The sequence below is a fragment of the Oncorhynchus mykiss genome, chromosome 27, assembly GCF_057628025.1.
Source record: "Oncorhynchus mykiss isolate SJ-2025 chromosome 27, ASM5762802v1, whole genome shotgun sequence".
NCBI lineage: Eukaryota > Metazoa > Chordata > Actinopteri > Salmoniformes > Salmonidae > Oncorhynchus > Oncorhynchus mykiss.
Window position 1 is genome coordinate 41750019 of NC_143048.1, and position 144179 is coordinate 41894197.

The window sequence follows — 144179 nt, forward strand, 5'->3', positions numbered from 1 at the left end:
TGATGAGTGAGAGCATGACTGCCAGCTTCACGCTATTTTTGAAAGCAGATACACACAAAAACACACACTAGCCTCTCAGCCAATCACAATGTCCCAGTCAGTGTCTGAGGAAGAGTATTTATAACCCGTCAGCCTGGGAATTACTAAACATAGGATGATATGGCTACGCTCAGATGTAACCCTAACCCTAACCCTAACATAGGATGATATGGCTACGCTCAGATGTAACCCTAACCCTAACCCTAACATAGGATAATATGGCTACGCTCAGATGTAACCCTAACCCTAACATAGGATGATATGGCTACGCTCAGATGTAACCCTAACCCTAACCCTAACATAGGATGATATGGCTACGCTCAGATGTAACCCTAACCCTAACATAGGACGATATGCCTACGCTCAGATCAGCAATATATTTGTCCAATGTAATAGCTACTGTAAAGTGGACAGTGCAGTTAGACAAACAAAAATATAAGCTTTCTGTCCGTATAAGACATTGTCAATATCCTGGAAAGTTTGCTGTTACTTACAACGTCATGCTAATCACGTTAGCTCAACCGTCCCGGTAAAGGGACACCGATCCCATCGAGGTTTTAAAAACAGACGTATGATCAGCTTTGCTTTTTAGCTATGTCACATCCTGGTCAAAGTATTTTGTGTTTATTTTCATTTATTTGGTCAGGCCAGGGTGTGGCATGGGTTTTTGTATGTGGTGTGTTGGGATTGTAGCTTAGTGGGGTGTTCTAGTGAAGTCTGTTCTAGTTCTAGTGAATGGCTGTCTGAAGTGGTTCTCAATCAGAGGCAGGTGTTTATCGTTGTGTCTGATTGGGAACCATATTTAGGCAGCCATATTCTTTGGGTGTTTCGTGGGTGATTGTCCTTAGTGTCCGTATTCTGTGTTTATGTGCACGAGTATTAGGCTGTTTCGGTTTTCGTTATGTTTATTGTTTTGTAGTGTTTGTATTTAGATTCATGTTGCTTCAGTTTAATAAACATGGATCGCAATCTACACGCCGCATTTTGGTCCGACTCTCCTTCTACCGAAGAAAGCCGTTACAAGCTATCTGTTTACAATAATTGTTTGAGCGCACGCACACACAGTATTGTATAACTAAACCTGTGGGGACACACAATTGACACGCAATCCCATTCAAAATCCTATTTTCCCTAAACCTAACCCTAGCTCCTAACCCTAGCTCCTGACCCTAACCCTAGCTCCTAACCCTAGCTTTTAACCTTAACCCTACCTCCTAATCCTAACCCTAGCTCCTAACCCTAACCCTAACCCTAACCCTAGCTCCTAACACTGGCTCCTAACCCTAACCCTAGCTCCTAACCCTAACCCTAGCTCCTAACCCCAACCCTAACCCTAGCTCCTAACCCTAACCCTAGCTCCTAACCCTAACCCTAGCTCCTAGCCCTGAACCTAACCCTAGCTCCTAACCCTAACTACTAACCCTAGCTCCTAACCCTAACCCTAACCCTAGCTCCTAACACTGGCTCCTAACCCTAACCCTAGCTCCTAACCCTAACCCTAGCTCCTAACCCCAACCCTAACCCTAGCTCCTAACCCTAACCCTAGCTCCTAACCCTAACCCTAACCCTAGCTCCTAACCCTAACTACTAACCCTAGCTCCTAACCCTAAACCTAAACCTAGCTCCTAACCCTAACCCTAGCTCCTGACCCTAAACCTAACCCTAGCTCCCAACCCTAAACCTAACCCTAGCTCCTAACCCTAACCCTAGCTCCTAACCCTAAACCTAACCCTAACACTAGCTCCTAACCCTAAACCTAACCCTAGCTCCTAACCCTAGCTCCTAACCCTGAACCTAACCCTAGCTCCTAACCCTAATCCTAACCCTAGCTCCTAACCCTAACCCTAGGTCCTAACCCTAAGCCTAACCCTAGCTGCTAACCCTGAACCTAACCCTAGCTCCTATCCCTAATCCTAACCCTAGCTCCTAACCCTGAACCTAACCCTAGCTCCTAACCCTAACCCTAGCTCCTAACCCTAGCTCCTAACCCTAAACCTAGCTCCTAACCCTGAACCTAACCCTAATCCTAACCCTAGCTCCTAACCCTAACCCTAGCTCCTAATCCTAACCCTAGCTCCTAACCCTAAACCTAACCCTAGCTCCTAACCCTAACCCTAGCTCCTAACCTTAACCCTAACCCTAGCTCCTAACCCTAACCCTAACCCTAGCTCCTAACCTTAACCCTAGCTCCTAACCCTAACCCTAGCTCCTAACCCTAAACCAAACCCTAGCTCCTAACCCTAAACCTAACCCTAGCTCCCAACCCTAAACCTAACCCTAGTTCCTAACCCTAACCCTAGCTCATAACCCTAAACCTAACCCTAAACCTAACCCTAGCTCCTAACCTTAAACCTAACCCTAGCTCCTAACCCTAAACCTAACCCTAGCTCCTAACCCTAAACCTAACCCTAGCTCCTAACCCTAAACCTAGCTCCTAACCCTAATCCTAACCCTAGTTCCTAACCCTAACCCTAGCTCCTAACCCTGAACCTAATTCTAACCCTAATTTTAACCGTAACCCCATAAAAATAGCATTTGAATAACAAAATGTCCCCGGGACTAACGAAATGTCCCCAGTTGGTCATAGTATTGTTAGTTTACTATTCTTGTGGGTACATCTGGTCCCCACAATAATAGTTCAACACACACACACACACACACACACACACACACACACACACACACACACACACACACACACACACACACACACACACACACACACATTACTCCTGACTTGTGCTCTTGTAGCACTCCAGTAAATTCTGTCGACACACTTCAAAATCACACACACACACACACACGGTTGTTGACTGTCAGAGGCAGGGCAGGGTGCAGGCTGACAATTTTCCACACTGAGTTCCTGAGAGTGTGTGAAAGTTGTGACAGGTGCAGGGAGAGGAGGAGAGGGGGGGGGGGGGTAGACGGAAGAGAACAGGAGGGGAGAGAGGGAGAAGAGAAAGGGAGGGGAGAAAGGGAGAAGAGAAAGGGAGGGGAGAAAGGGAGAAGAGAAAGGGAGGGGAGAGGAGAGGAGAGAGAAATGAGATGACAGGATAAGGAGAGGAGCAGAGATGGGGAGAGAGGGAGGGGAGATAGAACTCTGTTCTAAGAGCAGAAATAATCTGATTGATTTAGGGCAGAACAAATCCAATTGGTTTCTAAAAGGTCAGAGCAAACTAGCTAGCTAAGCATTTAGCAACCTCAGCTGCTCATGCTGAATTAATAAATAGATATAGCTAGCTACCCAGCTAGGTGTCAAATATACAAGTAAGTCAGCTAACATTTGCTTTATTGAAATGTTAAGTTGAATAAGCTATATAAACTTACAAAATGTAATGGACTGTTATGTTTCCCTGTGGGACAAAAACATCAAATGTAGCTTAGCTGAGCAGAAAGCTACCTCCTAGTACTGTTGAATTATAAATAGAAATAGCTAGCAAGTTAGGTCTCAAATCTGCCAACAGGGCAGTTAACATTTGTTTTATTAAAAGTTTAGTTGAAATATTAGTTTGGGTCAATATCACTTGCGGCCATAAGGGCATACTTCAAGCACAAAAGGTCATTTAAAGTAGTCAACTGCCCCCGGGGCAGCCATTTCTCTTTCATAGCCATTGCTAAGTAATCATTTATGTTTCCAGGTTGTGCGGTTTAATAAAGTGGAGCCAGTTCAGAAGGGAAACCCAAGTGTGATCGCATCAGCAGATATTGCACCAATCGTATTCACACTTTACATACGTGCGGTCTCTTTAAGATTTCTACACACACTGATTAGTTAAGCTGTGATATATTTTCACACATCAACATCTGATCCAGGAAGACATTTTCTGAATGACAGTCAAGTGATGACCAGCTGTTGTGATGCAACAACAGCCCAAGTGCAGGAAAAAAACGTGTTCGTGGAGGAATGTCCAGAATATTTTGGTGTCTCATTTGTTATGCTGGTGAAGACAGCTGTGCCATATTGGATCTAATATCCATGGCGGTGGGAAGTATTTTGGGATGGGGGTGCTGGTTTTGCCGAGGGTATTGCCCAGTGCTACAGACGTCTATATAGGTCCTCTAATACAGGAATGGTCTATTAAATCCTTATCCATTTTAGTACAGTAGATGTTCTTATCCAGAGCAACTTACAGTAGTGAACGGATATATTTTCCTACTTTTTCATACTGGTCCATCGTGGGAATCAAACCCACGACCCTAGATTTGCAAGTGCCATGTTCTACCAAATGAGCCACATCATCACATACCACTTCATGCCTCCAATGCACTCAATTGCTGTATTGTGCAATGTTTTTCTTATTAATGGTGATGGAAGAATTTCGCTACACTCGCACTAACATCTGCTAACATGTGTATGTGACAAATAACATTTTATTTGATTTTGATTTGGAAAGTTTACAGGTACAAACCCAGATGACCAGCCTATATACAATACAATAATGTACATTTACATGAAGTGGTTTGTAAGGATGGTAAGTGAATACTACACAAAAAGTAGTTGTTTTCCATGTTATTTGATCAAGAAAAGTATTTAATTTCACGTGTATGTTTCATGTCTTTGCCTGTAACTTTGCACCTTCTGATGGAAATGTTTGAGGACAGGGTTTTGTTATTTCTGGATTCCATTAGAATGACATCACAGAGAAAGAGACAGGGTTTTGTTCTTTCTGGATTCCATTAGAATGACATCACAGAGAAAGGGACATGGTTTTGTTCTATCTGGATTCCATTAGAATGACATCACAGAGAAAGGGACATGGTTTTGCTCTATCTGGATTCCATTAGAATGACATCACAGAGAAAGGGACATGGTTTTGTTCTATCTGGATTCCATTAGAATGACATCACAGAGAAAGAGGCAGGGTTTTGTTCTTTCTGGATTCCATTAGAATGACATCACAGAGAAAGAGACAGGGTTTTGTTCTTTCTGGATTCTATTAGAATGACATCACAGAGAAAGGGACATGGTTTTGTTCTATCTGGATTCCATTAGAATGACATCACAGAGAAAGAGACAGGGTTTTGTTCTTTCTGGATTCCATTAGAATGACATCACAGAGAAAGAGACAGGGTTTTGTTCTTTCTGGATTCCATTAGAATGACATCACAGAGAAAGGGACATGGTTTTGTTCTATCTGGATTCCATTAGAATGACATCACAGAGAAAGGGACATGGTTTTGCTCTATCTGGATTCCATTAGAATGACATCACAGAGAAAGAGACAGGGTTTTGTTCTTTCTGGATTCCATTAGAATGACATCACAGAGAAAGAGACAGGGTTTTGTTCTTTCTGGATTCCATTAGAATGACATCACAGAGAAAGAGACAGGGTTTGGTTCTTTCTGGATTCCATTAGAATGACATCACAGAGAAAGAGACAGGGTTTGGTTCTTTCTGGATTCCATTAGAATGACATCACAGAGAAAGAGACAGGGTTTGGTTCTTTCTGGATTCCATTAGAATGACATCACAGAGAAAGGGAGAGGGTTTTGTTCTTTCTGGATTCCATTAGAATGACATCACAGAGAAAGAGACAGGGTTTTGTTCTTTCTGTATTCCATTAGAATGACATCACAGAGAAAGGGACAGGGTTTTGTTCTTTCTGTATTCCATTAGAATGACATCACAGAGAAAGAGACAGGGTTGTGTTCTTTCTGGATTCCATTAGAATGACATCACAGAGAAAGAGACAGGGTTTTGTTCTTTCTGGATTCCATTAGAATGACATCACAGAGAAAGAGACAGGGTTTGGTTCTTTCTGGATTCCATTAGAATGACATCACAGAGAAAGAGACAGGGTTTGGTTCTTTCTGGATTCCATTAGAATGACATCACAGAGAAAGAGACAGGGTTTGGTTCTTCTGGATTCCATTAGAATGACATCACAGAGAAAGAGACAGGGTTTGGTTCTTTCTGGATTCCATTAGAATGACATCACAGAGAAAGGGAGAGGGTTTTGTTCTTTCTGGATTCCATTAGAATGACATCACAGAGAAAGAGACAGGGTTTTGTTCTTTCTGGATTCCATTAGAATGACATCACAGAGAAAGAGACAGGGTTTTGTTCTGTCTGGATTCCATTAGAATGACAATCACAGAGAAAATCTTACAATTCCAACTATTGAATCTTTGAAAATACTGTTCTTAACTATACAACTACCTATTTTGCCAAATGGAGATGCTGAAATAAAGTGTTTGCCCGCTCTACAGAAGTCCATATCAGTCTATCAATACAGTGCATTAGATACGTTTTCAGATCCCTTGACTTCCTCCACATTGTTAGCATTATTCTAAAATTGATTAAATAGTTTTTCCCCACATCGATCTACACACAATACCCCATAATGACATAGCAAAAACAGGTATTTTGATTTATAAAAAAAAGAAATATCACATTTACATGAGTGTTCAGACCCTTTACTCAGTACTTTGTTGAAGCACCTTTGGCAGCTGTTACAGCCTTGAGTTTTCTTGATTATGATGCTACAAGCTTGGCACACCTGTATTTTGGGAGTTTCTCCCATTTCTCTCTGCAGATCCTCTCAAGCTCTGTCATGTTGGATATGGATCGTCGCTGCACAGCTTTTTTCATGTCTCTCCAGAAATGTTCGATCAGGTTCAAGTCCGGGCTCTGGCTGGGCCACTCAAGGACATGCAGATACTTGTCCTGAAGCCACTCCTGCATTGTCGTGGCTGTGTGCTTAGGGTTGTTGTCCTGTTGGAAGGTGAACCTTCGCACCAGTCTGAGGTCCTGAGTGATCTGGAGCAGGTTTTCATCAAAGCCGCTCTATCGGCTCTTCACCAGCCATGCTATTTTGTTCATTTCTTTGCATAGTTCGTAACTTGTTTTGTACATAGTGTTGCTGCTACCGTGTCTTATGACCAAAAAGAGTTTCTGGACATCAGAACTAGGATTACTCACCTCAAATTGGACAAGGAGTTATTTTTCAATGAGTCGGACGCAAGGCATATACTACGGACACCCGACCAGGCCCAGATGCCCGTGATTAGCAAGAAAAGGAAACGTAGGTTTCGTGGAAAGAGATCAGGATGCCTTGTGAGGATCAAGCGACGAGTGGCTAATCTGCCCTTGCCTTCTGTTCTGCTAGCTAACGTTCAATCGCTGGAAAATAAATGGGACAAACTGAAAGCACATATATCCTACCAATGGTACATTCAAACTGTAACATCTTATGTTTCACCGAGTCGTGGCTGAATGACGACATTCAGAACACACAGCTGGTGGGTTATACACTCAATCAGCAGGACAGAATAGGAGCCTCTGGTAAGACACGGGGCGGGGGCCTATGCATATTTGTAAACAATAGCTGGTGCACGATATCTAAGTCTCAAGGTTTTGCTCGCCTAAGGTAGAGTATTTCATGATAAGATTTAGACCACACTATCTACCTAGAGAGTTTTCATCTGTATGTTTAGTAGCTGTCTACATAGCACCACAGACCGATGTTGGCACTAAAACCGCACTCAATGAGCTGTACTCTGCCATAAGCAAACAGGAAAACGCTCAACCAATGGCGGTGCTCCTTGCGGCCGGGGTCTTTATTACAGGGAAACTTAAATCTGTTTTACTAAATCACTATCAGCATGTTAAATGTGCAACCAGAGGGGGAAAAATTCTAGACCAACTTTACTCCACACACAGAGAAGCATTCAAAGCTCTCCCTCGCTCTCTATTTGGCAAATCTGACCAAAACTCTATCCTCCTGATTCCTGCTTACAAGCAAAAATTAAAGCAGGAAGTAACAGTGACTCGGTCTTTAAAAAAGTGGTCAGATGCTAATGCTAATGCAGATGCTAAACTTAAACTACAGGACAGTTTTGCTAGCACAGACTGGAATATGTTCTGGGATTTGGGTAGAGCTGCTGCTTTCAAGGAGCGGGACTCTGTCCCGAAGCTTATAAGAAATCCCGTTATGCCCTCAGACGAACCATCAAACTTGAGTGGGTTGAGTCACTGATGTGATCTTCCTGTCTGGGTTGGCGCCCACCCTTGGGTTGTGCCGTGGCGGAGATCTTTGTGGGCTATACTTGGCCTTGTCTCAGGATGGTAAATTGGTGGTTGGAGATATCCCTCTAGTGGTGTGGGGGTTGTGCTTTGGGTGGGGTTCTATCCTTCCTGTTTGGCCCTGTCCGGGGGTGTCATCGGATGGGGCCACAGTGTCTCCTGACCCCTCATTTCTCAGCCTCGAGTATTTATGCTGCAGTAGTTTATGTGTCGGGGGGCTAGGGTCAGTTTGTTATATCTGGAGTACTTCTCCTGTCCTATCCGGTGTCCTGTGTGAATTTAAATATGCTCTCTCTAATTCTCTCTTTCTTTCTCTTTCTCGGAGGACCTGAGCCCTAGGACCATACCTCAGGACTATCTGGCATGATGACTCCCCGCTGTCCCCAGTCCACCTGGCCGTGCTGCTGCTCCAGTTTCAACTGTTCTGCCTGTGATTATTATTATTTGACCATGCTGGTCATTTATGAACATTTGAACACCTTGGCCATGTTCTGTTATAATCTCCACCCGGCACAGCCAGAAGAGGACTGGCCACCCCACATAGCCTGGTTCCTCTCTAGGTTTCTTCCTAGGTTTTGGCCTTTCTAGGGAGTTTTTCCTAGCCACCGTGCTTCTACACCTGCATTGCTTGCTGTTTGGGGTTCTAGGCTGGGTTTCTGTACAGCACTTTGAGATATCAGCTGATGTACGAAGGGCTATATAAATTGATTTGATTTGATTTGATCAAACAGGCAAAGAGTCAATACAGTACTAAGATCGAATCGTACAACACCAGCTCCGACACTTGTCGGATGTGGTCGGGCTTGCAAACTATTACAGACTACAAAGGGAAGCACAACCGAGAGCTGCCCAGTGACACGAGCCTATCAGACTAGCTAAATAGCTTCTATGTTCGCTTCGAGGCAAGTAACACTGAAACATGCATGAGAGCATCAGCTGTTCCGGACGACTGTGTGATCACGCTCTCCACAGCCAATGTGAGTAAGACCTTTAAACAGTTCAACATTCACAAGGATGCTGGGAAAGACGGATTACCAGGATGTGTACTCCGAGCACGCGCTGACCAACTGGCAAGTGTCTTCACTGACATTTTCAACCTCTCGCTGTCTGAGTCTGTAATACAAACATGTTGCAAAAACACCCCATTGTCCCTGTGCCCAAGATCACTAAGGTAACCTGCCTAAATGACTACCGACCCGTAGCACTCACGTCTGTAGCCGTGAAATGCTTTGAAAGGCTGGTCATGGCTCACATAAACACCATTATCCCAGAAGTCCTAGACTCACTCCAATTTGCATACCGCACCAACATTTCCACAGATGATGCAATCTCTATTGCACTCCACACTGTCCTTTCCCACCTGGACAAAAGGAACACCTATGTGAGGATGCTATTCATTGACTACAGGTCAGTGTTCAACACCAGAGTGCCCGAAAGATCATCACCAAGCTAAGGACCCTGGGACTAAACTAAACTCCCTCTGCAACTGGATCCTGGAATTCCTGACAGGCCGCCCCAGGTGGTAATTGTAGGTACCAACACATCCGCCACGCTGATCCTCGACACGGGGGCCCCTCAGGGGTGCATGCTCAGTCCCCTCTTATACTCCCTGTTCACTCATGACTGCACGGCCAGGCACGACTCCAACACCATCATTAAGTTTGCTTATGACACAACAGTGGTAGGCCTGATCATCGACAACAATGAGAGCCTTAGGGAGGAGTTCAGAGACCTGACCGGGTGGTGCAAGGACAACAACCTCTCCCTCAACATGATCAAGACAAAGGAGATGATTGTGGACTACAGTAAAATTCTCATCGATGGGGCAGATTGAGAGCTTCAAGTTCCTTGGTGTCCACATCACCAACAAACTAACATGTACCAAGCACACCAAGGCAGTCGTGAAGAGGGCATGACAAAGCCTATTCCCCCACAGGAGACACAGGAGACTGAAAAGGAGAGTGAAAAGATTTGGCAATCCTCAAAAGGTCTTACAGCTGCACCATCAAGAGCATGGTTGCATCACTGCCTGGTATGGCAACTGCTCGGCCTCCAACCGCAAGGTACTCCAGAGGGTATTGCGTACGGCCCAGTACATCACTGGGGCCAAGCTTCCTGCCATCCAGGACCTCTATACCAGGCGGTGTCAGAGGAAGGCCCTAAAAATTGTCAAAGACTCCAGCCACCCTAGTCACAGACTGTTCTCTCTGCTACCGCACATCAAGCGGTACTGGAGCATCAAGTCCTGTTCCAAGAGGCTTCTAAACACCTTCTACCACCAAGCCGTAAGACTCCTGCACAGTTAATCAAATGGCTACTCAGACTATTTGCATTGCTTGTCTATGCATAGACACTTTAATATCTCTACCTACATGTACAGTTTCCTCGACACCGGTGCCCCCACACGTGGACTCTGTACCGGTACCCCCTGTATATAGCCCCGCTATTGTTATTTACTGCTGCTCTTTAATTATTTGTTATTCTTCTCTTTCTTTTGGGGGGGGATTTTCTTAAAACTGCATTGTTGGTTAAGGACTTGTAAGTAAGCATTTCACTGTAACGTCTGCACCTGTTATATTCGGCACATGCGACAAATAACATTTGATTTGAAAGTTCAGTTTTTGTGTCTTCCACATTTGGTTTTGTACACCAGCTTCAAAACAACTGAAAACGCAATATTTTTGGTTATGCAAAATATATTTCACAGCAGTTTAGATGGTACAATGATTCTTTACACAATACTTGCTTGTCTTGTCACAAAAACTGAAATTAGGTGAAAATGTCAGAGCGATTTCTGCATGGTGCACCTTTAACTATTGAACTAGTTAGTGGTCTTATGGCTTGGGGTTAGAAGCTGTTCAGGGTCATATTGGTTCCAGACTTGGTGCAGAGAGAAGAGCCTAAGACTTGGGTGGCTGGAGTCTTTCACAATTGTGGTGATTATTTGTATGGCCTTTTAAGGGCATTGTGGATTTTCTGGGGCCCTTGATATCCCGCCCCTGTGTACCAGCATTGGGCCAGTAACTGGGCTATACCCCAGCCTCCACCTGTCTGGGTTCAGTGTTTCTTCCTTCAAGGGATTTGATATATACGGAAGTCCAGAGAGGACATACAGAATAAAAACAGAATTCCCTCGTTATGTCGAGATCACGACTTATATATATCTCGTACACTTTGTAAATAAGAGTGGACGTATTGATGATAGATGGACAGTATGACTCAGAGCCCAGTGGATCAGCACATACGTTTTTATTGATTGCTACCCTAAGGGATGGTACATTTCATGCTAACATCATGCTTTCATTTGTGTTTGGAGCTCATTTTTTGTTTCTAAGTTAGAATTTTAGCAAGCTAAATGTCCCTTACCTTGAGCTAAGAGCTTGTTGGGGGGAGATGATCCCTCATGGGGTATTTAAGCACTGAACGATGCCTGACAGGCAGCTCTGTTGCCCAGGCTGTGTGCCACCCCAAGACCACAGCCAATCGCATGCAAGCAAACATAGCTAACTTAGTCTTGTGAGCGAGCAAGATAGTTAGATAGGTAATCTTGTTAGCTAGATAGCTAGCTAGAGGTCTATGCTGGTTGTTAGCTTGCATGCCTGATATGTGCATAATTGTAAGGGACACTTCATGTTTTATGGATAATATTTACAGTGTAGGTGAGCTCCATTCCTGACAGGCTGATCAGATTCAATTTCCGAGCTTGATCAGATTCAATAGCAGCCTCAGAGGCTGATGAATCAGGATTCTGCTCTTTCATAGACAAAGCACCTTGCAGGCAGATTAGCAGTCAGTGCATTATGTACGTGATCAACAGTGGGTGTGCTCTATTCCTAGCAGTCTAATCAGATTCAATAGCAGCCTCAGAGGCTGATGAATCAGGATGCTGCCTTGTAGGCTGTCTGCAAGGAGCTTTACCTACGAAACAGCCTACAAGGCAGAATCCTGATTTATCAGCCCCAGGCTACTATTGAATCTGCTCAGCTTGCCAGGAATAGAGCTCGCCCCCTCTGGATGATATGCCTCAGCGTATAAAGTGCTGACAGCTAGTCTACCTGCAAGGAGCAGAATCCTGATTTATCAGCCCGTCCAAAAATGGTGAACTAGGCCTTTACTGGTCCTGTATGAGCGGAAACAAATCGTCCATAAGTCATTGTTTAGAATTGATTAATGTATTTGTGTGGTAAACTGATATCAGTAGCTTTGTTTCCATTAATTGTCCAGTGACATTTAGAAAGTTCAAATAGAAAATCCCCATGGTCCGTGTCATGGTGAGACTTGACCTCTTGTAGAACTGAAATAATTGGATTATGAACCTTGCATTCAGCTGATCAGAAAAACAACTCGAAACAAATAAAACATTTTTTGTTGTTGAAAAATAGATTTAGCAGGCACTTAGAATTAAATGTGGAGTGGAGCTTCATTAGTTGCGTTGACATCAAGCGCCTTGTTGTACCTTCAAAATTATTCAGCAATCATAATGTGAGAATCCTCATTTGTCGCAATAAAGTTAGACAAAACAAAAATCCACACCTGTCAAATGGATAAAAACGTTGTAGCGCTTCACAATGTCGTTTTTTTGAGACATTGCTTTTGTCCATTAAACCGGTGTCAATAGAAACCACAATGTTATAATAAATCCTAGGTCAGAGGTCATCCATTCATGGACGCCAACTACCTTAAGCGTCTAATAACGATAATATCTTCTGGCCCGGGGGAGATTTGTTAAGAGCCCCAACTCGTTCTGAATGTTAAAACGCTTGCGATAAGGAATGTATCTTCTATATCAGCGAGAAATTATCTAAAAACTTTTAAAAAAAGGTTAAATTACTACACACCTTTATAGGGTTAGGGTTTCCACACGGCCGTGTTCCCACATTACAGCACCTGTTTACAGAAGACAGAGGTGTACCTGTGCTAATTAGCTATTTCTGTCCACCGAACACCTGTCCGTAAACCGAAGACGGACTCCACAAACGTGTTAAAAAAATATATACTGTCTGCTGCAACTGTGTGAAAACCTGATAAAAATGGTGCACAGTAAGTGTATAATTTGGTGAAATTATTTTGATGTGATTTGAAAGTACAGGGATTTATATTTCTAAACACCATACCACTAGAACCATATAGCAATTGACAATCAATTCCCATTTAGATGGAGTATTTGCAGTGGTATAAAAAGTATGACAATTGGGTACATTTTCTACTCACCAAAATGGCACCATTTTTATTTACAGATAGCCAGGGGCACACTCCAACACAATTTACAAATGAAGCATGTGTGTTTAGTGAGTCCTCCAGATGAGAGGAAGTAGGGATGACCAGGGATGTTCTCTTGGTGAGTCCACCAGATCAGAGGCAGTAGGGATGACCAGGGATGTTCTCTTGGTAAGTGAGTCCTCCAGATCAGAGGCAGTAGGGATGACCAGGGATGTTCTCTTGGTAAGTGTGCGAATTAGACCATTTTCCTGTCCTACTAAGCACTCAAAATGTAACGTTTGTACTTTCAGGTGTCAGGGGAAATGTATGGAGTAAAAAGTACATTCTTTTCTTTAGGAGTGCAGTGAAGTAAAACTAAAAGTTGTCAAAAATATAAAATAGTTAAGTACAGATACCCGAAACAACTACTTAGGATGTATTATTACACCACTGAGTATTTGGCTGTTTTGGATTCCAGAGCCAATTCACCTTGAGACAAGGTCCTCTGACTATGGGGTAACATTAGGCTCCTCTAGTCCATTATTGGGCTCGGCCAGGGGTACTCAAGTACTATTTCAGGTCCATTCAGGTCCAATCACTCCATCTCCTAGGTGGCAAAGGTCCAGATGGATATTGTAATTTATCGGCGTATTAACCAACCCCCCTCCCCGTAACCCACGCAACCCCAAACTGTTAACACACCCCTCTTTTGGTTAGTTTAGGAGTCTCATGTGAGTTAGGTTTAGTATCGGGCAATACTGACCTCTACTGCATAACTATTATAGTTGCAGAAAGATCCCAAGAAGGACTTTAACGTGTCAGTCTCTCGGTGGAACAAGGAGGAACCGTAACATAATCAATAATACTTATCAACATGAATCGTTGTTCACACACCAATGTGCAATAGACAGACTAAAACATTTCAGCCAACTGAACACTATACGATTTTACAATCTTATCAGTACCTAACAATAGCATAGTAGTTCCTCTCATGTGACAGTCAAGCAAAGTCAGACTGAAAATATATTTTATTGGCAAAAACATAAAATAAAGTATTTCTATTTAACATTAAATTCCACAGCTCCTGTCACTCTAAAACAAACGTACATTAAAACCAAGAAAAGTTGCCAATCCATTTAGACTGATATTTAAGACAAATAGATTTTACAACATTTTACAGTTTTGCAGGCCTATGTTATAGTATCATGGAAAGACCTACAGACTGAATATTTAGTAAAAGAAACCAATCAATTTAATTTAAAAATAAAAAATAAAAAAATGACTAAAAATAATAGAAAAGGTGTGGCTGAGGATGGCTTTGTGGCACATAACCAATCCAGTGTGAAAGTAACTTCCCCATAACTGTCCAATCATGTCCCATGTGTACTGAATGGGCCTCAAGCTAATCTCATCAAATTCACAAAAACGCATTTAAGATAAATGTAAAATAAATGTGGTTGTGGATGAATATACTTCTACCAGATGCATTTTATTTAGTTTTTGTCCATTAAAAAAATGACAAAAGTTGAAAAACTACAAGGGCGAGGGAGTACAGTAGTCTTCCTGGTTACCATCACAACGTATTCCCATGCTGCGTGGATACGAATGCTGGCACCTAGCCCTACTTTGTGTCTACTCTTCATCTCATATCTCTCTCGGTCATTGAAAATCAATCAAATACTGCATGTCCACATTCATTTATAAAAAATAAAATAAAATGTCTTACTCAAAGCTCGAACATACATATTGAACACTTGGTCAGCCCCCCCCCCCTCCCTCCTCCATCTCTCATGGTAATTCAATACTGATGACTTGGTCAGTGGTGTTTCTGTCATTTCTCTTGTCTCTTGATCGAGCTGCTGAACACAGAAATAAAACATGAGGAATGAATGGTATGTACCCAGGTAACAGATATGAAGTAGTAGTCTAGTGGTTAAGAGCGTTGGGCCCAAAACAAATCCATGAGCCAATTTGATGAAGAATATGTCGATGTGCCTTTGAGCAAGGCACTTAACCCTAATTGCTCCTGTAAGTCTCTGGATAAGAGCGTCTGCTAAATGACTCAAATATCAATAATCCGTTCAACATAGTAACTAATACAAGTTTTAGACAATAATTAAAGCAGCCTGAGATGGAGTGTCTGTGGTCTGTACGCCGTGGGTACAGGGGTTACCTCTGTACGCCGTGGGTACAGGGGTTACCTCTGTACGCCGTGGGTACAGGGGTTACCTCTGTACGCCGTGTACTGGTTCTTACCTCGAGCCTTACAGCATTTCACCACCAGTGCAATGGTCACCAGCAGGAAGATAGAAACCACCAGTAAACTACACAGCAGAATGAGCAAAGAGATGGACCACACTGGGTCTGGAGCTAGAGAGCGAGAGAGCGATGGATGGAGGAGAGAGAGAGACAGATGGATGGAGGAGACAGAGATGGAGCACGAGAGGATGGAGAGTGAGAGGGGTAAGAGGTGGAGAGGAATTGAGATCTACTGGTCATACAAACTGACACACTGTGTATACAGACACACACACCCCTTAGAAATAACATACAAACACTAAAAGGAGCATTTATCTCTCACCTCTCACAGACACCCAGCTCCCATGTGATTCTCCCTGGTCTAGTTGTTTACACCGGTACCATCCTTCATCTGACTGTGTTGCTGCAGGGATGGTCATCTCTCCTGTTAGCTCAGTCTTAGTGAGGTAGCCATTGTCCATCCATTTATGAAACTCGGCACTGATGTTGGATGGAGACCCCTGATATCTGCAGCGTAGAGTCACAGAATCTCCCTCAGTCACAGGAAGGGCAGGGCTTTCCAGGGCCACACCCTCTGTACAGCACCAATCACAGTACAGTACAGTTACAGTCTATCAGACTGAAGAAACAACTCGTCATCATATCATTTGTGGATGCTGGGTTATAATTCATCTTATTAAAGGGTTAGACTTACTAAGGGTCACTGTGATGTTGACGGCATTGCTGTACTCTCCCGACTCAGACTCACACCAGTACACGCCAGTGTCTGACCAGACATCTGTAGTTGTGAAGATGCACGTGGATCCTGTCACTGATCCCCAGTCAGTAGGACACTCCAATACTTTGGGTTCTTCCCATCGTAAGTACCTCTTCACTCTCCATCTATTAGAGTCCCCCTGCACAGCACAGCCCAGCGAGACAGACTCATTGTAAAAAAACTGAACTCTGTTGGGACTGACAGTCAGAGAGGCTGAAGGAGACTGACCTGAAACACACAGAAATACAGAGAGAGAGAGAGAGAGAGAGAGATGAGACTGAGGTCAGGGTGCAGACTGTGACACAGAGAAAGAGTGACTCACCTTCTACCCAGAGAAACTTGAGTTCACTGAAGTGTGTGTAATAGACTGGGTCTCCTCTCTCAGCTCTACACACATATCTCTCTCTGTGACTCAGACCAACCAGGCTGAGAGAGTAGGAGCCTCCAGCCCCACCGTCACTGTCCGGTAGCAGCTCTGGAAAGAAGTCCTTGTCTGGATAAGAGGGGAACCCTTCCCTGTAGGGTACAGCCTTGTACCAGGAGAACCTCCAGCCTGTATACGAATCTCCAACCTCACAGCTCAGCGTTACTGAGTCTCCAGCATTCGCCCACCATGAAGGAGACATGGTCAGGTGAGGAGAAACCATCCCTGAAGTGGAGGGGAGATCATTTGTACCACAGTGATCTGTTGTTACAGTTTTAAAAAATATATTTTATACTTGAATAGTCACCAAACATTCATATTGAAGTCACTTTATGAAGCCATTCTCATGTTCTAACACGACATGTCATATTACCTCACCACTTCTCTCTCAACAACGCAGACATACACACTCACATGACACGGTGAGTGTGACGTTGTCACTGATGCTGGACTTCTGGGAGTTACTCCTCCGTACTCCCATACAGCTGTAGACACCATTATGTGACGGTTCAACAGGACCGAGACTGTATTCATTCTGACTAGAGGAGTGAACGAGGCCGTTGAGACCTTTGTACCACCGGTACTCCCAGTCAGTGACTCCGTCGTCCTGTATGTCACATCGGAGAGTGACGGTCTCTCCTTGGTGTATCCCCGTCGGTGTCCGTTTAGGCTGCAGAGTTAAAACAGCTCTGGGCGGCTCTGGACAAACAGAGAAAATAAGCATCAATGTAACACATACAGTCTTACTTTACAACACACAAACCAGTTATGATCATTAATCAAACCATAAAAACTAACTGAACACATTGAGTAACTAACTACATGATGTGAGCTCACAAATAAAATGCACTTAAATGTTATAGTTAATTGTTTAATTGATCATGTTATGGTCAGAATGTATTCTGTTAAAAATACAATTCAATAGTATTTTAGATGTATTTTTAGTGACCATGTGTCTTCATGAGAGAGAGAAAAAACTATGTCCAGAAGTAAATAGGAAATGCTACTGGTGTGCGTCTTCATGTTGTCTACTGGGGTGTGTCTTCATGTTGTCTACTGGGGTGCGTCTTCATGTTGTCTACTGGGGTGCGTCTTCATGTTGTCTACTGGGGTGCGTCTTCATGTTGTCTACTGGGGTGCGTCTTCATGTTGTCTACTGGGGAGCGTCTTCATGTTGTCTACTGGGGAGCGTCTTCATGTTGTCTACTGGGGTGCGTCTTCATGTTGTCTACTGGGGTGCGTCTTCATGTTGTCTACTGGGGTGCGTCTTCATGTTGTCTACTGGGGAGCGTCTTCATGTTGTCTACTGGGGAGCGTCTTCATGTTGTCTACTGGGGTGCGACCTTCATGTTGTCTACTGGGGTGCGTCTTCATGTTGTCTACTGGGGTGCGTCTTCATGTTGTCTACTGGGGAGCGTCTTCATGTTGTCTACTGGGGTGTGTCTTCATGTTGTCTACTGGGGAGTGTCTTCATGTTGTCTACTGGGGTGTGTCTTCATGTTGTCTACTGGGGTGCGTCTTCATGTTGTCTACTGGGGTGCGTCTTCATGTTGTCTACTGGGGTGCGTCTTCATGTTGTCTACTGGGGTGTGTCTTCATGTTGTCTACTGGGGTGTGTCTTCATGTTGTCTACTGGGGTGTGTCTTCATGTTGTCTACTGGGGTGCGTCTTCATGTTGTCTACTGGGGTGCGTCTTCATGTTGTCTACTGGGGTGCGTCTTCATGTTGTCTACTGGGGTGTGTCTTCATGTTGTCTACTGGGGTGTGTCTTCATGTTGTCTACTGGGGTGTGTCTTCATGTTGTCTACTGGGGTGCGTCTTCATGTTGTCTACTGGGGAGCGTCTTCATGTTGTCTACTGGGGTGCGTCTTCATGTTGTCTACTGGGGTGCGTCTTCATGTTGTCTACTGGGGTGCGTCTTCATGTTGTCTACTGGGGAGCGTCTTCATGTTGTCTACTGGGGAGCGTCTTCATGTTGTCTACTGGGGAGCGTCTTCATGTTGTCTACTGGGGTGCGTCTTCATGTTGTCTACTGGGGTGCGTCTTCATGTTGTCTACTGGGGTGCGTCTTCATGTTGTCTACTGGGGAGCGTCTTCATGTTGTCTACTGGGGAGCGTCTTCATGTTGTCTACTGGGGTGCGTCTTCATGTTGTCTACTGGGGTGCGTCTTCATGTTGTCTACTGGGGAGCGTCTTCATGTTGTCTACTGGGGTGCGTCTTCATGTTGTCTACTGGGGTGTGTCTTCATGTTGTCTACTGGGGTGTGTCTTCATGTTGTCTACTGGGGTGTGTCTTCATGTTGTCTACTGGTGTGTGTCTTCATGTTGTCTACTGGGGAGTGTCTTCATTTTGTCTACTGGTGTGGAGAGAAGAATGGGACTCACCTTGGCTTTGTTCATAGCAGGTGAGAGCACTCAGCACTAAAACACACACACAGAGAGAGAAAGAAAACCCATTACGTCACACTATCACATAACAACCTAACCGCAGCAATTAAAGGGGCAATCCGGGATTTGATAAACATCAAAAACATTTTAATTAACAACTCGGGGATGGAGAAATGTAACACCTCAAATTCCACAGACAAAGCCATGGCTGCAGGGACTGACCATCCATGAGATACAAATGATCTGCAGGTTTGATCTGACAATTAATCTTGATAGTTGTACAGTCGTCTCAAACAAAACGGAAGGACCTCGGCGTTACTCTGAACCCTGATCGCTCTTTTGACAAACATATCAAGACTGTTTCAAGGGCAGCTTGTTTTCCCATCTTTGTAACATTGACAAAATCTAACTTTTTTTCCCAATAATTTGATTGTTGACATTTACCCTGTTTACAAACAAACAATGGAGAAAAACAATATTATGGGCTCTGATTGGGTATAAAACAGTTGAACTAAGCTCATGAGGCCATTATCAGTTATAGCCTATTCTTCAAGAGTCATTGTCATTAATTTTAAATGTTCCAATCCCAGAGGACCCCTATGCACAAATGCTTGCGCCAATATTGATAATTCAACCCTAGCATCCTTTTTTTTTTTGGTCCAAGGACAGAGTACAGCCATTGTAAGAGCCTGCCTGTCATGTAGGCTACATCTGAGTTAAGGATTGGTCTCTATATTACATTTAACTCACTTTTGTTAAAACAAAATAAAAACAGTTGTTGACACTGCAGTTGATATTACATTGATTTAGATTTACTGGACGCACAAGCAAGCAAGCTCACAGTACTCACAAAGAATTCCCCAGAGTGAGACGTGCTCCATGCTAACCTGCTTGACAGCGTAAGTGTTGTGAAAGGTCATGGCACTCTAACAGGACTCTCAATTGCTTCCAATTACACCAGACCACGCCCCTTCCCTCCACACCTGTTCCCACTCACTAATCAACTTTCCTTTCAGGTCCCTTTATAAGCAGTATGATCCTTCCTATACGTTAGTATAGTTTTGATTGGTGATGCCTTTGGGAGGCTACATCCTACCGGGAAGTAAGTGCCTACCATATGCTACCCATGTCCTCAGTTGGCCCCTCTTTATGCTTTGTTCTCCTTAATTTGTAGTTACTCACCTGGCACTACTTTCATGTCTGTAACTTTTACATGTTCCTAATGTTTCCCTTGTGTCTCCCTTCCAGACCACCACATCCTTGCGGTGTTGGCAAATAGTTTACCAAGATTACCAATTACTTCACACTGGAAGAAGTTAAACTGACTTAGTTACTTTGAAAAAGTAGTTCTCTACATCCAAACTACTGGGGGGGGTGTAAATCTGAAGTGTCATAAATCACAACTTGTGAGAACAGATTATTTTAGGGTGACATGTTAATGTCTACTTTAGTCTACTAAACATGTTTAATGTTTAGGTGTCCTAGTAGTTGGCTACATGGCAAAGTAATCAACTACTGGGGAAACAGTTCCTTGATTATGATTTCAGTTCAACTAAAAATCACTGACCACTTTAAGGTATTAGTTGCATTCCACTACTTCCCAACACTGTATCCTTGTTACCCTAACGTTCCTATTTGCCTTAATGTATTTTAACTTCAACTCTAACCTCCATCACGCCATTCCTAAACTTCCCCATATGTCACAAGTCTTAAATGCGTGCAGATTGAAAGTCTACTTACCTTTTTGATTCTAACGGTAGAACCTGGTTTGTGATAGAACAGTTTATGATGCGCACTTTTTTAAACATGGCAGATGTTTGAATTGAGACTCTTGAAATATAATTGGGTTAAAAGTTGTAATGTGGTGGTCATTGTTTGTCAGATAAATGTGTTTCTAAGATGTAACTTTTCTCCTGATTTGAAGCAAACTGTCCCTGTGTGATGATTTAGCTTAGCAAAACTGTCCCTGTGTGTTATGATTTAGCTTAGCAAAACTGTCCGTCCCTTTTAAGTTCCTATAGCTATTCAACCTGACATTTCTATGACGCAAATGTTAAATAACTTGTGTGTTTGACAGCTAGCTCTATTTTTATTAATTCTACATGTGTATGTGGGAGGTTGCTAAATTTATTGGCTCACTTTAACTTGTTTAGCATGTTTCTGCTAGCTTGCTACATTTGCTTTACTGGCTTCAAATCAGGAGACCAGTTTTATCTTAAGTGTCACATTTTGTCTCTGACTATTGTAACAACGATTGTTAAACATATTTTTTTACAACTTGTAACTCAATGTTTATTTACAGGATTCTCAGTTTAAACTTTGCCTGTTGACCTGTTAGGAACTAATTGGGTGTTCTGCCCTACAACAAAAGCTTTACACAACCTGCATTGATGTTTGCTATTGCTGGAAATGATTACTAAAACCAATGTCTTCAGCATCTTTATTTTACTGTGCTATAACAATCATTACATTTTCTCTACATTATGACCTTTGTTTTCCCATTGGTCCTCTGGCTCTGAGTTGTAATACATTGTTCAGTGGCCATTAGTTGCAATCAGCAGCAGAAACCGTGTCCTCCACACCTGATTCGGTATAAAGCTGAGGGCGAAAGGAACCACTTATTCATACGTAGGGTGGATCATGATATATAAATTATAGTTTTAACTTTTGGTGTACGTGTTTTACTTTTGATTATATTCTGGGTTCTGCCAGGGTATGATAGTTGTACTAAGACTATAAGTCATTCTTCAAGACTCAATGGGTGGGTAAGTAAAATGAATGTTTTGACGGATGGCCCCTTTAAAATATGATTGGCTCAAATGGATGTTGTGACGGATTGCCCCTTTAAAATATGATTGGCTCAAATGGATGTTGTGACGGATTGCCCCTTTAAAATATGATTGGCTCAAATGGATGTTGTGACGGATGGCCCCTTTAAAATATGATTGGCTCAAATGGATGTTGTGACAGATGGCCCCTTTAAAATATGATTGGCTCAAATGGATGTTGTGACGGATGGCCCCTTTAAAATATGATTGGCTCAAAGTGTAGCCTAGATGGAAAAACTGGGACTAGTCCTGATTTATTAGGATCCTCCATTAGCCAATGACAGCTAGTCTTACTGGGGTCCGACACATGAAAGAGAATACAAAAGACTTTACAATTTACATTTAAAAAAAAAACATGTCTCTGTTACATGTCAGTACATACAAGTCACGGGGGGGAGGTTGTTTAAATAAAAAACAGCTTTGCTGTTCACTTGCACTAACCCAGGACTGAAGTCTGCTCAATTATGTTCTGGTTCCATATGTTGAAGACATGCTAGACACAAACAACCTTGAGGAGCTCCACCCTCTCTTGGCAAGTCTATGGGCAGAATGTCCCCTCAGATTTTTAGTTGTTGTTGCCCGCACAACACACTGCTATATTGGTCTGCTAATACAGGACTAGCAATACAAGTCTGTTGATACAGGACTAGTAATACAGGTCTGTTAATACAGGACTAGTAATACAGGTCTGTTAATACAGGACTAGGAATACAGGTCTGTTAATACAGGACTAGGAATACAGGACAAGGAATACAGGTCTGTTAATACAGGACAAGGAATACAGGTCTGTTAATACAGGACAAGGAATACAGGTCTGTTAATACAGGACTAGTAATACAGGTCTGTTAATACAGGACTAGGAATACAGGTCTGTTAATACAGGACTAGGAATACAGGTCTGTTAATACAGGACTAGGAATACAGGTCTGTTAATACAGGTCTAGGAATACAGGTCTGTTAATACAGGACTAGGAATACAGGTCTGTTAATACAGGTCTAGGAATACAGGTCTGTTAATACAGGACTAGGAATACAGGTCTGTTAATACAGGACTAGGAATACAGGTCTAGTAATACAGGACTAGTAATACAGGTCTGTTAATACAGGACTAGGAATACAGGTCTGTTAATACAGGTCTGTTAATACAGGACTAGGAATACAGGTCTGTTAATACAGGACTAGGAATACAGGTCTGTTAATACAGGACTAGGAATACAGGTCTGTTAATACAGGACTAGGAATACAGGTATGTTAATACAGGACTAGGAATACAGGTCTGTTAATACAGGACTAGGAATACAGGTCTGTTAATATAGGACTAGGAATACAGGTCTGTTAATATAGGACTAGGAATACAGGTCTGTTAATATAGGACTAGGAATACAGGTCTGTTAATATAGGACTAGGAATACAGGTCTGTTAATATAGGACTAGGAATACAGGTCTGTTAATATAGGACTAGGAATACAGGTCTGTTAATATAGGACTAGGAATACAGGTCTGTTAATACAGGACTAGGAATACAGGTCTGTTAATACAGGACTAGGAATACAGGTCTGTTAATACAGGACTAGGAATACAGGTCTGTTAATACAGGACTAGGAATACAGGTCTGTTAATACAGGACTAGGAATACAGGTCTGTTAATACAGGACTAGGAATACAGGTCTGTTAATACAGGACTAGGAATACGGGTCTGTTAATACAGGTCTGTTAATACAGGACTAGTAATACAGGTCTGTTAATACAGGTCTGTTAACACAGGACTAGTAATACAGGTCTGTTAATACAGGACTAGTAATACAGGTCTGTTAATACAGGACTAGTAATACAGGACTAGTAAAGGTCTGTTAATACAGGACTAGTAATACAGGCCTGTTAATACAGGTCTGTTAATACAGGACTAGTAATACAGGTCTGTTAATACAGGACTAGGAATACAGGACTAGTAAAGGTCTGTTAATACAGGACTAGTAAAGGTCTGTTAATACAGGACTAGTAAAGGTCTGTTAATACAGGACTAGGAATACAGGTCTGTTAATACAGGACTAGTAATACAGGACTAGTAATACAGGACTAGTAATACAGGACTAGTAATACAGGACTAGTAATACAGGACTAGTAAAGGTCTGTTAATACAGGACTAGTAATACAGGACTAGTAATACAGGGCTAGTAATACAGGGCTAGTAATACAGGACTAGTAATACAGGACTAGTAATACAGGCCTGTTAATACAGGTCTGTTAATACAGGACTAGTAATACAGGTCTGTTAATACAGGACTAGTAATACAGGACTAGTAAAGGTCTGTTAATACAGGACTAGGAATACAGGACTAGTAATACAGGACTAGTAATACAGGACTAGTAATACAGGACTAGTAAAGGTCTGTTAATACAGGACTAGTAATACAGGACTAGTAAAGGTCTGTTAATACAGGACTAGTAATACAGGACTAGTAAAGGTCTGTTAATACAGGACTAGTAATACAGGACTAGTAATACAGGACTAGTAATACAGGACTAGTAATACAGGACTAGTAAAGGTCTGTTAATACAGGACTAGTAATACAGGACTAGTAAAGGTCTGTTAATACAGGACTAGTAATACAGGACTAGTAATACAGGACTAGTAAAGGTCTGTTAATACAGGACTAGTAATACAGGACTAGTAAAGGTCTGTTAATACAGGACTAGTAATACAGGACTAGTAATACAGGACTAGTAATACAGGACTAGTAATACAGGACTAGTAAAGGTCCAGTGCACTACTTTTGCCATTTAATGAAAAATATGAACTTTCAGTAAAAAGGCAAAGAATAAATATTTATGTATATAAAGGTCTTAGTGTTTTCTTTTTAATACATTTGCAACAATGTCTAAACCTGTTTTTGCTTTGTCATTGTGTAACAAAAAAAAATCAAATGAATTTAATCTATTTTAGAATAAGGCAAACGTAACAAAATGTCAAGAGGTCTGAACTTTCAGAAGGCACAGAGAGATATATTATTTTTTCATTCCTGTGGGTATGATTTCTGATGCTATGTATTGGCCATTGAGAGACTGAAGTCATGGTTGGCCATATAGAGCCCCAGAGTATGAGTTATAATACCCATAAAACCTAGCAGCGAAATGGTTCCAATCGTTTTTCCGCCATATATTTTTCCCATGGTGGATTTTTATAAACACTTAAAATAAGGGCTGTGTTTTGTGTAGGCTTACCCTGGCGTGACGTTTTGACGGTGTAAATCTCTCTGACCGCTAGGTTTTATGGGTATTATGACTCATACTGTGGTACTCTATTGGCTCTCCCCAGTAGGAGCAGTCCTCCATAGGAATAAATGGAATTCTACAGTGTTTCAAGGACAATTGCATGTATTTATGTATTTTTTGTTTTAATGGGGACAGTAACATTCATCTCAAAAGTATACTTCATTTTGTTTTACACATAATATACATTTAAAAGTATGCCTTAAGGTGTCTGTAATAGAATAAACATGGCTAAAACTAATGTCGACATTGACATAAATGCAATATTTTGGTGGGGGAGTGACAAGATGGAGGCATGGTGGCTGCAACACAGCGTCCCATATGTCATCCTGTGTGCAGAAAATCATTGATTGCCACCTGATTGCCAACTGTAGCCTACACAGGGCTACAGACACAGGGAGGGAGACTGTCAGACAGACAGACAGACAGACAGGAGAGGGAGGGAGACTGTCAGACAGACAGACAGGAGAGGGAGGGAGACTGTCAGACAGACAGACAGGAGAGGGAGGGAGACTGTCAGACAGACAGACAGACAGACAGACAGGAGAGGGAGGGAGACTGTCAGACAGACAGGAGAGGGAGGGAGACTGTCAGACAGACAGGAGAGGGAGGGAGACTGTCAGACAGACAGGAGAGGGAGGGAGACTGTCAGACAGACAGACAGGGAGGGAGGGAGACTGTCAGACAGACAGGGAGGGAGGGAGGCTGTCAGACAGACAGACAGGGAGGGAGGGAGGCTGTCAGACAGACAGACAGGGAGGGAGGGAGGCTGTCAGACAGACAGACAGGGAGGGAGGGAGGCTGTCAGACAGACAGACAGGGAGGGAGGGAGGCTGTCAGACAGACAGACAGGGAGGGAGGGAGGCTGTCAGACAGACAGACAGGGAGGGAGGGAGGCTGTCAGACAGACAGACAGGGAGGGAGGGAGGCTGTCAGACAGACAGACAGGGAGGGAGGGAGGCTGTCAGACAGACAGACAGGGAGGGAGGGAGGCTGTCAGACAGACAGACAGGGAGGGAGGGAGGCTGTCAGACAGACAGACAGGGAGGGAGGGAGGCTGTCAGACAGACAGACAGGGAGGGAGGGAGGCTGTCAGACAGACAGACAGGGAGGGAGGGAGGCTGTCAGACAGACAGACAGGGAGGGAGGGAGGCTGTCAGACAGACAGACAGGGAGGGAGGGAGGCTGTCAGACACAGACAGGGAGGGAGGGAGGCTGTCAGACAGGGAGGGAGGGAGGCTGTCAGACAGGGAGGGAGGGAGGCTGTCAGACAGACAGGGTACACACACATCCCTGTCTGTATCCTCAGTATCTCACACTGGATGCCTTGTTGATGGTCATCATGGCCTCTGGGGCTGCTGTGCTGTTGAACTGGCCAATTGTCAAGTAGGAGATCTTGCCGTCACCATTCACTTGCAAGTTAATGATGTCATAGTATCCGTTCTGGAAGAATAAAGATTCTTTGGTGTGGGAGATGTCAAACTACACGTTCCTCAGGTAGTACATCAACTAGAGGAGAAAGGAAAAGATGGACAATACTAAAACATATAGCAGTTACAACTGAGATGAGCACGCACACACACACACACACACACACGCACACCTGTCAGGGCTCAATGCTGGTGACATCAGCACAGCTGTTGTTGAAGGGCCCCTGGCAAGGCTCAGAGATCTCCTTGTTATGCATGGCATGGGCCACAGTAGACACAGCCTTTTACACACTGCAATGCATGATATCAGAATCACTATATCTACCTGTATGTGAGGTGTAGCTGGGTCAGAGTAGGTATCATCATATCTACCTGTATGTGAGGTGTAGCTGGGTCACGTCAGAGTAGGTATCATCATATCTACCTGTATGTGAGGTGTAGCAGGGTGACGTCAGAGTAGGTATCATCATATCTACCTGTATGTGAGGTGTAGCTGGGTCAGAGTAGGTATCATCATATCTACCTGTATGTGAGGTGTAGCAGGGTCACGTCAGATTAGGTATCATAAAGATTCCCCAGGAAAGTCTGTCCCAATACAGCCCTTCAGGTTCCCCTCTGACTGCCCTGGAAAGGGTTGTGTTGTCCCAATGCTGCCCTTGAAAGGGTTGTGTTGTCCCAATGCTGCCCTTGAAAGGGTTGTGTTGTCCCAATGCTGCCCTTGAAAGGGTTGTGTTGTCCCAATGCTGCCCTTGAAAGGGTTGTGTTGTCCCAATGCTGCCCTTGAAAGGGTTGTGTTGTCCCAATGCTGCCCTGGAAAGGGTTGTGTTGTCCCAATGCTGCCCTTGAAAGGGTTGTGTTGTCCCAATGCTACCCTGGAAAGGGTTGTGTTGTCCCAATGTTGCCCTGGCCATTTCTTTCGCCAGCCTCAGAGCCTGGCCATAGTCCAGTGTGCAGTTGAAGGCCATTTCCCAGAATTCCTCAGTGAGCATATCATCGTAGGGGTTGTGTTTAGCAGGTGACGCTGGAGGCCGACCCAGCACTGAACTCACCTGGACACAGAAAACCCCACATCATCACACTAACAACACCCAACAAATCAGGGAACACTGCTTTGAATATAAAACGGTCACTCTGCTGACTAATTCTATGGTACCTGTGAACCCCAGGTTGAACCCTAACCCCTAGTTGACCCCTCACCCCAGGCTGGTTGAGTGCGGAGGTGACCCAGACCTCGCTGGCGATCCAGGTGCGGTTGGTGACATTGTGATGGACCAGCTCCTGGATCACAGGGCGCAGGTCCACTTCAGAGGAGAACATCACAACGACTCCACAATACACTGGATGTCCTCTGGAGAGCTCACCTGCACAGGAGGTTCCAACATTTTATTAACCTGCTTATGGTACAAGCAAACTGTTAACTTGTTTATGGTTCCCACCCAGGTCCTGCTGAAGTGCAGCACCAGGCAGGTCATTGACTGGTAGACGGCATTAGGATTTGTCATCAAAGGGTGGGGAACTGAAACTTACTTTCCAACACAGAGCAGGACAACGAGGAACTCGCCTAGAGACAAGGACAGAGGGAAGAGAGCAGAGGAGAGGGGGAGGAGAGAGAGCAGAGGAGAGGGGGAGGAGAGAGAGCAGAGGAGAGGGGGAGGAGAGAGAGCAGAGGAGAGGGGGAGGAGAGAGAGCAGAGGAGAGGGGGAGGAGAGAGAGCAGAGGAGAGGGGGAGGAGAGAGAGCAGAGGAGAGGGGGAGGAGAGAGAGCAGAGGACAGAGAGAGGAAAAAGCCCACTAGATTAGGCCACACTGCACCTAGGTAGGTAGATATAGGAGCTGTAGTGGGGAGGGAGAGGAAAAAGCCCACTAGATTAGGCCACACTGCACCTAGGTAGGTAGATATAGAAGGAACAGCATCCACAACAGTGAAGAGGAGAGGAGAGGAGAGGGGAGGGGAGGGAAAGGAAAAAAGCCCACTAGATTAGGCCACACTGCACCTAGGTAGGTAGATATAGAAGGAACAGCATCCACAACAGTGAAGAGGAGAGGAGAGGAGAGGGGAGGGGAGGGAAAGGAAAAAAGCCCACTAGATTAGGCCACACTGCACCTAGGTAGGTAGATATAGAAGGAACAGCATCCACAACAGTGAAGAGGAGAGGAGAGGAGAGGGGAGGGGAGGGAAAGGAAAACAGCCCACTAGATTAGGCCACACTGCACCTAGGTAGGTAGATATAGGAGCTGTAGTGAATATGATAGTACATGTATAAATGAGGATATGTAGATGGACAGAGATACCTGGTGGAAATAGTAGAGTCCCCATATGCGGAGGCTGGACAGGTCTAACCCCCCCAACCCCCACCAGAGTGGCCACAGCGTTAGTTGGGCACGGCCTTGTCCTCCACAGCCTTGGAGATGGTGACGCAGGAGTCATAGATGACATTGCCCAGGTCTGTATCAGGGAGAAGATCTGTCTGCTTGTTGATCTCATCAATGGCGAAGAGCATCGTCAAACCTGGATGAGAAGTGATGATGATGTTGGTAAATAGTAATAGTAGTAGTAGTAGTAGTAAAATCCTGACATTACTTTTAAGTAATCTCGAGTAGTACCTGCAATGCATAACATTGCATTAAACTGCCACTTGAGGGCGACAAAGATCAAATCATCATCATCGCTTAGTTTATTGGCTAATATAAGAGGACAGGTCCAAGGGGCTGAAGGGATGGGTGATTGTTGAGTCACAGATTGGATGAGGGAGCAGGACCTTGACAGAAGGAGGCGACTCGGTAGAGAAGCAATTCTATAATGTTCTGTTTCTAAATTGTATTCAAATAATTTTTGAAAACACAATAGGGCTCATTTATCATAATAAAATTAAAGAAATCCCACATTGACAACTTCATTCTCTCCATTTCTCTAGTTTCACTGCCTTAAACTCCCGAGTAATAATTGCATCCCATGACATTAAATTTACTCACCCCTCGCATCCCAGGGATACCGGCACCAGGCAGGTGTTGGTATCTGCTGAGGCGATGCGGTGGTGAACGGGAAACATCCCTCCCACAACAACCGTTTTCTTCTCCATGTTCTTGTACCCGCTCAGGTTATACTTGGCCTTCCGTTTACAGTTGGACTCGCCGAGATGGACGCGTAAAAGTGGAGAAAAGCACAATCTACAGAGTAACCGTTTTTTTTTTTCAATTGAATCCAGTAACATCATGATGTGAATGTGTGGTATAAAGTGTTCCCAGTGATAGACTGAAGGAACAGCATCCACAACAGGTACCGTTGCCAAATCTCAGGGGATGAAATGAGCCATGTCGCACAAAACAACCTCACAAAACAGCCTCCTCACAGAGACGTGAGATAAACAGGACCGTAAAGGTTTATAGATTATGGAAATGATTGACTATGGTAAATGAAATAAATGGACATAGTTATTATTTTTACTATACAAATTAAAACAAAATTAAGAATTGAGCAGAGTACAGGCTATATGACGTAGGGTTTTAATATATTTTGTGCGCATTGCATTACTTTAAAATAGCCTATAGGGTTTTGAATTTTAGAGCTTGTAATCAAAATTATAGTTTTAAATTAAGGAGACAATGGCAGTAGAATAGTAAATAACGTTGTGTGAAGTGCAATGCGCAATGAACTGGCAAATCAAAAATACATAGTAAATTAGTCAGAAGCAGTAAATTCCCTGGCATGTGAATGTCGGTGTGTATTCGTGTTAATGACATAGCACAAAGCGCCTCAAGGTTACGATTTAATTGGCAATAGCATGTGGCGACGCGGATGAGCGCTCATGGGACATTGGTCCATTGCTCAATAATCAACATCGGATACTGTAATTGTTTATTCCGAAGCATCCTCTGGGTCTTTCGCTGTTGTGAGTCTGAGCTTGTCGACACTTGTCTTTCAATCATCCGGGAGAGGAGAGAAACACCTGAACCCCCGCAGTGGAGACGCCCATGGGATAGGATCGCTGGCGGTGCTCGGTTTGCACAAACAGGTGGCTTCACGTGTTGACTCCTGACAGTAATTTAACCCAAATTTATAATTTATTGTAATGAAACGTACACCATTACAATCCATATTTCATGAAATAGGCTTACATAAACAGGGCATATTTTTTGTTCTGAAAATGTATCGTCATAACCAATAGTCTCCAACCTGGGTCCTAGAGAGCTGCATGGTGTGTTAGGCCTCTCTGTAAGTCTAGACTATCACATCTACTATCCTAACCAGCTGGCGAGTAGACTATAAGGATGTAGACTGAAGAGTCAATGGAAATTGAACTCTCATGACCTCTCCAACCCCAAGGCACTGTAAAAAGGTTCTACAGTCACTCGTGATGAGCAGTGGCATGTATGGATGCCAAGGGAAGCAATGCTTCCTCCCCCAAAAAATGACCAACCCAAAAATAAACCCTGAAGAAGGTAGGTGATGCCGAAACGTTGGTGAATAGCCAGTAGATTGCTGGGAGTTTATGTTTGGAGTGTGTGACTCTTTGTTCTGGTGGTTTGCAACTCAAAAATAAAAACATAACATAATTGATTTTGTCTCTGTGTTTCATAACTTTCCTTAAATTCACATTTATTTATTTAACTAGACAAGTCAGTTAAGAGCAAATTCTTATTTACAATGATGGCCTACACCGGCCAACGCTGGTCCAATTGTGCGCCGCTCTATGGGACTCCCAATCACAGCCGGATGTGATACAGTCTCACAGGAGAAAGCATCCGAGCGAGCGAAACAGCGCCCCTGTCTCTCTACGTCAATCAATCAAATGTATTTATAAAGCCCTTACATCAGCTGGTGTCATAAAGTGCTGTACAGAAACCCAGCCTAAAACCACAAACAGCAAGCAATGCAGGTGTAGGCCATCCATCTGATTCTGCCTGGTCCAAACGTGTATGACATTGTTGCCGCCTGTAGCATTTAATTCAAGGGAAGCCAGCGAGCATCTGGCCTCCCTTGACCAAAAAAAAAAGTAAACAAAATTTGCCAAACAGAGTTGAGCTAAACTGCGCGAGCTCAACTGAACGGTCCTGGCGTACAAACAACAAAACATGTCAAGGGACTTCCGCTTGGATTTGCCGTCACCCAATGAGTGCATACGTCATTGACAGAAAAACTTGATTTGTTGTGTTGTTGTCCTCTGGTGGCTAGCTAGCTAAAACTGTCCCTTTCCTAAATTAGCCATGGATGTAGGTAGGGATTTGGACTTGTGGTTTTACTTCATTCTCCGTACTGGCCAATGATTACAACGGCGATTTTGATCCAATCATTAATTCATACCTTGTTGTGTCCCCGGCCTGAGAGGATGGAAGGTCAATATGTACGGTAGTTAGATATAGAAGGCTAATGTTAACTAGCTAACGTTGCCCATGAATGGAAGTTAGACTAGCGAGTAATCATTTTAGCCAAGTAGCCTGGGACAACAGAATATAAAAGCCTGTACTGTATGACAGAGTGAGAGACTATTTCATCAATATGAAAGAGAGGAGTTGTTTCTCTACAAGTAGAGTGAGTCAACATGTTTTTCTACTTGCACACACACATTTAGCTAACGTTGATTGGACTACATTTTTGGGGTATCTTTCGTCACTGTATGAGACTAATCAGAGGTTATTTGATGTTGAAATGGTGCTGAAATAGTGGAGGCAGCTCCTGTTTCCTTTCGACTTGAGGTAACTCTGTGGTTCTACATCAATAGTAGTTCAGTGGTCTGAAAATGTCGGAAACATGAACCTCCTTGACCACGCTGTAGGTCTGTTACTGTACATGCAATATGCTTTGTGGACTTCACTGGACAGAGGTTTTTCTCCAGTTTTCTACTAAAACAAAAAGGTGTTGTTTGAATTTAATCTTTCACTGTTTTATTTGAAAAAAACAAAACAGAAATAACACATTTACATAAGTATTCAGACCATTTACTCAGTACTTTGTTGAAGCACCTTTGGCAGCAATTATAGCCTGGAGCCATCTTGGTTATGATGCTACAAACTTGGCACACCTGTATTTGGGGAGTTCCTCCCATTCTTCTCTGCAGATCCTCTCAAGGTCTGTCAGGTTGGATGGGGAGCGTTGCTGCACAGCTATTTTCAGGTCTCGCCAGAGGATGTTCAAATCGGGTTCAAGTCCGGGATCTGGCTGGGCCACACCCAGTATGAGGTCCTGAGCACTCTGGAGCAGGTTTTCATCAAGGATCTCTCTGTACATTGCTCCGTCCATCTTTGCCTCGATCCCGACTAGTCTCCCAGTCCCTGCCGCTGGAAAACATCCCCACAGCATGATGCTGCCACCACCATGCTTCACCGTAGGGATGGTGCCAGGTTTCCTCCAGACGTGACGCTTTTCTTTCAGGCCAAAGAGTTCAATCTTGGTTTCATCAGACCAGATAATCTTGTTTCTCGCGGTCTGAGAGTCCTTTAGATGCCTTTTGTCAAACTCCAAGCGGGCGGTCATGTGCATTTTACCGAGGAGTGGCTTCTATCTAGCCATTCTAGCATAAAGGCCTGATTGGTGGAGTGCTGCAAAGATGGTTGTCCTTCTGGAAGGTTCTCCCATCTTTACAGAGGAACTCTACAGCTCTGTCAGAGTGACGATTTGGGTTCCTGGTCACCTCCCTGACGAAGGCCCTTATCCCCCGATTGCTCAGTTTGGCCGTCTGGCCAGCTCTAGGAAGAGACTTGGTGGTTCCAAACTTCTTCCATTTAAGAATGATGGAGGACACTGTGTTCTTGGGGACCTTCAATGCTGCAGAAATGTTTTGGTAACCTTCCCCAGATCTGTACAATGACACAATCCTGTCTCAGAGCTCTACTGACAATTCCTTCAACACCAAGGCTTGGTTTTTACTCTGATATGCACTGTCAACTGTGGGACATTATATAGACGGGTGTGTGCCTTTCCAAATCAATTGAATTTACCACAGGTGGACTCCAAATCAAATTGTAGAAACATCAAGGATGATCAATGGAAACAGAATGGACCGGAGCTCAATTTTGAATCTCATCGCAAAGGATCTGAATACTTATGTAAATAAGGTATCAGTTTATCTGTAATAAATTTGTACACATTTATAAAAAAATAAAAAATAAAAAAAATGTTTTCACTTTGTCATTATGGGATATTGTGTGTAGACTGCTGACAATTTGTATTTATTTAAATCAATTTTAGAATAAGCCTAACATAACAAAACAAGGAAAAAGTCAAGGGATCTGAATACTTTCCAAAGGCACTGTACAAAAGTATGTGGACACTCCAAATTAGTGGATTCGGCTATTTCAGCAACACCCATTGCTGACAGGTGTATAAAAATCGAGCACACAGCCATGCAATCTCCATAGCAAAATATTTGTAGTAGAATGTCCTGAGGATGAGCTCAGTGACCCAACGTAGTAACGTCATATGAAGCCACCTTTCCAACGAGTTAGTTCCTCAAATTTCTGCCCTTCAAGATCTGCCCTGGTCAACTCTTAAGTGCTGTTATTGTGATGTGGAAACCTCTAGGAGTAACAATGGCTCAGCTGTAAAGTGGTAGGCCACACAAGCTCACAGAACGGGACCACCAAGTGCTGAAGCGCGAAGCGTGTAAAAATTGTCTGACCTCGGTTGCAACACCCACTACCGATTTCCAAACTGCCTCTGGAAGCAGCGTCAGCACAATAACTGTTTGTCGGAAGCTTCATGAAATGGGTTTCCATGGCCGAGCAGCCACACACAAGAGCACAATGCCAAGAGTCAGCTGGAGTGCTGTAAAGCTCGCAGCCATTGGACTCTGGAGCAGTGGAACTGCGTTCTCTGGAGCAGTGGAAACACATTTCACCATCTGGCAGTCTGACGGACGGATCTGGTTTTGGCAGATGCCAGAAGAACGCTACCTACCTGAATGCATAGTGCCAACTGTAAAGTTTGGTGGAGGAAGAATAATGGTCAGGGCTGTTTTTCCATAGTTCAGGCTATGCCCTTTAGTTCCAGTGAAGGGAAATATTAACGCTACAGCCTACAATTACATTCTAGACGATTATGAGCTTCTAACTTTGTGGCAACAGGTTGGGGAAGGCCCTTTCCTGTTTCAGTATGAAAATGCCCCTGTGCACAAAGCGACAGTCATACAGAAATGGTTTGTTGAGATCGGCGTCGAAGAACTTGACTGGCCTGTAGAGCCCTGACCTCAACCCCATTGAAAACCTTTGGGATGAATTAGAACGCTGACTATGAGCCAGGCCTAATCGCCCAACATCAGTGCCCGACCTCACTAATGCTCTTGTGGCTGAATGGGCGCAAGTCCCCACAGCAATGTCCCAACATCTAGTGGAAAGCCTTCCCAGAAAGGGTGGGGGCTGTTATAGAAGCAAAAAGGGGGGGGGGCATCTCCATATTAATGCCCATGACTTTGGAATGAGATGTTCAACGAACAGGTGTCCACATACTTTTGTTCATATAGAGTAAATCTAGACATTTTGATTAGTTGGTAAAGAGTGTGAGAAGATTCAACTGAGACTTCTTTACTAAAGCTTGGTTTTCCATTATACACATTTCATAGTTGAAACTGCATGCAGGGACTTGGTTTGAGGCACGTTACCAAGGAAGAACGAGCTGTTTTAAACCAAACAAACAAAAAAAAGAATATCAAACACAGAATTGCATAAATTAATCTTATTTCAATATTGCAGTAAAATCCAACTACAAAAATTAAACATCCATTAATTAAGCGATTTTTGTTTTCCAAGTAGACATATGCATCATAAAATAGACAATTAAAGGCAATACAAAGGGAGAGACGCTAACGACAAGTTGCAATTAAGACCGTTAAGGAACAGATTCATTTTGCATTGGGTATTCAGCTGTCATAACAAAATAATATTGAAGGTGAGGGGTACAAAGTCGAACACAGAGGCATGTAAAATCAGTATTATCGCACAGTAAAAGACATGCTTCAGGTCCAGTAAAACAGTTAGTCCTGGTCTAACGTAGGACTCTCTCAGTAAATTAGTGTTGAAAACATTGAACTGAGAGCCAGATTACTGGCAATGCCTACTCAGGAGTCCTCTAGTCACGATGGCCACTGCCAGTTTTCAATTTGGCCCTATAAAAAAAAGGGGGGATGCTTTCGTGATTGGGTTTTAAAATCCATCAGCTGTAAGTACTAGAACTTCCCAAACGCGTTAGGAAAGCACCAAGGCTTTATGTGCAAAAGTTGCTCCTACACAACTGTAGGAGGTGCCACGTGCCAGCATGATCACGATAACGACAAAGGTGTTCACACAACAATTGTTGTTTTGACTATAGTAACATTTTAATTAATTCTCAGTCCTTTTGTCATCTTGTTTCTCTTAAATAGCATATATGGCAGCATGAAGTAACAGTTCTCACCAGGCAGGGGGCGTGTCAAACAAAGGGGAAGAGAAAATAAAAAAAAACAGGCACAGAAAAGGACACCCCGTCATTTTGGGGGCTTCCCAAACAGTTACCAATCTCTGAAAATCAACTAATATTTTCGTTTGGCCGCTGTTGGTAGTTTAACATCACATTTTTCATTTAAGTGGACCGTCAACAAAAACCCAAATCTAATTTCACCACAGCTTAATCTACATTTGGCAACAACAAAAAAAAGTAAAAAAAAAAATAATAATAATAATGTGATATTGGTCACAGTTTCTCTGCTAAATGACTTTGAGACAGGCAGCCCCTGTCTGTCTCTTTGCACAGTATACAGTTGGAACGGAAATGGTTGAGTAAAAATCATCTTGGGACAAAAAGACTCATCGGCAGTGGAACATAAAAGCCAAAATGCAATGGAAGACTTTAAAGCCACGGGCAAGTTGCTGCTCTTCCTTTAACCTGTATGTCATACAAGTATGTTGTTGTTTTCTCTTTCTTCTGTCGTTGGTCTCACGCTGCAATCTGAGGCACGCCGTTTACACAATCCACTTCCTGAACTCTCACTCTCTTAACCTTTGAATTTCAACTGGCTGTTTCCAAAAACAGGAAGCAGCACTTAAGCCAAAGAAGGAAAAAAAATAATGCATTGTCACGCATGAAGAAACTGATCCAAAAATAAGGATGAATAGTCATCATATCTATAATAACAATAATACAAACACACCTCCCAAAAACTGAGCGGGGGGGAGGGGGGGGCAGAGTAGCGGCTTCAGGTGTGTGCTGGTCACAGTACTGCCTGCTTTCCATGGGAATGTTCTAGAGAGGGGGGGGGGGTGATCTGAAAGGAGAGGTGAGATGGGGGGGGGGGGGGGGGATAGGTGTTAGGAGAGGGAAAGAAAAGAGGAGAAGAGGACGAGAGGAGCTCACATCTCCTCTCTCCATGAGCTCTACTCCCACTCTGTGGTGCCAGGAGGTTTGGAGGTCAGGTCAAACATCACCCGGGAGATGCCAGGGATCTTCTTGATCTCATTTACCATCTTCAGCACCACCTGGGGAGGCGAGAGAGAGAGAGAAGGGTTAGAGCTGGAGACTGTGGTTTATACTGAGAGTAATGTCTGATCCCCATCTCGTGGTGACTCGTAATACCTCCTCGGGGATGTGGTTTCCGGGCGTGGCAGGTATCCCGGTCATGAAGTCGCTGGTGATGAATGTTCTTACCACCACAGAGCGTCGGCAGGACGGCTGCCTCTGTGAGGAATCACGGTCAAAGTGCAGAGGGGTCAGGATGACAGGCATCTGACTGATCTTCCCAGAGTAACCTGGGAGAAAGAGGGTACAGAGGGGTCAGGATGACAGGGTTAGCAACGAGCACCTCATGAAGGGAGGGATGGGGGGGTTGATATTATTTCACTATTCAAATAGCATCATGATGCATCGGACATCTGAAACACGTTTTTGTTTAAACTTAAGGTTTAAACCCGAGTAATGCTGCACGAGGGAGAAAGGCTAACGCTCTGTTGCTGCATCTGTAGACAGTCTGGTGTGTGTGTTGGGAGCGACCAGACGGCGGGAGAGCGAGACGCCAACGCAACGCTAGCTAACATGTAGCAGCCAAAATGTTATTTATTATCCCATATAATAGCTAGCTAGGCTAATTAAGGCTGCACGCGGTGTTCTCTTCCCAACCCCATAAAACAGCAGCCTATCAAACCAAATCGTATTTTTCCACACGCGCCGCATCCAACCTGTCGGTAGCTCTTTGTAGCCTCCTTCTCATTTCGATAACTTTTTGTCATTTTATTTCATCTTGCATTGCATTACTGAACCGTGCACATCATAAAAACTACCTTGAAAAAAAGTGAGCCGTTTCCAATACGTTAATAATTTGAAAGTGTCCTTGTATGTAACAAAGTCCCATTGATGTTTTAATTTAATTCTGAAAAAGCATTTGTGTCATAGGCCTGTAAATTTCTCTCTCGCCAAAATGAATACTGACACAAGTATTTCAATACTAACGTCTGTTTAAATATTGGAATAAACCGGTGCACATCCCTAGAGTTCTACACATTGTATTTCTATACTCTGTCCCCTGCTCTACACTGAATCCTATAATCATTTCTATCCGGCCCTTCTGCTCCCCTCCTGAAACAGGAAACCACTTACCAGACTCTCTGAGGATGGAGTGGGCCACAAAGTCCGCCTGTCTGAGTGTGCTGAGAACGCCCGTGGTCAGGAAGGTGGGGGTGACGTCTGTGGGGGGCTCCTTCACGTGGGACCCAAATACATACACAACTCTGGAGGGAGGCAGAGGAGAGGAAAGACGGTCCATGTGGCATCCTGCTAGCAGTAACTGGTTCTACTTCTTCTACTGTGTACTGTGTGTGTTACCTGTTGATGGCGTGGCACATGCGAGGGATGAGTCTGGCCAGGAACATGAGGGATTCCCAGTGTGGAGCCTCTTTACTGGTGACCCCACACACATAGCTATAGGACCGACAGTCACCCTACACACACAGACAGAGAGAGAACAGGTTAGGAGCCTCTTTACTGGTGACCCCACACACATAGCTATAGGACCGACAGTCACCCTACACACACAGACAGAGAGAGAACAGGTTAGGAGCCTCTTTACTGGTGACCCCACACACATAGCTATAGGACCGACAGTCACCCTACACACACACAGACAGAGAGAGAACAGGTTAGGAGCCTCTTTACTGGTGACCCCACACACATAGCTATAGGACCGACAGTCACCCTACACACACACAGACAGAGAGAGAACAGGTTAGGAGCCTCTTTACTGGTGACCCCACACACATAGCTATAGGACCGACAGTCACCCTACACACACACACAGACAGACACACAGAGAGAGAGAACACACGCTAAAGCTTCCGCTATGATCACTTATATACGCTGTAGAGGTTCACTTGACCAACACTTCATTATTGTGATGATTAGTTAATCAAAAGTGATCTATCGCGTCCATCCTTCACATTTAGACTTCACTATGAGACTCTGGGGTTATTTGAGGTCTTTCTCTTCTCCCTCTGCTCCCAGCCAAACTCCACAGAGAACAATAAGCCCCTCTCTGTTAATACACTCCTGTCTCTCTCCTGGTCCACTTACCAACACACAGTCACACTTTCTGAGGTAAAAATAGCACTCCGTCTCTCCCGCCTCCCTTATCCAACACACATTCACTGTTTCTGAGATAAATATATCCCTCAGTGGCTTTCAGCAGGAAGGGTGGAGGAGACATCCACCACTGACTGGGCGGAGCCAGCTGTGTCATCATTCCATTACCATGCACTTGTCAACAGACTGAGAGATTGTTTAACCACAGCCTGAAGAACATTAACAGACAGAGCAGTAAAATCTCCAAAATACCCGTTGGCAGACATTGCCCCTTAACCATAGATCTAGGATCAGATTACCCCCTCCCCAACACTAACCTTAACCATTAGCTGGATAAACAAATATCAGCGATTATGGGAAGAGGTCTACCTACTCAGCCCTGGCAGTAGCAGTGCCATCCTGTTATAGTGAGAGAGGGAGATGGCTGCTGAGTGAAGGAATAACAGGGAGCGTCTAACTAGTCCTGACCTGGCTGCTGGGAATAACAGGGAGCGTCTAACTAGTCCTGACCTGGCTGCTGGGAATAACAGGGAGCGTCTAACTAGTCCTGGCGTGGCTGCTGAGTGAAGGAATAACAGGGAGCGTCTAACTAGTCCTGACCTGGCTGCTGGGAATAACAGGGAGCGTCTAACTAGTCCTGACCTGGCTGCTGGGAATAACAGGGAACGTCTAACTAGTCCCGACGTGGCTGCTGGGAATAACAGGGAGCGTCTAACTAGTCCTGACCTGGCTGCTGGGAATAACAGGGAGCGTCTAACTAGTCCTGACGTGGCTGCTGGGAATAACAGGGAGCGTCTAACTAGTCCTGACATGGCTGCTGAGTGAAGGAATAACAGGGAGCGTCTAACTAGTCCTGACGTGGCTGCTGAGTGAAGGAATAACAGGGAGCGTCTAACTAGTCCTGACGTGGCTGCTGGGAATAACAGGGAACGTCTAACTAGTCCCGACGTGGCTGCTGGGAATAACAGGGAGCGTCTAACTAGTCCTGACCTGGCTGCTGGGAATAACAGGGAGCGTCTAACTAGTCCTGACGTGGCTGCTGGGAATAACAGGGAGCGTCTAACTAGTCCTGACGTGGCTGCTGAGTGAAGGAATAACAGGGCGCGTCTAACTAGTCCTGACCTGGCTGCTGGGAATAACAGGGAGCGTCTAACTAGTCCTGACCTGGCTGCTGGGAATAACAGGGAGCGTCTAACTAGTCCTGACCTGGCTGCTGAGAATAACAGGGAGCGTCTAACTAGTCCTGACCTGGCTGCTGAGTGAAGGAATAACAGGGAGCGTCTAACTAGTCCTGACCTGGCTGCTGAGAATAACAGGGAGCGTCTAACTAGTCCTGACCTGGCTGCTGAGTGAAGGAATAACAGGGAGCGTCTAACTAGTCCTTACCTGGCTTCTGGGAATAACAGGGAGCGTCTAACTAGTCCTGACGTGGCTGCTGAGTGAAGGAATAACAGGGAGCGTCTAACTAGTCCTGGCGTGGCTGCTGGGAATAACAGGGAGCGTCTAGTCCTGATGTCAGAGACCAAACCACAGGCTAACATTAGGCCCGAGCTCCACCACACACCGTCAGAAGAGAGAGGGACAGAAAAGGAAATAAAGACTGTACTGTGTTCTGTACTGTGTTGTCTGTTCTACTGTGTGTAGACACTATGGAGCTCTTAATGCAAACAAAGCTTGTATGAATTTGAGAAATAAACCAATGGAAAAACAGACCGAGACATGTAGACCACTGGGTCATAAAGGCTGTTGACCATAGAGCCTAGGTAATGTAGTGGGGCAGACAGAGCCATATAGCCTAGGTAATGTAGTGGGGCAGACAGAGCCATATAGCCTAGGTAATGTAGTGGGGCAGACAGAGCCATATAGCCTAGGTAATGTAGTGGGGCAGACAGAGCCATATAGCCTAGGTAATGTAGTGGGGCAGACAGAGCCATATAGCCTAGGTAATGTAGTGGGGCAGACAGCCATATAACCTAGGTAATGTAGTGGGGCAGACAGCCATATAGCCTAGGTAATGTAGTGGGGCAGACAGCCATATAGCCTAGGTAATGTAGTGGGGCAGACAGCCATATAGCCTAGGTAATGTAGTGGGGCAGAGAGCCATATAGCCTAGGTAATGTAGTGGGGCAGACAGAGCCATATAGCCTAGGTAATGTAGTGGGGCAGACAGAGCCATATAGCCTAGGTAATGTAGTGGGGCAGACAGGGCCATATAGCCTAGGTAATGTAGTGGGGCAGACAGCCATATAGCCTAGGAAATGTAGTGGGGCAGACAGGGCCATATAGCCTAGGTAATGTAGTGGGGCAGACAGGGCCATATAGCCTAGGTAATGTAGTGGGGCAGACAGAGCCATATAGCCTAGGTAATGTAGTGGGGCAGACAGCCATATAGCCTAGGTAATGTAGTGGGGCAGACAGCCATATAGCCTAGGTAATGTAGTGGGGCAGACAGCCATATAGCCTAGGTAATGTAGTGGGGCAGACAGCCATATAGCCTAGGTAATGTAGTGGGGCAGACAGCCATATAGCCTAGGTAATGTAGTGGGGCAGACAGGGCCATATAGCCTATGTAATGTAGTGGGGCAGACAGGGCCATATAGCCTAGGTAATGTAGTGGGGCAGACAGAGCCATATACCCTAGGTAATGTAGTGGGGCAGACAGAGACATATTGCCCAGTGGGTAATGTAGTGAGGTACACATACATAGTGCCCAGTGGGTAATGTAGTGAGGTACACATACATAGTGCCCAGTGGGTAATGTAGTGAGGTACACATACATAGTGCCCATTGGGTAATGTAGTGAGGCAGACATACATAGTGCCCATTGGGTAATGTAGTGAGGCAGACATACATAGTGCCCAGTGGGTAATGTAGTGAGGCAGACATACAGACATACCTTGCGAAAGTATTCGGCCCCCTTGAACTTTGCGAACTTTTGCCACATTTCAGGCTTCAAACATAAAGATATAAAACTGTATTTTTTTGTGAAGAATCAACAACAAGTAGGACACAATCATGAAGTGGAACGACATTTATTGGATATTTCAAACTTTTTTAACAAATCAAAAACTGAAAAATTGGGCATGCAAAATTATTCAGCCCCTTTACTTTCAGTACAGCAAACTCTCTCCAGAAGTTCAGTGAGGATCTCTGAATGATCCAATGTTGACCTAAATGACTAATGATGACAAATACAATCCACCTGTGTGTAATCAAGTCTCCGTATAAATGCACCTGCACTGTGATAGTCTCAGAGGTCCGTTAAAAGCGCAGAGAGCATCATGAAGAACAAGGAACACACCAGGCAGGTCCGAGATACTGTTGTGAAGAAGTTTAAAGCCGGATTTGGATACAAAAAGATTTCCCAAGCTTTAAACATCCCAAGGAGCACTGTGCAAGCAATAATATTGAAATGGAAGGAGTATCAGACCAATGCAAATCTACCAAGACCTGGCCGTCCCTCTAAACTTTCAGCTCATACAAGGAGAAGACTGATCAGAGATGCAGCCAAGAGGCCCATGATCACTCTGGATGAACTGCAGAGATCTACAGCTGAGGTGGGAGACTCTGTCCATAGGACAACAATCAGTTGTATATTGCACAAATCTGGCCTTTATGGAAGAGTGGCAAGAAGAAAGCCATTTCTTAAAGATATCCATAAAAAGTGTCGTTTAAAGTTTGCCACAAGCCACCTGGGAGACACACCAAACATGTGGAAGAAGGTGCTCTGGTCAGATGAAACCAAAATTGAATTTTTTGGCAACAATGCAAAACGTTATGTTTGGCGTAAAAGCAACACAGCTCATCACCCTGAACACACCATCCCCACTGTCAAACATGGTGGTGGCAGCATCATGGTTTGGGCCTGCTTTTCTTCAGCAGGGACAGGGAAGATGGTTAAAATTGATGGGAAGATGGATGGAGCCAAATACAGGACCATTCTGGAAGAAAACCTGATGAAGTCTGCAAAAGACCTGAGACTGGGACGGAGATTTGTCTTCCAACAAGACAATGATCCAAAACATAAAGCAAAATCTACAATGGAATAGTTCAAAAATAAACATATCCAGGTGTTAGAATGGCCAAGTCAAAGTCCAGACCTGAATCCAATCGAGAATCTGTGGAAAGAACTGAAAACTGCTGTTCACAAATGCTCTCCATCCAACCTCACTGAGCTCGAGCTGTTTTGCAAGGAGGAATGGGAAAAAATGTCAGTCTCTCGATGTGCAAAACTGATAGAGACATACCCCAAGCAACTTACAGCTGTAATCGCAGCAAAAGGTGGTGCTACAAAGTATTAACTTAAGGGGGCTGAATAATTTTGCACGCCCAATTTTTCAGTTTTTGATTTGTTAAAAAAGTTTCCACTTAATGATTGTGTCCCACTTGTTGTTGATTCTTCACAAAAAAATACAGTTTTATATCTTTATGTTTGAAGCCTGAAATGTGGCAAAAGGTCGCAAAGTTCAAGGGGGCCGAATACTTTCGCAAGGCACTGTACATAGTGCCCATTGGGTAATGTATTGAGGCAAACATACATAGTGCCCATTGGGTAATGTAGTGAGGCAGACATACATAGTGCCCATTGGGTAATGTAGTGAGGCAGACATACATAGTGCCCAGTGGGTAATGTAGTGAGGCAGACATACATAGTGCCCATTGGGTAATGTAGTGAGGCAGACATACATAGTGCCCAGTGGGTAATGTAGTGAGGCAGACATACATAGTGCCCATTGGGTAATGTAGTGAGGCAGACATACATAGTGCCCATTGGGTAATGTAGTGAGGCAGACATACATAGTGCCCAGTGGGTAATGTAGTGAGGCAGACATACATAGTGCCCATTGGGTAATGTAGTGAGGCAGACATACATAGTGCCCAGTGGGTAATGTAGTGAGGCAGACATACATAGTGCCCATTGGGTAATGTAGTGAGGCAGACATACAGTGCCCAGTGGGTAATGTAGTGAGGTACACATACATAGTGCCCAGTGGGTAATGTAGTGAGGCAGACATACATAGTGCCCAGTGGGCAATGTAGTGAGGCAGACATACATAGTGCCCAGTGGGTAATGTAGTGAGGCAGACACACATAGTGCCCATTGGGTAATGTAGTGAGGCAGACATAGTGCCCAGTGGGTAATGTAGTGAGGTACACATACATAGTGCCCAGTGGGTAATGTAGTGAGGCAGACATACAGTGCCCAGTGGGTAATGTAGTGAGGCAGACATACATAGGGCCCGGTGGGTAATGTAGTGAGGCAGACATACATAGTGCCCAGTGGGTAATGTAGTGAGGCAGACATACATAGTGCCCAGTGGGTAATGTAGTGAGGCAGACATACATAGTGCCCAGTGGGTAATGTAGTGAGGCAGACATACATAGTGCCCAGTGGGTAATGTAGTGAGGCAGACATACATAGTGCCCATTGGGTAATGTAGTAGAATTCTTCCGCTGCTCTGTTTGCTAAATACTTCAGTCCGAGACTCAAAATGAGCGGTGTTGTACCAAACAAAGTAATCCGTGATTGGATAATCTCTATAATCTCAGAGTATGCAAGCCAAAAACGATGTTTTAAATGCTGCTTTACCCATGTGTGTTCTGGCTTTGGTCCAACCCCTCTGTGTCTGGGACCAATCAGTACGGTCAGAATGTGTTTCCGTTCTAGAAATCATCAGGGAGGTACTCGGGTCCAGATGCATTGCTGAGAAGAAACTAACGTCTGTGGGCGTGGCATAGCATTTGGACGGAGCAAGGAGTTTGGGTAACCAGACATGTTGACCACAGAGCCCAGTTTATTGGGGGGGAGAGAGAAAGAGAAGAGAGCGAGAGAGGTGTGTATGTGTGTGAAGAGGCCTATTTCAGCAGTACCAGAGGGAGCATTTTGGTCAGCTAGTGCCCTGACTCATACTCTCTTCATCAAGGGAGAAACAGAGGGATGGTCAGGGAGATGCTCTCAGAAAAGGGGAGATATGACTAAAGAGACTCCAGCATCAGAGGTGCTGAGCGATGAGCTGAAATTTCAGATTAGTTTACGTTTTTAAATATAGAATTAAATAAAAATAAGTCTACATGTAACTGGTGTGAAATGGCTAGCTAGTTAGCTGTGCACACTAGTAGCATTTAAAATCGGTGACGTCACTCGCTCAGAGACCTTGAAGTAGTGGTTTCCCTGAAAGACACTAATGGTTGGCATCCACTGAAAGCTGCACAGCAACAACAACTGAGACCTAAAAGACACCCACCATGAGACCCACTAAATTTACCCAAGAAGAGGTAAACAAAAGAAAAACCCACACCAAACTTAAAAGACAGGAAGCAAACCAAAAAGTTGAGCAAAAACAAAAACAGGGGAAGATTGTTTGTTTAGAAATCAAAAATCAAATAGGGAACGACAACTAAAGGTGTTATATATATCACCTGGGCCAGCACAGGTGAAACACCTTCCCACTAACGAGATGGACAAGCCAGCAAAGGTGTAACACATACTGACTAACGAGGTGACACCAATCGGTGCGCCCCGCGTGCTAACGAGCTATTCGCAGTGGCGACCCGTCATTCAGAGTCCCACCTGTTTAGCAAAATGAAATAAAATAATAATCATTGAGTTATTAAAGCTGCATATAAAACAGGTGTTTCAGCCTAGCTCAGTGCTTTCTGTGGTTGTGGGGCAGCCAGAGGAAAATACAGAGCGTAGGGGTTGGTAATGTTCTCTAGTTGGGTGTGTGGAACTAATGAACTTCTCCTCTGCAGCAGAGGTAACTCTGGGTGTTCCATTCCAGTGGCGGTCCTCATGAGAGCCAGTTTCATCATAGCTCCTGATGGTTTTTGTGACGGCACTTGAACAAACTTTCAAAGTTCTTGACATTTTCTGGATTGACTGACGTTCATGTCTTAAAGTAATGACTGTTGTTTCTCTTTGCTTATTTGAGCTGTTCTTGTCAGAATATGGACTTGGTCTTTTACCAAATAGGGCTATCTTCTGTATACCACCCCTATCTTGTCACAACACAACTGATTGGCTCAAACGCATTAAGAAGGAAGGAAATTCCACAAATTAACAAGGCACACCTGTTAATTGAAAAGCATTCCAGGTGACAACATCATGAAGCTGGTTGAGAGAATGCCAGAGTGTGCAAAGCTGTCATCAAGGGAAAGGGTGGCTACTTTGAAGAATCTCAAATATAAAATATATTTTGATTTGTTCAACACTTTCTTGGTTACTACATGATTCCATGTGTTTTTTCATAGTTTTGATGTCTTCACTATTATTCTACAATGTAGAAAATAGTACAAATAAAGAAAAACCCTTGAATGAGTAGGTGTGTCCAAAACTGACTGTTACTGTATGTATGTAAGTCAGAGGTCACATTCCGACAGGCACCTCATGTCAAGCAGTGCCTAGAGTGAATATACTGTAAGAAGTGTTACCTGGACTCCCACAGTCTTGATTGGCAGCAGGAAGGCATTGAGTGAATGTAGACTTGTGATCTGCAGGAGTTTCTCCTCCTCCTCGTCTGATATACACGACTTCACTCTCTGCAGCAACGTGTGGGGCTGGAGGGGCAGAGTAAGTTACGATTATTATTATTAGCTAGTCTGACATGCTAGAGTAAGTTATCAGCATGTTGGCGTATAAAGAAGGAGTTGGGATCTTTTGCAGAGCTCCATGTCCAAAACTCTGTTATTAGCACCGTGTTCCTGTCATAGACTAGTGACGCTCTGCTCTCTGACCTTTTTGACCATGGCAGAGAAGTCTGTGATGATCTTGAGGATGTTGTTGGTCTCAGCAAAGTCCTTACAGATGTAGGGCTCATCTGCACAGATCACTCTGATGGCCAGGCCAGGACCTACAGGAGAGGGTTTACAATACAGATCACTCTGATGGCCAGGGCAGGACCTACAGGAGAAGATGGGTTAACAATACAGATCACTGATGGCCAGGACCTACAGGAGAGGGTTAACAATACAGATCACTGATGGCCAGGACCGACAGGAGAAGATGGGGTTTACAATACAGATCACTGATGGCCAGGCCAGGACCCACAGGAGAAGATGGGGTTAACAATACAGATCACTGATGGCCAGGCCAGGACCTACAGGAGAAGATGGGGTTAACAATACAGATCACTCTGATGGCCAGGACCTACAGGAGAAGATGGGGTTAAAAATACAGATCACTGATGGCCAGGCCAGGACCTACAGGAGAAGATGGGGTTAACAATACAGATCACTCTGATGGCCAGGCCAGGACCTACAGGAGAAGATGGGGTTAACATTAAAGCCATAGACATTCTGCAAAACATTCTGCCATGTTCGTTCTAAATGTTCCATGACTATATACAGTTGAAGTGGGAAGTTTACATACACCTTAGCCAAATACATTTAAACTCAGTTTTTCACAATTCCTGACATTTAATCAGAGTAAAAATTCCCTGCCTTAGGTCAGTTAGGATCACCACTTTATTTTAAGAATGTGAAATGTCAGAATAATAGTAGAGAATGATTTATTTCAGCTTTTATTTCTTTCATCACATTCCCAGTGGGTCAGAAGTTAACATACATCCAATTAGTATTTGGTAGCATTGCCTTTAAATTGTTTAACTTGGGTCAAACATTTTGGGTAGCCTTCTACAAGCTTCCCACAATAAGTTGGGGGAATTTTGGCCCATTCCTCCTGACAGAGTAACGGAGTCAGGTTTGTAGGCCTCCTTGCTCGCACACGCCTTTTCAGTTCTACCCACACATTGTCTATAGGATTGAGGTCAGGGCTTTGTAATGGCCAATTCCAATACCTTGACTTTGTTGTCCTTAAGCCATTTTGCCACAATTTTGGAAGTATGCTTGGGGTCATTGTCCATTTGGAAGACCCATTTGCGACCAAGCTTTAACTTCCTGACTGATGTCTTGAGATGTTGCTTCAATATATCCATAATTTTCCTACCTCATGATGCTATCTATTTTGTGAAGTACACCAGTCTCTCCTGCAGCAAAGCACCCCCACAACATGACGCTGCCACCCCCGTGCTACACAGTTGGGATGGTGTTCCTCGGCTTGCAAGCATCCCCCTTTTTCCTCCAAACATAACAATGGTCATTATTGCCAAACAGTTCTATTTTTGTTTCATCAGAGCAGAGGACATTTGTCCAAAAAGTACGATCTTTGTCCCCATGTGCAGTTGCAAACAGTAGTCTGGCTTTTTTATGGAGGTTCTGGAGCAGCGGCTTCTGCCTTGCTGAGCAGCCTTTCAGGTTATAAGACTCGTTTTACTGTGGATATAGATACTTTTGTACCCGTTTCCTCCAACATCTTCACAAGGTCCTTTGCTATTGTTCTGGGATTGATTTGCGTTCATCTCTAGGAGACAGAATGTGTCTCCTTCCTGAGCGGTGTGACGGCTACGTGGTCCCATGGTGTTTATACTTGCGTACAATTGTTTGTACAGATGAATGTGGTACCTTCAGGCATTTGGAAATTGCTCCCAAGGATGAAACAGACTTGTGGAGGTCTACAATTTTTTTTCTGAGGTCTTGGCTGATTTCTTCTGATTTTCCCATGATGTCAAGCAAAGGGGCACTGAGTTTGAAGGTAGGCCTTGAAATACATCCACAGGTACACCTCCAATTGACTCAAATTATGTCCATTAGCCTATCAGAAGCTCCTAAAGCCATAACATCATTTTCTGGAATTTTCCAAGCTGTTTAAAGGCACAGTCAACTAAGTGTATGTAAACTTCTGACCAACTGGAATTGTGATGCAGTGAATTATAAGTGAAATAATCTGTCTGTAAGCATTTGTTGGAAAAATGACTTGTGTCATGCACAAAGTAGATGTCCTAACCGACTTGTCAAAACTATAGTTTGTTAACAAGAACTTTGGGGAGTGGTTGAAAAACTAGTTTTAATGACTCCACCCTAAGTGTATGTAAACTTCTGACTTCAACTGTATATAACATTCTATTGTGTGTTGGTCCTAAATGTTCCATGACTATATATAGAACATTCTATTGTGTGTTGGTCCTAAATGTTCCATGACTATATATATATATATATATATATATATATAACATTCTATTGTGTGTTGGTTCTAAATGTTCCATGACTATATATAGAACATTCTATTGTGTGTTGGTTCTAAATGTTCCATGACTATATATAGAACATTCTATTGTGTGTTGGTTCTAAATGTTCCATGACTATATATAGAACATTCTATTGTGTGTTGGTTCTAAATGGTCCATGACTAATATATATAAGGTTCTGCCCTGTGTGTACGGTGGGGTACTAACCAGGGAAAGGATGTCGACAGACGATGTCCTCTGGCAGTCCCAGTTCTCTGCCCAGTGCCCGAACCTCATCCTTATGGAAGTCCTTCAGCGGCTCAATGACTTTTCCCTGGAGGGAGTGAGAGAGGAGACAGCTCAGACCAGAGTTGTGGACTCAAGTCGCATGACTTGGACTCGAGTCACAAATTTCATGATTTGACAGAAAATAATAATAACTTCAGAATTGACTTGGACTTGAGACGGATGACTTGAAATTATTTGGCCAAGATTTGTAATGTTTTGTCATTCATTTTGTGGCACAGAGTCGAAGTGAATAACTCTCCACGCAGCCAGAGACTGTATCGGACTTTAAAAAAAGAAACAAAAAAGATTGCCTAATGAAATGCACTCTTCCCCTCTGATTGGACCAGCAAACTGTCAATCAACACAGGACGGGTGAGTTAGCATAGTGGGTTTTGGGGGAATTGTATTTTAATAGGCTACATACATTTAATAGGCTACATTTGTATTTATACCTTGGCATATTCGATCTGGTCACTAACACAGGCCTACGGCATTACACCAAATTCTTGTTTCAAAATGATCACATTTTTGCTTCAGAACCAAAAAGTAGTGCATCTTGACTGTTTACCAGTCATTAGCATTGGTTTTCCTATTTCAGATAGGCCTAGTTTGCGTGGGTTATAATTCTATACCTCAGTGGTGGTACTGTCTGAAGATAGTTGTGATGTTGCACTACCTTTATTTCTGATGAAGATGTAAAAAATAAAGTTAATTAATTATGATATTTGAAATTGACTGCTAACAAATTCCTTTCAGTTCAAACTGCAGGTGGAAAACTATTTCTGTATCTTGCGGTTTTGAAAATGCATCACCACACTGTGTGTGTGTGTGTGTGTGTGTGTGTGTGGGGGGGGGGACGCAAGCTTTGAACCACTCCTTTTTGTGGGTCGTGGGTCAAAACCACTGATCTACCGAACAGATAGCTGATTTGTTATCGGATCAGGTGCAGTGCAAACGTTACATTGCAGGGAGAGAGAGAGGATTGACGTAAATATTGTTTGGTGATAAGAATATGAACCGTTTACTTTGCAAGCTCACCAGCAATGGGGTATCAAGCAACAGTTAACTAGCATAGGTCTGCTGGTATTTTTGTATGTCAAAATTGCTTGAAATTGGCTTATTATGCTTGCATTTGGAATTTGTTGTCTGTAACGTGTGGGTGAATAAGGGAATCTGACAACGTTACTGTCGATGTGCAATGTTTACTTGATCCCTCTGCATTTAATACATGATACATCTTGTGTCACGCTCAATGCAGTCCCCACACACTCCACTTGTAGTCCATTAGTTCCTGGTGAAACACCCACCCAACTAGATTGTCATTAATTAATTATTATATGATCAAAATATGTTGTAGACAAAACAATGAAAAAGGTCTGTCTGGTAACCTCAATAAATAAGCAGATTTGTTGTTGAACAAGTCGTTGCCTGTATAGATTTGTTAAACAAGTCGTTGTCTGTATAGATTTGTTGTTGTTGAACAAGTCATTGCCTGTATAGATTTGTTGTTGTTGAACAAGTCATTGCCTGTATAGATTTGTTGTTGTTGAACAAGTCATTGCCTGTATAGATTTGTTGTTGAACAAGTCAGTGCCTGTATAGATTTGTTGAACAAGTCGTTGTCTGTATAGATTTGTTGTTGTTGAACAAGTCATTGCCTGTATAGATTTGTTGAACAAGTCGTTGTCTGTATAGATTTGTTGTTGTTGAACAAGTCAGTGCCTGTATAGATTTGTTGAACAAGTCGTTGCCTGTATAGATTTGTTGTTGAACAAGTCATTGCCTGTATAGATTGTTGTTGAACAAGTCAGTGCCTGTATAGATTGTTGTTGTTGAACAAGTCAGTGCCTGTATAGATTGTTGTTGTTGAACAAGTCATTGCCTGTATAGATGTTGTTGTTGAACAAGTCGTTGCCTGTATAGATTTGTTGTTGTTGAAGTCGTTGCCTGTATAGATGTTGTTGTTGTTGAACAAGTCAGTGCCTGTATAGATTTGTTGTTGAACAAGTCAGTGCCTGTATAGATTTGTTGTTGAACAAGTCAGTGCCTGTATAGATTTGTTGTTGTTGAACAAGTCGTTGCCTGTATAGATTTGTTGTTGTTGAACAAGTCATTGCCTGTATAGATTTGTTGAACAAGTCAGTGCCTGTATAGATTTGTTGAACAAGTCAGTGCCTGTATAGATTTGTTGTTGTTGAACAAGTCATTGCCTGTATAGATTTGTTGAACAAGTCGTTGCCTGTATAGATTTGATGTTGTTGAACAAGTCATTGCCTGTATAGATTTGTTGAACAAGTCGTTGCCTGTATAGATTTGATGTTCTTGAACAAGTCATTGCCTGTATAGATTTGTTGAACAAGTCGTTGCCTGTATAGATTTGATGTTCTTGAACAAGTCATTGCCTGTATAGATTTGTTGAACAAGTCGTTGCCTGTATAGATTTGTTGAACAAGTCATTGCCTGTATAGATTTGTTGAACAAGTCATTGCCTGTATAGATTTGTTGTTGTTGAACAAGTCAGTGCCTGTATAGATTTGTTGTTGAACAAGTCAGTGCCTGTATAGATTTGTTGAACAAGTCGTTGTCTGTATAGATTTGTTGTTGTTGAACAAGTCATTGCCTGTATAGATGTTGTTGTTGAACAAGTCGTTGCCTGTATAGATTTGTTGTTGTTGAACAAGTCGTTGCCTGTATAGATTGTTGTTGAACAAGTCATTGCCTGTATAGATTTGATGTTGTTGAACAAGTCGTTGCCTGTATAGATGTTGTTGTTGTTGTTGTTGAACAAGTCATTGCCTGTATAGATGTTGTTGTTGTTGTTGTTGAACAAGTCATTGCCTGTATAGATGTTGTTGTTGTTGTTGTTGAACAAGTCATTGCCTGTATAGATGTTGTTGTTGTTGTTGTTGAACAAGTCATTGCCTGTATAGATGTTGTTGTTGTTGTTGAACAAGTCATTGCCTGTATAGATGTTGTTGTTGTTGAACAAGTCGTTGCCTGTATAGATGTTGTTGTTGTTGTTGTTGAACAAGTCATTGCCTGTATAGATGTTGTTGTTGTTGTTGTTGAACAAGTCAGTGCCTGTATAGATTTGTTGTTGTTGAACAAGTCAGTGCCTGTATAGATTTGTTATTGTTGAACAAGTCGTTGCCTGTATAGATTTGTTGAACAAGTCGTTGCCTGTATAGATTTGATGTTGTTGAACAAGTCATTGCCTGTATAGATTTGTTGAACAAGTCGTTGCCTGTATAGATTTGATGTTCTTGAACAAGTCAGTGCCTGTATAGATTTGTTGAACAAGTCAGTGCCTGTATAGATTTGTTGTTGTTGAACAAGTCATTGCCTGTATAGATTTGTTGAACAAGTCGTTGCCTGTATAGATTTGATGTTGTTGAACAAGTCATTGCCTGTATAGATTTGTTGAACAAGTCGTTGCCTGTATAGATTTGATGTTCTTGAACAAGTCATTGCCTGTATAGATTTGTTGAACAAGTCGTTGCCTGTATAGATTTGATGTTCTTGAACAAGTCATTGCCTGTATAGATTTGTTGAACAAGTCGTTGCCTGTATAGATTTGATGTTCTTGAACAAGTCATTGCCTGTATAGATTTGTTGAACAAGTCGTTGCCTGTATAGATTTGATGTTGTTGAACAAGTCATTGCCTGTATAGATTTGTTGAACAAGTCGTTGCCTGTATAGATTTGTTGAACAAGTCATTGCCTGTATAGATTTGTTGAACAAGTCATTGCCTGTATAGATTTGTTGTTGTTGAACAAGTCAGTGCCTGTATAGATTTGTTGTTGAACAAGTCAGTGCCTGTATAGATTTGTTGAACAAGTCGTTGTCTGTATAGATTTGTTGTTGTTGAACAAGTCATTGCCTGTATAGATGTTGTTGTTGAACAAGTCGTTGCCTGTATAGATTTGTTGTTGTTGAACAAGTCGTTGCCTGTATAGATTGTTGTTGAACAAGTCATTGCCTGTATAGATTTGATGTTGTTGAACAAGTCGTTGCCTGTATAGATGTTGTTGTTGTTGTTGTTGAACAAGTCATTGCCTGTATAGATGTTGTTGTTGTTGTTGTTGAACAAGTCATTGCCTGTATAGATGTTGTTGTTGTTGTTGTTGAACAAGTCATTGCCTGTATAGATGTTGTTGTTGTTGTTGTTGAACAAGTCATTGCCTGTATAGATGTTGTTGTTGTTGAACAAGTCATTGCCTGTATAGATGTTGTTGTTGTTGAACAAGTCGTTGCCTGTATAGATGTTGTTGTTGTTGTTGTTGAACAAGTCATTGCCTGTATAGATGTTGTTGTTGTTGTTGTTGAACAAGTCAGTGCCTGTATAGATTTGTTGTTGTTGAACAAGTCAGTGCCTGTATAGATTTGTTATTGTTGAACAAGTCGTTGCCTGTATAGATTTGTTGTTGTTGAACAAGTCAGTGCCTGTATAGATTTGTTGTTGAACAAGTCATTGCCTGTATAGATTTGTTGTTGTTGAACAAGTCGTTGCCTGTATAGATTTGTTGTTGTTGAACAAGTCATTGCCTGTATAGATTTGTTGAACAAGTCAGTGCCTGTATAGATTTGTTGTTGTTTAACAAGTCATTGCCTGTATAGATTTGTTGAACAAGTCGTTGCCTGTATAGATTTGATGTTGTTGAACAAGTCATTGCCTGTATAGATTTGTTGAACAAGTCGTTGCCTGTATAGATTTGTTGAACAAGTCGTTGCCTGTATAGATTTGTTGAACAAGTCAGTGCCTGTATAGATTTGTTGTTGTTGAACAAGTCATTGCCTGTATAGATTTGTTGAACAAGTCGTTGCCTGTATAGATTTGATGTTGTTGAACAAGTCATTGCCTGTATAGATTTGTTGAACAAGTCGTTGCCTGTATAGATTTGATGTTGTTGAACAAGTCATTGCCTGTATAGATTTGATGTTGTTGAACAAGTCGTTGCCTGTATAGATTTGATGTTGTTGAACAAGTCGTTGCCTGTATAGATTTGTTGAACAAGTCATTGCCTGTATAGATTTTTGTCGTTGAACAAGTCATTGCCTGTATAGATTTGTTGAACAAGTCGTTGCCTGTATAGATTTGTTGAACAAGTCGTTGCCTGTATAGATTTGTTGAACAAGTCATTGCCTGTATAGATTTGTTGAACAAGTCGTTGCCTGTATAGATTTGATGTTGTTGAACAAGTCATTGCCTGTATAGATTTGTTGAACAAGTCGTTGCCTGTATAGATTTGTTGAACAAGTCATTGCCTGTATAGATTTGTTGAACAAGTCGTTGCCTGTATAGATTTGTTGAACAAGTCGTTGCCTGTATAGATTTGTTGAACAAGTCATTGCCTGTATAGATTTGTCGTTGAACAAGTCATTCATTGCCTGTATAGATTTGTTGAACAAGTCGTTGCCTGTATAGATTTGTTGAACAAGTCGTTGCCTGTATAGATTTGTTGAACAAGTCATTGCCTGTATAGATTTGTTGAACAAGTCGTTGCCTGTATAGATTTGTTGAACAAGTCGTTGCCTGTATAGATTTGTTGAACAAGTCGTTGCCTGTATAGATTTGTTGTTGTTGAACAAGTCAGTGCCTGTATAGATTTGTTGTTGTTGAACAAGTCGTTGCCTGTATAGATTTTTGTCGTTGAACAAGTCTGTATAGATTTTTTTTTACATGACTTGACCTGTTCAACTTGGGACTCGACTTGAGACTTGGACCTTGTGACTTGAATAATAGTGATTTGGTACCACCTCCGGCTCAGACAGCTCTGATACATGCTTTCAAGGTTGTGTTTGAAGTTTATTTCAGTGTGTGTGTGTACCTCGTCTCTCAGCTTGCGGATGAGTTCTGTGTCGTTGTGGTGTGTTTTGATGACCTCTGCCTTGCCGCTGGCGAGGTGAGAAGCACTCTCTATGAGGTCTGGCCTCAGGGTGCCCTGGGCTAGGAACACCTCCTCCGGCTTCAGGTTCATCTCCCCGATCACCTCATTGGCCACCTACAGACGCCAATCACACACACAGGAAGTCAATTCAATAGTCTTTTTTTTTTTTAGACAGACAGAGACTCACAGACAGACTCTCAGAAAGACAGACAGACAACAGACAAGGACTAAGATAAAGTTTAGGACAGGTTATGATTCCATGTGGAAACTTTTTGAAAATGAACAGATTGATGGGACCAGCTCCGTTGCTAACTAGCATAGCTGGTCCATTGTTCCAAAGAGTTATAGGATATTAGAATTCTCTCGTCTTAACCCTTGTCATCTTTAACCTAGATGACAAACAGGCATGACACACTCATAGACAGTACCTTGACGAAGGTGTCTCCAATGATCTTCCTCTTCTCCTCAGGGTTCGTCGTCATGTTGAGGGTCTTGCTGATGCGTTTCCGTGGCGTCCGGTCCTCGTCGGATATGGGCAGGGTCGTTGTGCCATTATAGAAGGTGTGTGCTGCGTTCACCACTGGAGAGAGAGAGAATTATAGTTTAGTTAGTGATATCTTTTTAATATACACAGCCGGGCACATGTATGCTACATTTGAGTCCATTCTGGACAGGTGTAGCACACCAGCATAGCTTTACCTATCACTTTTAAGGTTGACCCCCAGCTTGGCTTGACCTCTCACCTTTTGAGGATGATGCCCAGCTTGGCTTGACCTCTCACCTTTTGAGGATGATGCCCAGCTTGGCTTGACCTCTCACCTTTTGAGGATGATGCCCAGCTTGGCTTGACCTCTCACCTTTTGAGGATGATGCCCAGCTTGGCTTGACCTCTCACCTTTTGAGGATGATGCCCAACTTGGCTTGACCTCTCACCTTTGAGGTTGATGCCCAGTTTGGTGAGGGCCTCCTCAACGCTCTGGCTCTCCCTCTTCCTCATAAAGCCATTGTCGATGTGCACCGCAATGACCTGCTCCTGGTTCAGAGCTTTGTTCAGCAGTGCCGTACACACCGTGGAGTCCACCCCACCACTCAGCAGAACCTGGGAACAACATTGGACCAGACATGTCAATCAACACAACGCCAGGACTAGAAAAACATTCTTTCATCTCCATCCCCCCTCCCACTCCCTTTTTTTCTCTCTCTCTGGAGGGACAACCTACTTTCTGGGAGCAGAGGAAGTCGATCACATTGTTTCAGCAGAGTGTTTAATAGCTCAGATTAACTTACTGTGCCCTCCCAATGTCTCTATGTTCTATACTATGGGGCCCATGTTGTACACCCACATTCTGCATCTAACCATACTATAGATTCCTCACCAGTACTTTGGACTTTCCAACTTTCTCCTGAATCTCTGTGATGCAGGACTGCTGGCGGTTCTGGACAGTGAAGTTGGAGGTGCAGCCGGCGATCTCAAACAGGAAGTTACGTAATATCTCTGTTCCCCGCTCCGTCAGGTCCACTTCCGGGTGAAACTGCGTCCCATACAGCTTCTTCTGCTCGTTGGCAATACCTGTCAGAGAACAACAGGGGGGGGGGGGCAGTGGTGAGATGTGGGTGATCAAAGACGAGGCGAATGAAGGGATGGAAGAAGGGGATGGGGAGGGAAGAAGGGGATGGAGAGGGAAGAAGGGGATGGAGAGGGAAGAAGGGGATGGAGAGGGAAGAAGGGGATGAGAGGGAAGAAGAGAATGGAATGCCAACGGTCTTCAGGATCACATTGTGTAATTGACTGAACGTAGGGAAGTATGGCAGTAGACTAAATTAGTCTAAAATATAATTTCTTCCAGGCCCAGGACCCTTTCCCAGAATGCTTACCCGCAATGATGCTCCCTGACTGGGCCACCACCTTGAAGTCATCGGCCACCTTGTCCACACTGTCCCCATGAGTCAACAGCACCAGCTCCTCCTTCTTAAGGCCCCTGACAACATCAAGTCACACACAGGGTCAAAGGTCAGACAGGAAGTACATTCACACACACAGGCATAATGAAACCTAAAATAACTCCACCCATATCTGGAACCAGAGGGAACAAAGCAGCAGCCACATTGTGCTCGTGTCTAACTGTGTGTGTCTGAATAACGACTCGCTCGCCGGCCGCTATTCTCTGGACTGTGCGATCGGTGGTGGCAATTTTCCTTTTTCTTCACCATAGTAAGAGGAAAATTCTTTGAGGGAGGAAAGGGTACAGCTGTGACATGGCTATCTCGTTTTACGACCAAGTCAGCTATATCTAAACAGCGACTAATCGTTAGCAAGCTAGCCACCGTGCTAGCTTGCTTTTGTGGTTTTACTTCGACAAGAAAAGTGTTATCCCAGGAGAGACAGCTAAAAGCTGAAGATTCTGGATGCTCCAGTAGACCCTAAAGGCCGTCGAGATGATACAGAAACCCTTGGACCTAGACTTGGAGCGTCGGTACCCACTCGACTACAGCCTCGCCGATGTTAATGGGGGCCTGGTCGGCCCGCCTTTTCCTATAGTCCACGATCAGCCCCTTTGTCTTGCTCACATTGAGGGAGTTGCCTACCCTTACCACCTGGGGGCAGCCCATCAGGAAGTCCAGGTGGATGTTGACCTGTTTTAAAGGTATTACTCACATAGGCTACGGAGAGCGTTATCACAGTCGTCCGGAACAGCTGGTGCTCTCATGCATGCTTCGGTGTTTCTTGCCTTGAAGAGGGCATAAAAGGCATTTAGCTAGTCTGGTAGGCTCGCGTCACTGGGCTGCTCGCTGGCTGGGTCTTCTTTTGTAATCTGTAATAGCTTGCAAGCCCTGCTACATCCGACGAGGGTCAGAGCTGGTGAAGTAGGATTCAATCTTAGTCCTGTATTGACGCTTTGCCTATTTAATGGTTGGTCTGAGGGCATAACAGGATTTCTTATAAGCGTCTGGATTAGTTTCCCACTCCTTGAAAGCGGCAGCTCTAGCCTTTAGCTTGGTGCGGATGTTGCCTGTAATCCACGGCTTCCGGTTGGGATATGTACGCACGGTCACTGTGGAGACAACTTCATCGATGCACTTATTGATGAAGCTGGTGACTGAGGTGGTATACTCAATGCCATTGGATGAATCCTGGAACATATTCCAGTCTGTGCTAGCAAAACAGTCCTGTATGTAGCGTAGCATCAGTGTCATCTGACTACTTCCGTATTGAGCGAGTCACTGGTACATCATGCTTTAGTTTTTGTTTGTAAGCAGGAGTATAGAAATACGGTCAGATTTGCCAAATGAAGGGAGTGAGGGAGAGCTTTGTATGCGTCTCTGTGTGTGGAATAAAGGTGGTCAAGAGTTTTTGCCCTCTGGATGCACATGTGACATGCTGGTAGAAATGAGGTTAAACTGATTTAAGTTTGCCTGCATTAACTTTTTATGGATGCAGGGGCAGTATTGAGTAGCTTGGATGAAAAGGTGCCCATTGTAAACGGCCAGCTCCTCAGTCTCAGTTGCTAATATATGCATATTATTTTTAGTATTGGATAGCAAACACTCTAAAGTTTCCAAAACTGTCAAAATATTGTCTGTGAGTATAACAGAACTGATATTGCAGGTGAAACCCAGAGGAAAAACAAAACAGGAAGTGGCTTCTATTTTGAAAACTCCATGTTCCATAGCCTCCCTTTGCTGGATTTAAAGGGATATGAACCAGATTCCTTTTCCTATCGCTTCCTCAAGGTGTCAGTCTTCAGACATAGTTTCAGGTTTTTATTTTGAAAAATGAGCCAGAACAATAACATCGCGTCAAGTGGTCACAGGAGTTTTGCTCGCGCAACAGAATTTGGACAGCTATTGTTTTTCCCTCTCCTACTGTGAAAGACATTTGCGGTTGATATATTATCTATTATATATTTTAAAAACAACCTGAGGATTGATTATAAAAACGTTTGACATGTTTCTGTGGACATTATGGAAACTATTTGGAATTTTCGTCTGCGTTGTCGTGACCCCTCTCTCCTGTGGATTTCTGAACATAGCGTAACAGAGTTATTTTGGATATAAAAATTATCTTTACGGAACAAAAGGAACATTTGTTGTGTAACTGGGAGTCTCGTGAGAGAAAACATCTGAAGATCAAAGGTAAACTATTAATTTGATTGCTTTTCTGATTTTCGTGACCAGGCCTACTGATGCTAAGTGTACTTAATGTTTTGTCGTGCGATCGATAAACACACAAAAACGCTTGGATTGCTTTCGCTGTAAAGCATCATTTCAAAATCTGAGACGACAGGTGGAGTAACAAAAGGCTAAACTGTGTTTTCCTATATTGCACTTGTGATTTCATGAATATAAATATTTGTAGTAATATTTATTGAATGTAGCGCTATGCTATTCAGCGGTTGTTGATGACACTTATCCCGATAGGGGGATTGCAGCCATAACAAGTTAAAGTCCCCGGCCACTTGGAGCGCCACTTCTGGATCAGCATTTTCTTGTTTGCTTATGGCCTTATACAGCTCGTTCTTAAGTTGGGGTGCGACCCACGAGGGCAAAACAGTGAGTGGGGACCCCATCTCCATCTTATACACATAAACAGCCTGGAACTCCTTGGGGTGTCCCTAGCATTAAAGTCTACTCTCCCATTTCTGGAGGGTCGTCATGTTCCTAGTCATAACAGACAACACCACTGTTGTGGCTTACATAAACAGACAAGGGGGACTGCGATCCCTTCACTTACACACACTGATACACTGACTGAATATGTGGAGCAGTTTGCATCTCCAGTCACTGAGACCTAGTCATGTACCGGGAGTAGTGAATCTTGGGGCAGATTTACTCTCCATATGAGGAGTGGAAGCTCCACCCAGAGGTAGCCAATCAGGTTTGGATGCACTACGGCACCCCAGCAGTGGAGCTTTATGCATCGATGGAGAATAAACACTGTTCCTGAGGGATCGAGACGCACCGATAGGATTGGACGCATTAGCGCACGAGTGGCCACACATCCTCCTGTATGAATTCCCCCGACTGGCCCCGATTTCCCTCACCCTAGCCAGGGTAGGTCTCTCATACTAATAGCGCTGCATTGGCCAGAGAAACACTGGCTAACAGAGATCAGTCAACTACTATGTGGTCAACCGCTGCCCCTCCCTCTGTGTCGGGACCTACTGTGCCAGGCGTGCGGGGCGATGTTCCATCCTCACCCGGAACGGTTCGCCCTCTGGGCTTCCCCCAAAATGTAATTTAGACTATTGAGAGTGCTGGAGCCTTATCCACCAGCTCCCTTTATGATTGTAAACAACACGTGTTTGAGGAATGGTGCAACAAGTCACAGACGGTGTCATTCCAGTGCTTTGTCTCTATAATCATGTCATTTCTGCAGGAATTATTATTAGACAAAGGCTTTTTCTATCATTAAGGTATCAGGCAGATATTTTGGCTTGTCATGTGGGTTTTGGGAGCACGACACTTTTACGACGGGTGCCTGTCGTTTGTGTCCAGTGTCCAAACAGCGTTCCCCGTCGTGGGACAGTCGTTTTGGATGCTCTATGCCAACAGCATTTTGAGCCGCTGGATCAGGTGGATGTGAAGATGCTTTTAATTAAAGACAGCTCTATTACCAGCACTGTCCCTCTGCCAAGCGTGTAAGTGACATTCACGCACTCGCAGTACACTCGTCATGTGCAGCTGGCACCCAGTAACGATAGTATCATTGTGGCCTAACCCCTTGCCTTTATCCCGAAGGTTATTAATCCAACTTTGATGCGTCTTCCCCTCAAGCTGATAGATTTTTTTTTAGCCCCCCACTGTTTTCCTCTCCGGGTGCATATGTTGTGCCCAGCACTCTACGTATATACATGGACAGGACTAAGGGGTTTAGAAAATGTCATTAGATGTTCATTTCCTGGCTGAAACCTTACAACGGTGAAGCGCTCACAAAACAGCACCTATCCCACTGGATAGTGGGGGCCATTGCTTTGGCCTACACAAGTAAGGGTGTCCTGCTGGCCTATGGCTCATTTCACTAGAGAAATGGCTACATCCCGGGCTTTATTTAAGGGCATATCTATCCAAGATATTTGTTTATCAGCGAGTTGGGCTTTGCCACGTACATTTGCAAAGTTTTATGGGCTTGATGTCACTGCACCGACCCTGGCGCATACTGTTTAACGTGTAGGATCTTCTCTGGGGCAGGGCTCATTGTGTGGTGTATTGCACAGGGCAGTCGGTCGTCAGGATAAGCTTGTCCGGCAATACGGGAGTCAGATTATCCCACAAGGGAAATACCGAAACTGATACTCGAAAGAGAACGTTAGGTTACGACCGTAACCCCGGTTCTCTGATAGCACGAGTGAGGTATTTCACCAGACCACCAACCTTGCACGAGCAACGAAGAGGCGTGGCTTATTTTTTGAATGACTCAAGAGACGCTGCGTCAGAGCTTTTTAATAGGGTAGGAGGGATGCCCCCCCCCCCCCCGACATCCAGCCTATCACAGCTGGCGTAGTGTAATCAAGGTGTTTGACTAATACACTGGGGGCGTATCTCATAAGCGAAATACCCAAAACGAATACTTGAAAGAGAACTGAAGTATGTGACGGTTGGAATGTTGATCCAGTTCACATCAAACACATGGCTCTGGAACAAACCAATCAAAAAACACCTGTTTTTGCTCTTCTAACCATTAACCTATTTTCTCAGAGTGGTTACGGTGAAACCACTCTTTCTATCTGCCTACACCGAAGAATCTTGAGTTCTTCCAACCCACCTGAAGAGAGAACAGGTGTTGTCCAGTCCGATGTTGAACACTCCATCCTCTCTCACACTCTTCCTGTGCACTGTTCCTCCAAAAACCTTATTCATCATCTGTGGAGAGGACAATTGATCATTAGCCTCTTATATCTGCATTTTGTACTGATTGAAAGACCTCCTTTCATTTGTATGTGACGTGTACATAAGAACGTGATTCTTAGTGGGTTTTATCCAATTGATCGGTCTTATGCTGAGGTTTTCTGGGGGGATGTTTCTTGCGTGTGTATTTCTCAGGGCCCTCCTACCTGCATTCCATAGCAGATACCCAGGACAGGCTTTCCAATGGTGAATATGGCAGGGTCAAACCAGGGGGCATCCTCAGCATACACAGAATTAGGACCACCAGAGATGATGATCGCCCTGGAGACAGAGAAAAGGGGGAGGAAAATAAAAAATAAATAAGGTAGAAGGAAGGAGGATATATATTCAAAGGCAAAAGACAAACAATCAATGTCATCATACACAACAACAGAGTAGTCATTTCATACTAATAGTATAGACATGGACAGAGTATACAGCCGTTTGAAAACCCCACCGCTCTCTAGTGTGCCCATAGTTTAGACATTCTCTATTGTCTGTTCATACTGAAGCATTCCAAAAAGGTGTGTGTGTGTGTGTGTGTGCGCGCATCTATTCTGTAGGGGTGGAGAGACGATTTCGCAAACTGTAATGGAAAAATAGTTTCCCCTAAAAAAGCCCTCCCTGCAGAGTTGGGGACCTCTCCTAAGCAGTAGAATACAGTGTAAACACACTTCCTCCTAGGTCAGATAATACAGTAATATACAGTAACATTTCATATATTTACAAAGACCTGCTTAGTCTAGACACTGGTTTGTGTTCCTTTTGTATAGGGCTCCAGGCTCGCTCACAGGTTGTCCTGACCCCTATGTTCCTCCACAGACGATGGACAGATACAGAAGAGATCTTGGGAATTATCAGTGTCATTGTTCTGACAGGTTCTCTGTCTCACACCTACAGTAGATATGTATGTTCTTGTTTATTTCAAAATGTTTGGTCCAGGTTCATTGACTTGTAAATGCCACCCAGGTGCAAGTGTGATGTCAGTCAGTCTCACCTGAAGCCTTGTTCTCTGATGGCGAAGGCTGGCGTCTCTAGTGGGAGGATCTCTGAGCGGACAAACAGCTCTCTGACCCGCCTGTCAATCACCTTGCCGTACTGAGCCCCGGCATCCAGGATGACAACTGCCCCCTCACATGAACCATTCTGAGGCTCAACGCTGCTGATGTCCAGCTGGGGGAGAAAGAACACACATCCACACACACTGTCCTGACCACGTACGAACACTCAATCAGGATAACCACATAGGCCTACGTGTGGAATAGCCTTCAACCATGTTGTTTTTAATGAAGATACAATAGTCTATATTCCAAACACAATGGTTGAACCAACGGGTGTTCAAAACACGTTGCAAAACGTTAAATTAATTCATAGACAGACAAAACCCATTTGCGATGGTGAATGGCCCCACTTTGCTAACCTCACTGTGAGGAACGGGATTCATTAAGGCCAGAACACAATTTGAGACATGTGAGTCTCAGTACTGAGAAGAGGACACGCAGAATCACGAGTCACACAGAAGCTAGGGGCCTGAGCATGGTCCAGTAGGGACCAGCTTTAGTAAACTGTTCAGTCAAGTAGGGGCTTTAACCTGCCTTTTGAGATTTCTAGTGACCAGATAGACGCTTCAAGACATGATTCACAGGCCAGTGGACGTTACTCTAGGATAGATATCATAACAAATTGTTTTGCAGTTAAATCTATAGCCCGCCCCTTATGCATGACTTATGTAGACAGCCATTGATTCATTGATATGGCAGTCAAGTGTTATCAAGAGAGATAGTGATTTTAAGACCGTCACTATGGTTACAAGCTTAATATTCCTATCAAAACTACATTTCTCATTCAAAACATTGGGGCATTAGATATGGGAGGGAAAAATCAAATGCACTGCTCTAGTAGTAAATTGTGAAGTTGAGTAGCGTGTCCCCACGTGGTTTCTGACACTCCGCACTTCCGTCAATGAAAAACAACAGGCTTTCGCTCGTGTATCAAGTACTGCAAGTGACACCATTAAAGCCCTAAAACTGCGAACCACACATTGCATATAAAACCGCGTCGATATTGGATGTGGAGTTGTTATACTGGGCCTGCTTTCCTGGAGAAAAGTCAAATGGAGTACTTATGGATATAAAAAACAATACGATGGTTGGCCTATGCTGCAGCTGGCACAACTGTGTGGTGGGTGGACAGACTGGAGACCGGGCGCTAGCTGGCTAGTCATAGTTAGCTAGCCACCAACCCGATTGTTTCTGTTAAATAACCAAAAAACAATATGCATGCTCGTAACACAATCTCGCACTGTTGCTACGAAGTTGAAATATACAAAGTCCACGATCATCTGTAACTACACTGCTAGCTATTATGCTAGGGAGCTAACAATATCGGGCTATTGCTAACGTTAGTTGGCTAACTACAGTAGTCGATATCCAGCTGTGCGGCTGCAGCTAGCTAAGCTACATTTACACGCGGCTTCTGCTAGCAATGTCTACACCATGAAAGATGCAATAGTGGCATAAAAGTTAAATTCACTATCTGCCGGAGGTTTATAAAAGCCTCAAAAACATACATTTAAAAGACGAGGCAACAGGCATGAAGACAGGCATCTCCGACGGGGGTGCACGCACGCCGCAAGTTTGCTGAAAACACGACATAGGCCGTAGCTAACCGGGGACTCCCAGCGCCCATGTCCCGCAGCCGACAACCACCGACAGACAGCCGATACACATTGAACGAGAAACGGGATATGTTGCTTCCTTCGCGGCACATAGGCCGTTGTTGGACTGACCTTGGTATCTCCGTTGCACAGAGCCATGGATGAGTGTAGCAGAATGAACTCTCCTCCTCGGTCTTCCAGATAGCACGCAACAGAGAGAGAGAGACTAGTGGTTGCTCGCTGAGTTGTTGCGCTGACGAAAATGTGTGCTAACTAGCGCTTCCGTAGCTACAATACTCACTGGCTGGATGGCTTTCTATGACCGTGCACTGTCCGACCACTTCGCTCAAAGACTGTCGCTGTCCCCTCCCCTCTTGAAGAGTAGGGAGAACTAGTGACTGTCTGCGTGGGAATAAGGGCTTCTAGGGAGGAGTTACTCCTGGATAATTCAGTGGAAAAGTTATATTATGGAAAAGCTGCTGCAGTTTACAAGGGGAATAATTCGCCCTATGTCTAATTATCTATATCACGTGAATAATGTAAATAGTATGTAATTGCTAGCGGACTAAACACCATTCCATGGGGAAAGACGTATCTGGGGATAATTTTGGATCCCTCTGTCTGTGAAGTGTAACAGGAGCTATGAGGGGAAATCCAGACAACGGTATGTCTGGATCATGGGTTCAGCTTCGACTAGAGGAACAGAGTGTTTGTACATTCACTGTGTGTGGTACACTGCACGTAATAGACACATATGAAGAGGAGTCTTCTGACGTTCTGAAAGGGACTGTTAAATTCTCTGCTGTTGGGGTAGATGGAAAATGAACGTGTGAACTTTACTGAATTTATTGTCCCCATGGGGAAATGTTGTTGCAGTGCCAGGTATACCTTTAAAGTGGTGTTTAAATTCAAAACAACCCCGACAATACAACTTTCATAATAGTTTACATACCAATAAAAAGAGACTAGCCTGCTGGCCTTACTGGGTCGATAGGAACATCAGCCCGAGCTATTTAGGAGGGATATCACACCTGGCACAAATTATTGTCTAGTTGTGTTTTTCCTGCTATGGCTGCCCCATACCTGTGCCCAGAGGGGAGTAGTTCAACGTCTGGGTACTGGGGGTGGGGACTTGGTCTAAAATTATTTTGTGAGCCTTGTGACCTTAAAGATCTCATCCAGGCCTGTCTGTTTGACTACAAGTACCTTGCTTGCTGTGGTGATAATCCCTCTCAGCATATTTCTCTGGCTGACAGTGGCATTGCCAAACCAACATATAATACAAAAAGTTAAAATACTCTCAATGAAAGATTTGTAAAACAGAGTCAGTATAATACAATTAACATTAAAAGATCCCAGCTTGTTCAGAAAGTACAGTCTCTGTTGGCTCTTTTTTGTAGATCAGGTCTGTACATTTACTCCACTGAAGCTTATTGTCCAATAGGACACCCAGGTATTTGTATTCCTCTACAATCTCTATGTGCTGACCTTTGATAGATGTTGCAGAGGTAGGTGTTGTACACTTCCTGAAGTCAATGCACATCTCTTTGGTCTTGTTGGTACTGATGAGCAAGTGTGATTCATCACACCACTCTACAAAGTCATTTAGGACCGGGCCATGATGTTCCTCATCATCATGCAACAGCCTGATGAGGGCAGTGTCTTCTGCAAAGTTAAGGTGTTTGTCAGGATGGGAACTAGTACAACTATTAGTGTACAAGAGTGGGGACTAAAACACATCCCCGAGGAGAGCCTGTGTTGGTGGAGCGTATGTCCCACACGTGGGGACCCACCTTGATCCGCTGTCACAAAACCAGCCCTCCATCTAAGGAGAAGTCCCGAATGAGTCTCTGTACCAGAATGTAAGGCTGGATTGTGTTGAAGGCAGAAGAAAAAGTCAACAAACAAAACCCTGACATTGACAAAACCCTGAACCTTTGTTCAAGCTCTGTGTTGTGTACGCTCAGTTAAGTTACACCTGAGGAGGGCAGAGGAGAGGAATCTCACAGCAACGAGACAGAGTGCCACTACTGGAACAAAAGGATGCAACTGTTGTGCTGCAGGGTCCTGTTTCACCCTTTCAGTTTCGTACGGAACATGCTGGTTTGTTCATGTGGGATTATTAGCATTATTTTAATGATGAATCAAATTTGTAAAATAATAAAGAAAGCCGCTGGATATATCATTTGACTCGTGGTTGGATGGTTGCAGTTATCAGGGAGGTTTCTCTAACAGCATCTCTCCCCATGTATCAAATGCTGAGAGAGTGAAATGAGGGGAGAAATGATCCGTTCTAAATGGCAAATTGTCAGAAAAATACTGTAGAAATGAGTAGCACTAGATCAGGCCAAGACGGGGGAAATTATAAGATAAATAAAATGGTTATTATTATGTAGTTACTGTATATAGCCTCACTACTGTATATAGCCTCTCTACTGTATATAGCCTCTCTACTGTATATAGCCTCACTACTGTATAAAGCCTCACTACTGTATATAGCCTCTACTGTATATAGCCTCACTACTGTATAAAGCCTCACTACTGTATATAGCCTCTACTGTATATAGCCTCACTACTGTATATAGCCTCTCTACTGTATATAGCCTCACTAATGTATATAGCCTCGCTACTGTATATAGCCTCACTACTGTATATAGCCTCGCTACTGTATATAGCCTCACTTATGTATATAGCCTCACTACTGTATATAGCCTCTCTACTGTATATAGCCTCACTACTGTATATAGCCTCACTAATGTATATAGCCTCTCTACTGTATATAGCCTCACTACTGTATATAGACTCTCTACTGTATATAGCCTCACTACTGTATATAGCCTCTCTACTGTATATAGCCTCTCTACTGTATATAGCCTCACTACTGTATATAGACTCTCTACTGTATATAGCCTCACTACTGTATATAGCCTCTCTACTGTATATAGACTCTCTACTGTATATAGCCTCACTACTGTATATAGACTCTCTACTGTATATAGCCTCTCTACTGTATATAGCCTCTCTACTGTATATAGCCTCACTACTGTATATAGCCTCTACTGTATATAGCCTCACTACTGTATATAGCCTCACTACTGTATATAGCCTCTACTGTATATAGCCTCACTACTGTATATAGCCTCTCTACTGTATATAGCCTCTCTACTGTATATAGCCTCACTACTGTATATAGCCTCACTACTGTTATTATTCACTGTCTTTTTACTGCTGTTTTTTTTTTATTTCTTTACTTATCTATTGTTCACCTAATACCTATGTTTTACTTAAAGATTGCACTGTTGTTTAGGGCCTGTAAGTAAGCATTTCACTTATTTGGCTGTTGTATTCGGCACACGTGACAAATAATCTTTGATTTGATTTGATATAGTGGACTGTCAATTCAAGTTTGAGGCCTAGCAATCCACCCCAAACCTTCATCCCCCTTTCTATCTGAAACAGTGACTTCTTGTGTATGGGGTTAGCTAACGCAGTGTCACATGCTTTATCCTAGTTTGCCTGTCTGCCTGGTCTGGTCACATGACATTAAGCAGTTTCACATGGTTCTCATAGCTGTGGCATATAGGAGCGTGTGGTCATTCATTATCTTAGACACAGAATGGAGACTCACCCTGGTTGACACAATGGATGCTTTATGTGGTATTTACTTATATTACTATGAAGAGGGGCCCCTCACAACATAGCTCTTGTTTTAGGTCGGGTGAGTTGGTAGGAGCAGAGTGATATGGGCCACAGGACTAACAGTTACCCCTCAAAGGTCTGTTTAAGAAAACATAGGGTGCCTCCCATCTGAACACCTCACCTTGACACTCACTCTTAGCATGAAAATACAAGTAACAGATCCATTCACGAACTGACAAATGATATCAGATTTAGAAAATGTCCTGCATTAATTAAACTGCAGCCTGTATGAAATAAAACTGTTTTCAAACTATCAGTGGAGGGCAGAGGTTTGTTCTGAGGAATTTGCTATTAATGTACCAAAGGATATAGGCTCCATATTGTGAGAGAAATCAGCACCGGGATAAAGGAAAAGCTCTTCAGCAGCCTTACACAATCTCTCATTCTATTCCTTTACCGACACTGCCCTGTCCCACAATCCTTCCCTCTCTATGAGAAAGTGATGCATAAATGTACAATGGTAAACGGGCCAAAAATACTTCTGTGGATAATATTTTACTTGGTTAATTATCACAGTACGAGAGAGACAGGGAGAAAACCTATCTGGGGGTTAAATGATCCCAGTGTCAATGGATGTCAGGTTTCTCTTGAAACTGTATTTGTACCAAATGACCACTAGAGGATGAACGTCAGTCAATTTTGAAAAGTGCTGTTCCCCCTTAGAAAAACAAGACTTATCTTAAATGTAACATTTCTAAGAAAATTGGGGAAAACAGTGTCAAGATTCATTTTAGTGGAAATGTCAAGCAGTAGGCCAATGACTATTACCGCAAACCAGCTGAGTAAACAAGTAAGTACATTTTCCAATGTATTTTTTAAATAATAATCTACTTCTGTACATTATTGTGTGTGGAAGTACATCATTTTTATCCTTTCAGTGTGCCTACTAGTAACTTATAATGTGAGATCAATGGGACATGGAGATGTGATGAAATCCTTGGTGAGATATTACCATGTGTCTCACAGGACATGGGCTCAAAAGACAATGGCAGGTTTATTAGAGACTGAAAATATTTTACATGGGTCCCCAGATCCTCAACAATTTCTACAGCTGCACCATCGAGAACATCCTGACCGGTTGCATCACTGCCTGGTATGGCAACTGTTCGGAATCTGACCGTAAGGCACTACAGAGGGTAGTGCGAACGGCCCAGTACGTCACTGGGGCCAAGCTTCCTGCCATCCAGGACTTATATGATAGGCAGTGTCAGAGGAAGGCCCAAAACATTGTCACCCAAGTCATAGACTGTTCTCTCTGCTACCGCACGGCAAGCGGTACCGGAGCACCAAATTTAGGTCCAAAAGGCTCCTTAACAGCTTCTACCCCCAAGCCATAAGACTGCTGAACAATTAATCAAATGGCCACCTGGATTATTTGCATTGACCCCCCCTGTTTATTATCTATGCATAGTCAGTTTACCCCTACCTACATGTACAAATTACCTCAACTAACCTGTACCTTCGCACATTGACTCGGCACTGGTACCCACATTATTGTTATTTTAACTGCATTGTTGGTTAAGGGCTTGTATTCATCATTTCATGGTTAGGTCTACTACACCTGTTGTATTCATCATTTCACTGTTAGGTCTACTACACCTGTTGTATTCATCATTTCACTGTTAGGTCTACTACACCTGTTGTATTCATCATTTCACTGTTAGGTCTACTACACCTGTTGTATTCATCATTTCACTGTTAGGTCTACTACACCTGTTGTATTCATCATTTCACTGTTAGGTCTACTACACCTGTTGTATTCATCATTTCATGGTTAGGTCTACTACACCTGTTGTATTCAGCATTTCACTGTAAGGTCTACTACACCTGTTGTATTCAGCATTTCACTGTAAGGTCTACTACACCTGTTGTATTCATCATTTCACTGTTAGGTCTACTACACCTGCTGTATTCATCATTTCATGGTTAGGTCTACTACACCTGTTGTATTCATCATTTCATGGTTAGGTCTACTACACCTGTTGTATTCATCATTTCACTGTGAGGTCTACTACGCCTGTTGTATTCAGCATTTCACTGTTAGGTCTACTACACCTGTTGTATTCATCATTTCACTGTTAGGTCTACTACACCTGTTGTATTCAGCATTTCACTGTAAGGTCTACTACACCTGTTGTATTCAGCATTTCACTGTAAGGTCTACTACACCTGTTGTATTCAGCATTTCACTGTAAGGTCTACTACACCTGTTGTATTCAGCATTTCACTGTAAGGTCTACTACACCTGTTGTATTCATCATTTCACTGTAAGGTCTACTACACCTGTTGTATTCATCATTTCACTGTAAGGTCTACTACACCTGTTGTATTCATCATTTCACTGTAAGGTCTACTACACCTGTTGTATTCAGCATTTCACTGTAAGGTCTACTACACCTGTTGTATTCAGCATTTCACTGTAAGGTCTACTACACCTGTTGTATTCATCATTTCACTGTAAGGTCTACTACACCTGTTGTATTCATCATTTCATGGTTAGGTCTACTACACCTGTTGTATTCATCATTTCATGGTTAGGTCTACTACACCTGTTGTATTCATCATTTCATGGTTAGGTCTACTACACCTGTTGTATTCATCATTTCATGGTTAGGTCTACTACACCTGTTGTATTCGGTGCATGTGACAGATAACATTTGATTGTATCACATTAAGTAACAGGCATAAACGTAGGATCCAGAGTGTTATCACTTTTTTTTATTTATTTTATTTTTCTGTTATTTTACTTAAATCCACGGCCCTCTAATTATTAGTCACAATCTACAACTATAATCTATAACTCTTAGATATAATATGTAACACAAAAGTTAAAAGAGACTAGCTATTAGATTCAATATATACAAGTGCCCTCCTTAATTATTGGGACAGGGAAGCATTTTTTCTTCTTTTAGCACTAATCTCCAAATATATGAGGTTAAAGTGCAGACTGTCAGCTTTAATTTGAGGGTATATTCATCCACACCGGGTGAACCATTTAGAAATTACAGCACTTTTTGGAAGTAGTCCCACATTTTATGGGAGCAAAAAGTATTGGGACAAACTTATTGAAATATTAAAATCCTAGGTATGCTAGGTATTTAGTCCCATATTCATAGCACGCAATGCATTTTTTTTAATTTATTTTGAATTTTATTTATTTCACCTTTATTTAACCAGGTAGGCAAGTTGAGAACAAGTTCTCATTTACAATTGCGACCTGGCCAAGATAAAGCAAAGCAGTTCGACACATACAACGACACAGAGTTACACATGGAGTAAAACAAACATACAGTCAATAATACAGTATAAACAAGTCTATATACGATGTGAGCAAATGAGGTGAGATAAGGGAGGTAAAGGCAAAAAGGCCATGGTGGCAAAGTAGATACAATATAGCAAGTAAATCACTGGAATGGTAGATTTGCAATGGGAGAATGTGCAAAGTAGAAATAAAAATAATGGGGGTGCAAAGGAGCAAAATAAATAAATAAATTAAATACAGTAGGGAAAGAGGTAGTTGTTTGGGCTAAATTATAGGTGGGCATACATCAAGCTTGTGACTACACATTCTTTGGAGACATTTTCTGTGTTTTTTTTTGGTTTTGTTTTAGATTATTTTGTGCCCAAAAGAAATTAATGGTAAATAATGTATTGTGTAATTTTGTAGTGACTTTTATTTTAAATAAGGATATAATATGTTTCTAAACACAGCTACCATGATTATGGATAGTCCTGAATTAATTGTGAATAATGATGGGTGAGAAAGTTACAGATGCACCAATATCATATCACCAAGACATGCTAACCTCTCATCATTACAACAACGGGAGTTTAGCATTTTTGGGGACTACCTGCGTCTCATAACACTTGTGTGTAAACGGAAGTCAGACGCCACAAACTATTTTCACTAAAACCGGTTAAAACAGTGCACAGTAAGTGTGTATTTTGCATTTGTGAAATGATTTTGATGTGATATGAAAGTACAGGGATATATGTTTCCTGAACCATAACACAAATGATAATCTATTCATGTTTAGATGGGAGTATTTGGCTGTTCTGGCTTCCATAGTCAATTCGCCTTTAAACGTTATTCTACCTTTATTTCAACAAGGAACACAGACTGGGACCAATGTCTCTTTTACAGCTGGGCCCTGCGTATACATGTTTACACATACAGTTTAGGTAAAATGATTAAGAGACTACACAAGACAAACAAAACGATCACAGAAAAAACAAAAATATACAGTAGCAGATTGTTACATTTACACATAGGTTATTCCCCTAACAGCGTTTGGCTCATTATTTAGCTGAGCGACAAAAGGCAATACTGAACCACACGAAAGGCATAAGAATATGTACGCAGATCTAAGCGGAACTTTTATTAACATCATTTTGACACGTCAGCTGAAGCACACGGACACATGTCGACGTTACGCACGTAGCTACACTTCCTCGCCCTCTGAAAAAACGATCTACCGATGTAACCAGGTGAAGGCCAAATAGGTAGCTATGTCTGTGTTTTTGACCGTATTAAATGCAATTCATACATAGTTCAAGGCAACGTTCGCAGTCGAATCAACTACAATCCATTTTTTTAATGATAGTCGACACATTCATTCATTAATCATTCATTGTATGGTTTGGCATGTGGTGTCGCATGACAACAGTCAACACAAGGTCGCATGACAACACAAGGTAACGTCAAATATTTTTTTATAACGTTATGATAACATGCTTAGCTTGCCAACTATCTTGTTATCTCTCATTCATTGTCTACTGTTTGATCTTCAATGACCATTTTAACCAATATTTATTGAATTCACATGGCCTTTTTGTTGTGTGTATTAGCTATAAAAGAAATTCCAGGAAATATTTTCAATGTGTCATGGCGCTACGTTGTTTTGGTTCCCACCCACATCATGAGCCTGCTTGGGCTTCGTCAGCGGGAGAACGATGATTATTCTATCATGTATGCCTTCTCTCTCCCATGGATTAAGACTTCTAACTAGCAACCTTCTCTCTCCAATTGGTCTGGATTAAGATTTCTAACTAGCAACCTCCTCTTGCCCATGGATTAAGACTTCTAACTAGCAACCTTCTCTTGCCCATGGATTAAGATGTATAACTAGCAACCTTCTCTTGCCCATGGATTAAGACTTCTAACTAGCAACCTTCTCTTGCCCATGGATTAAGACTTCTAACTAGCAACCTTCTCTTGCCCATGGATTAAGACTTCTAACTAGCAACCTTCTCTTGCCCATGGATTAAGACTTCTAACTAGCAACCTCCTCTCTCCAATTGGTCTGGATTAAGACTTCTAACTAGCAACCTTCTCTCTCTCTCCAATTGGTCTGGATTAAGACTTCTAACTAGCAACCTTCTCTCTCTCCAATTGGTCTGGATTAAGACTTCTAACTAGCAACCTTCTCTCTCTCTCCAATTGGTCTGGATTAAGACTTCTAACTAGCAACCTTCTCTCTCTCTCCAATTGGTCTGGATTAAGACTTCTAACTAGCAACCTTCTCTCTCCAATTGGTCTGGATTAAGACTTCTAACTAGCAACCTTCTCTCTCCAATTGGTCTGGATTAAGATTTCTAACTAGCAACTTTCTCTCTCCAATTGGTGTAGATTAAGGCTTCTAGCTGGCAACCTCCTCTCTCCAATTGGTCTGGATTAAGACTTCTAGTTTGCAACCTTGTTTAGGCAGAAGCTGAGCATTGCTGTACTAGCTGGATATGCTAATTAGGGTCTCATCCAGACAAGGAATTCACTTGTTTGTAGTTGTACATTGCTTTGACAAAGGAAACCAACCTCAGACAAGTGTTGGCAATGAATATTGAGACCTAGAGCCCTCAAACTCAACTCGGGACCTTAAAGCCAGTGCCACTGCATTTTAATTGTTCCCCTCAAATCAGGGACTGATTTAGACCTGGGACACCAAATGTGAGCAATTCATTATCAGGTTGAGCAGAAAACCAGCAGGTTCCTGACCTCGTAGAGTAAGAGTTGAGTACCCTTGGCCAAGACGTAACCCATCTAAAAACACAAACTGAGGGATAGAACAAAGCAGATATTTTTCCTAATAGAAAATGACTAACCCCTGCCTGCATCCTTCCTCTCCAGGTTTCCAGAGGGCACAGCTGGTTTGATGCCCGCGGCTCCACAATGGAGCTATCTGACTCAGTCACACATAAGAACGGGCGGCAGAGGAAGCCTGCTGTCCCCCAGGGGGACATGAGTGACGGAAATAGGGTTCGCAACACCACCCCTGACCTGGAGGAGGAGGGGGAAGCGTTGCTTCGAGGATCCGACACGGAGAACAACGGACAACCCAGTGTGCAGCCTGGGATCAGAGGGGAGCTGGGGAACGTATCTCTGCTGCTCTTCCTTTATGTCCTCCAGGGTATCCCTCTGGGCCTGGCCGGGAGCATCCCGCTCATCCTGCAGAGTAAGAACGTCAGCTACAAGGACCAGGCCTTCTTCAGCTTTGTCTTCTGGCCCTTCAGTCTCAAGCTGCTGTGGGCCCCTCTGGTTGACGCGCTCTACCTGACCTGGTTCGGACGCCGGTAAGACACTGATTTATAAGACTGATATGTTTACGTTGTTTTATATTGTGTCTGATGGGTTGACTGCTGCAATCAAATGTGTCAAAGCCTCATCTCTCCTTCTCAGGAAGTCGTGGCTGGTGCCCACCCAGTACCTGCTGGGTCTCTTCATGCTGTACCTGTCGGTTACCGTGGACACGCTGCTGAAAAGTGATGAGGGGCAGGGTCCTGATGTGATAACCCTGACGGCGGTGTTCTTCATGCTGGCCTTTCTGGCAGCCACCCAGGTAACTCACACACACTCACACTCACACACTCCAAGTTATTGTGATACATAACTCTGTTATATTCCCATCCCTGATCCCAGGACATAGCAGTGGATGGCTGGGCTCTGACTATGCTGTCTAGGGAGAACGTGGGCTACGCCTCCACCTGTAACTCTGTTATATTCCCATCCCTGATCCCAGGACATAGCAGTGGATGGCTGGGCTCTGACTATGCTGTCTAGGGAGAACGTGGGCTACGCCTCCACCTGTAACTCTGTTATATTCCCATCCCTGATCCCAGGACATAGCAGTGGATGGCTGGGCTCTGACTATGCTGTCTAGGGAGAACGTGGGCTACGCCTCCACCTGTAACTCTGTTATATTCCCATCCCTGATCCCAGGACATAGCAGTGGATGGCTGGGCTCTGACTATGCTGTCTAGGGAGAACGTGGGCTACGCCTCCACCTGTAACTCTGTGGGACAGACTGCTGGCTACTTCCTAGGCAACGTGCTCTTCCTGGCTCTGGAGTCAGCTGACTTCTGCAACAAATACCTGAGAGCAGAGCCTAAAGAGACTGGCATCGTGACACTGTCAGGTACAGAATGAGGGAGGGGGAGACAAAGATGAGAAGGCTGAGATCAATGTCATCTGTGAAGCAGGAGGAATAACGTTAATCCAGATATTTAGTTTAATCTTGCTACGGTCGACTGGTATTAAAAACAATTACAGACATGCAGAGCTTTATGAACCCTTCCTTGCTGAAGAGGGAATGTCCGTTGGCCAGGTTTTCCATTCGATCATCTTGCCCTGAGTAAACAATAGGCGCTAAAGACGATGGTATCAGAATTGTAGGACATTTTTTGTTTCCTTGTAATCTCTTGATAAGCATAGTTACGTATAACGCGTAGCAGCCATGTGCATTTCCTTGCATTTTAGAACATCGATACACTGGCCATTTTGAGGCCAAGCAACTTTTATTATCTGGGGATATTTGATCAATGCACAGATATTGGTGATTTTTGAGCTGAAGTGAGAGAAAATAAACTCTGGTTTTGGAGTGAACTTTTGGCTGATGATTTTCTGTATGGTTTTGCCAGTCAACAGACATGCTATAGAAGATGGGTGTTGTAACCGCTCTGTAACATTGTCGTTGTCTGTGATTGGCTCCCTTGGCGCAGACTTCCTGTTTTTCTGGGGCGTGGTGTTCCTGGTATCGACCACGCTGGTGGCCATTATGAAGAAGGAGAACGCCAGGGGACAGCACGGGAGGAAGAAGGTCCGGGAGGAGACGCAGAGCGTCATGGAAACATACAAACTGCTGCTCTCCATCATCAAGATGCCTGCCGTGTTCACTTTCTGTAGCCTGCTGCTCACTGCTAAGGTACCTGACAGTCTATACATATCACCCAGTACAGCTCACTGCTAAGGTATCCGACAGTCTATACATATCACCCAGTACAGCTCACTGCTAAGGTACCTACGATACAGCTGCACCTTACCTGACATGTCACCCAGTACAGCTTACTGCACCTTACCTGACATGTCACCCAGTACAGCTTACTGCTAAGGTACCTACGATACAGCTGCACCTTACCTGACATGTCACCCAGTACAGCTCACTGCTAAGGTACCTACGATACAGCTGCACCTTACCTGACATGTCACCCAGTACAGCTCACTGCTAAGGTACCTACGATACAGCTGCACCTTACCTGACATGTCACCCAGTACAGCTTACTGCACCTTACCTGACATGTCACCCAGTACAGCTTACTGCTAAGGTACCTACGATACAGCTGCACCTTACCTGACATGTCACCCAGTACAGCTCACTGCTAAGGTACCTACGATACAGCTGCACCTTACCTGACATGTCACCCAGTACAGCTTACTGCACCTTACCTGACATGTCACCCAGTACAGCTCACTGCTAAGGTACCTACGATACAGCTGCACCTTACCTGACATGTCACCCAGTACAGCTCACTGCTAAGGTACCTACGATACAGCTGCACCTTACCTGACATGTCACCCAGTACAGCTTACTGCACCTTACCTGACATGTCACCCAGTACAGCTCACTGCTAAGGTACCTACGATACAGCTGCACCTTACCTGACATGTCACCCAGTACAGCTTACTGCACCTTACCTGACATGTCACCCAGTACAGCTTACTGCTAAGGTACCTACGATACAGCTGCACCTTACCTGACATGTCACCCAGTACAGCTCACTGCTAAGGTACCTACGATACAGCTGCACCTTACCTGACATGTCACCCAGTACAGCTTACTGCACCTTACCTGACATGTCACCCAGTACAGCTCACTGCTAAGGTACCTATGATACAGCTGCACCTTACCTGACATGTCACCCAGTACAGCTCACTGCTAAGGTACCTACGATACAGCTGCACCTTACCTGACATGTCACCCAGTACAGCTTACTGCACCTTACCTGACATGTCACCCAGTACAGCTCACTGCTAAGGTACCTACGATACAGCTGCACCTTACCTGACATGTCACCCAGTACAGCTCACTGCTAAGGTACCTACGATACAGCTGCACCTTACCTGACATGTCTATACATATCACCCAGTACAGCTTACTGCTAAGGTACCTACGATACAGCTGCACCTTACCTGACATGTCTATACATATCACCCAGTACAGCTTACTGCTAAGGTACCTACGATACAGCTGCACCTTACCTGACATATCACCCAGTACAGCTTACTGCACCTTACCTGACATGTCACCCAGTACAGCTTACTGCTAAGGTACCTACGATACAGCTGCACCTTACCTGACATGTCACCCAGTACAGCTCACTGCACCTTACCTGACATGTCACCCAGTACAGCTTACTGCACCTTACCTGACATGTCACCCAGCACAGCTTACTGCACCTTACCTGACATGTCACCCAGTACAGCTTACTGCTAAGGTACCTACGATACAGCTGCACCTTATCTGACATGTCACCCAGTACAGCTCACTGCTAAGGTATCCGACAGTCTATACATATCACCCAGTACAGCTCACTGCTAAGGTATCTGACAGTCTATACATATCACCCAGTACAGCTTACTGCTAAGGTACCTACGATACAGCTGCACCTTACCTGACATGTCACCCAGTACAGCTTACTGCACCTTACCTGACATGTCACCCAGTACAGCTTACTGCTAAGGTACCTACGATACAGCTGCACCTTACCTGACATGTCACCCAGTACAGCTTACTGCACCTTACCTGACATGTCACCCAGTACAGCTTACTGCTAAGGTACCTACAATACAGCTGACATGTCACCCAGTACAGCTCACTGCTAAGGTACCTACGATACAGCTGCACCTTACCTGACATATCACCCAGTACAGCTTACTGCTAAGGTACCTACGATACAGCTGCACCTTACCTGACATATCACCCAGTACAGCTTACTGCACCTTACCTGACATGTCACCCAGTACAGCTTACTGCACCTTACCTGACATGTCACCCAGTACAGCTTACTGCACCTTACCTGACATGTCTATACATATCACCCAGTACAGCTTACTGCTAAGGTACCTACGATACAGCTGCACCTTACCTGACATGTCACCCAGTACAGCTCACTGCTAAGGTACCTACGATACAGCTGCACCTTATCTGACATGTCACCCAGTACAGCTTACTGCACCTTACCTGACATGTCACCCAGTACAGCTCACTGCTAAGGTACCTACGATACAGCTGCACCTTATCTGACATGTCACCCAGTACAGCTTACTGCACCTTACCTGACATGTCACCCAGTACAGCTTACTGCACCTTACCTGACATGTCACCCAGTACAGCTTACTGCACCTTACCTGACATGTCACCCAGTACAGCTTACCGCACCTTACCTGACATGTCACCCAGTACAGCTTACCACACCTTACCTGACATGTCACCCAGTACAGCTTACTGCACCTTACCTGACATGTCACCCAGTACAGCTTACCACACCTTACCTGACATGTCACCCAGTACAACTTACTGCACCTTACCTGACATGTCACCCAGTACAGCTTACTGCACCTTACCTGACATGTCACCCAGTACAGCTTACTGCACCTTACCTGACATGTCACCCAGTACAGCTTATCTATACTTATCACCCAGTACAGCTTACTGCACCTTACCTGACATGTCACCCAGTACAGCTTAATGCACCTTACCTGACATGTCACCCAGTACAGCTTATCTATACTTATCACCCAGTACAGCTTACTGCACCTTACCTGACATGTCACCCAGTACAACTTACTGCACCTTACCTGACATGTCACCCAGTACAGGTTACTGCACCTTACCTGACATGTCACCCAGTACAGCTTACTGCACCTTACCTGACATGTCACCCAGTACAGCTTACTGCACCTTACCTGACATGTCACCCAGTACAGCTTACTGCACCTTACCTGACATGTCACCCAGTACAGCTTACTGCACCTTACCTGACATGTCACCCAGTACAGCTTACTGCACCTTACCTGACATGTCACCCAGTACAGCTTACTGCACCTTACCTGACATGTCACCCAGTACAGCTTATCTATACTTATCACCCAGTACAGTTTACTGGGGCTGTAACTTACCTGACATGTCTATAAGTCAGGTTAAGCAGGCCAGAATGTGGTCACCCTGTTTAGCCTGTCTCTTATTTCTGAGGTGCCTACACTGTAAACAACCTGCCTGGACAACAAGCCTAATTGACCTGCAGTATCTAACCCAGTCACTGTAAAGGTACCTGTGGGACTCAGCAGTCTGTCTCTGTCTGTCTCCAGATGGGTTTCTCTGCAGCAGACGCCGTGACCGGTCTGAAACTGGTAGAGGCAGGTGTTCCTAAAGAGCAGCTGGCATTACTGGCAGTCCCCATGGTTCCACTGCAGGTACTACTACCTCTCATCATCAGTAAATACACCGCGGGACCACGACCACTAGACGTTTTCTACAAGGCCTTTCCCTTCAGGTATTCTCTCTCTCTCTCTCTCTCTCTCTGTCTCTGTCTCTGTCTCTCTGTCTCTGTCTCTGTCTGTCTCTCACACACCCTGTACATTTGTGTTTTCCTGTGTAGGTTGTTGATAGGTCTGGGGTATGCTGTGTTGGTGTGGTGGACTCCCAGTTTAAAGCAGGAAGGGGGATTCCCTCTCTACTACTACACTATAGTCCTGTTCAGCTACGCACTGCATCAGGTAACACTGTTCACACTATCTATCCATCTCTGTTGTCTCTACTACACTATGGTCCTGTTCAGCTACACACTGTTCACACTATCTATCCATCTCTGTTGTCTCTACTACACTATGGTCCTGTTCAGCTACATACTGTTCACACTATCTATCCATCTCTGTTGTCTCTACTACACTATGGTCCTGTTCAGCTACACACTGTTCACACTATCTATCTCTGTTGTCTCTACTACACTATGGTCCTGTTCAGCTACACACTTCACACTATCTATCTCTGTTGTCTCTACTACACTATGGTCCTGTTCAGCTACGCACTGCATCAGGTAACACTGTTCACACTATCTATCCATCTCTGTTGTCTCTACTACACTATGGTCCTGTTCAGCTACACACTGTTCACACTATCTATCCATCTCTGTTGTCTCTACTACACTATGGTCCTGTTCAGCTACACACTGTTCACACTATCTATCTATCTCTGTTGTCTCTACTACACTATGGTCCTGTTCAGCTACACACTGTTCACACTATCTATCTATCTCTGTTGTCTCTACTACACTATGGTCCTGTTCAGCTACACACTGTTCACACTATCTATCTCTGTTGTCTCTACTACACTATGGTCCTGTTCAGCTACACACTGTTCACACTATCTATCTATCTCTGTTGTCTCTACTACACTATGGTCCTGTTCAGCTACACACTGTTCACACTATCTATCCATCTCTGTTGTCTCTACTACACTATGGTCCTGTTCAGCTACACACTTCACACTATCTATCTCTGTTGTCTCTACTACACTATGGTCCTGTTCAGCTACGCACTGCATCAGGTAACACTGTTCACACTATCTATCCATCTCTGTTGTCTCTACTACACTATGGTCCTGTTCAGCTACGCACTGTTCACACTATCTATCTCTGTTGTCTCTACTACACTATGGTCCTGTTCAGCTACACACTGTTCACACTATCTATCCATCTCTGTTGTCTCTACTACACTATGGTCCTGTTCAGCTACACACTGTTCACACTATCTATCTCTGTTGTCTCTACTACACTATGGTCCTGTTCAGCTACACACTGTTCACACTATCTATCCATCTCTGTTGTCTCTACTACACTATGGTCCTGTTCAGCTACACACTTCACACTATCTATCTCTGTTGTCTCTACTACACTATGGTCCTGTTCAGCTACGCACTGCATCAGGTAACACTGTTCACACTATCTATCCATCTCTGTTGTCTCTACTACACTATGGTCCTGTTCAGCTACACACTGTTCACACTATCTATCCATCTCTGTTGTCTCTACTACACTATGGTCCTGTTCAGCTACACACTGTTCACACTATCTATCTCTGTTGTCTCTACTACACTATGGTCCTGTTCAGCTACATACTGTTCACACTATCTATCCATCTCTGTTGTCTCTACTACACTATGGTCCTGTTCAGCTACACACTGTTCACACTATCTATCCATCTCTGTTGTCTCTACTACACTATGGTCCTGTTCAGCTACACACTGTTCACACTATCTATCCATCTCTGTTGTCTCTACTACACTATGGTCCTGTTCAGCTACACACTGTTCACACTATCTATCTCTGTTGTCTCTACTACACTATGGTCCTGTTCAGCTACACACTGTTCACACTATCTATCCATCTCTGTTGTCTCTACTACACTATGGTCCTGTTCAGCTACACACTGTTCACACTATCTATCTCTGTTGTCTCTACTACACTATGGTCCTGTTCAGCTACACACTGTTCACACTATCTATCTCTGTTGTCTCTACTACACTATGGTCCTGTTCAGCTACGCACTGTTCACACTATCTATCTCTGTTGTCTCTACTACACTATGGTCCTGTTCAGCTACACTGTTCACACTATCTATCTCTGTTGTCTCTACTACACTATGGTCCTGTTCAGCTACACACTGTTCACACTATCTATCCATCTCTGTTGTCTCTACTACACTATGGTCCTGTTCAGCTACATACTGTTCACACTATCTATCCATCTCTGTTGTCTCTCAACTACACTATAGTCCTGTTCAGCTACGCACTGCATCAGGTACACACTGTTCACGCTATCTATCCATCTCTGTTGTCTCTACTACACTATAGTCCTATTCAGCTACACACACTCTCTCTCTCCTCTTTCTCTCTCTCTCTCTCCTCTTTCTCTCTCTCTCTCTCCTCTTTCTCTCTCTCTCTCTCCTCTTTCTCTCTCTTTTATTTATATATCTTCCCACTGAGCCTAACCTCCTGCCAAACAAATACATAAAATGATATATATTATATATATATAAATAAAAAAGAGATAGAAAGAGGAGAGAGAGAGAGAGAAATATATATATATATCATTTTATTTATTTGTTTGGCAGGAGGTTAGGCTCAGTTTCCACCTCGTTTTGTGGACAGTGTGCGATGAAACTGGTCTTCTCTTGAGAGCCAGCTCTGCTTTCAGAAAGCCTTTCTCAATGGCAAGGTTATGCTCACTGAGTCTGTACGTAGTCAAAGCTCTTTGTCTGTCTGTGTGATATTCTGCAGTATACATCCACTTGATCCAGCTTGGGACACTATACACATACACTTTCTCAAACTCCTGCCTTTCCCCCTCCTTACCCACAGGTGGCGCTGTACAGCATGTATGTGGCCTGTATGGCTTTCCATGCTAAAGTGAGTGACCCAGTGATTGGTGGGACTTACATGACCCTGCTGAACACTGTCACCAACCTGGGGGGAAACTGGCCCTCCACCCTGGCATTGTGGATGGTCGACCCACTCACCTCTAAGGAGTGCCAGGGAGCTGCTGGGCAGAAATGTGGCTCCCCAGAGGAGACAGGGGTAAGTGGGAGAGAATTACCTGACAATATTCCCATTGTACTGTCATAGTACATTAAATAGCTATGATGTGAATTCTGTGGAAACACTCCTCTTAACCGTATCTCTGTCTTTTTCTCTCTCTTCCCTCCTACAGCTGTGTGTTAAGGAGGGCGGTGTGTGTGTGACGTCATTGGATGGTTACTATGTGGAGTCGGTGGTGTGTGCGTTGATAGGACTAACGTGGTGGGTGTGGCTAGGGAACAGGATGAGAAGGCTACAGGACCAGAGCCCTGCAGCGTGGAGGTGCAGGATCGGCCAATGACAACGTTCACCCAGCTCCTGACCCCAGCAAGGCCAATCGCCAGACAGCTACAGTCTGATATAAACGCTTCTGTCAGCTCAGCCTTTGACCCTGGCCTGAACATCACTTCCTCTCTCTCTCATTTCTGTTTTTCTGTCTTCCTCCGACTCTCTCTTTATTTCTCTCCTTTCTCTGTCCATCTCTCTCTCCTTCTCTGATGACTCTTCTCAGTATCCCTCTTTTTTTTCCCTCTCCCCCTTCTTCACACCCTTTGCTCAGTGTATATATTATCCTTTGCTCAGTGTATATATTATCCTTTGCTCAGTGTATATATTATCCTTTGCTCAGTGTATATATTATCCTTTGCTCAGTGTATATATTATCCTTTGCTCAGTGTATATATTATCCTTTGCTCAGTGTATATATTATCCTTTGCTCAGTGTATATATTATCCTTCAGCAGTCTGTCTATGCGTTAACTGTAATTGTGGTCCGGCCACCACAAGACTATGGACCATAACGGTCAATAACCACATACTCTCTTGGAGAGTCAAGAGTTACATTTCTCCTTGCAACGTCCTCACCATGGCTTCTGTGGGTGCCGCTTCAACTATGTCCCATTGGAAACAAAAGAAGGAACTATTCTTCTTGCTAGGAATATTTACAGTAGACATAGCTGCTCCTTCTCAATCCACATTGTCTGCTACTTAAACTATTTCACTTTCTCACTGTTTATTTGTGCCTTGCTCTGTTCTTCAAAGACTCTGATTTTAAAGTTGGTCAGATATTTTTTTTTAAAGGCATTCATCAACGAATGGTCATAAAAAGCAAACCACACATATATGGATGGTTAAATATGAACTTTGAGATGTGCAGCCAAGACCTAGTTGATAAATAGATCATGTTTCTGTGTGGAACATGGGAGTCAGAAATCACATTTCTATTCTTGATGTTAATCTATTGTCCCTTCGAAAGAAATGCCTAAATTATAACTACTGTTTTAATATACACTGAGTGTACAAAACGTTAGGAACACCTTCCTATTGAGTTACTATGTTAAACGTTCCTAATGTTGAGTCCTTTTGCCATGTTGACTCCAATGCTTCCCACAGTTGTCAAGTTGGCTGGATGTCCTTTGGGTGTTAGACCATTCTTGATGGGAAACTGTTGAGCGTGAAACTCACTGGTGTGCCTGGCACCTACTACCATATCCTGTTCAAAGGCACTTAAATATTTTTTTCTTGACAATTCACCCTCTGAATGGCACAAACACAATTCATGTCTCAATTGTCTCCAGGCTTAAAAATCCTTCTTTAACCCGTCTCCTCCTCCTTCATCTACACTGATTGAAGTGGATTTAACAGGTGACATCAATAAGGGATCAAAAGCTTTCACCCGGTCAGTCTGTCTTAATGTTTTGTATACTCAGCGTATGTCTCTAACTTTTTGAATACAACAGTATTTTCTCTATACCAGCAATGACAGGTCAGAGGTTGTGTGAAAGGGAGAAGGCAGTAAACGGTCATGTCCGGATCTGGAGATCACCTGTATCGGTTCTGTTTGGTTTATATCATAGAACATTTTAATGTTTTTCTGTTTGTTAATTCTCAAGAGTTATTTTTATTTATTTTGGGGCTCTATTCTACATCAGGCTGAACAAAATAATTTGCATTGAACACTGATACATCAGATTCTGTGTTTCTCCTTTAATGTCTGCCCCTAACCACCTGTCCACATTCAGATGGGGCTCCGCTCCTAAAGGTGAAAGTCAGGCTTGGGCTATAATGAGATGATCCTAGATCAGGTTGTTCTCCTTTTGTGTGTGTGTGGGGGGGGGGACAAAGAGCACGTTGAGTTTCCACACCAATGCAAAGCCTTCATACGGTAACTGAGACGCTTGTTAGCCTTAAACATTTCTTTTTTTTTTTTACTTTCTCTTTATTTTACATCTTGTGATGCTGCTGTATGTACATCGCCTTTTTATGTCTGTGTCAGTACTTTTAACAATTTAAAATATTGCCTAAACTCTACCAGCCATTCACTTACATATGGATATGTTTGACTTGATTTGATTTACCACATATTTAAATGGATGATATTTTTTATTTTTTTGCACTTTTTTTTCATGTTGGTTTGTCTTCATTTCAGTTGTACATTCTTTTTAAAAAATGTTTTAACTCCACTCTAGTTATTTTCCAAGATGAGTGGAGGGTTTTTTAAAAGAATGTTCAACTACTGAATTTCCCATGGAATACAAATTATTTGTGGTTTGCAACAGCCCATCAATCTTTGATTCCCAACTCACATTTCTAAAAGCTGACGTTAAAGACCTGCTTGGTATTGGGAGTTATCCCTAGTGGGAACAACTCCGTGGGAATCGAAACTCACAACCCTGGTATTGCATGTGCCGTGCTCTACCGAGAGTGACTACCCGGGTTGGGATCAATTCCATTTAATTTCCAGTCAGTTCGGGAAGTACACTACAATTCCAATTCAATGCTTTTCAATTAGAAACATTTTAGAGAAAAAAATAAATAATTATTGACTAGAATTTCGATGTGATTGACCCGAATTCTGCACTGTACCCTGTGAGATTTGTCCGCTATGCTGTAAGATGTTCTGAGTAACTTTTGTACCAACATTCCCAAGATGTAATATTGAAAATATTTACAGTAATAAATATCTCATGTAATACAATGAATATGCACTCTGGTTTCAAATGGTTTTATCTGATTGCTCATAACATACTGTACTCTTACATTGTTAAAACATGTATTAATCCTTTGTGGGTGTGTGAAGTCATAAGAATATTTCTCTACATATCTCACACCTAATTCATGCAATGTATAACATTTTCTATACGCGGTATATAACTTTCAATTTAGCAGTAGGTTTAGATAATGAAGCATTCTTGAAAACGCCACACCAGATCTTCTTCCATACATTACCTGGTGAGTGGGCAGACGGCCTGTTGTTGTCTTTCAGACATTTTAACAACATGCCGGTGTCCAGGAGTGAGGCTGGGACAGACGAGAAAGGAGAACATACTTCTAAAAACAAGTTATGTAGCTTTTCAGGAACGCTGACGATAATTTAACCATTGTCCGGTCAAGAACTGACGGGGATGCACACTGCACATTCAAGCGTTGAAGGGGAAGGAGTAGAAGGTTTGTTCGAATGAGACCGGAGATCATCTGTTATTAAAATTGACTAAAGGTGTAGCTAACACGTTCCGACATCTTTGGGTAATATCTCTGTTTTCTCTTCTAGAACATCAGTACTGGACTAGCAATTGCTGGGGTAATAGTAATATCAAGTAGTATTAAATTGGTAAGTAGTTTAGGTTATGCATAAAAAGCCAAATGTGGGGCAGGCATGTTCCACCAGGAGGCGGTAGCGAGTCAGGTTCCATGCAAACCCTGGGTGAAGGAAGGCGGGCAAAATTCTGTCTCTAGCCGATGTCAAGGGAATACTCATAACGACATCGACAGATTGTGGTGTTTTAACTAGATGAGATGAGTCCTTCCCTCTTGTTCAATGAAATGCCAGCTTTGCATAGGTTATACGGTCAGGATCAATTTAGGATGGCAGTTGAAGAGCTGTTTGCCTAATGTGTTTGTTTAGTTAGTCAGCCTAACAGTCTTTTCTTCTTAAACAGATTATCAATCTCCATCCCTTGGTTTTAGAAAGGTCCTGATCTGTCGTTTTTGTTTAGCTAATAGAATGATCTGTCGTTTTTGTTTAGCTAATAGAATGATCTGTCGTTTTTGTTTAGCTAATAGAATGATCTGTCGTTTTTGTTTAGCTAATAGAATGATCTGTCGTTTTTGTTTAGCTAATAGAATGATCTGTCGTTTTTGTTTAGCTAAAATAGAATCATCTGTCGTTTTTGTTTAGCTAATAGAATGATCTGTCGTTTTTGTTTAGCTAATAGAATGATCTGTCGTTTTTGTTTAGCTAATAGAATGATCTGTCGTTTTTGTTTAGCTAATAGAATGATCTGTCGTTTTTGTTTAGCTAATAGAATGATCTGTCGTTTTTGTTTAGCTAAAATACTGAACAAAAATATAAACGCAACATGTAAAGTGTTGGCCCCATGTTTTATGAACTGAAATAAAAGATCCCAGAAATGTTCCATATACACAAAAATCTTATTTCTCAAATTTTGTGCACAAATGTGTTTTCATCCCTGTTAGCAAACATTTCTCTTCTGCCAAGATAATCCATCCACCTAACAGGAGTGGCATATCAAGAAGCTGATTAAACGGCATGGTCATTACACAGCTGCACCTTGTGCTGGGACAACAAAAGGCCACTCTAAAATATGCAGTTTTGTCACACAACACAATACCACAGATGTCTCAAGTTTTGATGAAGTGTGCAATTCACATGCTGACTGCGGGAATGTCTACCAGAGCTTTTGCCAGAGAATTTAATTTTAATTTCTCTACCATAAGCTGCCTCCAATGTCATTTAGAAAATATGGCAGTACGACCCCCTGTTGGCTAAAGGTATGGAAGAATGGATGGGTTCAGATCCCCTTCAACTTTCCCAACACACACAGACACACAAAGCCCACAGGGTAATGGTCAATTGCGCTGTGATAACGAGGATTAGGATTCACCTCCCAGCTGTAGGTAAATCTCTTCTGGTCATTCACACAGCTGTCCCCAATTAGACATTCATGTATTTACTAATCCCAAACTGTGGACACATCAAAACAGATCTATTATTTTCTGGCTATTAGAGCGTCATAGAGTGTCAGCCATAGACCATCTGCTGCTCTCTTTAACATGACTGTGTCAGCCAGAGATCATCTGCTGCTCTCTTTAACATGACTGTGTCAGCCATAGACCATCTGCTGCTCTCTTTAACATGACTGTGTCAGCCAGAGATCATCTGCTGCTCTCTTTAACATGACTGTGTCAGCCATAGACCATCTGCTGCTCTCTTTAACATGACTGTGTCAGCCATAGACCATCTGCTGCTCTCTTTAACATAACTGTGTCAGCCATAGACCATCTGTTGCTCTCTTTAACATGACTGTGTCAGCCATAGACCATCTGCTGCTCTCTTTAACATGACTGTCAGCCATAGACCATCTGCTGCTCTCTTTAACATAACTGTGTCAGCCATATACCATCTGCTGCTCTCTTTAACATAACTGTCAGCCATAGACCATCTGCTGCTCTCTTTAACATAACTGTGTCAGCCATAGACCATCTGCTGCTCTCTTTAACATGACTGTGTCAGCCATAGATCATCTGCTGCTCTCTTTAACATAACTGTGTCAGCCATAGACCATCTGCTGCTCTCTTTAACATAACTGTCAGCCATAGACCATCTGCTGCTCTCTTTAACATAACTGTCAGCCATAGATCATCTGCTGCTCTCTTTAACATAACTGTCAGCCATAGACCATCTGCAGCTCTCTTTAACATGACTGTCAGCCATAGACCATCTGCTGCTCTCTTTAACATAACTGTGTCAGCCATAGACCATCTGCTGCTCTCTTTAACATAACTGTCAGCCATAGATCATCTGCTGCTCTCTTTAACATGACTGTCAGCCATAGACCATCTGCTGCTCTCTTTAACATGACTGTGTCTGCCATAGATCATCTGCTGCTCTCTTTAACATGACTGTGTCAGCCATAGACCGTCTGCTGCTCTCTTTAACATGACTGTCAGCCATAGACCGTCTGCTGCTCTCTTTAACATGACTGTGTCAGCCATAGACCATCTGCTGCTCTCTTTAACATAACTGTGTCAGCCATAGACCATCTGCTGCTCTCTTTAACATGACTGTCAGCCATAGACCGTCTGCTGCTCTCTTTAACATGACTGTGTCAGCCATAGACCATCTGCTGCTCTCTTTAACATAACTGTCAGTCATAGACCATCTACTGCACTCTTTAACATGACTGTCAGCCATAGACCATCTGCTGCTCTCTTTAACATAACTGTGATAGCCATAGACCATCTGCTGCTCTCTTTAACATAACTGTGATAGCCATAGATCATATGCTGCTCTCTTTAACATGACTGTCAGCCATAGACCATCTGCTGCTCTCTTTAACATAACTGTCAGCCATAGATCATCTGCTGCTCTCTTTAACATGACTGTCAGCCATAGATCATCTGCTGCTCTCTTTAACATAACTGTGTCAGCCATAGACCGTCTGCTGCTCTCTTTAACATGACTGTCAGCCATAGATCATCTGCTGCTCTCTTTAACATGACTGTCAGCCATAGACCATCTGCTGCTCTCTTTAACATAACTGTCAGCCATAGACCGTCTGCTGCTCTCTTTAACTATGCTGTTTGCTTGAGTGGAAGGGAACCTGGCTTTGATGTTTGCTGAAGTATTGTAGTCAACCTAATGGTTGGTCTCTCCTGTAGAGACAGTTTTTATATATCCTAAAACCAAAGTATACACTACTTTAATCCAATGAATTTAATTTGATAGGTATTGGATCATGGCTTGTTGTCTGATAAAGCGCGACCATCTTTTTCATCTTTATCTAATTAAGACAAACATTTTTCTAAAGAGTGAGTGAGTTTCATGCCTTCTGCCCACAATATTTAGTTCAGCTCCCTTCATTGGACTGAGTGAGCATAGTAACCCTGTTAGAGAAGAGGCTAGCTGCAGTATTAAATTATGGTTCTGCCCTGCAGTCAAACTGACGGTATTAGATACCGCTCTTTCAGCTACAGTGGTTTGCGAAAGTATTCACCCCCCTTGTGGCATTTTTCCTATTTTGTTTCCTGACAACCTGGAATTGAAATTGATTTTTGGGGGGCTTGTATCATTTGATTTATTGCATTTTGAAGATGCAATAAGTTTTTTATTTTTTATTAAATAAGACACAATAAGACACAAAAACAAAACTCGAACGTGCATAACTATCACCCCCCAAAGTCAATACTTGTAGAGCCACCTTTTGCAGCAATTACAGCTGCATGTCTCTTGGGGTATGTCTCTATAAGCGTGCCACATCTAGCCACTGGGATATTTCCACATTCTTCAAGGCAAAACTGCTCCAGCTCCTTCAAGTTGAATGGGTTCCGCTGGTGTACAGCAATCATGCCACAGCTTCTCAATTGGATTGAGGTCTGGGCTTTGACTAGGCCATTCCAAGACATTAAAATGTTTCCCCTTAAACCACTCAAGTGTTGCTTTAGCAGTATTTTTAGGGTCATTGTCCTGCTGGAAGGTGAACATCCATCCCACTCTCAAATCTCTGAAAGACTGAAACAGGTTTCCCTCAAAAATGTCCCTGTATTTAGCGCCACCCATCATTCCTTCAATTCTGACCAGTTTCCCAGTCCCTGCTGATGAAAACCATCCCCACAGCATGATGCTGCCACCACCATGCTTCACTGTGGGGATGTTGTTCTCGGGGTGATGAGAGGTGTTGGGTTTGCGCTAGATGTAACAGTATAACTTTAGACCGTCCCCTCGCCCATACCCGGGCGCGAACCAGGGACTCTCTGCACACATCAACAACAGTCACCCACGAAGCATCGTTACCCATCGCTCCACAAAAGCCGCGGCCCTTGCAGAGCAAGGGGAACTACTACTTCAAGGTCTCAGAGCAAGTGACGTCACCGATTGAAATGCTATTTAGCGCGCACCGCTAACTAAGCTAGCCGTTTCACATCCGTTACACTCACTCCCCTTTTGACCTTCCTCCTTTTTCCGCAGCAACCAGTAATCCGGGTCAACAGCATCAATGTAACAGTATAACTTTAGACCGCCCCCTCGCCCATCCCCGGGCGCGAACCAGGGACTCTCTGCACACATCAACAACAATCACCCACGAAGCATCGTTACCCATCGCTCCACAAAAGCCGCGGCCCTTGCAGAGCAAGGGGAACTACTACTTCAAGGTCTCAGAGCAAGTGACGTCACCGATTGAAACGCTATTTAGCGCGCACCGCTAACTAAGCTAGCCGTTTCACATCCGTTACATAGACACAGCATTTTCCTTGATGGCCAAAAAGCACATTTTTAGTCTTATCTGACCAGAGTACCTCCTTCCATATGTTTGGGGAGTCTCCCATGTGCCTTTTGGCGAACATGAAACGTGTTTGCTTATTTTTTTCTTTAAGCAATGGCTTTTTTTCTGGCCACTCTTCCGTAAAGCCCAGCTCTGCAGAGTGTACGGCTTAAAGTGGTCCTATGGACAGGTGCTCCAATCTCCGCTGTGGAGCTTTGCAGCTCCTTCAGGGTTATCTTTGGTTTCTTTGTTGCCTCTCTGATCAATGCCCTCCTTGCCCGGTCCATGAGTTTTGGTGGGCGGCCCTCTCTTGGCAGGTTTGTTGTGGTGCCACATTCTTTCCATTTTTTATAATGGATTTAATGGTGCTCCGTGGGATGTTCAAAGTTTCAGATATTGTTTTATAACCCAAACCTGATCTGTACTTCTCCACAACTTTGTCCCTGACTTCCGGCGCCGACAGAGATGTCCGCCTCGCTTCGCGTTCCTTGGAAACTATGCAGTTATTTATTTTTTTACGTGTTATTTCTTACATTGGTACCCCAGGTCATCTTAGGTTCCATTACATACAGTCGAGAAGAACTACTGAATATAAGAGCAGCGTCAACTCACCATCAGTACGACCAAGAATATGACTTTCCCGAAGCGGATGCTGTGTTCTGCCTTTCACCCAGGACAACGGAATGGATCCCAGCCGGCGACCTAAACAACGACTTCGTAAAAGAGGGAAACGAAGCGGTCTTCTGGTCAGACTCCGGAGACGGGCACATCGCGCACCATTCCCTAGCATACTTCTCGCCAATGTCCAGTCTCTTGACAACAAGGTTGATGAAATCCGAGCAAGGGTAGCATTCCAGAGGGACATCAGAGACTGTAACGTTATTTGCTTCATGGAAACATGGCTCACTCGAGAGACGCTATCGGAGTCGGTGCAGCCAGTTGGTTTCTCCACGCATCGCTGACCACGACTCCATTTTGTTGCTCCCTACAGACAGAAGCTAAAACAAGAAGTTCCCGCGCTGAGGTATGTTCAATGCTGGTCCGACCAATCTGATTCCACGCTCCAAGACTGCTTCCATCACGTGGACTGGGATATGTTTCGTATTGCGTCAAACAACAACATTGACGAATACGCTGATTCGGTGAGCGAGTTTATTAGAACCTGCGTTGAAGATGTCGTTCCCATAGCAACGAATAAAACATTCCCAAACCAGAAACCATGGATTGATGGCATTCGCATGAAACTGAAAGCGCGAACCACTGCTTTTAATCAGGGCAAGGTGGCCGGAAACATGACCGAATACAAACAGTGTCGCTATTCCCTCCGCAAGGCAATCAAACAAGCTAAGCGTCAATATAGAGACAAAGTAGAATCGCAATTCAACGGCTCAGACACAAGAGGTATGTGGCAGGGTCTACAGTCAATCACGGATTACAAAAAGAAAACCAGCCCCGTCACGGACCAGGATGTCTTGCTCCCAGGCAGACTAAATAACTTTTTTTGCTCGCTTTAAGGACAATACAGTGCCACTGACACGGCCCTCAACCAAAACATGCAGACTCTCCTTCACTGCAGCCGAGGTGAGTAAAACATTTAAACGTGTTAACCCTCGCAAGGCTGCAGGCCCAGACAGCATCCCCAGCCGTGCCCACAGGTCCACAGACGATGCAATCTCAACCACACTGCACACTGCCCTAACCCATCTGGACAAGAAGAATACCTATGTGAGAATGCTGTTCATCGACTACAGCTCAGAATTTAACACCATAGTACCCTCCAAACTCGTCATCAAGCTCGAGACCCTGGGTCTCGACCCCGCCCTGTGCAACTGGGTACTGGACTTCCTGATGGGCCGCCCCCAGGTGGGGAGGGTAGGTAACAACATCTCCACCCCGCTGATCCTCAACACTGGGGTCCCACAAGAGTGCGTTCTGAGCCCTCTCCTGTACTCCCTGTTCACCCACGACTGCGTGGCCACGCACGCCTCCAACTCAATCATCAAGTTTGCGGACGACACTACAGTGGTAGGCTTGATTACCAACAACGACGAGACGGCCTACAGGGAGGAGGTGAGGGCCTTCGGAGTGTGGTGTCAGGAAAATAACCTCACACTCAACGTCAACAAAACTAAGGAGATGATTGTGGACTTCATGACACAGCAGAGGGAACACCCCTTATCCACATCGATGGGACAGTAGTGGAGAGGGTAGTAAGTTTTAAGTTCCTCGGCGTACACATCACAGACAAACTGAATTGGTCCACCCACACAGACAGCATCGTGAAGAAGGCGCAGCAGCGCCTCTTCAACCTCAGGAGGCTGAAGAAATTCGCCTTGTCACCAAAAGCACTCACAAACTTCTACAGATGCACAATTGAGAGCATCCTGTTGAGATGTATCACCGCCTGGTACGGCAACTGCTCCGCCCACAACCGTAAGGCTCTCCAGAGGGTAGGGAGGTCTGCACAACGCATCACCGGGGGCAAACTACCTGCCCTCCAGGACACCTACACCACCCGATGTCACAGGAAGGCCATAAAGATCATCAAGGACAACAACCACCCGAGCCACTGCTTGTTCACCCCGTTATCATCCAGAAGGCGAGGTCAGTACAGGCGCATCAAAGCTGGGACGAGAGACTGAAAAACAGCTTCTATCTCAAGGCCATCAGACTGTTAAACAGCCACCACTAACATTGAGTGGCTGCTGCCAACACACTGACTCAACTCCAGCCACTTTAATAATGGGAATTGATGTAAAATATATCACTAGCCACTTTAAACAATGCTACTTAATATAATGTTTACATACCCTACATTATTCATCTCATATGTATACATATATACTGTACTCTATATCATCTACTGCATCTTTATGTAATACATGTATCACTAGCCACTTTAAACTATGCCACTTTGTTTACATACCCTACATTACTCATCTCATATGGATATACTGTACTCGATACCATCTAATGCATCTTGCCTACGCCGCTCTGTACCATCACTCATTCATATATCTTTATGTACATATTCTTTATCCCTTTACACTTGTGTGTATAAGGTAGTAGTTTTGGAATTGTTAGTTAGATTACTCGTTGGTTATTACTGCATTGTCGGAACTAGAAGCACAAGCATTTCGCTAGACTCACATTAACATCTGCTAACCATGTGTATGTGACAAATACATTTGATTTGATTTGATTTGTTTGGAGAGCTCCTTGGTCTTCATAGTGCCGCTTGCTTGGTGGTGCCCCTTGTTTAGTGGTGTTGCAGACTCTGGGGCCTTTCAGAACAGGTGTATGTATACTGAGATAATGTGACAGATCATGTGACATTTAGATTGCACACAGGTGAACTTTATTTAACAAATTTTGTGACTTCTGAGGTTAATTGGTTGCACCAGATCTTATTTAGGTGCTTCATAGCAAAGGGGGCGAATACATATGCACGCACCACTTTTACATTTTTTTATGTTTTGAATCAAGTTATTTTATTCATTTCACTTCACCAATTTGGACTATTTTGTGTATGTTGTCTCTTTGACCTCCTGTTCTCTAACGACACAGGCTTGGCCTCTGGCCACAGTTTTTATTTTGCATGTATTTCCTTGTCTGTGCTTTAGATAATACTGTATCTAGACTGCTGTCGTTGTACAGCTTTGCATAGTGCATGTCTGCTACTATACAGTATCTTTCAACAGTCTGTCTTTCTCTTTGTTCTTTCAGTTTGTCAGGATCTTGACTGTGCCACATCTTCAGGTTTATGCAATGGACCACAGCAATAGTTAAGGATCCAGGTCCACTATACAGAGGTCAGGTGTAGTGTATTTGTTTCTCACCTGGGCAGGTCTTCTCTCTTCAGGTGGTGGTGGTGTATTTCCCCCTGGCTGTTAGCAGGGTCAGTTACTGTCTGTCTGTTAGCAGGGTCAGTTAATGTCTGTCTGTTAGCAGGGTCAGTTACTGTCTGTCTGTTAGCAGGGTCAGTTACTATGTGGCTGTTAGCAGGGTCAGTTACTCTGTTTGTTAGTGTAACAGTATAAGTTTAAACCATCCCCTCGCCCATACCCGGGCGCGAATTAGGGACCTTCTGCACACATCAACAACTGACACCCACGAAGCATCGTTACCCATCGCTCCACAAAAGCCGCGGCCCTTGCAGAGCAAGGGGAACTACTACTTCAAGGTCTCAGAGCAAGTGACGTCACTGATTGAAATGCTAACGCTAACTAAGCTAGCCGTTTCACATCCGTTACATTAGCAGGGTCAGTTACTGTCTGCCTGTTAGCAGGGTCAGTTACTGTCTGTCTGTTAGCAGGGTCAGTTACTGTCTGTCTGTTAGCAGGGTCAGTTGCCGTCTGTCTGTTAGCAGGGTCAGTTACTGTCTGTCTGTTAGCAGGGTCAGTTACTGTCTGTCTGTTAGCAGGGTCAGTTACTATCTGTCTGTTAGCATGGTCAGTTACTGTCTGTCTGTTAGCAGGGTCAGTTACTATCTGTCTGTTAGCAGGGTCAGTTACTGTCTGTCAGCAGTGTCAGTTACTGTGTCTGTTAGCAGGGTCAGTTACTGTCTGGCTGTTAGCAGGGTCAGTTACTGTCTGTGTCGGTTAGCAGGGTCAGTTACTGTCTGGCTGTTAGCAGGGTCAGATTACTGTCTGGCTGTTAGCAGGGTCAGATTACTGTCTGGCTGTTAGCAGGGTCAGTTACTGTCTGGCTGTTAGCAGGGTCAGATTACTGTCTGGCTGTTAGCAGGGTCAGATTACTGTGGCTGTTAGCAGGGTCAGTTACTGTCTGGCTGTTAGCAGGGTCAGATTACTGTCTGGCTGTTAGCAGGGTCAGATTACTGTGGCTGTTAGCAGGGTCAGTTACTGTGTTTGTTAGCAGGGTCAGTTACTGTCTGTCTGTTAGCAGGGTCAGTTGCCGTCTGTCTGTTAGCAGGGTCAGTTGCCGTCTGTCTGTTAGCAGGGTCAGTTGCCGTCTGTCTGTTAGGAGGGTCAGTTACTGTCTGTCTGTTAGCAGGGTCAGTTACTATCTGGCTGTTAACAGGGTCAGTTACTGTCTGTCTGTTAGCATGGTCAGTTACTGTCTGTCTGTTAGCAGGGTCAGTTACTGTCTGTCTGTTAGCAGGGTCAGTTACTCTCTGTCTGTTAGCAGGGTCAGTTACTGTGTCTGTTAGCAGGGTCAGTTACTGTCCTGCTGTTAGCAGGGTCAGTTACTGTCTGGCTGTTAGCAGGGTCAGTTACTGTCTGTCTGTTAGCATGGTCAGTTACTGTCTGGCTGTTAGCAGGGTCAGTTACTGTCTGTCTGTTAGCAGGGTCAGTTACTGTCTGTCTGTTAGCAGGGTCAGTTACTGTGTCTGTTAGCAGGGTCAGTTACTGTCCTGCTGTTAGCAGGGTCAGTTACTGTCTGGCTGTTAGCAGGGTCAGTTACTGTCTGTGTCGGTTAGCAGGGTCAGTTACTGTCTGGCTGTTAGCAGGGTCAGATTACTGTCTGGCTGTTAGCAGGGTCAGATTACTGTCTGGCTGTTAGCAGGGTCAGATTACTGTGGCTGTTAGCAGGGTCAGTTACTGTCTGGCTGTTAGCAGGGTCAGATTACTGTCTGGCTGTTAGCAGGGTCAGATTACTGTCTGGCTGTTAGCAGGGTCAGATTACTGTGGCTGTTAGCAGGGTCAGTTACTGTCTGGCTGTTAGCAGGGTCAGTTACTGTCTGTCTGTTAGCAGGGCCAGTTACTGTCTGTCTGTGAGCAGGGTCAGCTACTGTCTGTGTCTATTAGCAGGGTCAGCTACTGTCTGTGTCTGTTAGCAGGGTCAGCTACTGTAGGGTCAGTTACTGTAGGGTCAGTTACTGTAGGGTCAGTTACAGTTACAGCCCAATTCTGATCTTTTTTTTTCTTCCACTAATTGGTATTTGACCAATCAGGTCAACTCTGAAAAATATCTGACGTGAAACGATCTGATGTGATTGGTCAAAAGACCAATTAGTGGTAAAAATATCAGAATTGGGCTGTGTGTACTGTCTGTGAATGGAGTAACATGAGTTAGTTGCTGACTCTTATGTCCTCAGGACTCTATATGACTGTATTAATTAACTGCATGTTGAAGACAATGGAACCTACAGGTAAGCGTTTTTAGTCTCCCTTGGTTCTCTCTCCCCCAGGGGTCAATGAGGAGTCTGTGTCTGAATGAGGAGGTGTAAAGGTTGGGTCTGGCACGAACCATCCCAGTCTCTGGACTCCACTCCCAGTTCCGTCTCTACCTGCGGCTCCACCAACTGCTGCTCATGGCAGAGGTCAAGGCCGAGTGGAAGAGACGGGGCATGTGGAAAGAGGACAACCTATGGGAAAAGGACCTCACGGGCCGTCAGGGACAACTCACTGGTCAGACTCATCAGGAGGATCTTCAAGTGGACGTGATTGATTGACTGACTGACTGACTGATTGGTTGATTGACTGACTGATTGGTTGACTGACTGACTGACATATTGGTTGACTGAAGGACTGACTGATTGGTTGATTCAAGTGGGCTTGAAATTCATTTTTATGAATGTAGCAAGTTTTAAGTGACGCCCACCTGAGAATACAGCTCTACCATCTTTTGTCTATTTTTGAGAACTGGGCCATCTAAACTCAGCAAAAAAAGAAACGTCCTCTCACTGTCAACTTCATTTATTTTCAGCAAACTTAACATGTGTAAATATTTGTATAACCATAACAAGATTAAAAAACTGAGGCATAAACTGAACAAGTTCCACAGACATGTGACTAACATAAATGGAATAATGTGTCCCTGAACAAAGGTCAAAATCAAAAGTAACAGTCAGATTCTGATGTGGCCACCAGCTGCATTAAGTACTGCAGTGCATGTCCTCCTCATGGACTGCACCAGATTTGCCAGTTCTTGCTGTGAGATGTTACCCAACTCTTCCACCATGGCACCTGCAAGTTCCCGGACATTTCTGGGGGGGAATGGCCCTAGCCCTCACCCTCCGATCCAACAGGTCCCAGACGTACTCAATGGGATTGTGATCTGGGTTCTTTGATGGCCATGGCAGAACACTGACATTCCTGTCTTGCTGGAAATCACACCCAGAACGAGCAGTATGGCTGGTGACATTGTCATGCTGGAGGGTCATGTCAGGATGAGCCTGCAGGAAGGGTACCACATGAGGGAGGAGGATGTCTTCCCTGTAATGCACAGCGTTGAGATTGCCTGCAATGACAACAAGCTCAGTCCGATGATGCTGTGACACACTGCACCAGACCATGACGGACCCTCCACCTCCAAATCGATCCCGCTCCAGAGTACAGGCCTCGGTGTAACGCTCATTCCTCCGACGATAAACGCGAATTCGACCATCACCCCTGGTGAGACAAAACCACGACTTGTCAGTGAAGAGCAGTTTTTTCCAGTCCTGTCCTGTCCAGCGACGGTGGGTTTGTGCCCATAGGCGACGTTGTTGCCGGTGATGTCTGGTGAGGACCTGCCTTTACAACAGGCCTACAAAATCTCAGTCTAGCCTCTCTCAGCCTATCGCGGACCATCTGAGCACTGATGGAGGGATTGTGTGTTCCTGGTGTAACTCGGGCAGTTGTTGTTGCCATCCTGTACCTGTCCACAGGTGTGATGTTCAGATGTACCGATCCTGTGCAGGTGTTGTTACACGTGGTCTGCCACTGCGAGGACGATCAGTTGTCCATCCTGTCTCCCTGTAGCGCTGTCTTATGCGTCTCACAGTACGGACATTGCAATTGATTTATTGCCTTGTGTTTAGTAGTCTAGATGACATCAGTCAGGAACTGCTTGAACTCAGCGACAGTTGTGGGTTTTCAAGCATGAACTGCTCGTTTAAAGTCCTGCCATAACATCAATAATGGGATTAGGTCTGCACTTTGACTAGGCCATTCCAAAACTTCAAATGTGTTGCTTTTTAGCCATTCTCATGTAGACTTGATTGTGTGTTTTGGCTCATTGGATCATTGTCTTGCTGCAGGACACAACTGCGCTTCAGCTCACAGACGATTCGTCTGACATCCTCCTGTAGAATTCTCTGATACAGAGCAGAAGTCATGGTTACTTCTATTAAGGCAAGTCGTCCATGTCCCACTGAGGGGACATTTAACCGCCATCACCACTAGTCTGAAGCCCTTATGCTTATGCTAATAGGTTTTCACTTCCCTTTTAAAACCCCAACCCAAATCCCTATGTACCCACATCCTATGTTCCCCTTTCCCCAGAGAAGTGATTGTGTCAGAGAAGTGATTGTGTCAGAGAGGGGAAATGGGGTGGTGGTTCTCTGTCACAGAGAGAGAACTGTTGGGGTCTACTGGTCTCCCCCAAAAGAGATCACCGTTGCCATGGTAACTCAAAATCTGAGCAGTGAAACCCTGGTGGTGAGAGGGAGAGAAGGGGGTGTTGAAGAACTTATCAAAGGGGCCTTTAGAGATAACATGACTCAGACATTAGAGAACTCGCTCAGTCTTAAAGCAGGACGTAGAGAGTAGAAGGCCCATAAACCAGGCTCTATTTCCCAATGAGAGACAGACACAGAGAGATGGCCATACACCAGGCTCTATGACCCAATGAGAGACAGACACAGAGAGATAGCCATAAACCAGGCTCTATGACCCAATGAGAGACAGACACAGAGATTACCATAAACCAGGCTCTATAACCCAATGAGAGACAGACACAGAGAGATGGCCATCAACCAGACAGACACAGAGAGATGGCCATCAACCAGACAGACACAGAGAGATGGCCATCAACCAGACAGACACAGAGAGATGGCCATCAACCAGACAGACACAGAGAGATGGCCATCAACCAGACAGACACAGAGAGATGGCCATGAACCAGACAGACACAGAGAGATGGCCATCAACCAGACAGACACAGAGAGATGGCCATCAACCAGACAGACACTGGAGCAGTCTAATACACGGAGAGAAGAGAGGCTTACACCTATGGTTGCTTTTCAAATAGACATTGTGTAATAGTGTTTCTGTTAATCTCGATGATAAAATGCAGTTGTCTGATGATTTACTGTGTCCATGTTGTTGACAGTGTCTTTTCCCATCAAATCAAATATGTGAAAGAACCACCCTTCACTTGTCATGTGACAGTGTTAACCATGTGTTTGGGTTGACAGTGTTAACCATGTGTTTAGGGTGACAGTGTTAACCATGTGTTTAGGGTGACAGTGTTAACCATGTGTTTAGGGTGACAGTGTTAACCATGTGCTTGGGGTGACAGTGTTAACCATGTGTTTGGGTTGACAGTGTTAACCATGTGTTTGGGTTGACAGTGTTAACCATGTGTTTGGGTTGACAGTGTTAACCATGTGTTTGGGGTGACAGTGTTAACCATGTGTTTGGGTTGACAGTGTTAACCATGTGTTTAGGGTGACAGTGTTAACCATGTGTTTGGGTTGACAGTGTTAACCATGTGTTTGGGGTGACAGTGTTAACCATGTGTTTGGGTTGACAGTGTTAACCATGTGTTTGGGGTGACAGTGTTAACCATGTGTTTGGGGTGACAGTGTTAACCATGTGTTTGGGGTGACAGTGTTAACCATGTGTTTGGGTTGACAGTGTTAACCATGTGTTTGGGTTGACAGTGTTAACCATGTGTTTGGGTTGACAGTGTTAACCATGTGTTTGGGTTGACAGTGTTAACCATGTGTTTGGGTTGACAGTGTTAACCATGTGTTTGGGTTGACAGTGTTAACCATGTGTTTGGGTTGACAGTGTTAACCATGTGTTTGGGTTGACAGTGTTAACCATGTGTTTGGGTTGACAGTGTTAACCATGTGTTTGGGGTGACAGTGTTAACCATGTGTTTGGGTTGACAGTGTTAACCATGTGTTTGGGTTGACAGTGTTAACCATGTGTTTGGGGTGACAGTGTTAACCATGTGTTTGGGTTGACAGTGTTAACCATGTGTTTGGGTTGACAGTGTTAACCATGTGTTTGGGGTGACAGTGTTAACCATGTGTTTGGGTTGACAGTGTTAACCATGTGTTTGGGGTGACAGTGTTAACCATGTGTTTGGGGTGACAGTGTTAACCATGTGTTTGGGGTGACAGTGTTAACCATGTGTTTGGGGTGACAGTGTTAACCATGTGTTTGGGGTGACAGTGTTAACCATGTGTTTGGGTGACAGTGTTAACCATGTGTTTGGGGTGACAGTGTTAACCATGTGTTTGGGTTGACAGTGTTAACCATGTGTTTGGGTTGACAGTGTTAACCATGTGTTTGGGGTGACAGTGTTAACCATGTGTTTGGGGTGACAGTGTTAACCATGTGTTTGGGGTGACAGTGTTAACCATGTGTTTGGGGTGACAGTGTTAACCATGTGTTTGGGGCGACAGTGTTAACCATGTGTTTGGGGCGACAGTGTTAACCATGTGCTTGGGTTGACAGTGTTAACCATGTGTTTGGGGTGACAGTGTTAACCATGTGTTTGGGGTGACAGTGTTAACCATGTGTTTGGGTTGACAGTGTTAACCATGTGTTTGGGTTGACAGTGTTAACCATGTGTTTGGGGTGACAGTGTTAACCATGTGTTTGGGTTGACAGTGTTAACCATGTGTTTGGGTTGACAGTGTTAACCATGTGTTTGGGGTGACAGTGTTAACCATGTGTTTGGGTTGACAGTGTTAACCATGTGTTTGGGGTGACAGTGTTAACCATGTGTTTGGGTTGACAGACTTAACCATGTGTTTGGGTTGACAGTGTTAACCATGTGTTTGGGGTGACAGTGTTAACCATGTGTTTGGGGTGACAGTGTTAACCATGTGTTTGGGGTGACAGTGTTAACCATGTGTTTGGGTTGACAGTGTTAACCATGTGTTTGGGGCGACAGTGTTAACCATGTGTTTGGGGTGACAGTGTTAACCATGTGTTTGGGGTGACAGTGTTAACCATGTGTTTGGGTTGACAGTGTTAACCATGTGTTTGGGGTGACAGTGTTAACCATGTGTTTGGGGTGACAGTGTTAACCATGTGTTTGGGGCGACAGTGTTAACCATGTGTTTGGGGTGACAGTGTTAACCATGTGCTTGGGGTGACAGTGTTAACCATGTGTTTGGGGTGACAGTGTTAACCATGTGTTTGGGTTGACAGTGTTAACCATGTGTTTGGGGTGACAGTGTTAACCATGTGTTTGGGTTGACAGTGTTAACCATGTGTTTGGGGCGACAGTGTTAACCATGTGTTTGGGGCGACAGTGTTAACCATGTGTTTGGGTTGACAGTGTTAACCATGTGTTTGGGTTGACAGTGTTAACCATGTGTTTAGGGTGACAGTGTTAACCATGTGTTTGGGGTGACAGTGTTAACCATGTGTTTGGGGCGACAGTGTTAACCATGTGTTTGGGGTGACAGTGTTAACCATGTGCTTGGGGTGACAGTGTTAACCATGTGTTTGGGGTGACAGTGTTAACCATGTGCTTGGGGTGACAGTGTTAACCATGTGTTTGGGTTGACAGTGTTAACCATGTATTTGGGTTGACAGTGTTAACCATGTGTTTGGGTTGACAGTGTTAACCATGTGTTTGGGTTGACAGTGTTAACCATGTGTTTGGGGCGACAGTGTTAACCATGTGCTTGGGGTGACAGTGTTAACCATGTGTTTAGGGTGACAGTGTTAACCATGTGCTTGGGGTGACAGTGTTAACCATGTGTTTGGGGCGACAGTGTTAACCATGTGCTTGGGGTGACAGTGTTAACCATGTGTTTGGGTTGACAGTGTTAACCATGTGTTTGGGTTGACAGTGTTAACCATGTGTTTGGGGTGACAGTGTTAACCATGTGCTTGGGGTGACAGTGTTAACCATGTGTTTGGGGTGACAGTGTTAACCATGTGCTTGGGGTGACAGTGTTAACCATATGTTTGGGGTGACAGTGTTAACCATGTGCTCGGGTTGACCGTAGGTGGAGGGAGGGAGGGAGTGAGGGAAGGAAGGAGGGGCAGCGGGTTGAATCAGCCTGTTTGTCTTTTGTTGTGTAAAGGTCACTAGCGGTTGTTGCTGTCTTCGTGGACTCTCATTGGTTGGCTGATTTGAATTGTAAGGTGCATGGATCCCTGATGACTGGAGCTGGCAGACTTTGAACTGCCACTGGGGGAATTGTGGGAAGGAAACCACGGAGAGAATCGGCCAGAGCCGTTAGTGTATGTTAACTGTAGGGCACCCTCACTACAAGCCTGTCTGATTCACACTGCACTAGAGAAGAACTCACTGCACTACACAATAACTCACTGCACTAGATAATAACAGACTGCACTACACAATAACACACTGCACTAGAAAATAACAGACTGCACTACAAAATAACTCACTGCACTACACAATAACACACTGTACTAGAAAATAACTCACTGCACTACACAAGAACACACTGCACTAGAAAATAACTCACTGCACTACACAAGAACACACTGCACTACACAATAACTCACTGCACTACACAATAACTCACTGCACTACACAATAACTCACTGCACTACACAATAACTCACTGCATTAGAAAATAACACACTGCACTACACAATAACACACTGCACTACACAATAACTCACTGCACTACACAATAACTCACTGCACTACACAATAACTCACTGCATTAGAAAATAACACACTGCACTACACAATAACACACTGCACTAGAAAATAACTCACTGCACTACACAATAACACACGGCACTAGAAAATAACTCACTGCACTACACAATAACACACTGCACTAGAAAATAACTCACTGCACTACACAATAACTCACTGCACTACACAATAACACACTGCACTAGAAAATAACACATTTTTTATTATTTATTTCACATTTTGGTTGATTATCTATTTCACTTGCTTTGGCAATGTAAACATATATAAATCCCTTTGAATTAAATTGAGTTCCAGACAATGAAATAACTTTAGAATTCCATTTTTGTGGTCTTTTTCTTGAGCTTCAATTTCTAAGACAGATCAGTAGGATTCCGTGTGTAGTAGGCTATTCACCCCCCCCCCTCCCCCCACCCCCTCCATCAGCGACCTAAGGGCAGAAGAGAGAATTTTCAGGAACCCGTTCCAAGAAATCCGTTCCGGGTTTTCACACACTGCCTGGTCTCTAAATGTACTTACGGGTTTGAATGGGGACTTGGCTGGTGGCGGTAGGGTCTTGCTCGGGACAGTTGGGCACTCCCTTCGCTACAAGAGGGGAACAGGATATTATTGATGTGCTTCATGACATGGAAGACAGGAACCTGAAGGAATAATATTGTGTTCAATAGATGTTAATATTTTATTAGAAGTTGATTCTGGTAAAATCGGACTAACGTAAGTACCTATTTATTTGATTTGTTGGACTAGCTGATACATTTGATGGAAAAATCAATGTGGCATATGCTGCATGTGTTCTTGGCACAACGTCAAGTGACCATGTTGTCGTTGACAATGTTAAAGTTGCAAGATTGTTTTCATGAGATGAGCTCGCGCAAGAAGGCGACAGCAGAAGGAACCAATGAACTTGCTGACCAATGCGCCTGCCCTTGTTTTTTTGAGTTAGGCTACTGTGGTTACCACATAAAACAATGTCAGTCTTATGTTTTGAATAGGCTGTCGATACAATGTTTTGTCATAATTTGTCTTATATGCCCAGCGAGTTTTTAAAATAGTTGTGTCGTTCATTAGAAAGACACTACAATAGGATATGTATGAAGACTTTATTGCGTGTCTTACATTTTAAAGTTTTTGATTAGGCTGTGATTTTCTTTTTACTATTACACATTTTAGGCTACGTTCTTTCTTTGTTGGGCAAACAGCCTAATTAAGTGAGCATTGAAGGCTAATGAATAATGTGACATCAAAATCATGAATTAATCTGCAATATTGATACTAACCGAAGTTGTGAGAGTGTTTTATCTATTTTATATATATAAAAAAAATTGCGCTTAATTTTCCTTTGCACCAGAATTGGTTGATGGGAATAATAAAGGTATTTACCATAGCCACGGGAAGTCGGGCTGCTGCAGCTCACTCTGATAAATCGGATTTAAAAAAAATGTTTTTTTTAAATTTCTCACAAAATTAATGATCTAATTCCGTCCCGCCGGTAGCCGTCACATAAAGAAAGATACACGGAACTCCCCCTCCGGGCCCTTGGGGATTTTCGGAGAGAGAGGGCACTTTATAAATGAAGTCCCACAGACAAAGCCCCTAAAGTTCACTCCTCACCCGTCCCCCCAACCACATTTTGCGGGGTAACCGCAATCATCACTTTGTCAACTTTGTCAAGCCTACAAGTAGGTAGAGTGATACAGACTTTCTCCTCTGTAGAGTCAGTTACTTATTTGTTTCTGAGTAAAAAAACAAACGAAAAAACAAAAAAACAAAAAACAAAGTTGGAGCCGTTATATTTGAAGTTAATCATAAATTACGCTATAGTCCCCGGACGCACTCTGTTTACACTGACTCTTCAGTGAGTCGGTTGGTCAAAGTGTCACGCGAAGAGTCATAAAGATCAGGAGCAATAAAACAGCCCATTAAAGTAACAGGATCAAGCGCTCAGTAGCCCCAGTCTCCCCACGCATATCCCTCATCTATCAGGCACGGCAGCTCCACTACAGGGATCAGATGGCCAAGCCCTGGGTGCCAGTCTGGGTATTCTTCAGTCATGCATGGTTCCTCCTCTGACACAGTGATGATAATGACCTAAATAATGTTGACAGCACCTGTGTTTGTTATAGGATATCTTTGTGTTGGGTGTGTTGTTTTACTGGGACATTGAGGTAGACATCGGTGCAGATTATATCTAGGCCTGAATGTGTACAGAACATCAAACACACTCAAATGTTATTGTCTGTCTCCTGGACACTTGTGATGACAGGATGATGGACAGTGCATCTGTGTAACTCCGTTCAACCCGTCCTCTCTCTCACTCAAGGGAAAACAATCCCACTTGCACAGGAAATGAATTCCCCTCGTGAATAAGTAAACAGTCTTCTCGTTGTCACAGGGATCTGTTGTGTATCTGTGTATATGTGCATGTGTTTGTGGGAGGGTAAATGGATTTCAGTGTAATGTGAGTGGAGTACTCTGGGTAGCTCAGTTTTCTGGGTGTAGGGTTGGAGTGGAGTACTCTGGGTGGTTCAGTTTGCTGGGTGTAGGGTTGGAGTGCAAACAATGTCTTTGTTAGTTATAGTGAGTGCTAATGAATCATTTAACTATTTCTCTCAGAGGCCTGGAGGAGTAGAGCAATGGAGAGATGGATTTGTGTGGGAAAGGAGGAGTAGAGGACTGGAGGAGTAGATTAATGGAGAGATGGATCAGTGTGGGAAAGGAGGAGGAGAGGCCTGGAGGGGGAAGATATTGAGTTGAAGTGAACCCATTTCTTTGTGGGTCCACTGCTGTAGTTTGTCAGTCGAGACGGACAATAATGTGAACTGTAGGGAGACTGTGTGTGTGTGGTTGTGTGTGAACAGTAGGAAGACTGTGTGTGTGTGTGGTTGTGTGTGAACAGTAGGGAGACTGTGTGTGGTTGTGTTTGTGAGAGATGGACATTTTAAAAATTAACAAACACAGTGTGAGAGGAGAGGAGTATGAGGACAGTCAGTCTGTGTGTGTGTGTGTGTGTGTGTGTGTGTGTGTTCTCTGTGTCTCTGCCCACTCCCTCCCTAAACACTGCCCAGTGTCCAATCTCTCTTCCTAAACACTGCCCAGTGTCCACTCTCTCTTCCTAAACACTGCCCAGTGTCCACTCTCCCTCCCTAAACACTGCCCAGTGTCCACTCTCTCTTCCTAAACACTGCCCAGTGTCCACTCTCTCTTTCTTAACACTGCCCAGTGTCCACTCTCTCTTCCTAAACACTGCCCAGTGTCCACTCTCTCTTTCTTAACACTGCCCAGTGTCCACTCTCTCTTTCTAAACACTGCCCAGTGTCCACTCTCTCTTCCTAAACACTGCCCAGTGTCCACTCTCTCTTCCTAAACACTGCCCAGTGTCCACTCTCTCTTCCTAAACACTGCCCAGTATCCACTCTCTCTTCCTAAACACTGCCCAGTATCCACTCTCTCTTCCTAAACACTGCCCAGTGTCCACTCTCTCTTTCTTAACACTGCCCAGTGTCCACTCTCTCTTCCTAAACACTGCCCAGTGTCCACTCTCTCTTCATAAACACTGCCCAGTGTCCACTCTCTCTTCCTAAACACTGCCCAGTGTCCACTCTCTCTTTCTTAACACTGCCCAGTGTCCACTCTCTCTTCCTAAACACTGCCCAGTGTCCAATCTCTCTTCCTAAACACTGCCCAGTATCCACTCTCTCTTCCTAAACACTGCCCAGTGTCCACTCTCTCTTTCTTAACACTGCCCAGTGTCCACTCTCTCTTCCTAAACATTGCCCAGTGTCCACTCTCTCTTCCTAAACACTGCCCAGTGTCCAATCTCTCTTCCTAAACACTGCCCAGTGTCCACTCTCTCTTTCTAAACACTGCCCAGTGTCCACTCTCTCTTCCTAAACACTGCCCAGTGTCCACTCTCTCTTCCTAAACACTGCCCAGTGTCCACTCTCTCTTCCTAAACACTGCCCAGTGTCCACTCTCTCTTCCTAAACACTGCCCAGTGTCCACTCTCTCTTCCTAAACACTGCCCAGTGTCCACTCTCTCTTCCTAAACACTGCCCAGTGTCCACTCTCTCTTCCTAAACACTGCCCAGTGTCCACTCTCTCTTCCTAAACACTGCCCAGTGTCCACTCTCTCTTTCTAAACACTACCCAGTGTCCACTCTCTCTTTCTTAACACTGCCCAGTGTCCACTCTCTCTTCCTAAACACTGCCCAGTGTCCACTCTCTCTCCCTAAACACTGCCCAGTGTCCACTCTCTCTTCCTAAACACTGCCCAGTGTCCACTCTCTCTTCCTAAACACTGCCCAGTGTCCACTCTCTCTTCCTAAACACTGCCCAGTGTCCACTCTCTCTTCCTAAACACTGCCCAGTGTCCACTCTCTCTTCCTAAACACTGCCCAGTGTCCACTCTCTCTTCCTAAACACTGCCCAGTGTCCACTCTCTCTTCCTAAACACTGCCCAGTGTCCACTCTCCCTCCCTAAACACTGCCCAGTGTCCACTCTCTCTTCCTAAACACTGCCCAGTGTCCACTCTCTCTTCCTAAACACTGCCCAGTGTCCACTCTCTCTTCCTAAACACTGCCCAGTGTCCACTCTCTCTTCCTAAACACTGCCCAGTGTCCACTCTCTCTTTCTAAACACTACCCAGTGTCCACTCTCTCTTTCTTAACACTGCCCAGTGTCCACTCTCTCTTCCTAAACACTGCCCAGTGTCCACTCTCTCTTCCTAAACACTGCCCAGTGTCCACTCTCTCTTCCTAAACACTGCCCAGTGTCCACTCTCTCTTCCTAAACACTGCCCAGTGTCCACTCTCTCTTCCTAAACACTGCCCAGTGTCCACTCTCTCTTCCTAAACACTGCCCAGTGTCCACTCTCTCTTCCTAAACACTGCCCAGTGTCCACTCTCTCTTCCTAAACACTGCCCAGTGTCCACTCTCTCTTCCTAAACACTGCCCAGTGTCCACTCTCTCTTCCTAAACACTGCCCAGTGTCCACTCTCCCTCCCTAAACACTGCCCAGTGTCCACTCTCTCTTCCTAAACACTGCCCAGTGTCCACTCTCTCTTCCTAAACACTGCCCAGTGTCCACTCTCTCTTCCTAAACACTGCCCAGTGTCCACTCTCTCTTCCTAAACACTGCCCAGTGTCCACTCTCCCTCCCTAAACACTGCCCAGTGTCCACTCTCTCTTCCTAAACACTGCCCAGTGTCCACTCTCTCTTCCTAAACACTGCCCAGTGTCCACTCTCTCTTCCTAAACACTGCCCAGTGTCCACTCTCTCTTCCTAAACACTGCCCAGTGTCCACTCTCTCTTCCTAAACACTGCCCAGTGTCCACTCTCTCTTCCTAAACACTGCCCAGTGTCCACTCTCTCTTCATAAACACTGCCCAGTGTCCACTCTCTCTTTCTTAACACTGCCCAGTGTCCACTCTCTCTTCCTAAACACTGCCCAGTGTCCAATCTCTCTTCCTAAACACTGCCCAGTGTCCAATCTCTCTTCCTAAACACTGCCCAGTGTCCAATCTCTCTTCCTAAACACTGCCCAGTGTCCACTCTCTCTTCCTAAACACTGCCAGTCGTCTCATAACAGGCCCTCTTTTCATCTCTCTGACCTCATTTGGGATGTTTAAAAAAATACTAACACAGAGATGAAGATCAATGTTCAGTGAAGAACTGAGACAGCTGGATTCTGACAGTATGACCTCATTGTCTTTTGTTTAATAATTTGTGTGTTTCTGACTACAGAGACGACTTTCAGATGGGATAAGGCTTGAACTATTTTTGCTCAATTTTTCTACAGCAGTCTCAGAAATCCCAGACACTCTTGACATTCTCTCAACCAGCTTCATGAGGTAGTCACCTGGAATGCTTTTCAATTAACAGGTGTGCCTTGCAAAGGGTGGCTACTTTGAAGAATCAAAATTATAAATTGTTTAACGCTTTTTTTGGTTACTACATGATTCCATATGTGTTATTTCATAGTTTTGATGTCTTCACCATTATTCTGCAATGTAGAAAATAGTAAAAATAAAGAAAAACCCTTTAATGAGTAGGTGTTTCTAAACTATTGACTGGTACTATACATTATTTAGTTAAATATATTTTTTCCTTCTTTATTACATTTCCCTAACCCTACTACCCCGCCTCTAATTGGAGTAAACTAATGGTCAACAATACTTATACTTCTATTTCTAGCTTATACGTACTATATCAAATCAAATGTATTGGTCTCGTACACATGGTTAGTAGATGTTATTGCAGGTGTAGTGAAATGTTTGTGCTTCTAGTTCCAACAGTGCAGTAATATCTAACATGTAATCTAACAATTCCACAACAACTACCTAATACTCACACATCTAAGTAAAGGAATGGAAGATGAATATATAAATATAAATATATGGATGAGCGATGACAGAGCGGCATAGGCAAGATCCAACAGATAGTATAGAATACAGTATATACAGTTGAAGTCGGAAGTTTACATACACCTTAGCCAAATACATTTAAACTCAGTTTTTCACAAGTCCTGACATTTAATCCTAGTAAATTCCCTGTCTTAGGTCAGTTAGGATCACCACTTTATTTTAAGAATGTGAAATGTCAGAAGAATAGTAGTAGAGAGAATTATTTATTTCAGCTTTTATTTATTTCATCACATTCCCAGGGTGTCAGAAGTTTACATACACTCAATTAGAATTTGGTAGCATTGCCTTTAAGTTGTTTAACTTGGGTCAAATGTTTCAGATAGCTTCCCACAACAAGTTGGGTGAATTTTGGCCCATTCCTCCTGACAGAGCTGGTGTAACTGAGTCAGGTTTGTAGGCCTCCTTGCTCACACACGCTTTTTCAGTTCTGCCCACAAATGTCCTATAGGATTGAGGTCAGGGATTTGTGATGGCCACTCCAATACCTTGACTTTGTTGTCCTTAAGTAATGTTGCCACAATTTTGGAAGTAAGCTTGGGGTCATTGTCCATTTGGAAGACCCATTTGCGACCAATCTTTAACTTCCTGACTGATGTCTTGAGATGTTGCTTCAATATATCCACATAATTTTCCTTCCTCATGAGCCATCTATTTTGTGAAGTACACCAGTCCCTGCTGCAGCAAAGCACCCCCACAACATGATGCTGCCACCCCCGTGCTTCACGTTAGGATGGTTACCTTCGGCTTGCAAGCCTGCCCCTTTTTCTTCCAAACATAACAATGGTCATTATGGCCAAACAGTTCTATTTTTGTTTCATCAGACCAGAGGACATTTCTCCAAAAAGTACGATCTTTGTCCCCATGTGTAGTTGCAAACCGTAGTCTGGCTTTTTTATGGCGGTTTTGGAGCGGTGGCTTCTTCCTTGCTGAGTGGCCTTTCAGGTTATGTCGATATAGGACTCATTTTACATTTTACTATAGGACTCCTTTTGTACCTGTTTCCTCCAGCATCTTCACAAGGTCCTTTGCTGTTGTTCTGGGATTGATTTTCACTTTTTGCACCAAAGTACGTCAATCTCTAGGAGACAGAATGTGTCTCCTTCCTGAGCGTTATGACGGCTGCGTGGTCCCATGGTGTTTATACTTGCGTACAATTGTTTGTACAGATGAACGTGGTACCTTCAGGCATTTGGAAATTGCTCCCAACGATGAACCAGACTTGTGGAGGTCAACATTTTTTTTATTTTGAGGTCTTGGCTGATTTCTTTTGATTTTTCCATGATGTCAAGCAAAGAGGCACTGAGTTTGATGGTAGGCCTTGAAATACATCCACAGGTACACCTCCAATTGACTCAAATGATGTCAATTAGCCTATCAGAAGCTCCTAAAGCCAATACATACATTTCTGGAATTTTCCATGCTGTTTAAAGGCAGAGTCAACTTAGTGTATGTAAACGCCAGACCCCCTGGAATTGTGATATAGTGAATTATAAGTGAAATAATCTGTCTGTAAACAATTGGAAAAATTACTTGTGTCCTGCACAAAGTAGATGTCCTAACTGACTTGTGGAGAGGTTGAAAAACAAGTTTTGATGACTCCAACCTAAGTGTATGTTAACTTCCGACTTCAACTGTAAATACCTACCGTATAGAGACAGATAACTACAGATAAAAAAGAAAGAAAAAGAAGTCACTTCAACTCAGTTTGACAGAATATTCACATGGGGGACAAGCCAATACGTTATCTGAATACACACCTGCTATTTACCGCATAGAAGCTAAATATTTTTACGATTTAATTATCCCCTTTTCTTTTATTCCAGGCTTTATCTAAATATTCCGCAAACGGAAATACACAATGGACAAAACAAACATTTCAATTTCAACTCATCACTCAGCCACATAATACCAGGCTATATCTGGTGGTCTGTCTCCTCATCACTCAGCCACATAATGGCCAGGGTATACAGGTACAGTGCCTTGCGAAAGTATTCGGCCCCCTTGAACTTTGCGAACTTTTGCCACATTTCAGGCTTCAAACATAAAGATATAAAACTGTATTTTTTTGTGACGAATCAAGAACAAGTGGGACACAATCATGAAGTGGAACGACATTTATTGGATATTTCAAACTTTTTTAACAAATCAAAAACTGAAAAATTGCGCGTGCAAAATTATTATGGTGTTTTTCCTATTTTGTTGCATTACAACCTGTAATTTAAATACATTTATATTTGAATTTCATGTAATGGACATACAGAAAATAGTCTAAATTGGTGAAGTGAAATGTTTTTTTTTCTCCAAAAATACATTTAACAAAATGGCAAAGTGGTGCAACCAATTACCTTCAGAAGTCACATAGTTAGTTAGATTGCACACAGGTGAACTTTATTTAAGTGTCACGTGATCTGTCACATGATCTCAGTATACATACACCTGTTCTGAAAGGCCTCAGAGTCTGCAACACTACTAAGCAAGGGGCACCACCAAGCAAGCGGCACTATGAAGACCAAGGAGCTCTCCAAACAGGTCAGGGACGAAGTTGTGGAGAAGTACAGATCAGGGTTGAGTTATAAAAAAATATCTGAAACTTTGAAATCCCACGGAGCACTATTAAATCCATTATAAAAAAATGCAAAGAATGTGGCACCACAACAAACCTGTCAAGAGAGGGCCGTCCACCAAAACTCTTCAACCGGGCAAGGAGGGCATTGATCAGAGAGGCAACAAAGAGACCAAAGATAACCCTGAAGGAGCTGCAAAGCTCCACAGCGGAGATTGGAGCATCTGTCCATAGGACCACTTTAAGCTGTACACTCTGCAGAGCTGGGCTTTACGGAAGAGTGGCCAGAAAAAAGCCATTGCTTAAAGGAAAAAATAAGCAAACACGTTTGGTGTTCGCCAAAAGACACGTGAGAGACTCCCCAAACATATGGAAGGAGGTACTCTGGTCAGATAAGACGCTCACCTTCCAGCAGGACAATGACCCTAAGCATACTGCTAAAGCAACACTCGAGTGGTTAAAGGGAAAACATTTAAATGTCTTGAAATGGCCTAGTCAAATCCCAGACCTCAATTGAATTGAGAATCTCTGTGTGTGTGTGTGTGTGTGTGTGTGTGTGTGTGAGCACATACTCAGGGGAGACAGATGCTCTCTTGGTGTGTACTTTTGATGTGATGGCCAATCTAATTTAGACACACAGACACTTTTAACGACGCTGGACTGAGCGCTGGCAAAGCCCATCGATTACCTTTTGATTCATTGAGTTATCTCAAAAACCACAGATGGTGTTTCAGTTTGGGATGAAATCAGAAGCACTTTGGCACTCTGTGTGTGTGTGTGTGTGTGTGTGTGTGTGTGTGTGTGTGAAAAAAGAAAGAAAGACAGGACTGAGGAGAGATGAGGAGAGAGATAGAGAATGAAATGAGGTGAAAACAGAATAGAAAAACCCCTCTATTTTAGAATAACCTCTCTAGTATAGAAAAAAACCTCTCTAGTATAGAAATCCCCCTCTAATATAGAAAAAGCTATTGGTGAGCAAAGAGTAGCCTAAAAGAGAAACAGATTGTATAATACCCTGTCAATCGTTGACCAGTCTAACTCTGTGGATGCTCACTGATGGTAATATCAAAGAGTTTATAGTGCCCATCACAGTCACTGATTAACAGTTAAGTTAAATAGGGAAGCACCACACTACCCCAGGCTTTTCCTGCCACATCACAGAGGATCTGATATCATATCATGCTAGTACTGTGGTGTGTACAGCTGATGGCCAGCCAGAGGAGGTTGACCATCCCCATCTCTTTTAACCTCTTAAAATTAATGGCAAAAATGTAGATTTCTACCTCAGTAGACGTACCCAAAAGTAATAGCTTTGAATGAGCAGTTGATAAGGACATGCATAAACTTGGTATCATTAGAAAGAAAACATGTGGGACATTATAAGGAAATGAACATAGATAGGAATGGCACAGTTCAGAAGACACAGGATCAAACACAAAGTAACCGTTTCATTTTTCTTTTTTTGAATTCCCCACCACAACAAGAACAGATGCTTTAGTCAGGGGTGTCAGGTGTGGTCCAGGGACATCTTCAAGTGTTCACTCAACCTCTCCAATGTGTCCTAAGTAGAGGTCGACCGATTATGATTTTTCAATACCGATACCGATGATTGGAGGACCAAAAAAGCCGATACCGATTAATCGGCCAATTTTAAAAATATTTTTTTATCTTTTTTTTCTTTGTAATAATGACAATTACAACAATACTGAATGAACACTTATTTTAACTTAATATAATACATCAATAAATCAATTTAGCCTCAAATAAATAATTAAACATGTTCAATTTGGTTTAAATAATGCAAAAACAAAGGGTTGGAGAAGAAAGTAAAAGTGCAATATGTGCCATGTAAGAAAGCTAACGTTTAAGTTCCTTGCTCAGAACATGAGAACATATGAAAGTTGGTGGTTCCTTTTAACATGAGACTTCAATATTCCCAGGTAAGAGGTTTTTAGGTTGTAGTTAATATAGTATTTATAGGACTATTTATCTCTATACCATTTGTATTTCACATACCTTTGACTATTGGATGTTCTTATAGGCACTATAGTATTGCCAGTGTAACAGTATAGCTTCCGTCCCTCTCCTCGCCCCTACCTGGGCTCGAACCAGGATCACATCGACAACAGCCACACTCGAAGCATCGTTACCCATTGCTCCACAAAAGCCGCGGCCCTTGCAGAGCAAGGGGAATAACTACTCCAAATTTAAAAGCGAGGGACGTTTGTAACAGTATTAGCGCACACCCAGCTAACTAGCTAACCATTTCACATTGGTTACACCAGCCATTAGGCTGATAGGCTTGAAGTCATAAACAGCGCTGTGCTTGCGAAGAGCTGCTGGCAAAACGCACGAAAGTGCTGTTTGAATGAATGATTACAGGCCTGCTGCTGCTCAGTCAGACTGCTCTATAAAATCAGTCTTAATTATAACATAATAACACACAGAAATACGAGCCTTTGGTCATTAATGTGATCGAATCCGTAAACTATCATTTTGAAAACAAAACGTTTATTATTTCAGTGAAATACAGAACCATTCTGTATTTTATCTAACGGGTGGCATCCCTAAGTCTAAATATTCTTGTTACATTGCACAACCTTCAATGTTATGTCATAATTACGTAATATTCTGGCAAATTAGTTCGCAATGAGCCAGGCTGCCCAAACGGTTGCATATACCCTGACTCTGGGTGCAATGAACGCAAGAGAAATGACACAATTTCACCTGGTTAATATTGCCTGCTAAACTGGATTAGTAGTTATAACTAGTGATTATGATTGATTGTTTTTTATAAGATAAGTTTAATGTTAGCTAGCAATTTACCTTGGCTTCTACTGCATTCGCGTAACAGGCAGGCTACTCGTGGAGTGCAATGGTTAGAGCGTTGGACTAGTTAACTGTGCGGTTGCAAGATTAGAACCCCTGAGCTGACAAGGTGAAAATCTGTCGTTCTGCCCCTGAACAAGGCAGTTAACCCACAGTTCCTAGGCAGTCTTTGAAAATAAGAATGTGTTCTTAACTGACTTGCCTAAATGAAAGTAAGTCAACTAAGTTAAATAAAAGGTATAAAATGTTTATTTATTTATTTAAATAATCAGAAATCGGCGCCCAAAAATACCAATTTCCGATTGTTATGAAAACTTGAAATCGGCCCTAATTAATCGGCCATTCCGATTAATCGGTCGACCGCTAGTCCTAAGTATGTCAATTAGGTCATTCCATTGCTATTACACATTGAATATGCCTAAAAGTCACTATAAAAACACAATTTCTGCAATATAAACCTCTCTCAAACATTGTGGTGGTGTCAGGGGACATCCAGGGGACATTCAAGTGTCCTTTCAACCTCGCCAAGGTGTCCACATGGGGTAATACTACTGCTATTACACATTGAATAAGCCTAAAATGTATTGGTCCCACATTAATAAGAACTATTAGCAAGAAAAATAATGAATACACATATGCATTATAAGTGTAACCGGGCTTGAGTCTTGCGAAATGATCATATACTGGGGACTCCACTAGTCAACTTGTCTTGATACCTTCGCCAGTCTTGCTACCTTTGCCAGTCTTGATACTTTCGCCAGTCTTGATACCTTTGCCAGTCTTGCTACCTTTGCCAGTCTTGATACCTTCGCCAGTCTTGATACCTTCGCCAGTATTGATACCTTCGCCAGTCTTGCTACCTTTGCTAGTCTTGATACCTTCGCCAGTCTTGATACCTTTGCCAGTCTTGATACCTTCGCCAGTCTTGATACCTTCGCCAGTCTTGATACCTTTGCCAGTCTTGATACCTTCGGCAGTCTTGTACCTTCGCCAGTATTGATACCTTCGCCAGTCTTGATACCTTCGCCAGTCTTGATACCTTCGTCAGTCTTGCTACCTTCGCCAGTCTTGATACCTTCGCCAGTCTTGATACCTTCGCCAGTCTTGATACCTTCGCCAGTCTTGCTACCTTTGCTAGTCTTGATACCTTCGCCAGTCTTGATACCTTCACCAGTCTTGATACCGTCGCCAGTCTTGATACCTTCGCTTGTCTTGATACCTTCACCAGTCTTTATACCTTCGCCAGTCTTGATACCTTTGCCAGTCTTGATACCTTTGCCAGTCTTGCTACCTTCGCCAGTCTTGATACCTTTGCCAGTCTTGCTACCTTTGCTAGTCTTGATACCTTCGCCAGTCTTGATACGTTAACCAGTCTTGATACCTTCGCCAGTCTTTATACCTTCGCCAGTCTTGATACCTTTGCCAGTCTTGATACCTTTGCCAGTCTTGATACCTTCGCCAGTCTTGCTACCTTCGCCAGTCTTGATACCTTTGCCAGTCTTGCTACCTTTGCTAGTCTTGATACCTTCGCCAATCTTGATACCTTTGCCAGTCTTGATACCTTTGCCAGTCTTGATACCTTCGCCAGTATTGATACCTTCGCCAGTCTTGCTACCTTCGCCAGTCTTGATACCTTCGCCAGTCTTGCTACCTTCGCCAGTCTTGCTACCTTCGTCAGTCTTGATACCTTTGCCAGTCTTGCTACCTTTGCTAGTCTTGATACCTTCGCCAGTCTTGATAACTTCGCCAGTCTTGCTACCTTCGTCAGTCTTGATACCTTTGCCAGTCTTGCTACCTTTGCTAGTCTTGATACCTTCGCCAGTCTTGCCAGTCTTGATACCTTCGCCAGTATTGATATCTTCGCCAGTCTTGCTACCTCGCCAGTCTTGCTACCTTCGCCAGTCTTGCTACCTTCACCAGTCTTGCAACCTTCGCCAGTCTTGATACCTTTGCCAGTCTTGCTACCTTTGCTAGTCTTGATACCTTTGCCAGTCTTTATACCTTCGCCAGTCTTGATACCATGGTGACATGCTTCCAGTGCATTGCTGTAAGATACACATCACATTCTTCGCCCGAGTGTCCAGGTCGCTGGCAGCATCTGTGTTTGGCTCATGGAGGAAATTCTCAAAGGCCTCTTTCTTTGTGCCCCATCCATCTCTCCTTAACCCCATATAATATTTTTGTTTTACACATATTTAACCCCTTATTTTGGATGGCACAAAACTACCTCCATACTTCCATTAATTTGTATGGGTTACCTTCAGATGCAGGTTTAATATCTATATACATGTATATATTCATACTTCCATTAATTTGTATGGGTTACCTTCAGATGCAGGTTTAATATCTATATATATCTCCATACTCCCATTCATTTGAATGGGTTACCTTCAGATGAAGGTTTAATATCTATATATATCTCCATACAGGTTTAATATCTGTATAAACTTTTCAGGGCCCTGTCTTTCAAAGATCATTTGTAAAAATACAAATAACTTCACAGATCTTCATTGTAAAGGGTTTAAACACTGTTTCCCATGCTTGTTCAATGAACCATAAACAATTAATGAACATGCACCTGTGGAACGGTCATTAAGACACAAACAGCTTACAGACGTTAGGCAATTAAGGTCACAGTTTTGAAAACTTAGGACACTAAAGAGGCTTTGTAACTGACTCTGAAAAACACTGAATGAAAGATGCCCAGGTTCTCTGCTCAACTGTGTGAACGTACCTTAGGCATACTGAAAGGAGGACCAATACCATCTACTGTACAATACCATCTACTGTATCTTGCCTATGCCGCTCTGTACCATCACTCATTCATATATCTTTGTGTACATATTCTTTATCCCCTTACACTTGTGTCTATAAGGTAGTAGTTTTGGAATTGTTAGCTAGATTACTTGTTGGTTATTACTGCATTGTCGGAACTAGAAGCACAAGCATTTCGCTACACTCGCATTAACATCTGCTAACCGTGACAAATACAATTTCATTTGATTTGATTTGATTTGAGATGTGGCCAGGGCAATAAATGGCAACGTCTGTACTGTGAGACAGCGCTACAGGGAGACAGGACGGACAGCTGATCATCCTCGCTGTGGCAGACGTGTAGCAACACCTGCACAGGGTTGGTACATCCGGACATCACACCTGCGGGACAGATACAGGATGGCAACAACAACTGCCCAAGTTACACCAGGAACTCACAATACCTCCATCCGTATGTAACAGAATAGCTTCCATCCCTCTCCTTGCCCCAACCTGGGCTCGAACCAGGGACCCTCAGGACACATCAGCAGCTGCTTCCCACGAAGCATCGTTATCCATCACTCCACAAAAGACGCAGCCCTTGCTGAGCAAAAGGAACAACCACTTTAAGGTCTCAGAGCGAGTGACATCACCGATTGAAACCCTATTAGCGCGCACCCCGCTAACTAGCTAGCCATTTCACCTCGGTTAAACTCACCCCCCCCTTTTGACCTCCTCCTTTTCCGCAGCAACCAGTGATCCGGGTCAACAGCATCAATGTAACAGTATAGCTTCTGTCCCTCTTCTCACCCCAACCTGGGCTTGAACCAGGGACCCTCTGCACACATCAGCAACTGCCTCCCACGAAGCATCGCTACCCATCGCTCCACAAAAGCCGCAGCCATTGTAGAGCAAGGGGAACAACTACTTCAAGGTCTCAGAGCAAGTGATGTCATCCATTGAAACGCAATTAGCGTTCACCCCGCTAACTAGCTAGCCATTTCACATCGGTTACATGTACTCAAACTGTCCACAATAGGCTGAACTGAGGGCTTGTAGGCCTGTTGTAAGGCAGGTCCTCACCAGACATCACCGGCAACAACGTCGCCTATGGGCACAAACCCACCGTCTGTGCTCTTCACTGACGAGTCACGGTTTTGTCTCACCTGGGGTGATGGTCGGATTCGCGTTTATTGTCGAAGGAATGAGCGTTATACCGAGGCCTGTGCTCTGGAACGGGATTGATTTGGAGGGTGAAGGTCCGTCATGGTCTGGGGCGGTGTGTCACAGCATCATCGGACTGAACTTGTTGTCATTGCAGGCAATCTCAACTCTATGCGTTACGGGGAAGACATCCTCCTCCCTCGTGTGGTACCCTTCCTGCAGGCTCATCCTGACATGACCCTCCAGCATGACAATTCCACCAGCCATACTGCTCGTTCTGTGCGTGATTTCCTCAAGACAGGAATGTCAGTGTTCTGCCATGGCCAGCGAAGAGCCCGGCTCTCAATCCCATTGAGCACGACCTGGGACCTGTTGGATCGGATGGTGAGGGCTAGGGCCATTCCCCCCAGAAATGTCCGGGAACTATGCAGGTGCCATGGTGGAAGAGTGGGGTAACATCTCACAGCAAGAACTGGCACATCTGGTGCAGTCCATGGGGAGGAGATGCACTGCAGTACTTAATGCAGCTGGTGGCCACACCAGATACTGACTGTTACTTTTGATTTTGAACCCCCCCCCCCTTTCTTCAGGGTCACATTATTAAATTTCTGTTAGTCACATGTCTGTGGAACTTGTTCAGTTTATGTCTCAGTTGTTGAATCTTGTTATGTTCATACAAATATTTACACGTTAAGTTTGCTGAAAATAAACGCAGTTGACAGTGAGAGGACGTTTATTTTTATGCTGAGTTTATATCTCCATACTTCCATTCATTTGTATGAGTTACCTTCAGATGAAGGTTTAATATCTCTATATATCCATACTCCCATTAATTTGAATGGGTTACCTTCAGATGAAGGTTTAATATCTATACATATCTCCATACTCCCATTCATTTGAATGGGTTACCTTCAGATGAAGGTTTAATATCTCTATATATCCATACTCCCATTAATTTGAATGGGTTACCTTCAGATGAAGGTTTAATATCTATACATATCTCCATACTCCCATTCATTTGAATGGGTTACCTTCAGATGAAGGTTTAATATCTCTATATATCCATACTCCCATTAATTTGTATGGGTTACCTTCAGATGCAGGTTTAATATCTATATACATGTATATATCCATACTTCCATTCATTTGTATGGGTTACCTTCAGATGAAGGTTTAATATATATATATATCTCCATACTCCCATTCATTTGTATGGGTTACCTTCAGATGCAGGTTTAATATCTATATACATGTATATATCCATACTTCCATTCATTTGTATGGGTTACCTTCAGATGAAGGTTTAATATATATATATATCTCCATACTCCCATTCATTTGTATGGGTTACCTTCAGATGCAGGTTTAATATCAATATACATGTATATATCCATACTTCCATTCATTTGAATGGGTTACCTTCAGATGCAGGTTTAATATCTATATACATGTATATATCCATACTTCCATTCATTTGTATGGGTTACCTTCAGATGAAGGTTTAATATCTATATATATATCTCCATACTTCCATTCATTTGTATGGGTTACCTTCAGACAGATGAGTCCTGTGACACTTGTGGGCCTTCAGAATGAGAGGATATCCACTCTTTATGACACAACCTTCAGAATGAGAGGACAACTGGTAGGACTGCATTTATTTACGAGGCAGGTTTTCACACTACCCCGTTGGACAGGAAGGAGAAGATTGTGTTCCCCTGGGCTAGGTGCCTTCCCATGTCTGAGTGGGTGGCTTGGGTTACGGAAAGGAGAGGAAATGAGGGGAGGAGAGGAGAGGCATGTTCACATTACCACAGCATGACTACACATTCATGCCCATTAATACCCCCCTGGGCCAAGCCATCGTGGATCTCAGCAACAGCCATTCTCTGTCTAGTTACAGATTCAGTACGGAGTATATGTGGTAGATTTATATTGGCTTCCTATACGAGATCTGACAATGCTATTTGTCTTTATGGAAGAGAGGAGAGAGAGCCAGGCAACATTTCACTGTTTCATCTATGTGCTCGTATAAATGTAATTTATTTTTCACATTTGATCAGTCAAAGTTGTCAAAGTTGTACAGTCTACAGGGATAGATATTATGATATTGTAGGGGCTATATTAGATACATCTTAATGAACCCTTGCAAACGAAGAACCATATAAGTGTTTTTATAAATTCTGATATTGGCCAAAAACTAGCCTAATTATAAAGCTATGATAAGTGGTGTGAATAGCAAACAAACAAAATGTCTTCTATCATAAAACTCAAATCAAATCAAATTGTATTTCTCCCAGCTCCCGTTCTGTCAGTCCCCTCTCACCTCCAACCCCAGTCCAGACCAGCTCCCGTTCTGTCAGTCCCCTCTCACCTCCATCCCCAGTCCCGACCAGCTCCCGTTCTGTCAGTCCCCTCCCACCTCCAACCCCAGTCCAGACCAGCTCCTGTTCTGTCAGTCCCCTCTCACCTCCAACCCCAGTCCAGACCAGCTCCTGTTCTGTCAGTCCCCTCACACCTCCAACCCCAGTCCAGACCAGCTCCCGTTCTGTCAGTCCCCTCCCACCTCCAACCCCAGTCCAGACCAGCTCCCGTTCTGTCAGTCCCCTCCCACCTCCCCCAGTCCAGACCAGCTCCCGTTCTGTCAGTCCCCTCTCACCTCCAACCCCAGTCCAGACCAGCTCCTGTTCTGTCAGTCCCCTCCCACCTCCAACCCCAGTCCAGACCAGCTCCCGTTCTGTCAGTCCCCTCCCACCTTCAACCCCAGTCCAGACCAGCTCCCGTTCTGTCAGTCCCCTCCCACCTCCAACCCCAGTCCAGACCATTTTTTTTTTAGAATGTTGAATTCTGTTTTAATGCTTGGATTCCGTGAGGACTTCAATTATCATATTTGGACCAGAATGAGGTTCTCCACTACCTATTGTTCCTTCATCGGATGTTTTCATAAATTAATCTGCAGATAATTGCCAAAAACATAGGTCTCATTCATGCAACGGGTTTATATGTCCATGGTATCGCTTCGGGACAAGTTAACCAAAAGATTTCCTCGATTCCCTTTTGTACGATGTCGGGGCTTGCCAGACAGTGACGCTGAAGTGAGTGACTCTTGTCTTGTCAGTCGGTGTAACCTACCAAATCGTATTGGTGAGAAAGCCGTTTATTTGGCTCTCCAATTTACTGGCTTAGGGCCAGTGCCCTAAGTAAATTGGAGAGCCAAATAAACGGCTTTCTCACCAATACGATTTGGTAGGTTACACCGACTGACAAGACAAGAGTCACTCACTTCAGCGTCACTGTCTGGCAAGCCCCGACATCGTACAAAAGGGAATCGAGGAAATCTTTTGGTTAACTTGTCCCGAAGCGATACCATGGACATATAAACCCGTTGCATGAATTATGAACGGGATATAGAAGATTGACTTAATTCAGTCAGTTCAACACCTTGTATAAACTAGTCAACACTTGCTGTTCAGTTGTCACTCTACACACAGTTAATAGCCTAGTTCTACTATGTGCCACAACTCTGTGTGGCTGGCTATGTGATGAATGTGTCAGAAAACAATGATTAGTTGTGGATTTTGACTCTTCGATACCACTTACATTACATGTGACGTGCAAAAAAATTTAATAAATAGGAGAAGTGTGAAAAACCCAACAGCGTTGCAATTCTTGACACATTCAAACCGGTGCCACTGGTACCTACCACCATACCCCGTTTGAAGGCAATTCAGTCTTCTGCCCACAGATCTAACCTTAATTCTCTCCTCTATCTCCCCTCAGCTTTCATATCCCCTTCTCCCTATCATGTCCCCCCCCCCCACTCTAACACACTGTTTTTCCATTGCTCCCCTTAACCCTCAGTCCTTTCCCCTCTCTCTTCTCATCTTTCCTCTCCTCTCCTCTTCTTTGTTTTCCCATCTGTTCCTGGTCCGTCTCCCTGTGATTTAAAGCCTCTGTCTACAGAGTTCAGGAGAGGCTCCTGACAGGCTGGGGTGTCTGGTGTCAGCTGACCTGAGAGGAGGAGTCTGTCTAGACCAGAGTTCAGGGCTGGTAGTTCTTACTTTAGGCTCTTTGAGTTGAAAGTGGTATTTCATTCTAAATGCTGTTGTGCGTCATCACATCACACCTAGAGATGTCACGTCTGTGGTGTCTGATTCCACACAAAGCAATATCAGATATCAATATCAAGAGCATGCTACACTAGTTGAATCAATCAGTCAGATTTTATAGAGCCCTTTTTACCTGAGCAGTTGTCACAAAGTGCTTTACAGATACCCAGGCTAAACCCCCTCCCAAAGAGCATGCAATGCGAAGGCAGAAGCACAGTTGCTCGGAGAAACTCCCTAGAAGACAGGAACCAAGGAAGAAACCTAGATAGAAAGCTTAGGCCTATGGTGATCTGTATCGTGTATCGTGAGTCTCAGTCTTTTCTCCTCTTACACAGGCATCCCATTGCACCCTCCATCATCCACCCATCATGAGTTCCTGGGTTGTGAACAGGAAAGGAGGGCTGCGATACTGCCACCACTTCCTCACAGACAACAGCATCTTTCATGGTGAGTGTCTCACACACACTCACACACACACACACACACACACACACACACACACGCACACGCACACGCACACGCACACGCACACGCACACAGACATAGATACACACACACACACACACACACACACACACACACACACACACACACACACACACACACACACACACACACACACACACACACACACACACACACACACACACACAGAGATATCAGATCTTAATTTGATCAGTTTCTCACAGCAGGAAAATAATCCTGCAGTAACAGGAAATGTGAATTATTATGTGATTAATGGCTATTTTTGTAGGGGTTGATACATTTTTCATTAGGGCAAATCAAGTCATACATTTTAGCGGAAATTACAAACTTTAGAAGCCTTTTTAAACGTCAAACACATTTCCTGCATTTCTCTGCGACAACAGAGTGATCATATTAAGAGAGATTACGTGGGTGATGGCAAAACATTTATTTATTATTGTATTTAACTTGATGGAACACAAGGGGGCGATATGCCTCAGCTGTTGCGGCTCTGCAGTTCATTCTGCAATACTATAATGCATTACACGGAGCCCAAGAGTCATCACCAACCATCATCACTAAGACAAGAAAACACTAAATGGCACAACATGACAATTCACCAACTAATGTAACAAACCCTGCAGCACCATTGGGAGCATCAAAATAACAACATGCAGGGGCGTCTGTGTATTAGAGGAGAGAGTGTGTGACACACTTTGGTTATTACAGAGAGCCACAGGTGGCCCTCACAGTGGAATAATTAGGTTATGATCTAGTTATGATCTAGTTTGCATAGGAAGACAGCTCACCGATGAGGGAGCGGGGAGAGGAAATAGACTGTGTGTGTTTACATTGACAGGTAAGGTTGCTTTAATGGTGTGGGTTGGACTTTGGTCGTTGAACAACTCGAGGGAAAGCATTGTCTGCTGGTTATCACGTCTCATGCCCATCAGTTGATTATCATGGATTAGCTGGAAGTCCTTTAAGTTAGTCTGGTCTGAATAGATGTTGAAAGGTCACTATTAAAACATTCCCCAACCAGAAACCATGGATTGATGGCAGCAAAACCTGCCCCGTCGCGGACACCGACATCTTGCTCCCAGACAAACTAAACAACTTCTTTGCTCGCTTTGAGGATAATACAGTGCCACTCACATGGCCTGCTACCAAAACCTGTGGGCTCTCCTTCACCACAGCCAACGTGAGTAAAACTTTTAAACGTGTTAACCATTGCAAGGCTGCCGGCCCAGACGGCATCCCTAGCCACGTCCTCAGAGCATGTGCAGACCAGCTGGCTGGTGTGAAGTGCTTTGAGAGACTAGTCAAGGATCATATGACCTCCACAATACCTGACACCCCAGACCAATTCCAATTTGCTTACCGCCCCAATAGGTCCACAGATGACGCAATCACAATCACACTGCACACTGCTCTAACCCATCTGTACAAGAGGAACACCTATGTAAGAATGCTGTTCATAGATTACAGCTCAGCATTTAACACTATAGTACACTCCAAACTCATCATTAAGCTGGACTTTCTGATGGGTTGCCCCCAGGTGGTGAGGGTAGGAAACAACATCTTCACCCCGCTGATTATCAACACGGGGTGTGTTCTCAGCCCTCTTCTGTACTCTCTGTTCACCCATGACTGCGTGGCCATGCACGCCTCCAACTCAATCATCAAGTTTGCAGACGACACTACAGTGGTAGGCTTGATTACCAACAATGACGAGACGGCCTACTGCGAGGACGTGAGGGCCTTCGGAGTGTGGTGTCAGGAAAATAACCTCACACTCAACGTCAACAAAACAAAGGAGATGATCATGGACTTCAGGAAACAGCAGAGGGAGCACCCCCCTATCCACATCGACAGGACAGTAGTGGAGACAGTGGAAAGTTTTAAGTTCCTCGGCGTACACATCACAGACAAACTGAAATGGTCCACCCACACAGACAGCATGGTGAAGAAGGCGCAACAGCGCCTCTTCAAACTCAGGAGGCTGAAGAAATTTGGCTTGTCACCGAAAACGCTCAAACTTTTACAGATGCACAATTGAGAGAACCCTGTCAGGCTGTATCACTGCCTGGTACGGCAACTGCTCCGCCCACAACCGTAAGGCTCTCCAGAGGATGGTGTGGTCTGCACTACGCATCACCGGGGGCAAACTACCTGCCCTCCAGGACACCTACAGCACCCTATGTCACAGGAAGGCCAAAAAGATCATCAAGGACAACAACCACCCGAGCCACTGCCTGTTCACCCCGCTATCATCCAGAAGGCGAGGTCAGTACAGGTGTATCAAAGCTGGGACCGAGAGATTGAAAACCATCTTCTATCTCAAGGCCATCAGACTGTTAAACAGCCATCACTAACATTGAGTGGCTGCTGCCAACATACTGACTCAAATCTCTAGCCAGTTTAATAATACAACATTGGATGTAATAACTGTATCACTAGTCACTTTAAACAATGCAACATTATATAATGTTTGCATACCCTACATTACTCATCTCATATGTATATACTGTACTGTATACCATCTACTGCATCTTGCCTATGCCGCACGGCCATCGCTCATCCATATTCTTATTCATTCCTTTACACTTGTGTGTATAAGGTAGTTGTTGTGAAATTGTTAGATTACTTGTTAGATATTACTGCACGTCAGAACTAGAAGCACAAGCATTTCGCTACACTCGCATTAACATCTGCTATAACCATGTGCTTGGGACCAATCCAATTTGATTTGATGCAGAGACAGACAGAGTACCTGCTGCAGAGACAGACGCCTGTCCTCTGGGCTGTAACACACCACTTCCACGGAGATACAGCTGGTCTATTACTATAGTCAATATATGGGCGACTGTCTGTGTGTGTGCGTGTGTTTTTTATTCATTTACATTTATTTTTAACATCAGGCTTGGCAGAGCATCAGTGTAATTTAGCCCTGAGACTTAAAGTCTTTATGGCCCTCATGCCGGAGATGGATGGAGCACATACACACACAGTGAATGGAGAACAAGAAGGGGGCCGACAGACATGGCAGCTCTGCTCCTAACTCTTTTAATGTTATTTCTTACATTATTAGCCCAGAATGTTTTTTGTGTTATTACATACAGCTGGAAATACGTTTTTGGATATCAGAGCGGCGGTAACCAGCATTACGACCAGGAATACAACTTTCTCTAATTGGATCCTTTGTTCGTATCGCCCAGGGCAATTGAATTTATCCCAGAGGCTGCTTCAAAACGCCGCCTGCGGGGAAGAGGTATTCTGAGTGGAATTTTAGTCAAGCTCAGGAGGCGTGCACACCATCCATCGCCTCCGAGTATATTACTCGCTAATGTTCAGTACCTGGACAATAAAGTAGACAAGCTCAGGGCGAGGATCTACTTCCAGAAAGACATCAGGGATTGTAACATACTCTGTTTCACGGAATCATGGCTCTCTCGGGATATACTGTCCCCGTCCATACAGCCAGCTGGGTTCTCAGTACATCACGCAGACAGGACTAAAACAACTCTTAGAGAAGAAGAAAGGTGGTGGTGTATGTTTCATGATTAACTACTCATAGTGTGATTGTGATAAAATACAACAACTCAAGTCCTTTTTTTCACCCGACCTAGAATAGCTCACAATCAAATGCCGACCGTATTACCTCCCAAGAGTATTATCTTTGGTTATAGTCACAGCCGTTTATATTCCCCCTCAAGCCGATACCACAATAGCCCTCAAAGAACTACACTAAACTTTGTGCAAACTGGAAACCACATATCCTGAGGCCGCATTTATTGTAGCTGGGGAATTTAACGAAGCAAATTCGAGGAACATTTTTACCGAAGTTCTATCAACACATTGACTGTAGTACTCGCGCAGCAAAAACACTCGACCACTGCTACTCCAACTTCCGGGATGCCTACAAGACCCTCCCCTGCCCTCCCTTCGGAAAATCAGATCACGACTCCATCCTTCTTCTCCCTTTCCTATAGGCAGAAACTCAAACAGGAAATACCCGTGCTAAGGTCTATTCAATGCTGGTCTGACCAATCGGAATGCATGCTTCAAGATTGTTTTGATAATGCAGACTGGGATTTGTTCTGGATAGCCTCTGAGAATAACATTGACGTATACACGGACACGGTGACTGAGTTCATCAGGAAGTGTAAAGGTCTTGTTATTCCCATTATGACTATTAAAACCTACTCAAACCAAAAACCATGGATAGATGGCAGCAAACTGAAAGCGCATTTAACCTCGGCAAGGTGACTGGGAATATGCTCTAATACAAACAGTGTAGTTATTCCCTCCGTAAGGCAATCAAACAGGCAAAACATCAGTACAGAGACAAAATGGAGTCGTAATTTAACGGCTCAGACACGAGACGTATGTGGCAGGGTCTACAGACAATCACGGATTGCAAAGGGTAAAGCAGCCATGTTAAGGACACAGATGTCTTGCTCCCGGACAAGCTAAACACATTTTTCTGCCACTTTGAGGATAACACAATGCCACCGACGCGGCCCGCTCCCAAGGACTGTGGGCTCTTGTTCTCCGTGGCCGGCGTGAGTACCATTTAAGCACGTTAACCTTCGCAAGGCTGCAAGCCCAGATGGCATCCCTTACAGCATCCTCAGAGCATGCGCAGGCCAGCTGGCTGGTGTGTTTATGGACATCTTTCCCTCCCTATCCCAGTCTGCTGTCCCCACTTCCTTCAAGATGTCCACCATTGAAAGCAAAGGTAACTGAACTAAATTACTATCACCCCATAGCACTCACTTCTGTTATCGCGAAGTGCTTTGAGAGGCTAGTTAAGGATCATATCACCTCCAACTTATCTGGCACCCTAGACCCACTTCAATTTGCATACCTCCCCAATAGATCCACAGACGATGCAATCTCCATCCAGCACTCTGCCCTATCCCATCTGGACAAGTGGAATACCTATGTAAGAATGCTGTTCATTGACTGCAGTTCATCCTTCAACACCATATTACCCTCCAAGCTCATCATTAAGCTTGTGGCCCTGGGTCTGAACCCGCCCTGTGCAACTGGGTCCAGGACTTCCTGATGCGCCACCCCCAGGTGGTAAAGGTAGGAAACAACACCTTCACTTCGCTGATCCTCAACACAGGGGCCCCACAAGGGTGCATGCTGAGCCCCCTCCTGTACTCCCTGTTTACCCATTTTCTGCGTGGCCACACACGCCACCAACTCTATCATCAAATTTCCAGACAACACAACAGTAGTAGGCCTGATTGTCAACAATTGTTTTTGAAACCAGTGGACAGCTAGTGAAAAATGCTCTCTTGCAGCAGCTGCATAGTGCGAATTCAAGCCTATGGAATAAAAGTGTGGCTCAGTCTAATTCATGTTGATAAAAAAAACAAACATCCATAGGCCTAATGGACACATGCTCAAACTCGCACACTTTTGATAAACTTAAAGGGGAACTCTGTAGTTGCTGCATCCATTCTATATATTAACGTAAAGATATAATTGAATCGTATTGTTATATGTAGTAGAAAGCGACAGGTTAGAAGAAGCCTACATAACCAACCCATAAAGTACAATGTAACATCCATATATGGCCAGCTATGTAAACTTTAACAGTGATTTATTCTGCAATAGATGTCGTTCAATTAATAACATACATTTTGTCTTCTTCTAACGCCTCTTAAGGGGAAAGTAATCTAAAAGTAACTGAATTTAATCAGATTACATTACCGAGTTTGGGCAATCCAAAAGTTACATAACTGATTACAATTTTGGACAGGTAACTAGTAACTGTAACAGATTACCTTTAGAAAGTAACCTACCCAACCCTGGTGACCAATAGAATTTGATTTGATTTGACTGCCGGCAGAACTGAGTGGAGAGAGGAGAACATACACACACAGACCTGACTCTTCTCCTCTATATTATCCTCTGCCATCTACCCATCTATCCTCTCAACTCTCAGTCCAGAGTGTGAATTATACTGTGACATTCAGGGGTTCTCTATTTTTTTTTCCACGGGACCTTCTACGTGAAGAAAAAACATCATAATAGTGAAGACATGTAATTTAACGATAACATTATTTTTTCATTATCTTTTAATATTAACACAACCATTCATGGTGTTTTCATATTATTGTCAACCAATTAAGAGTAAGCTACATGAGCATGTTTGTCCACATAAATCCAGCATCATAACAGTGCGCTGTGCACTTGTGCCATTTGAGACACACACACAGTTTAAGTAGACCGGAAGTGACACATCTTTTTTAAAAGGTCAAGGTGTTACGGTGAGTGAATGAGGACCCAAAAGCGAACTAACTTAAACAGAGCTTCTTTAATAACCAAACTGTGGTAGGCTCAGATAGACCGGCAGATTCCGACAGGACAGGACAAGGTTACAGCAAACATGACGATAGTCTGGCTCAGGCATGAAACACAACAAACAAGAATCCGACAAGGACAGGAACAAAAACAGAGAGAGATATAGGGGACTAATCAGAGGGAAAAGGGGAACAGGTGGGAGAAGGGGTGACGAGGTAGTCAAGAGGAGACAAGGAACAGCTGGGGGAAAGCGGGGGAGAAAAGGTAACCTAAGACGACCAGCAGAGGGAGACAGGGTGAAAGGAAAGGACAGAAAGACACAACATGACAATACATGACAGTACCCCCCCACTCACCGAGCGCCTCCTGGCGCACTCGAGGAGGAAACCTGGCGGCAACGGAGGAAATCCTCGATCAGCGCACGGTCCAGCACGTCCCGAGAGGGAACCCAACTCCTCTCCTCAGGACCGTACCCCTCCCAATCAACGAGGTACTGGTGACCACGGCCCCGAGGACGCATGTCCAAAATCCTGCGGACCCTGTAGATGGGTGCGCCCTCGACAAGGATGGGGGGGGGGGGGGGAAGACGAGCGGGGGTGCGAAGAACGGGCTTAATACAGGAGACATGGAAGACCGGGTGGACGCGACGAAGGTATCGCGGAAGAAGAAGTCGAACTGCGACAGGATTAATGACCCGAGAAATACGGAACGGACCAATGAACCGCGGGGTCAACTTGCGAGAAGCCGTCTTAAGGGGAAGGTTCTGAGTGGAGAGCCAAACTCTCTGACCGCGACAATATCTAGGACTCTTAGTTCTACGCTTATTAGCAGCCCTCACAGTCTGCGTCCTATAACGGCAAAGTGCAGACCTGACCCTCTTCCAGGTGCGCTCGCAACGTTGGACAAAAGCCTGAGCGGAGGGGACGCTGGACTCGGCGAACTGAGATGAGAACAGCGGAGGCTGGTACCCGAGGCTACTCTGAAAAGGAGATAGCCCGGTCGCAGACGAAGGAAGCGAGTTGTGGGCGTATTCTGCCCAGGGGAGCTGTTCTGACCAAGACGCAGGGTTGCGAAAAGAAAGACTGCGTAAGATGCGACCAATAGTCTGATTGGCCCGTTCTGCTTGACCGTTAGACTGGGGGTGAAAGCCGGAAGAGAGACTGACGGAAGCCCCAATCAAACGGCAAAACTCCCTCCAAAATTGAGACGTGAATTGCGGACCTCTGTCCGAAACGACGTCTGACGGAAGGCCATGAATTCTGAAAACATTCTCGATGATGATTTGTGCCGTCTCTTTAGCAGAAGGAAGCTTAGCAAGGGGAATGAAATGAGCCGCCTTAGAGAACCTATCGACAACCGTAAGAATAACAGTCTTCCCTGCTGACGAAGGCAGTCCGGTGACAAAATCTAAGGCGATGTGAGACCACGGTCGAGAGGGAATGGGAAGCGGCCTGAGACGGCCGGCAGGAGGGGAGTTACCGGACTTAGTCTGCGCGCAGACCGAACAAGCAGCCACGAAACGACGCGTGTCATGCTCCCGGGTGGGCCACCAAAAACGCTGGCGAATGGAAGCAAGCGTACCCCGAACGCCAGGGTGGCCGGCTAACTTGGCAGAGTGAGCCCACTGAAGAACGGCCAGACGAGTAGGAACGGGAACGAAAAGAAGGTTCCTAGGACAAGCGCGCGGCGACGGAGTGTGAGTGAGCGCTTGCTTTACCTGCCTCTCAATTCCCCAGACAGTCAACCCGACAACACGCCCCTCAGGGAGAATCCCCTCGGGGTCAGTGGAGGCTACTGAAGAACTGAAGAGACGAGATAAAGCATCAGGCTTGGTGTTCTTAGAGCCCGGACGATAAGAAATCACGAACTCGTAACGAGCGAAAAACAGCGCCCAACGCGCCTGACGCGCATTAAGTCGTTTGGCAGAACGGATGTACTCAAGGTTCCTATGGTCAGTCCAAACGACAAAAGGAACGGTCGCCCCCTCCAACCACTGTCGCCATTCGCCTAGGGCTAACCGGATGGCGAGCAGTTCGCGGTTTCCCACATCATAGTTACGTTCCGACGGCGACAGGCGATGAGAAAAATACGCGCATGGGTGGACCTTGTCGTCAGAGAGGGAGCGCTGAGAAAGAATGGCTCCCACGCCCACCTCTGACGCGTCAACCTCGACAACGAACTGTCTAGAGACGTCAGGTGTAACAAGGATAGGAGCGGATGTAAAACGATTCTTGAGGAGATCAAAAGCTCCCTGGGCGGAAACGGACCACTTAAAGCACGTCTTGACAGAAGTAAGGGCTGTGAGAGGAGCTGCCACCTGACCGAAATTACGGATGAAACGACGATAGAAGTTCGCGAAGCCGAGAAAGCGCTGCAGCTCGACGCGTGACTTAGGGGCGGGCCAATCAATGACAGCTTGGACCTTAGCGGGATCCATCTTAATGCCTTCAGCGGAAATAACAGAACCGAGAAATGTGACGGAGGAGGCATGAAAAGTGCACTTCTCAGCCTTCACAAAAAGGCAATTCTCTAAAAGGCGCTGGAGGACACGTCGAACGTGCTGAAGATGAATCTGGAGTGACGGTGAAAAAATCAGGATATCGTCAAGGTAAACGAAAACAAAGATGTTCAGCATGTCTCTCAGGACATCATTGACTAATGCCTGAAAGACAGCTGGAGCGTTAGCGAGGCCGAAAGGAAGAACCCGGTATTCAAAGTGCCCTAACGGAGTGTTAAACGCCGTCTTCCACTCGTCCCCCTCCCTGATGCGCACGAGATGGTAAGCGTTACGAAGGTCCAACTTAGTGAAAAACCTGGCTCCCTGCAGGATCTCGAAGGCTGAAGACATAAGAGGAAGCGGATAACGATTCTTAACTGTTATGTCATTCAGCCCTCGATAATCTATGCAGGGGCGCAGAGACCCGTCCTTCTTCTTGACAAAAAAAAACCCCGCTCCGGCGGGAGAGGAGGAGGGGACTATGGTACCGGCGTCAAGAGCTACAGACAAATAATCCTCGAGAGCCTTACGTTCGGGAGCCGACAGAGAGTATAGTCTACCCTGGGGGGGAGTGGTTCCCGGAAGGAGATCAATACTACAATCATACGACCGGTGTGGAGGAAGAGAGGTGGCCCTGGACCGACTGAACACCGTGCGCAGATCTTGATATTCCTCCGGCACCCCTGTCAAATCACCAGGCTCCTCCTGTGAAGAAGAGACAGAGGAAACAGGAGGGATAGCAGACATTAAACATTTCACATGACAAGAGACGTTCCAGGAGAGGATAGAATTACTAGACCAATTAATGGAAGGATTATGACAAACTAGCCAGGGATGGCCCAAAACAACAGGTGTAAAAGGTGAACGAAAAATCAAAAAAGAAATGGTTTCGCTATGATTACCAGAAACAGTGAGGGTTAAAGGTAGCGTCTCACGCTGAATCCTGGGGAGAGGACTACCATCCAGGGCGAACAAGGCCGTGGACTCCCTTAACTGTCTGAGAGGAATGTCATGTTCCCGAGCCCAGGTCTCGTCCATAAAACAGCCCTCCGCCCCAGAGTCTATTAAGGCACTGCAGGAAGCTGACGAACCGGTCCAGCGTAGATGGACCGACAAGGTAGTGCAGGATCTTGAAGGAGAGACAGGAGTAGTAGCGCTCACCAGTAGCCCTCCGCTTACTGATGAGCTCTGGCTTTTACTGGACATGAAGTGACAAAATGACCAGCAGAACCGCAATAGAGACAGAGGCGGTTGGTAAATCTCCGTTCCCTCTCCTTAGTCGAGATGCGGATACCTCCCAGCTGCATAGGCTCAGCTCCCGAGCCGGCAGAGGAAGATGGTAGTGATGCGGAGAGGGGGGCAACGGAGAACGCGAGCTCCTTTCCACGAGCTCGGTGACGAAGATCAACCCGTCGCTCAATGCGAATAGCGAGTTCAATCAGGGAATCCACGCTGGAAGGGACCTCCCGGGAGAGAATCTCATCCTTTACCTCTGCGCGGAGACCCTCCAGAAAACGAGCGAGCAAGGCCGGCTCGTTCCAGCCACTGGAGGCAGCAAGAGTGCGAAACTCAATAGAGTAGTCTGTTATGGATCGATTACCTTGACATAGGGAAGACAGGACCCTGGAAGCCTCCTCCCCAAAAACAGATCGATCAAAAACCCGTATCATCTCCTCCTTAAAGTCCTGATACTGGTTAGTACACTCAGCCCTTGCCTCCCAGATTGCCGTGCCCCACTCACGAGCCCGTCCAATAAGGAGAGATATGACGTAGGCGACACGAGCAGTGCTCCTGGAGTAAGTGTTGGGCTGGAGAGAAAACACAATATCACACTGGGTGAGGAACGAGCGGCATTCAGTGGGCTCCCCAGAGTAACACGGCGGGTTATTGATTCTGGGCTCCGGAGATTCGAAAGCCCTGGAAGTGGCCGGTGGATCGAGGCGGAGATGGTGAACCTGTTCTGTGAGGTTGGAGACTTGGGTGGCCAGGGTCTCAACGGCATGTCGAGCAGCAGACAATTCCTGCTCGTGTCTGCCTAGCATCGCTCCCTGGATCTCGACGGCTGAGTGGAGAGGATCCGAAGTCGCTGGGTCCATTCTTGGTTGGATTCTTCTGTTACGGTGAGTGAATGAGGACCCAAAAGCGAACTAACTTAAACAGAGCTTCTTTAATAACCAAACTGTGGTAGGCTCAGATAGACCGGCAGATTCCGACAGGACAGGACAAGGTTACAGCAAACATGACGATAGTCTGGCTCAGGCATGAAACACAACAAACAAGAATCCGACAAGGACAGGAACAAAAACAGAGAGAGATATAGGGGACTAATCAGAGGGAAAAGGGGAACAGGTGGGAGAAGGGGTGACGAGGTAGTCAAGAGGAGACAAGGAACAGCTGGGGGAAAGCGGGGGAGAAAAGGTAACCTAAGACGACCAGCAGAGGGAGACAGGGTGAAAGGAAAGGACAGAAAGACACAACATGACAATACATGACACAAGGCCTGAGTTAACTGTACTGAACAAAAATATAAACGCAACATGTAAAGTTTTGGTCCCTTGTTTCATGAGCTGAAATAAAAGATCCCAGAAATGTTCCACATACGCAAAAAGTTTATTTCTCTCAAATGTTATGCACAAATGTGTTTACGTCCCTGTTAGTGAGCATTTCTCCTTTGCCAAGATAATACATACACGTGACATGTGTGGCATATCAAGAAGCTGATTAAACAGCATGATCATTACACGGGTGCACCTTGTGCTGGGGACAATAAAAGAGTACTTTAAAATGTGCAGTTTTGTCACACAACACAATGCCACAGATGTCTCAAGATGATGGCGCGTGCAATTGCCATGCTGACTGCAGTAAAGTCCACCAGAGCTGTTGCCAGAGAATTTAATGTTCATGTCTCTACCATAATGTTGTTTTAGAGAATATGGCATTACATCCGACCGGCCTCACAACCGCAGACCACGTGGAAACACGCCAGCCCAGGACCTCCACATCCGGAAACACGCCAGCCCATGACCTCCACATCCGGCTTCTTCACCTTCAGGATTGTCTGAGACCAGCCACTCTGTTGAAGCTGTGGGTTTACATAACCGAAGATTTTCTGCACAAACGATCAGAAACTGTGCTTTTCACGGATAAGTCCCAGGTTTCAACTTTACCGGGCAGGTGGCGTCGTGTGGGCGAGCGGTTTGCTGATGTCAACGTTATGAACCCAATGGTGGTCGTGGGATTATGGTATGGGCAGGCAAGCTACGGACAATGAACACAATTGCATTTAATCGATGGCAATTTGAATGCACAGAGATACCGTGATGAGATCCTGAGGCCCATTGTCGTGTCACTCATCTGCCTCCATCACCTCATCTCATCTGCGTGCTTGTTGTCTTCACCAGGGTCTTGACCTGACTGCAGTTCGGCTTCGTAACCGACTTCAGTGGGCAAATGCTCACCTTTGATGGCCACTGGCAGACTGGAGAAGTGTTCTCTTCATGGATGAATCCTGGTTTCAACTGTACCGGACAGATGACCGTGTATGGCGTTGTGTGGGTTAGCGGTTTCCTAATATCAATGTTGTGAACAGAGTTCCCCATGGTGGCGGCGATGTTATGGTATAAGCATAAGCATAAGCTAAGCTACGGACAACAAAACACAATTGCATTTCATCGATGGCAATTTGAATGCCAAAAGATACTGTGACGGGATCCTGAGGCCCATTATCGTGCCTTTCATCTTGTTTCAGCATGATAATGCATGGCTCCATGTCGCAACGATCTGTCCCAGTTCTTCAATGGCCCACATACTTACCAGACATGTAACCCATTGAGTATGTTTGGGATACTCTGGATCTACGCGTACGACAGCGTGTTCCAGTTCCCACCAATATCCAGCTACTTCACACAGCGATTGAAGAGGAGTGGGACAACATTCCACAGGCTACAATCAACAGCCTGATCAATATGTGAAGGAGATGTGGTCGTGCTGAATGAGGTAAATGGTGGTGACACCAGATACTGACTGGTTTTCTGATCCACGTCCCTACTTCTTTAAGGTATCTGTGACCAACAGATGCATATCTGTGTTCCCAGTCATGTGAATTCCATATATTAGGGCCTAATGAATCTATTTCAATAGAGTGATTTTCTCATATGAACTGTAACTCAGTAAAATCTTTTAAATTGTTGCATTTATATTTTTGTTCAGTGTATTTTCATTTTTAAACCATCTTTGATGGGATTGTCTCGGGAATGGGATGAAAAGTGCAGCCACATGGAAAAATGGTAAATGTTTAAACCATGACACAGAGGTGGGGGTGTTTGTTTAATTTGGAATCATCTCTTATTAAAATATGTACTACTGTAGCAGTACAAATTGCATTTGAAACAAATAGGAGCAGAATTATTAAACTAGCATTATTTATTTGTTGCATTTAGGTAGACTCATGTCTCGTTTAGGTAGACTCATGTCTCGTTCAGGGGTTCTGAGACCCGCCTGGGTCCCCTGTGATTCACACTCTGTCTGTCCCTCCCTCCAATTTTATCTCCTTTTCCCCTCTCCTGTCCTCTCCTGTCCTGTCCTCTCCTGTCCTCTCCTGTCCTCTCCTGTCCTCTCCTCTCCCCCTCACCCCTTCTCTCTGTGGATGAAAGAGTGGCTGATGGTTTGTATCCAATCAGAGGGTTAGTGGAATGGAGGAAAGAATAGAAGGGAGAAAGCTCCTGTGATCAGGCTTGGGGGAGACACGGAGCATTTGACATCTAAATCAACGTAGGCAACAAGCGTAAAGTCTCTCGTGCCGACACACACACACACACACACACACACACACACACACACACACACACACACACACACACACACACACACACACACACACACACACACACACACACACACACACACACTCTCTGCAGGAGGGTGATGACTACTACACGTGGGTGGGCTGTGAAGAGATGGGCCTCTTTGTACTTCCAGACGGCTATTGACCTTTGAAGACATCTACTGGGATGCCCATCAATACAGGCACGTCTGTGTTTCGTCTGTGTATCTGTGCTGGGATGCCCATCAATACAGGCACTTCTGTGTGTGTTTTGTCTGTGTATCTGTGCTGGGATGCCCATCAATATAGGCACGTCTGTGTTTCGTATGTGTATCTGTGCTGGGATGCCCATCAATACAGGCACTTCTGTGTGTGTTTTGTCTGTGTATCTGTGCTGGGATGCCCATCAATACAGGCACGTCTGCGTTTCGTCTGTGTATCTGTGCTGGGATGCCCATCAATACAGGCCTGTGTGTGTCTGTGTGTGTGTGTGTGTGCGTGTGTGCGTGCGTGCGTGCGTGCGTACGTACGTACGTACTGAGAGTGGAAAACACCATCCAATGGGCCTAACATGAGAACATCTGTGAGAGAGGAAGAACATCCCTCTTCTTCCCTTCCCTATATACAGTGGTAGGAAAAGCACCCAATTGTCATACTTGAGTGAAAGTAAAGATAACTTAATAGAAAATGACTCAAGTAAAAGTGAAAGTCACCGAGTAAAATAATACTTGAGTAAAAAGTCTAAAAGTATTTGGTTTTAAATATACTTAATTAACAAAATTATTTTTATTTTATTTAAGGATAGCCAGGGACACACTACAACACGCAGACATCATTTTCAAACGAGTACATTAGAGTGTTAGTGATTCCGCCAGATCAGAGGTAGTTGGGATGGCCGGGGATGTTCTCTTGATAAATGCGTGAATTTAACAATTTTCCTGTCCTGCTAAGAATGCAAAATGTAATGAGCACTTTTGGGTGCCAGGGAAAATGATTGGAGTAAAAAATACATTATTTTCTTTAGGAATGTAGTGAAGGAAAAGTAGTCAAAAATAAGAATAGTAAAGTACAGACACCTCAAAAAACTACTTAAGTAGTTTTACTTGAGTACTTTACACCACTGCCTATGCGGTACAGTATGTAACAATACTTGTATTGGTTTTATAAGTATTTGTTATGCATTTTGGCAGTATTTAAAAAAAAAAGTTTGCCAAATGATAGGTTCGCCTATTCGATAGATTGTGTCTTCTTTGTCATATATGTATTTGTCATGTTGATTTATCTAAATATTATTTGTGTTCCTCATTGATAAACCTACATCGCCTATCGAGTTTAATTGTAATGTTTGTTTAGATGTTTAGTGTCTCCCTGCACATGAATAGGCAAAGGTGAGCTCCTTTTCCTGGCCTTCCTTGACTGTAGAATATGATCAGACTTGTGCTGCGTTCTTAACCAAGTGGGAAGGTGGTAATTTACCAGTTGTGATGTCGTAAATACCAGTTTGATTCATTCACATCCTTTGAACTCTTTGAGAAATGCCGATTGGCTAATGGCCAACAGGCTGAGTCAACCATACACTAAAAGGACAGCTACTGTGTTAAGTTTGTAAACAAATTCTAGTTTTCATAAACCAGATTTATATGTATTGCTTTTTATAAATTATGTTTTGTCATCAACAGAAAAGTGTTTGGTCGTGGTTTCTATATCCCCCTTTGTTTTCTACTGTGTTATTGACTTATTAATTGTTTACTCCATGTGTAACTCTGTGTTGTCTGCTCACACTGCTATGCTTTATCTTGGCCAGGTCGCAGTTGCAAATGAGAACTTGTTCTCAACTAGCCTACCTGGTTAAATAAAGGTGAAATAAAAATAAAAATAAAATAAAAAATCTACATGTCAAGGAAGAAAGCATTATATCACATTCAAATGTTTTCATTCCATTTTAAATAGGAACAATCTGGATATTGCTTATTTCAGAAGCTGTAGAACTGGCAGTGATCAAGTTCAACATTTTCACATGAACAGTAAAAACCGACAGAACACTTCATTTACAGTAACATTCTCAGTAACGGCTAGAGAAAGGTTTTTCTTGCTATGACTGTGATATGTTGTTGTTTATCTACTTTAGTTGGGTGCACTGACTGTAAGTCACTCTGCATAAGAGTGTCTGCTAAATGACCAAAAATGTCAAAATTGCAAAGCGTATAGTACATTATAGAGTATAGTACATTATAATACAGTATAGTACAGTAGAGTACAATAAAGTATAGTGCAGTAGAGTACAGTATAGTACAGCAGAGTACAGATGTCAAAATTGCAAAGCATGCATTATGATTCTAACGAGTTCCGCCCCCAAACAAGACCACATTTGGTTGGTCTGGACCGGACCAAATCTGAACAAATCATAGACGTCCATGTTTCACAAGTTTGGACAGTACAGTATAGTACAGTATAGTACAGTAGAGTATAGTATAGTACAGTAGAGTAGAGTACAGTACAGTAGAGCACAGTATAGTACAGTAGAGTATAGTATAGTAAAGTATAGTAGACATTCTAGTATGGTACAGTAGAGTACAGTACAGTATAGTACAGTAGAGTATAGTATAGTAAAGTACAGTGCAGTACATTATAGTACAGTTGAGCATAGTACAGTGGAGTATAGTAGAGTATAGTATAGTACAGTAGAGTGCAGTACAGTAACATATAGTACAGTTCAGTATAGTACAGTAGAGTACAGTACACTAAAGTATAGTTCAGTATAGTACAGTAGAGTACAGTATAGTACAGTAAAGTATAGTATGGTATAGTGCATTATAGTACAGTACAGTAGAGTATAGTAAATTATAGAGTATAGTACATTATAGTACAGTATAGTACAGTAGAGTATAGTACAGTAGAGTACAATAAAGTATAGTGCAGTAGAGTACAGTATAGTACAGTAGAGTACAGTACAGTAGAGTACAGTACATTAGAGTACAGTATAGTACAGTAGAGTACAGTACAGTAGAGAACAGTTGAGTTCAGTTGAGTTCAGTAGAGAACAGTAGAGTACAGTACAATATAGCACAATATTCTGTACTGTATTGTACTCTACTGTACTCTATTGTACTCTACTATATTGTACTGTACTATACTGTACTGTGCTATGCTGTGCTGTCCAAACTTGTGAAACATTAACATCTATAATTGGTTCGTATTTGGTCATATCCGGACCAAATCTGAACGAATCATAAACAATCTATGTTTTTGCCAAATCGAGGCCGGTCCTGACCAGATGTCTGTGGAAAAGGAAATCAAGGCCGGACCGGACCAGATGTCTGTGGAAAAGGAAATCAAGGCCGGACCGGACCAGATGTCTGTGGAAAAGGAAATCAAGGCCGGACCGGACCAGATGTCTGTGGAAACGGAAATCAAGGCCGGACCTGACCAGATGTCTGTGGAAAAGGAAATCAAGGCCGGACCGGACCAGATGTCTGTGGAAACGGAAATCAAGGCCGGACCTGACCAGATGTCTGTGGAAAAGGAAATCAAGGCCGGACTGGACCAGATGTCTGTGGAAAAGGAAATCAAGGCCGGACCGGACCAGATGTGTGTGGAAACGGAAATCAAGGCCGGACCGGACCAGATGTCTGTGGAAAAGGAAATCAAGGCCGGACCGGACCAGATGTCTGTGGAAAAGGAAATCAAGGCCGGACCTGACCAGATGTCTGTGGAAAAGGAAATCAAGGCCGGACCGGACCAGATGTCTGTGGAAAAGGAAATCAAGGCCGGACCGGACCAGATGTCTGTGGAAAAGGAAATCAAGGCCAGACCGGACCAGATGTGTGTTAAAAAGGAAATCAAGGCCGGACCTGACCAGATGTCTGTGGAAAAGGAAATCAAGGCCGGACTGGACCAGATGTCTGTGGAAAAGGAAATCAAGGCCGGACCAGATGTCTGTGGAAAAGGAAATCAAGGCCGGACCTGACCAGATGTCTGTGGAAAAGGAAATCAAGGCCGGTCCTGACCAGATGTCTGTGGAAAAGGAAATCAAGGCCGGACCAGATGTCTGTGGAAAAGGAAATCAAGGCCGGACCAGATGTCTGTGGAAAAGGAAATCAAGGCCGGACCTGACCAGATGTCTGTGGAAAAGGAAATCAAGGCCGGTCCTGACCAGATGTCTGTGGAAAAGGAAATCAAGGCCGGACAGGACCAGATGTCTGTGGAAAAGGAAATCAAGGCCGGACCGGACCAGATGTCTGTGGAAAAGGAAATCAAGGCCGGACCGGACCAGATGTCTGTGGAAAAGGAAACCAAGGCCGGACCTGACCAGATGTCTGTGGAAAAGGAAATCAAGGCCGGACCGGACCAGATGTCTGTGGAAAAGGAAATCAAGGCCGGACCTGACCAGATGTCTATGGAAAAGGAAATCAAGGCCGGACCGGACCAGATGTCTGTGGAAAAGGAAACCAAGGCCGGACCTGACCAGATGTCTGTGGAAAAGGAAATCAAGGCCGCACCGGACCAGATGTCTGTGGAAAAGGAAATCAAGGCCGGACCGGACCAGATGTCTGTGGAAAAGGAAATCAAGGCCGGACCGGACCAGATGTCTGTGGAAAAGGAAATCAAGGCCGGACCGGACCAGATATCTGTGGAAACGGAAATCAAGGCCGGACCGGACCAGATGTCTGTGGAAAAGGAAATCAAGGCCGGACCGGACCAGATGTGTGTGGAAACGGAAATCAAGGCCGGACCGGACCAGATGTGTGTGGAAAAGGAAATCAAGGCCGGACCGGACCAGATGTCTGTGGAAAAGGAAATCAAGGCCGGACCGGACCAGATGTCTGTGGAAAAGGAAATCAAGGCCGGACCTGACCAGATGTCTGTGGAAAAGGAAATCAAGGCCGGACTGGACCAGATGTCTGTGGAAAAGGAAATCAAGGCCGGACCGGACCAGATGTCTGTGGAAAAGGAAATCAAGGCCGGACCGGACCAGATGTCTGTGGAAAAGGAAATCAAGGCCGGACCTGACCAGATGTCTGTGGAAACGGAAATCATGGCCGGTCCTGACCAGATGTCTGTGGAAAAGGAAATCAAGGCCGGACCGGACCAGATGTCTGTGGAAAAGGAAATCAAGGCCGGACAGGACCAGATGTCTGTGGAAAAGGAAATCAAGGCCGGACCGGACCAGATGTCTGTGGAAAAGGAAATCAAGGCCGGACCGGACCAGATGTCTGTGGAAATGGAAATCAAGGCCGGACCGGACCAGATGTCTGTGGAAAAGGAAATCATGGCCGGACCGGACCAGATGTCTGTGGAAAAGGAAATCAAGGCCGGACCGGACCAGATGTCTGTGGAAAAGGAAATCATGGCCGGTCCTGACCAGATGTCTGTGGAAAAGGAAATCAAGGCCGGACAGGACCAGATGTCTGTGGAAAAGGAAATCAAGGCCGGACCGGACCAGATGTCTGTGGAAAAGGAAATCAAGGTCGGACCGGACCAGATGTCTGTGGAAAAGGAAACCAAGGCCGGACCTGACCAGATGTCTGTGGAAAAGGAAATCAAGGCCGCACCGGACCAGATGTCTGTGGAAAAGGAAATCAAGGCCGGACCGGACCAGATGTCTGTGGAAAAGGAAATCAAGGCCGGACCGGACCAGATGTCTGTGGAAAAGGAAATCAAGGCCGGACCGGACCAGATATCTTTGGAAACGGAAATCAAGGCCGGACCGGACCAGATGTCTGTGGAAAAGGAAATCAAGGCCGGACCGGACCAGATGTGTGTGGAAACGGAAATCAAGGCCGGACCGGACCAGATGTGTGTG

The 144179-nt window shown here is 44.1% G+C and overlaps 5 protein-coding genes across 13 annotated transcripts in view; 2 read left to right on the top strand and 3 right to left on the bottom strand.

Annotated features, from left to right (window-relative positions):
* Positions 1-13929: 13929 nt before the first annotated feature.
* LOC110508039 (leukocyte immunoglobulin-like receptor subfamily A member 3) lies at positions 13930-20375 on the bottom strand. Of its 4 annotated transcripts, none has more exons than XM_021588485.3 (8): positions 19943-20373; positions 19090-19125; positions 17119-17403; positions 16603-16929; positions 16218-16508; positions 15846-16097; positions 15521-15634; positions 13930-15120 (listed from the first exon to the last, which is right to left on the bottom strand). In XM_021588485.3, exons 1-8 carry the CDS (start codon positions 20010-20012, stop codon positions 15053-15055), a joined length of 1443 nt encoding a protein of 480 aa, XP_021444160.3. In that variant the 5' UTR covers positions 20013-20373; the 3' UTR covers positions 13930-15052. The 4 variants fall into 4 exon arrangements, 3 of the variants coding, with proteins under 3 accessions (XP_021444160.3, XP_021444159.3, XP_090080188.1); XM_021588484.3 differs by having other exon boundaries at positions 13930-15123; positions 19943-20372; XM_090224062.1 differs by lacking the exons at positions 19090-19125; positions 19943-20373 and adding an exon at positions 17712-17843 and having other exon boundaries at positions 13930-15123.
* Positions 20376-35272: 14897 nt separating this feature from the next.
* On the bottom strand, positions 35273-65618 carry LOC110508038 (GMP synthase [glutamine-hydrolyzing]). Of its 3 annotated transcripts, XM_036964881.2 has the most exons (16): positions 65066-65618; positions 63275-63450; positions 62445-62559; positions 62156-62253; positions 57268-57371; positions 56769-56962; positions 56326-56491; positions 55821-55972; positions 55333-55506; positions 49444-49549; positions 46889-47004; positions 46586-46711; positions 38402-38517; positions 38177-38307; positions 37160-37332; positions 35273-37062 (listed from the first exon to the last, which is right to left on the bottom strand). In XM_036964881.2, the coding sequence occupies exons 1-16, from the start codon at positions 65090-65092 to the stop codon at positions 36961-36963; spliced, it is 2076 nt and encodes a 691-aa protein (XP_036820776.1). In that variant the 5' UTR covers positions 65093-65618; the 3' UTR covers positions 35273-36960. The 3 variants fall into 3 exon arrangements, with proteins under 3 accessions (XP_036820776.1, XP_090080126.1, XP_090080127.1); XM_090224000.1 differs by lacking the exons at positions 35273-37062; positions 37160-37332; positions 38177-38307; positions 38402-38517 and adding an exon at positions 38651-38857; XM_090224001.1 differs by lacking the exons at positions 35273-37062; positions 37160-37332; positions 38177-38307; ... (1 more) ...; positions 46586-46711; positions 46889-47004 and adding an exon at positions 47317-47408 and having other exon boundaries at positions 65066-65558.
* Positions 65619-73021: 7403 nt separating this feature from the next.
* Positions 73022-86515, top strand: LOC110508037 (acetyl-coenzyme A transporter 1). Of its 4 annotated transcripts, none has more exons than XM_036965108.2 (10): positions 73041-73135; positions 73300-73327; positions 74757-75199; positions 75306-75465; positions 75846-76041; positions 76625-76827; positions 80271-80455; positions 80561-80678; positions 83320-83535; positions 83669-86515. In XM_036965108.2, the coding sequence occupies exons 3-10, from the start codon at positions 74799-74801 to the stop codon at positions 83834-83836; spliced, it is 1647 nt and encodes a 548-aa protein (XP_036821003.1). In that variant the 5' UTR covers positions 73041-73135; positions 73300-73327; positions 74757-74798; the 3' UTR covers positions 83837-86515. The 4 variants fall into 4 exon arrangements, with proteins under 4 accessions (XP_036821005.1, XP_036821002.2, XP_036821003.1 ...); XM_036965111.2 differs by having other exon boundaries at positions 73052-73120; XM_036965110.2 differs by lacking the exon at positions 73300-73327 and having other exon boundaries at positions 73022-73135.
* Positions 86516-96042: 9527 nt separating this feature from the next.
* On the bottom strand, positions 96043-98092 carry LOC149971313 (uncharacterized). The gene is made up of 5 exons (XM_090223896.1): positions 98067-98092; positions 97463-97521; positions 97000-97166; positions 96680-96950; positions 96043-96329 (listed from the first exon to the last, which is right to left on the bottom strand). Exons 1-5 carry the CDS (start codon positions 98090-98092, stop codon positions 96043-96045), a joined length of 810 nt encoding a protein of 269 aa, XP_090080022.1.
* A 6904-nt stretch (positions 98093-104996) lies between these two features.
* LOC110507225 (1-phosphatidylinositol 4,5-bisphosphate phosphodiesterase eta-1) overlaps positions 104997-144179 on the top strand; it is a 145352-nt gene continuing 106169 nt past the window's right edge. Inside the window, exons 1-2 of the mRNA XM_036964769.2 lie at positions 104997-105142; positions 124607-124718. Of these exons, the coding sequence (XP_036820664.2) occupies positions 124640-124718 (79 nt within the window). The 5' untranslated portion in view covers positions 104997-105142; positions 124607-124639. The remainder of the gene's footprint in view (positions 105143-124606; positions 124719-144179) is intronic.

What these genes read in the sequence shown, in the direction of transcription:
- LOC110508039 (XM_021588484.3), bottom strand. Translation starts at nt 20,012, where the DNA reads ATGACCTTTCACAACACTTACGCTGTCAAGCAGGTTAGCATGGAGCAC. An exon ending in CAAGTTTCTCTGGGTAGAAG is followed by an intron (nt 16,509 to 16,602) that starts GTGAGTCACTCT and finishes TGTGTGTTTCAG; the next exon opens with GTCAGTCTCCTTCAGCCTCT. An exon ending in GAAATGCTGTAAGGCTCGAG is followed by an intron (nt 15,124 to 15,520) that starts GTAAGAACCAGT and finishes TTCTGTGTTCAG; the next exon opens with CAGCTCGATCAAGAGACAAG.
- LOC110508038 (XM_036964881.2), bottom strand. Translation starts at nt 65,092, where the DNA reads ATGGCTCTGTGCAACGGAGATACCAAG. An exon ending in ATCAGAGAACAAGGCTTCAG is followed by an intron (nt 62,560 to 63,274) that starts GTGAGACTGACT and finishes CTCTGTCTCCAG; the next exon opens with GGCGATCATCATCTCTGGTG. An exon ending in TTGGAAAGTCCAAAGTACTG is followed by an intron (nt 56,492 to 56,768) that starts GTGAGGAATCTA and finishes TGTTGTTCCCAG; the next exon opens with GTTCTGCTGAGTGGTGGGGT.
- LOC110508037 (XM_036965110.2), top strand. Translation starts at nt 74,799, where the DNA reads ATGGAGCTATCTGACTCAGTCACACATAAGAACGGGCGGCAGAGGAAG. An exon ending in TACAAGGCCTTTCCCTTCAG is followed by an intron (nt 80,456 to 80,560) that starts GTATTCTCTCTC and finishes TTTCCTGTGTAG; the next exon opens with GTTGTTGATAGGTCTGGGGT. An exon ending in TCAGCTACGCACTGCATCAG is followed by an intron (nt 80,679 to 83,319) that starts GTAACACTGTTC and finishes CCTTACCCACAG; the next exon opens with GTGGCGCTGTACAGCATGTA.
- LOC149971313 (XM_090223896.1), bottom strand. Translation starts at nt 98,092, where the DNA reads ATGAGCAGCAGTTGGTGGAGCCGCAG. An exon ending in AGCAGTTGGTGGAGCCGCAG is followed by an intron (nt 97,522 to 98,066) that starts GTAGAGACGGAA and finishes CCCTGCTAACAG; the next exon opens with ACAGACAGTAACTGACCCTG. An exon ending in TGACCCTGCTAACAAACACA is followed by an intron (nt 96,330 to 96,679) that starts GTAACTGACCCT and finishes GCTGACAGACAG; the next exon opens with TAACTGACCCTGCTAACAGA.